Source organism: Impatiens glandulifera, chromosome 4 (genome assembly GCF_907164915.1).
Source record: "Impatiens glandulifera chromosome 4, dImpGla2.1, whole genome shotgun sequence".
Classification (NCBI taxonomy): Eukaryota; Viridiplantae; Streptophyta; class Magnoliopsida; order Ericales; family Balsaminaceae; genus Impatiens; species Impatiens glandulifera.
Window position 1 is genome coordinate 16,166,796 of NC_061865.1, and position 136,061 is coordinate 16,302,856.

At 31.1% G+C, this 136,061-nt stretch overlaps 10 protein-coding genes and 2 pseudogenes across 12 annotated transcripts; 8 read left to right on the forward strand and 4 right to left on the reverse strand.

The window, feature by feature from the left end:
* Window positions 1–20,058: 20,058 nt before the first annotated feature.
* Window positions 20,059–20,708, forward strand: LOC124936851 (auxin-responsive protein SAUR71-like). Its single transcript, XM_047477375.1, has one exon. It carries the CDS (start codon window positions 20,132–20,134, stop codon window positions 20,504–20,506), a length of 375 nt encoding a protein of 124 aa, XP_047333331.1. The 5' UTR covers window positions 20,059–20,131; the 3' UTR covers window positions 20,507–20,708.
* Window positions 20,709–23,911: 3,203 nt separating this feature from the next.
* Window positions 23,912–27,510, forward strand: LOC124933788 (ubiquitin-NEDD8-like protein RUB2). The gene is made up of 3 exons (XM_047474232.1): window positions 23,912–24,078; window positions 26,578–26,837; window positions 27,211–27,510. Exons 1-3 carry the CDS (start codon window positions 23,986–23,988, stop codon window positions 27,323–27,325), a joined length of 468 nt encoding a protein of 155 aa, XP_047330188.1. The 5' UTR covers window positions 23,912–23,985; the 3' UTR covers window positions 27,326–27,510.
* Window positions 27,511–35,762: 8,252 nt separating this feature from the next.
* LOC124934814 (transcription factor MYB58) lies at window positions 35,763–36,686 on the forward strand. Its single transcript, XM_047475316.1, has 3 exons — window positions 35,763–35,902; window positions 35,983–36,112; window positions 36,182–36,686. The coding sequence occupies exons 1-3, from the start codon at window positions 35,764–35,766 to the stop codon at window positions 36,684–36,686; spliced, it is 774 nt and encodes a 257-aa protein (XP_047331272.1). The 5' UTR covers window position 35,763.
* Window positions 36,687–37,982: 1,296 nt separating this feature from the next.
* Window positions 37,983–40,614, forward strand: LOC124934355. The gene is made up of 7 exons (XM_047474877.1): window positions 37,983–38,432; window positions 38,581–38,640; window positions 38,992–39,240; window positions 39,344–39,420; window positions 39,604–39,680; window positions 39,761–39,893; window positions 39,961–40,614. The coding sequence occupies exons 1-7, from the start codon at window positions 38,012–38,014 to the stop codon at window positions 40,123–40,125; spliced, it is 1,182 nt and encodes a 393-aa protein (XP_047330833.1). The 5' UTR covers window positions 37,983–38,011; the 3' UTR covers window positions 40,126–40,614.
* Window positions 40,615–41,908: 1,294 nt separating this feature from the next.
* LOC124934356 (metal tolerance protein 10-like) lies at window positions 41,909–43,698 on the forward strand. Its single transcript, XM_047474879.1, has 6 exons — window positions 41,909–42,128; window positions 42,339–42,448; window positions 42,588–42,833; window positions 42,904–42,984; window positions 43,056–43,286; window positions 43,354–43,698. Exons 1-6 carry the CDS (start codon window positions 41,912–41,914, stop codon window positions 43,696–43,698), a joined length of 1,230 nt encoding a protein of 409 aa, XP_047330835.1. The 5' UTR covers window positions 41,909–41,911.
* A 4,084-nt stretch (window positions 43,699–47,782) lies between these two features.
* On the forward strand, window positions 47,783–48,469 carry LOC124936752 (metal tolerance protein 10-like). The gene is made up of 3 exons (XM_047477272.1): window positions 47,783–48,046; window positions 48,117–48,197; window positions 48,378–48,469. Exons 1-3 carry the CDS (start codon window positions 47,834–47,836, stop codon window positions 48,399–48,401), a joined length of 318 nt encoding a protein of 105 aa, XP_047333228.1. The 5' UTR covers window positions 47,783–47,833; the 3' UTR covers window positions 48,402–48,469.
* A 381-nt stretch (window positions 48,470–48,850) lies between these two features.
* Window positions 48,851–51,010, reverse strand: LOC124936944 (F-box protein CPR1-like). 2 transcript variants are annotated; one of them, XR_007099183.1, is made up of 3 exons: window positions 50,233–51,010; window positions 49,807–50,084; window positions 48,851–49,281 (listed from the first exon to the last, which is right to left on the reverse strand). XR_007099183.1 is itself a non-coding variant. In XM_047477472.1 (2 exons), exon 1 carries the CDS (start codon window positions 50,925–50,927, stop codon window positions 49,836–49,838), a length of 1,092 nt encoding a protein of 363 aa, XP_047333428.1. In that variant the 5' UTR covers window positions 50,928–51,010; the 3' UTR covers window positions 48,851–49,281; window positions 49,807–49,835. The 2 variants fall into 2 exon arrangements, 1 of the variants encoding a protein (XP_047333428.1); XM_047477472.1 differs by having other exon boundaries at window positions 49,807–51,010.
* Window positions 51,011–79,085: 28,075 nt separating this feature from the next.
* LOC124936550 lies at window positions 79,086–80,491 on the forward strand (annotated as a pseudogene).
* A 667-nt stretch (window positions 80,492–81,158) lies between these two features.
* Window positions 81,159–83,071, reverse strand: LOC124937027 (F-box protein CPR1-like). The gene is made up of 2 exons (XM_047477542.1): window positions 81,868–83,071; window positions 81,159–81,362 (listed from the first exon to the last, which is right to left on the reverse strand). The coding sequence occupies exons 1-2, from the start codon at window positions 83,015–83,017 to the stop codon at window positions 81,346–81,348; spliced, it is 1,167 nt and encodes a 388-aa protein (XP_047333498.1). The 5' UTR covers window positions 83,018–83,071; the 3' UTR covers window positions 81,159–81,345.
* Window positions 83,072–96,364: 13,293 nt separating this feature from the next.
* Window positions 96,365–102,848, forward strand: LOC124934815 (annotated as a pseudogene).
* Window positions 102,849–103,184: 336 nt separating this feature from the next.
* LOC124936974 (F-box protein CPR1-like) lies at window positions 103,185–105,220 on the reverse strand. The gene is made up of 2 exons (XM_047477500.1): window positions 103,961–105,220; window positions 103,185–103,431 (listed from the first exon to the last, which is right to left on the reverse strand). Exon 1 carries the CDS (start codon window positions 105,090–105,092, stop codon window positions 104,010–104,012), a length of 1,083 nt encoding a protein of 360 aa, XP_047333456.1. The 5' UTR covers window positions 105,093–105,220; the 3' UTR covers window positions 103,185–103,431; window positions 103,961–104,009.
* A 24,785-nt stretch (window positions 105,221–130,005) lies between these two features.
* LOC124936847 (F-box protein CPR1-like) lies at window positions 130,006–131,804 on the reverse strand. Of its 2 annotated transcripts, none has more exons than XM_047477369.1 (2): window positions 130,757–131,804; window positions 130,006–130,263 (listed from the first exon to the last, which is right to left on the reverse strand). In XM_047477369.1, exons 1-2 carry the CDS (start codon window positions 131,691–131,693, stop codon window positions 130,247–130,249), a joined length of 954 nt encoding a protein of 317 aa, XP_047333325.1. In that variant the 5' UTR covers window positions 131,694–131,804; the 3' UTR covers window positions 130,006–130,246. The 2 variants fall into 2 exon arrangements, with proteins under 2 accessions (XP_047333325.1, XP_047333324.1); XM_047477368.1 differs by having other exon boundaries at window positions 130,548–131,804.
* Between the last annotated feature and the right edge of the window lie 4,257 nt (window positions 131,805–136,061).

Here is a 136,061-nt window from a genome sequence, read left to right on the forward strand (position 1 = left end):
TATAGTACATCATAAGTCCTATAAATACCTCAAATGTATTACATTGTAATTACCAAATATTCAATATAAAATTCTTATTCTCAAGTTCCTTCTCTCTCTAAGTTCTTCTTGCATTGTGTAAAAAGGCTTATTAGCTAGAATCTGAGTCGATCTAGCCTAGTGCCACATGGGTCAAATTTCATCTCGTGACAAGTGGTATCAGAGTAAGGTTGTGCTTCCACATTCAAGTTACAAGAGATGAATTTACGTACTACCGTCACTAAAGTTATGACCGACCAACATAAGGACAAGGGATCCAAGAGGGATAAGTCCGTTGAGAGAGGTTCCGCATGAAAGCGCGGGTGACCCAGCTTGAAGAAAGCATGAGCGAGCACCAAGAAGATCTCGAAGTGTTTAGCGTGGTGGCCGATAGAGTGACGGTGATGGATGCGAAAGGGGAAAGTTGGAGAATGAGGTATTGGGGATCATTAACAATTTGAATCGTAGTATTCGTGACGAAGTGTTGGGATCTATTCGAGGGGAGATTAATGATATCCGATAATAAGTACTTGAGACAATATGAGGAGAAACTCATGCGATGATCGATGCTCTCCGAAGGGAAATGATGGGGAGGCTCGATGCGATGGAAGGTCAGATTGGGTGGAATGGAGGGGAACTTCGAGGTGCGGTACCTCATCGAATGTATGTTCCTAAGACAACTTCGTTCAAAGGCTTGAGGAGTGCAAAGGAAGTTGAGGACTTCATTTGAAGCATGGAATGGTATTTTTGGGCATCAAGCATACTTCATGATCGCACCAAGTTGTAAACGACCTCTTTCTTCTTGATAGAGATGGCGTTATTATGGTGGAGAAGGCGTGAAACAGACATTGAACGAGGTACGTTGATGATGGAAACATGGGAAGACTTCAGGACCGAGTTCAAGCGTCAATTCTTCCTAGAGAACACCAATTTTAAGGCACGGAAGCGGCTAAGTCAACTTGCGTACAACAGGACCATCAAGGAGTATGTTAAGGAGTTCCAAAAATTGATACTCAAATTACCTAGTCTAACAGAATAGGAGGCTCTATTCACGTTTGTTAACAGCCTAAAAACTTGGTCACAGTTAGAGTTGCCAAGAGCCAAGGTGCAAAACGTCTCTAATGCAATTGCGGTTGCAGAGAGACTGATCGAACTCAAGGTGTTCATAGACAGGCCGAACTTCATCAAAGATTATGAGGAGAAAGGTGGGGGAGATCGCCCACATGATAAGGAGAAAAGGTGGGGGAGACCGCCCACCCAAGAAGGGGCATCCACACAACAACTCAAGGAGGCAAGCCGACGAATCGGGTAAGCCAAGAGTTTGTTATATTTGTGGTGCTCATAATCACATAAAGTTTATGTGTCCATTTAAGGGGGGAAGTTACAGAGGTTAAAGGAACTGAGTCCTCCGATGAGGAGGAAGGGACTAAGATAGGATCCTTAAGACTTCTCAATGTTGTGAAGGCTAGTGTTGCCGAACCAATCAAGGTAACATAAAGGGGCTCAATGTTTATGGATTCCTTAATCGGGAGAAGGCACATCAAAGCACTAGTGGATACTAGAGTTACCCTCAACATCATATATAAAGGAGTGACTAAGGCATTGGGTCTTTGCATCAACCCAACAAAAGGGACGGTCAAGTCTGTGAATACAATAGCCAAGTCGATGTCCGGGGAGGCTAAGGGAGTACACACCAGGATCGGAGATTGGTAGGGAACATTCTCGTTTACGTTAGTCCCTATGGATGACTACGATATATTATTGGGACTACAATGGTTCGATTAGGTACGTGTTTATATAATTCCTTATTCTGATTCCTTAATCATTTTGGATCATGGGAAGACTAGTGTGATACAAACAAAAAGAGAATCAGAGGGAATGAGCATGTTCTCGGCAATGCGGTTCAGCTGAGGCCACAAACGTGGTAAATAGACATTTGCCACTTTTGCCAAGATGGATGATGGGGACGGGTCCAAGGGAAAAGAAGAAGTATCCGATGAAATCCAGATAGTGTGTGTAGAAGCCTTCGAGGGGCTCAAGGCCAAAGACACCACACAACCATCAATTCCACAAAGTTTGACCACAAGTTACGTTGGTCAAAGTCAGTTCACCTTCACTCTTGTCAAATCCTTAGGAGAGGAAGCAGATCTTGTTCGGGCATCTTTGGATGAAGACACCAAGAAGATGAAGAAATGGGCAGATCTGAAGAGTCGTGCAGTCGGGTTCAAGGAGGGGGGCGAGGAATAGGAAAATTACTCATGCATCATTGTAAGTCTCTACAATTTTATTGAATTGTTGATTTATATGAAATAATGTTATGGAATATACTTTAATTGTGTATATATTAACACATTTAATAACATTTGTTCGTTCAAACTCAGTTATAAGTGTTTCATTGTAAGATATAATTTTCAAAAAAAAATTAATTAAAGGAGGACTAGCATGACATCCCACAGTCATTACCTCGTTTAAACTCAAAGTGCTTCCGGTTGGAATTAAACCTGTGACATTTTTGGTCTCTTAATCCAACTCTTACCACTAGGCTACCTTGGTGTGATATATAATTTTCAATTTCTTTTAGGTGATATGAGTATTATTTCCTATTATGTTAATTTTATCAAATTTATACTATTTTTTTCAATGCGATCGTTTAATTATATCTCGTTTAAGTTGCAAGGTGTGATTAATATGGTATCTAGGTTTACGCACAAATCAATATTTTTTTATCGTTTATGAGACGGAACACAACAAATCAACATAATGAGAAACTTAGGCGTGCACATTAGCCTATGTTTTGATATATATGTGGCTTCATTACTTTTTTTTCTTTTGTTGGTTTCGCTTGTGTATATTAGTTTCTTTTGTTACATTGATTTTTTTTTTTTGGAAAATACATTTTTTTTTGTTTTTATCATTGTTGCTTAAATATTAACTTCCATGACTCCTATTTAATTCAAATATTTATAAATGAGAGTTTAATGGATACTTCAGAATAGGATAGTAAATCACTTTGAATAAGTTTCTTATCTTCTTTGGTATACTTAATGGATTCTAATTTGACTTAAAGTTTCTTATCTTCTTTGGTATACTTAATGGATTCTAATTTGACTTAAATGACAATACTGGTTATTAAGAGATCAAAAGTCATGAATTTTCTTTTCACTTAAAACGTTTTAAGTTGAGGTGAAAGTGATAGTTGTATGAAATTATGCTAGTTTTCTTGCTTTCGAAAACAAATACAATTAAAATTGAAGTTAGAATTATCAAACTTAGTATTTGTATAAATAGTCAAACGATTCTTCTTCTGGAGAGACTGTTATTAGCTATTCATTAGATGGCTCTATTATTGTCAAAGATTCGGGCTTAATTAATCTTAGGAGAAACTTCAAAGAAAAAAAAAGTTGTTGTAATACTTTGACTCACATAAGACAGCTACTTCTCCTCCATAAAAGATAAACCCTAATTCTCTATCAAAACCTTTTGACCAGTTTTCACTATTTCCGTGAAAAAACGGTTAAGCTAAGCTTTTAATTGCAATTAATGGCAAATATGATTTCCACTCTTTGTATTCTATTTTGTTTCAATTTGAAAAGTGTTGGACTAATTTGGAATGTGTGATTTTTCAACCCTAAACTCTTATGGTCTTATTACCTTTTCTTCCCTTTTTTTTAAAGAAAAATCCAAATATGAAATCCCATATCTGACGTTAAAGACTTTACAAGTCAGTCCCTCTTGAATTTATTCGGAAAACACTATTATTAATAACTTTATAGTTTTTCCCCAAAAAAAAAATTATAGTTATAATTGTGGTTCATTTTTATTTTCAATAATTTATTGATGAGAAGTGTGAAGACTTGTACTCGTGACCATTAGATACAAGTTGTTGTATTTTCCTATTAAGTTATTAGTCTTCACAAACTAATATACATATTAATTTTAGTATTATATTCAAAAATTTAGTAAAACTCCTGAATCACTGATAAAATAAAAAAATTATCTCTTTTAAAATGATAAGTTGTTTGAGTTTTTAAGTATGAATCCTTTATAATAATAAAAGTTATATTAAAAAATTATAGAAAAACAAATTAATATGATATAAAAAGTACAAGTGTTAATAATTATAGGCAGTCTATCATCTCAAATGAAAGAAACTGATTATAATTTAAACAATAAATAAAGAATATTGTGATTCTTAACAAGACCAAATTATGTTGGGTAGATAAGTTTCTAATAATATATTAGTTTTACGATAAGATATTAATATATAATAATAATAATAAATTAAACAGATAATATTTTAGTATTAGGGTTAAAATTGAAGAATTGATTAATGGGAAGAGCTTAATATTTGATTATGGTTAGTCAACAAATGTTATGTGTTAGGTGAATCTGGGGACACATTTGTTGTTTAATTATGGTTATTATGAACATTTGGAGTTTGATTGGAATTTGATGAATTATGTCTCACATCATTCTAGTTTGTTGGTAAGCTTGATCTAGAACGACTAATTAAGTTGTCAAGTATCAAACAATGTGATATCCAAAATAGAAAATACTGAGTAAAAAAATTGTAGAATGTTTTATAGTTAAGGTGGTTACCAATGGAATATGTGGGGAGTGTCCGGGCCATGGACTTGTACTATAGTAAATAAGATAGAGAATCTAAGAGGGAGACAAGTAATATGAAGAGAGCCATCGGAAGCAAAACTTTCAAAACTTTTTTTCTTCAACAGCGAGAGAACGCTTCATATCATCTTCGATTTGGTGAGACGACTACATTCTCTTCTTTTCCTAGATACCTAGGTTTAAACATTTCCGCATATATATGTACCATCTTTAAAGATAATATTGTTCTTGAGCATTTAAGTAATCTATTAGATTGTAAACTTAAATTGAAAGAATATTGTATAATCGATTATAAGTGATATAGTTGATGATTTAAGCGATCTAGGTCCCGTGGTTTTACTCTCGTTGAAAGGAATTTTCATGCTAAAGTTCGCGTGTCTTTATATTTTGTTACTTGATTGATTAATTGAATATTGATAATTTTATAAACGTGATACTAAAATAGAAAGAATCAGTTTCACGTGACTATTTGTGGTTCTTTTTATCAATAATTGTTATCAATTATTTTTTGTGGAATCAATGATATAACCTTTGTATCAATTAACTCATTAAGACAATAGTTCTAATATACCAAAATGTCAAGAATTCTATTCTCACTTTGAATGACTGCAATAAAAGTGAAAATCTAGTAGTCATCCTAGTTTCTTATATTAAAAAAATTTGGTATTAATTAGTCTTCTTTACATTAGCATGAATCTCGTGCATTTTTACGGATAAGAATATATATAAAATATTATTTATTTATAAATATTTTAGATAAAATTAATATTATTCAAATCTAATTAATTTAAAATTAGTTTTAGTTGGTAAAATTTAAGTTTAATCTTAAACTTAATAACATATATTTTATCCCCTTAGCACCCACTTAACCCCTCAATTGACCATCATCTTGTGACTCACACTTTTTCATATGCATTTTTTATCCCCGTGGCAAATCACCCATCAATCTTAGTCGACCTCAATTGATGACACACATTTTATATCTTGTCAAACTCAACCACTAACCCTCCAATTGACCTTCATCTTGTAACTCACACTTTTTCATAAGTCTCTTTATCCACTCGGCAAATCACCACTGACCTTAATCTTGTGACTCACACTTTTTCATATGTCTCTATCACTCGACAAACCACTCACCAATCTTAGTAAACCTCTCTTTTACTCCAACTTCAATAAATCAACAACTAATACCAATTGATCATAGACCTCTTATCCAACGTCAAACCAACCACTAACCACCACCCGATATTCATCTCGTGACCTCACACTTTCAAATGCTCGTCAAACCAACTATTAATTCCAACCTCACACTCGACAAACCATCAACCACCCGACCTCAATCTCGTGACCTCACACTTTCAAATGCGTGTCATACTAACTACTAATTCTGACCTCACACTCGACAAATCACCCACCACCTGACCTCATACTTTCAAATGTTCGTCAAACCAACCATTAATTTCTACCTCACACTTTCAGATGCCTATCATTTGTTTAAAAGTTACATCACCATATATTATAGTCAAGAATGAATTTATGAAAATATAAATTTGCATGTTTTTGAATTTGAACCTTAGTCTTTTACATGAAATGTGAACACTTAAATCATTAAACCACTTATCATATTGAAATAATTTTATTATTTTGTATATATATATATATATATATATATATATATATATATATATATATATATATATATATATATATATATATATATATATATATTGTGTTTAATATTTATTACTAATTATTTAATTTTTATATTAATCAAAAAGTATTTATTATCATAAAGAAAATATTATATATATATATATATATAATGAGAAAAAAATGGATGATAAAAGATAGAATGTATTTATATAAAATTAATGATGAAAAATAATATAATATATATATATATATATATATAAAAGTAACTACATTTAATATATATATATATATATATAAGTAACTACATTTAATATTTAATATTTAATATATATATAATTAATTAATTAGAGAGAAAATAATTTGGAATGAAAAAATATTTATTATTATTTATATTTATAAAAATTATATATATATATATATATATATATATATATATATAATTATTGATAAGACAATATATATTTTATATTATTAGTGAGAGAAAATATAAGATAAAATATATTTATAATCTAAAAATTTACTTGTTTTATGGGATGTCGAGGAAGATGAAAAGTTAAAGTCTAGCAAATTTTGGAATGTCATAAGGGAAAGGGGTCAAGTTGTTGAATGGGCAGCCTTGTTTGGTCGTCTAAAGTAATCCCGAGGCATCGTTTCATACTTTGGTTGGATTTTCGTGGTAGACTTAGCACTCGGGATCGAATTCAAGCTTATATGAATATTCCGGATAATAGTTGTTTACTTTGTGATGGAAATGTGGAGTCAATTGATCACTTACTCGGGGACTGTCCGTTTGTCAAGCTTGTGTAGAATAAGTTTACTTCGGATATGGGGATTGCGCGTCTACCAGGAGCATGGGAGGAGATCAAGGCTGTTAGGATTTGTATCTCCCAAATCCGACCTGCTTGAAAACAATCTGTAAAAGACGCAATAAAGAAGAACACAAGAACACACAGATTTATAGTGGTTCACTCAAATTGAGCTACATCCACTTCAGTCACCACCAGATTTCACTATGAAAAAGAAGAAGGAATACAAAGTTTTTGCCTCACACTTTATCTCTCTAAAATTCTGTCTTCACCATGTAAACCCTTAATAATTACATATTTATAGGGTAAACATTCAGGTAATAAACCTAAATAATTTTGGTCAGGCCCAAGCCCAAAACCAATAAGAAAACCCAATAAACTCTAATTAACAATATAGAGTTTATTATAAGTGTAGGCTCCATAACTCAACAATCTCCCACTTGGAGACTAACTTCATCATCTCTCGATCGGTAGTGGCTTTCCATTCAGTGTCTTAACGAAGAAGACCAACTGAAGTTGCACACAACTTCAATTTCTCATTTGTCACAGCTTTCGTCAACATATTAGTTGGATTCTCACTCCCGGGAATCTTCTCAAGAGCTAATACTCCATCTTCTAAAGCTGACCGGATGAAATGATAATGAACTTGTATATGCTTCGTCCTGCCATGATAAACAGGATTCTTTGTCAAATGAATGGCACTTTGACTGTCGCATCGCAACACACTTCCCTCGTAGTCTTAATCCAATTCTCGAAAAAAGGGTTGTAACCACATCATTTCCTTAGCAGCTTCTGTCACAGCAACATACTCTGCCTCACAACTAGAAAGAGCAACAATCTTCTACAATTTTGAAACCCAACTGATTGCAGTACCTCCTAGAGTATAAATATACCATGTTGTGCTCTTCCTACTATCAACATCACCACCATTGTCAGCATTAACATATCCTTCCAAACTCATATTAGACTTTCAAAAACACAAAGCGAGACCCGTACTTTCTCTTAAGTATCGTAGTATCCACTTTACTGCTTCCCAATTTTGTCTACCCGGATTGCTCATGAATCTACTAACAACTTTCACTGCATGTGTTATGTCTGGTCTTGTACAAACCATTGCATACATAATACAACCAATGGCAGAGGCATACGGAACAGTTGCCATGTGATTTTTCTCCTCCTCTGTTGAAGGCGACTGATCTTTAGATAGTATAAAGTGACTAGCTAAGGGGATAGTAACTGGTTTTGCATCATACAAGTTGAACCTACTAAGAACTTTCTTCACATATTCTTCTTGTGAAAGCTTGAGAACTTCTTCATCCCTGAAAATTCTCATCCCAAGGATTTGTTTAGCAGCACCCAAATCCTTCATTGTAAACTTTTCAGACAACTCTTTCTTGAGCTTGTTAATCTCATACAAGCTTGCTCCAGCAATTAACATGTCATCAACGTAGAGAAGAAGAATAATGTACGATTTATCAAACCTCTTGGTATAGCAGCAATGATCAGCTTCACACCTCAAAAAGTTGTTACTTTTCATGAAGCTATCGAACTTCTTGTATCATTGCCTTGGAGCCTATTTCAAACCATACAGACTCTTCTGAAGCTTACACACAAACTCATCTTTTCCTTTGATTTCAAATCCTTCTGGTTGTCGCATATAAATCTCTTCATCTAAATCACCATGAAGAAAAGTAATTTTGACATCCATTTGTTGAAGATGAAGGTCTTCTTTCACAACCAAACTCAAAATAGTTCTGATGGTCATTAATTTAACTACTGGAGAGAAGATTTCATTGTAGTCAATACCTTCTTTCTGTTGAAATCCTTTCACAACCAACCTTGCCTTGTACCTCATGGTTTTATCATGTTCTTCTTTAATCCTGAAGATCCATTTGTTGTAAAGTGTTTTCTTTCATTTTGGCAGCTCAATGAGCTCCCAAGTCTGATTCAACGTCAAAGAGTCCATCTCATCTTTCATCACAGACTCCCACTTAACTGATTCATCAGATTTTATTGCTTCCTCAAAGCATTCAGGTTCACCTCTATCTGTCAACAAGATATAGTTCAGAGATGGAGACCACCTCTCAACTGGTTTCGATTCCTTGACGATCTTCTTAAATGTATAACCGGTGTTTGCTGATTTACCTCTGGGGCCACATTCTCAACAATTTTATCTTCAACAACACATTGTTCTTCTTCGACAGTCGGTATATATTCAGCTGAAAAATCGCTCAAATCGACTGTACTAGTCTCTTCCAACTTGGAATCACCATCTGATGTCTTCCCAACACAATCTTTGTAGAGAACATATTCATTGAAGATAACATTTCTGTTACGAATGATCTTCCAATTTTGATTATCCCAGAAACGATAACCAAACTCGATATCACCATAACCAATGAAAAAACATTTATTAGACTTTGGATCAAGCTTGCTCCTATCACATTCATTAATATGAACATATGATAAACAACCAAACACTTTCAAATAAGAAAGGTTTACCTTTTTATTGCTCCAGGCTTCTTCGGGAATTCTGAATTCAAGAGGAACAGAGGGTCCCCTGTTTATCAAATAGGCAGCAGTATTAATAGCTTCTGCCCAAAAGGTTTTAGGCATCCCTGCATGCAATCTCATGCTTCTAGCACGCTCGTTCAATGTTCGATTCATTCGTTCAGCTACTCCATTCTCTTGAAGCGTTTGGGGAACAGTCTTCACCATAGTGGTCCCATTCACAGCACAATACTCTTTGAAATTTGAATTGATATATTCACCTCCGTTGTCAGATCTCAAGCACTTAACTTTTTGATTTGTTTCATTTTCAACCAAAGCCTTCCATTTCTTGAAAATAACAAATACTTCAGACTTGTGCTTCATAAAATATACCCATACCTTTCTTGTCGAATCATTTATAAATGTCACGTAGTATTGTGATCCGCCAATAGAAGAAACAGGTGTAAGTCCCCACACATCAGTGTGTACCAACTCTAGCCTTTCTTTCTTGAGCTCCTTCCCAATTTTTAAGAAACTCACTCGTTTCTGTTTTCCAAGAATGCAGGTTTCACATAAATGATGTTCAACAGACTTCAGTTCTGGAATCTGTCCCTTCTTCAAAAGAATTTTCATCTCTTTTTCGCTCATATGGCCCAACCTGCAATGCCACAGCTCATTGTTCTTCGAGTCATCAACTACAGCAGCAACTGATTCTCTGCAAGTTGAAGTTGTGTATAACGTTCCAGTTTTGTGACCTCGAGCAACAACTATTGCTCCTTTAGTCACCTTCCACGCACCATTTCCACAACTGAAATTGTGACCTTCTTCATCAAGTTGTGTAATAGAGATCAAATTGCGCATTAAACTTGGAATGTGTCTCACCTTATTAATCTTCCAAACAGAACCATTTTCCATCTTCAATTTGATGTCCCCTATGCCAACAATATCTAGTGGATCACCATTTGCGAGATAAACTTTCCCACAGTTTCCAGCCACATAATTCTCTATTAATTCTTTGTGGGCAGTGGTGTGGAAAGACGCTTCTGAGTCCAAAACCCATGAATCTATCGGGCTATCAACAGACAGAAGTAACGCATCAGTGACAGATTCTGTAAAAACGTTGACTGCATCATTTTTATCATCACCATTTTTCTTCGGTGCTTTGCAGTTCCTCATTAAATGACCCTGTTTACCACAATTCCAGCACTCAAATGTCCGCCCTGACTTGGACTGACTCCTCCTGCTCCTTGACATAGATCTGCTCTTACCTCGGTTGAAATTTCTATCATTACCTCTTCCCCTATTTTCCACATTCAGAGCAGAACCTTTGAATGTTTCACAAGAATCAATTTTAGTAACCTCTTCAGCAAGAATACGATCTCTAACTTCAACAAATTTCAGTTTGGCATTTTCAACTAAATTACTAATTGATGCCCTCATAGGTTCCCAACTATTTGGTAGAGATGCTAACAAAATCAGGGCACTAACTTCATCCCCAAAATCAATCTCAACAGATAGCAATTGATTCACAATTGTATTGAATTCATTCAAATGAGTAGTGACAGAAGTATCATCAACCATTCTTAAGTAAAAGAGTCTTTTCATTAAGTGTATTTGTTATTAGCAGATGGTTTCTCATACATATCAGAAAGAGCTTTCATCAGACCCATGGTGGTCTTCTTCTTTGCTACATTGTGAGCAACCGTCTTGGCTAGCGTCAATCGGACAACTCCCAAAACCTGTCTATTAAGGAGTTTTCATTCAGCTTCATCAATCTTCTCTAGTTTCTCACTCAAAGGAACATGAAGCTTCTTTCCATAGAGATAATATTTAATCTGCATTCTCCAGAAGGCATAATCTGTCCCATCAAATCTTCCAATCCCATGTCATATACTGTTCTCACTTGTCATCATTTTCAATGCTCAGATCTAGCCTAGCTGCTCTAATACCAGTTGTTAGGATTTGTATCTCCCAAATCCGACCTGCTTGAAAACAATCTGTAAAAAACACAATAAAGAAGAACACAAGAACACACAGATTTATAGTGGTTCACTCAAATTGAGCTACATCCACTTCAGCCACCACCAGATTTCACTATGAAGAAAAAGAAGGAATACAGAGTTTTTGTCTCACACTTTATCTCTCTAAAATTCTGTCTTCACCATGTAAACCCTTAATAATTACATATTTATAGGGTAAACATTCAGGTAATAAACCTAAATAACTTTGGTCCGGCCCAAGCCCAAAACCAAAAAGAAAACCCAATAAACTCTAATTAACAATATAGAGTTTATTATAAGTGTGGGCTCCATAACTCAACAGGATACTGCCCAAATCAAAGCCAATGGTAGTAATTTTACAGCAAGCGTTTTCAAATGCGGGTTTACGTCTATTATCTACCACATTTGGGCTGAGAGGAACGAACGGATCTTCAGAAGAGTGCGTCAAAGTATTGACCAAGTTTGGACCGATAATGTTTTTGATTGTGGGGCGTTAATGATAACTTGGAGACGGATTCCTCAAGGCGAAAGAGAATGGGAATTGTGCTATGAGTGGAAGATCTCATATGAAGAAATCACGAGTTTTGAAAGGTTAAAGCGAGATAAAACTTTAAGTGTTTTGCGTTTTTTTATTGTAATTCATTGAACTTGTAAGTTTGGATATTTACTTTTCTTGTCTTTCATTTTTGAACTATTCTATCTTTTGTTAAAAAAAAAATAAAGAAAATTATGTTTGTTTTTTCCCATTTTGGGAATTTTTTATAAAATGACACTAATTCGTTTTTCTAAAACAAAATCTCTTCAAGTTTTACTATACTTTTTATATATTTTTATAAAATATGTTTTTGATTAATACTAATATATTTTAAATCTTTTTAACTACATCCTCAATTTTTCATAAATTCAATCATTTTAAACAAAAGTATTTAAATAACCTTAATAACTCGAATATATAAAATTTTGGTTAACCGCAATTATTTAGATTTAAATTAATTTAAAATATAAATACATAGGTTTTTTTTTTCTTTTGTTCAAATAAACAAATATATTAAATCAATTCTTCTACCAAATATTTCGGCAGAAACATTTGTTTGTCCATGGTTAGAAGTTAGAACGTTTGTACGGTACGGCTGGCCGAATCATGATTTGTCTCAAAGTGGTATCTAAGGCCGGCATTAATTAAAAATAGCCTTGTTTGTTGAAAGATATTTTATACTAAATAAGATTGTTTGTTGGCTGATATTTTAGCATTAATTAATAAGTAAAATAATACTAAAATTTTATGCGAAAGTGTTTTATCTTAATTAGTCCATGTCGGATGTGTCTTAAGGAGGTGGAGACGGTCCCTCGTCTCATCTTACATTGTATGGGTGTCGTTGGTATTTGGAATCTTATTTGGAGTATTATTGGTATTTAATTATTTATTGGGTTATGCCGGAAATCATTGGTGCGTGTTGAGAATTGTAGATTAAGACAGCTAGATTTGTGGGCATGAAACAATGAGTTATATCTCCATTATTTTCTGGTGAATAATTTGGTTAGAAAGAAATCGTAAAACCTTCAACAATATTAAACGACCGTTACGAATTTTTCACAATGCTATCATCCAAACATTATATGAGTTCGATATGGGAAGTCAACAGATTCAATCGGAAAACTCATTACCCTTTTAAAAGATCTCCGCACACATTAATTTGGTAATATTTGTATCATTTTTTTTACAAATATAATGTTTTTGTCATTATATATATATATGAATTAGATCTTAAATAACAATTCTTAAATAACAATTGTAATTTCAAGCTTGAATTTAGCCTGAGGACAGTTGGATTTGGTTATTTAGGTACAAAAGTGAAGTGTGGAGGAAGATACGAACGGCAGACAACAGGGTCGACAGGTTGAGTACGGTTCCTCCGATAATTTGTTTTCGACTTCTCTCTCGAAGGTTAGGTAGGTTTTAATCGGTGATAGGTTCTAATCGGTCTAAAATCGAAGGAAAGTTGTCATCTCTCTATAGCCTTGTTCGATTTAGGTTATTTAAATAATTCAAACCATTAAACATTATTTCACTACTCTTTTCATTCATTACCTTAACCAACTAAAATATTATCTATTTAAATTATTATTTTTTATTTTTATATATATAATCAATACGATTTTAAGTATTTTATCAAAAAAATCATCACAAATCATAATTTTTTTTCTTTCTCCAAGTTATTCAAATAACTTTCATTCGAATTCGAACCAACCATATAAGATAAGAAGATGACCCAATTAAAGAAATTAAAAATGATTGGTCATAGTCAAAGTTAATAAAAAATACAATTTGATCCTAAAAGATGAAGAGTTTATAATTAAAAGTACACTTTAAAGATTATCTTTTCCTCCCAAAACTAGATTTTTTAATTGATCTTGGAGTATTAAATAGTATTATAGAGGGTGAAACCAAAAAAAAAAAAAAAAAAAGGAAAGAAGTCGTGTATTAGCATCTCTCTATTCATTTCTTTTATATGTTTCAATTTTTTTTTAATTTATGAAACTAGCTTAACCAAAAAGATGATGTACATACATTAGAGAATCAATCGGATGACAATTCATATTTTAGTTATCGACATGTTTGTCGCTTGAACTATCTTAATAGTGATGTTACCGACATTTTGTCGTTTGAACTATCTTAATAGTGATGTTTTCATATCTTACTTCCATAACAATCAATTATCTAGTGATTGTATTAGACCATCAAAAAGAATTATTACATCAAGTTTTTTAAATAATAATAGTTATATTATAGTTGTATAATGACTAATGTGACCAATATTTTTAAATTACACTCTAGGTTTACATATTATATCTTGTTATTTTCATCTTTTCAAACCTACCTCAATTTTTTTCTTTATTTTATTTAACCCTGCCATAAATCTAATTAAATAAGTTGAAGTGAATATATTTAATCAAACTAATCATAAAATATTTACAGATTAAGCAAGAAAGTCACGGAACTCACAAGGAAAAAAGAAGGAAGTTCTTAAGGAAAAAAAGGAAAAGAGAGGGAATCGTGTCATGTGCGTAACTGACTCATTATTGGGTCCCACATCATGTATATCCACGTCAATCACTCTCACTTTACTTTCTTTCTTTTTTTTTTTCTTTCCAAAATTGAATAGTAGTAATTGTAGTGAGAGAAAGAGAGTGAAATATAAAAATAAATATAAAAATAAATAAATAAAGGTTGGTCGGACTCGGTGGTCTCCCACTCCGTATAGTCTTCTTGTACGGTATTACGGAAAACGTCCGGCGCTGACGACACTCCACTTCTTGGGTCCCACTTGTACGACCAAGCCGTACACCACATAAAAAAAGAAAAAACTATCTTCTTTTTTTTCATATCACTTCCCCTTTCTTATCTCTTCTTTACATTTTATCATTTCAAAAATAAATCTCGTTTTTAATATAGGGTTTGTTTGATTCGGAATATAAGAATGAATATGTCGCAGTAATAAAATGATAAACTAGTTTTAACAAATAATTTAATGCAAAAAATAAAATTAAGTAACTTTATTAAGGGCTTGTTTTATGAATATGTTATTGGGATAAAATCTATTTTAAATCTCAAAACTCAATCATCACATCATCAATCTAATCATATTTATCTATTAAGATACCAAGACTAAATATTAATCTAGAAAAATAAAAAATAATTTGGTCAAAAATAAATAAAACTCAAAAAAAAAATCTACTTTTAATCAAATAAGAATTTTCAAGGAAAAAAACAAACAAAATCAAAAAAACACTTCTTTAAACAAGCTCTGAGTGTATCAAATATACAACTCATATCAACTAAATAATATCATATGATTTTGAATGTTTAATAAGTTAAAGTTAATAAATTAAATCAAACTAACCCTAAATACTACAACTATAAGGCCTTGTTTGGGGATTTGGATTATTGTTATAATTTGAGATCTTTGAAAATAATTATTAGTGATGATTTTGAGAAAATATAAAATATTTTTAATGAAAAAACATAAAGTTATTTATAAATAATGATAAAATAATAAATAATAATTTAAAATAAAATAAAATTTATTTTATTATTTTATTTAATGAATTAAATGATGGGAAAAATAATAATAAAAAATATTTTTAAATTTGAATTATTTAAATAATCCAAACCATAAAGATCTTGTTAGGTATGACCAAATAACATTAAATAAAAATATATCTACTTTTTAAAACAAATTGACAACTATTTTCTAAAATACCATTCATTTAATAAATTATTTTTTAAAATCTCTTTCAAACAAATTATTTAAATAATCTCCTGAATTATTCAAATGACCGAAAATGAAATAAGCAACACTTATAAGTGGGTGGAACCTAATAAAAGCATGATGACCTTTGCAGCTGTATAAACATTAATGTTATTATTAATATTTATTTTAGATATATTTTAATGAAAAAAATAATGTTTGATATTATTAATATGAGCCTTTGAAATAGTGGAAAGACATAAAATTAATATAAAGGAGCACATGAGGAGGATGTGGTTAGGACTTGGTCATATAACCTACTATGTTTCTTTTTATTAATGTCTTTATGGTTTGTTGATTGCAATGTCACCATCCATAACATATATAATGTCTATTTTATTTCTATACTCAAACTTTAATGTTACACCAAATTATTTAACAAAAAACAGTAAAATGACCTCAATTGGTTGAGGTTTCCCATTTTGGGGCCAAATGATGTACTTAGTTACTTGACTTTTAGCATTTTATTGGGTTGATATTGAACATTTCAATTGATTGTGGGATCTAGCCATCTAGGTTATTGGTAAAAAAAGTAGTTTATGAAAAGAAAGAAAATATAGTTTTTTTGGATATTTTTGTTAAATTGTTTTTAATATTTAAAAGATAAAATAAAACATTTTGATATTTTAAGTTGTTTGTTAAGAATAAGTGCAGGTTTAATTATGGTTGTGTGAGATTTTATTTCATATTTTATAAGAAATATATATTAGTAACTTTAGTATCACTATTTTCTATTAGTAAATTAATTATTTAATTAACTAATCTATATATATATATAATGATGCTTAATTTTTAAAATGTTCGAATTGTCGGTTCGAGAGTTGTGGTTAATTTGGATATATGTGAGAGTAAATGGATACTTGGGTCGGATTGTGGGTTGACCCGCCCATAAAAATTTTACCGTAATATTTTTTTCATAATTTTTTATATTATTATTACTCGTGCAAATGCACGGAATACATGCTAGTATACATTAATGATTAATGTTCAATAACCTATTGGGTTATTTACACAGTCCATTATTATATCGTTTAATTAATTAATTATAAATTAAAATAATTTCTATTTATTTGTTTTAAAAAAAATTAAATATTTATACACTTTTAATATTTTCACCAATAACTCAATTTTTCATAATATGTACCAAACAAAATTATTTAAATAATCTAAATTTTTATCTAATAATATTTTTTAAAATAAAACCCTAAAAGAAACAAGTGAAAGTTCAGATAAGAATTTTAAAAAAAATTACGAAAAAAAATGATTGATAGTAATTTTGAAAAAAATGATATATTTTGGATAAAAATACTTAAAATGTATTAATATATAATGATAAAATAAAAAATTAATAATTTAAAATAAAATATATTTTAATAATTTAATTAATGAATTAATATAATAGAAAAAATTATATTTTTTAGATTTAAGTTATTTTAAGAACCCAAACAACCAACCAAACATAAGTGAGATAAGTAGGAATAAGATAGTAACTTTTTAATAAATAAGAATAGGTTGGGTATAAGAAAAAAACTGAAATTTTGATTATATTATATAAATAAATAATTAAACAATTAAACTATATATTCATCATTATTAAACATAAGGATAAACTGAACATTTAACCTATATTATTTATAAAACTATAATTATTCAAATAAACTCAAATCAAAGAAGCTTTAAATGTGAGTTCGGTGAAAGCGCGTGAGGAGCGTGAGATTGGGATAAACTGAAATAAATAAATATTAAATAAACAAAAGAAGAAGACGTTAAAGGTGGTCACGGAAGCTGTACTGCAACAAGCTACGGAATTATTAAAAAATAATATTATAAACAAAAATAATAAATAAAACAGTAATGAAAAGTCACTCTTTTTAGTGAAATTTGAGACAGACAAATATGGGGCCCCACCCGTTAATCACGCCTGACACGTTCTTTTGTCATCTGCTCGAACGCTTTAACCTGACTACTCTCTTCTTTCCGTTATTTCGGCCGTACACTTCTGATTTATTTGACTATTTTTTATTTTCAAATTTAATTTCATCTTTAATTTTTTTTTTATACCTATGTAAATAATATTAAATTATTCCTATAACAAGAATTTATTTCGTGCATTTGAATTTGAATGAGTAATTATATAAAATTGAAAAAAAATAATTACGATTAAAATATGATAGTATTTTTAATTCACTCTTGAAATATGTTTATATTATTTTTAATTTTATTTTTAACTGTTTAAATTTATGTGCGGATCAACCCACAATCCGACTCAAATATCCATTTACTCTTATATATTAGTTAGTTAAAAAATTAAACTTAAAACATCCCGCGATCATCAACTTTGGTGTAGAATTTAAAATGTATAGTCTTCTTAGTATAATTGGTTAAAGGGTTGTACTTATTTTGTTATGTTGCAAGAGTTCGAAAAATACTTATATCTTTTTTAATTTTATTTTTAACCGTTTTAAATTAATGGGCGGGTCAACCCACAATCCGACTCAAATATCTATTTACTCTCACATATATATCCAAATTAACAATAGCTCTCGACCTGACAATCCGAACACTTTAAAAATTAAGCATCATTATACAGAGAGATTATGAAAGATTAGCTATTTTAATTTATTTTCCTTTCTTTTATATATAATAAAAAAAATGTAATAAGTAGTTGTAAAAATATAATGAATGCTCAAAATACTTTTAAAATATAGACATGTGGTATATATTAGGCTTCATTTAATCGACACAAGTAACTTTCAAATAAAGGCACATTGAATTATGGGTTTTGTTTGCTTTCACCATTGTTAAATAAAATTATAGTCAAATTATTATAAGCTTAAACAAACAAACCTTATCCGATGTGTTTTAGGTGGCTGTGGTTGAAGATCACCTATAACTTATGGTTGCATCACCTACTCCCTAAAGTAAAATTCAATGAAATAAAACAAATTTAAGGGATACAAATCATTACATTTCTTAATAATTAAATTTGGGACTTATTTAAGTAATTTTATCCTATTGAGGACTGGTTAGGATTTGAGTTTTTCAAAATCCTTAAGAGAGTATGAATTTGATAATATTAGAATTTTTTGATAAAATATTTAAAAGGTATTATTATATAATAAAATAATTATATATATATTAATTAATGTATAAGAAAGTGAGTGAAATAATATTAGATGAGTTTAAATTATTTAATAATTAAAACTGAATAAGATCTCATTATAAAAGTATTAATATATTAAAAAATTAAAATATATATATATATATAATATATTATTTTAGATTATTTAAATAAGTAAGATCTTGTTCGATTTTAAATTATTAAATAACTAAAAAAATTAAACATCATTTCACTTCTCTTTCATTCAACAAATCTTTCAATTCATTAATTAAATACTAAAATACTCTTTATTTAAAATTATTATTGTGATTTTTTTATACATATACAATATCCTTTGAATATATATACTAAAAAAAACATCTCTATCTCTATCTCCTTAAAATCATTATCTATCATTTATTAAGTTATTTAAATAAAAATAATAATCAAATATCAATTCATTCTTTTCTCATCAATCAAATAAGTTGAAAAATTAACTAAAATTAAGAGAGAGAAAAATTGAAGGTTGAGTGATGATTTTGAGAAGATAATGATTATTTTTTATAAAAAGACTCAGATCTTGTTCTCTTTGGGTTTTAAAAAAAACAAGTGAAATTAATTTTTCAATCAGTCACTTTTTAACAATCATATCACTTATTTCATTAATCAAAATACTAAAATACCTTCTATTTTAGATTATTATTATTTTTTTATTTATATATATCAATACCTTTAAGTCTTTTTACCAAAAATAATCATTAATTATGTAAAATTATCAACGATCATTATTTTTTTCTCCATTTAAGTTTTTTTTTTTAAATTATAATCCGAACAAGGCCTTAAAAATAAAGATAAATAATATTTCTACTTTAACATATATAATATTTATTCTTTCCAAAAAAAAATAAAAAAAAATATAAAATAATATTGGTACACATCAAGTACGAATACGTACGTACCTTTTACTGCGCTCACACGTATCAGATTCCTACCCTTTCCTCCATATATTTATACAACCCCCTGCCCTTCTTCTCTCCTCACAAATGACACAATCCTTTCTCTCTCTATAACACACTTCAATCTCCGGCGACTAACCTTTCTTCTCCGGCGACTTCCCTTTCTTCTCCGATGAAGAAGTTGATTCGAAGACTCTCACGCGTTGCCGATTCCTCACAGTACTTTCTTCTCAGATCCAACAGAGCTAATGTAACCGCCTCTAGATCGCGATTAACCGGAACTCGTTCAACTGTTTCCGTACCAGAAGGACACTTTCCTGTATACGTCGGCGAAGAGATGGAGCGGTTCGTTGTTAGTGCAGATCTATTGAATAATCCGATCTTCGTTAATCTTCTTAACAAATCGGCTCAGGAATACGGTTACAAACAGAAAGGTGTGCTTCGGATTCCATGTAATGTTGTTGTATTTGAAAGGATTCTTCAAGGAGTTTGTTTTGGTGATGAGAATATGGATCTTGTTAATTCGCTTTCAGATGAGTTCGTTTAAACTTTTGTTAATTGAATTCCTTGTTAGCGAGATAAAGTAATCAGGAAGAGGAACTAGCTGTTAACTTTGGTTTTGTATATAATAAATCTATGATCTGTAATGAAATGAAGCAGGATTTTACTCAATTTGTAATGATTTTGTTGATGATTATGCTCATTTTGATATCAAATTTGTTATCTTTTCTTGATCTAGCACCTCCATTTCTCCCCCTGTTTATTACATGCATTTTTCTTGCTAATTCTGGAATTATGAAATGTAGTTTGTTTATATATTTAGAAATAATCCATTTTCTGGAAATTATTAGTTTTATTTTTAGTTCAGATACTATGGAGTGGGTCAATTATTTATTTTTTAAAATTTTAATTCGATTTTGTTAGGTCTATGATATTATATTAATAAATTATATCTAACCCCATCATTTCCTAGATATTTAATATGTTTTGGATATTAAATCTTATATTAAATATTAATCAAACAAATTAATTATAAAATATAAACATAATAATTTAAAAGAAATTTTCTTATTAAACAAGGAAAAAGAAGATTAACATAAAATAATTTTTTATTCTTTTATCCATGTCAAATTGATTTAGTTATTTAAATAGATGAAATATGTTATCCAAATACTAATATAAACTATATAAAGTACATTTTTTTCTTCTAAAGAAGACATGACCCATTTAGTATAAGTGAAATTTGTTTCATGCTCAATATCTTATAATGGGCGAAAAAATAATAAGAACATGTTTCTTCAACCTCCATGCACAATTGACATATTATTCTAACCGAACTTATACATCTCTAATGGAGTTTATTATTAATTTAAAAAAATCGGTGAATACACTTGTACACTAGTCGAAAAAAATAAACATCATTGATGGATGGAGTGTCGTTATATTAAAGTTGATCTAATGTAAATGAATTTTTCATTATGCTAATTAAGGTTTCATTACACTATATCACATGTGTTCATTTAAGTCTTGAATTGAGTTTTTTTTTTCAATATATAATTATTTAAGAAAATTGTATATATATTGCAAACTGAAATTAAATACAATCACTATAAAAAGAAAGAAAAAAAACATGGACCAGCAAACTAAAATGGCCCAAGCAATAGTTAATGCCCCCAATATATTGCACCTAGGAATCCATAACTATATAGGCACATGCTTCAACATCTCCATTCTTATGAATATGATACCACATTTAATAAGGATTATTATATAATTTTTTAATTTGATTAGGAGACTTACCCGCTTCAACTCAAAAGTTTCCTAATGTAATCGAACCCGCCACTTTTTGGTCTCTTAATCCGACTCTTACCACTATGATACTTCTTAAAATAATATTTACCCTATACACTTCAATTACTCTAGATGATATTTACCCATAAAAAAATCTAAATTTGGAGTGAAATTTTATAATGTTTTTTATTTGATTGGTATGTTATTAGATTCACATTTAATTTGATTTATAATTTTGAACAAATTAAGCTTTGATCTTATCCGGAAATGTTTCAATTCTCTAGGTGTACATTTATCACATTAAAGGCAAAAATAGTTAGCTAGCTCACACATGTAATAGGTTGGTGAGAATTCATTAATAAAACTTAATTCCTTGTGTTCTGTATCACCATTAATGCAGAAATTAAGACTGATAGAAACGTGACTGTACCCTTTCATGCAATGTGTATTTAAAGAAGACATTGATCATGTCTCCATCAAGTAATTTTCTTTAGATCTAGTTTCGACCATCAACCTTTTTCTTTTATTTTTCGGTAAAAAAATGGTTATGGCTAAATGATGAACAATAAAGAAAATGAATGTGAAAATATGATGACCGAAAAGAGGAAAATGAAGCGTGAAGCACAAGTCTTGTACACTAATGATGCGAACTCTATCTATCCTTATCGAATTTATTAAAAAGGTTTATGATGTATTCATAATAATGAATAGGATACATGGGAGAGCTCTTTAAGATTCTTAATGTAAGAACATGAAACTATCATCCCACTTCAAACCTAACTTTATTTTTCTAACAATACTTTTTATGTGTTCATATGGTAAAGGGTTATTATTGGTTGATGTTGTTTCTACTTATGTTTTGCTTTCTTTAAGAAATTTGGGAAATTCTTTTATTTGAATTTTTTTTTGTTGGGATGGTTGTCGTGTTTGAACTTGAGGGTTTGTATTTTGTCGGATCGGTGGGATCATTGTTATTAGGGTTAAGTTATAATATATAAAAAAAAATGATATTATATTTAAGTGATATCTAATAACATATAACCATCTTCAATATGTATGTTTGTAAACATATATAGCTTGATTTTGGACAAATTTATAGGACTCATTGGTTTTGGGGTGGGATTTTTTCAACCACAAAGATGTGCTTAAAGGTCTAGTACTCTTAGATGGAATCCACTAATTCGGTTAAATTCAAACTAAATGTAACTTTCAATGGAAAGTATTTATTGAATTTTGTAATAAGGGACGACAAAATGACATTTTTAAAAGTAAGCAAAAATATTAGACTCTATAATTCAGCAACATGCTCAAGAAATGTGAATTTGCGAAATAATAGTCCATGTGTTGATGATATGAGTTTGAATCATATGTAAAATTGGTAACCATTTTTATATTAGAGTAAGAATAATGAAGGATGAGATGCTAGGTTTGTTTATTTAGAAAAATAAAATAAAATAAAGGTCTAGAAAAAATATTAGCATATTAAATTATTCATAATAATGTCATGTGTGCTTTTGGGCCTATTTGAGCAACAAGTCCAAAAACCCATTATCCAATTTCTCTTTTTACATGGGTCATTTGGCACTTTTTCCTTTAATTTGTAGACAAGTTTTACTTGATTTTTGTAATATCTGAATCAATATAAAAAACTTGTAAAAATCAAATTTAATTATAATAATCAGATAAAAATAAAATAAAAAATTGTGTCCAAATAAGATAATATATAAATGGAATAGATATATTAATTTAATTCATTAAGATAGTTTATATTATGTAGGAGAATTAGGTAGACACTGTAATATTTACCTGTCCCGTCACATTTTATTTCGAGATTTTTTATTATAAAGAAATAAATTTATAATTTTTATAAAATATGAATAATAAATAAATATAGTAGTGATATTATATATTTAATTATGTTTAGTACTCCTCGAAAAAAAATCTCGGAATAAGATTTGGGACAAAGTCAAGTTGGGGACACAAATATCATTACCGACTTATTCTAAGACTACTCAACGGAAAATAACGTAGAGTTTTGAATGATAAATTAACATATAAACTCATTGAATAACTAAAGTAAAATAAAATTAGAAATATGAATGTTATTGTAAGAAAGAATATGGTAAATATAAGAGAAATGAAGAAAATATGGTGGGAAGCTACAAAGGGTTTTTGGTTGACTCTATCTCTTTCTGCGCGCAAAGCCGTGGACCTGTGGTGTGGGAAGCGATAACCATGCAGATCTTCGTGAAGACGCTAACCGGAAAGACGATCACTCTGGAAGTCGAGACCAGCGACACCATTGATAATGTCAAGGCCAAGATTCAGGTTCTTTTTTCTTTCTAATTGTCAATTTAGGGTTTTTTTCTTTCTCACTCTATGGGTTAATCATATGGAGAATTATCTGATTATATAAGACTAAACTGATCTGCTTTCTTTGTGAATGGTGTACTTATGGACATCAGATCGATTCACCCCCTGCGCTTGCTTGCTTGCTTGCTTGCTGTTGCTGAGATCTTTATCTATCTATCTATCTATTGTTTCAATACATGTTTTTACTGGAATTCTGTATTAGAATTTGGAAGTGATTTGCATATAGCTATTCAATTCCATTTTGTGAGATATTGACATTCAAATCTTCCACATTATTTCTGAAAAAGTGCTAGTTACTTGTAGGCAGCTAGGTGAAGATAGAATTGTATAGGATTATCCATGATAGGAAATAAAGTGATTTTAAGTAATTCATTCTCTTTTTACTATATGGGGATTGTAAAATTCTCTATTTGTGGAGTTCGATATATCTGTACCAACTACCAATCGCCCACGTTACTGAAACCCAATGATCTTTGACAAGAAAAAATTATCAATACTACAAGATACAACCATGGTGGAAACCGATGATGATAAAAGCTCTTCCTTTAATGAAATGTTAGTTGATTAATTATGATGAAGTAAGAGAGACTTTCAAGCAATAAGTTGCTCTAATAGCCTAACATGGAGAAAGGTTGAAACAATTAGGCATCATAATCTATTATAACGAAGGTAACAACTAACTAACCATTCAAGGAATTGCGAGAACCGGTTTAAGGGAAAGAAAATGTTCTAATGTTTTTACCTTGCAACGAACTTCCGTCAAAGAAGACATTTGGAAGACATGCAGTAAAGGAAGAAAATCTAAAAACTTTCCAAAAAGAGAGCAAGTAGAGACAAACATGAACTCAAATGACAGAAGATTCAAAAGTTTTTTTTATCAAGATTCGTTCTTGTTTTCAGAAGTGGTGGAGTGTTGGTTGATTACTTCAATTTCTATGAGGTGAAGCATAGGAAAAGGAGGAGAAGAGGTCGATAAATAGGCCAAATTGAAGAGAATAAGCATGAGCCACCAATTTACTTTCGCTTTTCAATTCTATGTTTAGTTTCTGATTTTTGTTGCTTTTGCTTTTACTGTTTTATAGACCTTAATTCAACACAATGAAGCTTTGAAAGGGGTGAGTAGTATAACATGTCTTAGGGTTAGGTATCATAGAGAGGAAATATTCTTGAAGATAGAATATGTAAAGTAGTTCCCGACATATCAGTTATGATATAAATATATTACACAGGTTAGTTGGGGTTACAATGATACGTTAGTCAGATCAGATGAGAGGAAGAAGCCAGAGTGACTGGTCAGGGAATCGCTCCTAATAATCGATGAAGAGGTGAGAGATAGAAATAACGAGCTAAGGCTCTTTACATTCAACATAAAAATTGCGTGTAGAATCCAACTGAGAATATAGCCCACTCAGAAGATTCCCACAAAACAGTTACAATCATCACATGCTTAAGTGGCCTAACAGACAATTTCTTTGGTTCGTCCACGTGGGTCTTCATTGTCCGTCCATCCTTCTTAGTTACCGTGGTATCATACAATTAGTATTCTTGACTAGTGAGGTGCATAGATAGGTAATGCTAGACTTGTATAGGATTACCCATGATAGTAAATAAAGTTATTTTAGATAATTGTCAAAACTGTCTCATCTCCCCTTTCTCGGTCTTATTCATTATCTCTACAATCAGGGATAGTAAAATAATTGTTCATAAATTATAAGGAAATGTTGTATGTATTGTATAATTCTCTTAATAGGTAATTCTTTTCCCTTTGAAGTGAGGTAGTTTAGGTTGTTATTTTCAACCTCATCACCTGAGATATTAAATAATTTCAGGACACTAATGCTAAATTGCTGATGATAGACAAACTAACAATTTGGGGCCTTCTGAAGCATAGTGATTGTATTTTTAAAAGTAACAAAAACATTTCTCTCCTTGATTGTAGAATAGCTATATATGTTTTAGTGATGGGTGCTTCAAAGGTGTCATACTGAAATTTGTCCACATCTTAATTTTTGTACCCATTTGAAAACACTTATAGTTTATGCTTTTGGATCCAAATGAGAAACAACCAATAAATTTTCGAATCTTTCTCTAACTAAGTTTAGTTTCCAAACATATTCTCATTTAGATACGTTTTTGGATCCAGAATTTTTGCATTATGGTGTTTCCAGATTTGGATATAAAAGCAAACAATAAATTGATTTCAAAACATAATCTTGTCCAGCTATGTTTCTAGGTGTTTTCAAATGGGAATGTGATATATAATAGACTGGCTACTTCTCCATTTTCCATGTTCCAGTCAGGTTCCTTTAGTATCCATTTGGATTTCTTCTTTTTGGAGTGAAATTGGGCTTCATAATAAAAGTATTTTTGTGTAACCAATCCTTAAACTACTACCTGCAGTTTATTTTGAAGAGTTCCATTAATGTTTTGCTAAAACATGACTACTTGTGGCAGGATAAGGAGGGCATCCCACCGGATCAACAGAGGTTGATTTTCGCTGGGAAGCAATTGGAGGATGGCCGAACTCTTGCTGATTACAATATCCAGAAGGAGTCAACACTACATCTGGTTTTGAGGCTTAGAGGTGGGACTATGATTAAGGTGAAGACCCTTACTGGAAAGGAAATCGAAATTGATATTGAACCAACTGATACAATTGATCGCATCAAGGAAAGAGTCGAGGAGAAAGAAGGGATTCCTCCTATACAGCAGAGGTTTGTATTTTACATGTTTTCGCACACAATGAATTATGTCAAAGCCATTTCAGGATCTTGACTTCATTGTTTGAAGAAGTGCTGTTATCAAATCAAATTACTCCAATCAATCATCAACTAAAATATTAAATTATCAAAATATTAAATAATGTTACATTTTTAGTCATTTTACCCAAATAACCCTACATCAAACAATGCCATGTTCTGGATCTGGATTAGATAGAGTAACATTTGGAACTAACCTTACTCAGATATGTAACTATTTTGATGGCACACAACTCCTTTCCTCAACTTATTATAATACAAACAATTATTGAAAGAATGAAAGATTGGTTATTGAATTATTACGCCATATTTGCTGCTCTCATGTTAGGCTCATCTACGCTGGGAAGCAACTTGCAGATGACAAAACAGCTAAAGATTATAATATCGAAGGTGGCTCTGTACTCCACCTTGTGCTTGCATTGCGAGGAGGTTGCGGTCTTTAAATCAGGTTTCTCAATTGATTGAAATTAAAAAAATGTATTAAACTTCAATATTTGTGATTGCATGATATGCATTGATTGTGTTGAGAAAATATGCTCAAAGATAAGATGATTGATTGTATGAAGTTAAGTTTTAACACTTTTAATATGTCATGTGGTGTACAATTGAACTTGATATTATTATATCATGCATTGTTGACTGACTAGACTAGACTAGACTAGGAACTTGTTTGTTGTGGTAGGAACTAGGAAGGCATTGGATTCTAACTAGAAATGGAATCCAAATGGAATCCAAACAGGACCCAAGTCGGGGTTCGTAAGGCATATGTTATCATCATCTTATCCTGTTTAGAAATGGAGAGTAGTAGTGGGGGTAAGTGAAATTCTGTGCTAACTCCAAGAGAGAGATGTCAAAAGATTAGGTGACAAAAATGGTAAAAGGGATTTCATGTTTGGTTTCCTAAACTATGACTTATTCAGAATAGATTTTGTTTAAAATAAGATAGAAAAAGACCTGTTAGACTGAAGTTGTTGTTGCATGGAGTTTGGCTTTATTAATAATTATGTGTCAATTTTCAACAAAACACTAGTGAGCTTGGCTGGTCACCTAAATCATTAGACATTTGTCACCCACAAATCATTTTTTTATTTACATACATGCATACACAATAATATAATTCTTTTGTCCTGTTATATTTATATTATATTTGTTTTATGTTGCTTGAGTCATTTTTTTCAAATCAATTCAACAGTTGTTACCAATCTATTTAAAGTAAGGATAGAGACATCTTTTTTTTTTACCATGTTTGTTAATCTAAGTTTGATCATCACAAATTCTGCATAGTAGTGTTTGCATCATGATATGGATTGGATTATTAGATCCAAGGGCTTGTTCAGATTGAGTTTGTTTTTAAATAACCTGGGTTATTTAAAAAATGATGATTTTTGAAGAGATTATATATATTTTTTTTTGGTAAAAAAGTTTAAATGGTATTAATCTATAATAATAAAATAAAAAATAATAATTTAATATAAATGATATTTTAGTGTTTTGGTTAATGAATTGAATTAGAGAAGTCGAGAAGTGAAATGAGTTTGATTAAGTTGAGTTATTTGAATAATTAAGGAGTGTAACGATGTTTGAGTTATTTAAATAATTCAAATGTATCAGCCTTAAGTCTTGAACCTAACCTACTTAAAACTGGTTTTTCTAATCAATACTAGCCTGATTTGACTTTAATCTTTATGTTTTGTTTTTCTTTTTTTACTAATATTGAGATTATGATTGTTAAGCTTACTTTGAAAATTTGGTGTCTATGAGAAAGAAATTGGTCAAATGACATTAATGAATGATGAATGACTAGGCAAGTTATATTGGTAGCATTGGAATATTCTACCCGCCCAACTATGAAAATTTGTCCTTTTTTTTTTCAAATGTTATGTATATATATTATTTTTTAATTATAATTTTTCTTTTGTTGGTGTTGTAATTTTATAACTAGCTAGAGAATACCCATATTGGAGTCTCGGGATGTTTGAATTAAAAGGCTTATTTCCTTTAGTGTTGATGTTAATTTGGGCGAAGAAGTATCAAATTGAAATCATAGATCATCGCAACGAGTTGTTGCTAGCATCCATCTTAGGGGTGACCATTTAAATTGGTTAAATCGACCTAATTTGAATAGAAAAATATTTGATTCGTCGGTTATAGGGCTGTATGTGAGTTTTGATCGAGTATAACGGGTTATAGGGCGGGATGTGGGTTTTAATTGAGTATAATTGAGGTTATAGGGCTGGCGGGATGTGGGTTTTGATTGAGTGTAATAAGGTCATTATCTATTCAAATAACTGAATTGCAATTTGTAATTTATTAATTAGTTTATGATTTTTGATTTTTTATTAAATGTATTAACTTGATTTTACGTTTTTGTTTAATAAATAAATTTGAAATTATTATTATGTTCAAGTTTTATACTTAATTTTGTTTAATTAGTTAGTATTTCAACTATGACACATCATTCATATGAAATTCTCTATAGATCATCATTGGAGTTCAATATAGTTAAATTTAGATTTTTTAAAAATAGACAAATGCCAAATATACAAAAGAGAACAGTTAACTCTATAGTAATGAATTGTTTATTTTTTTAAATCGAGTTTGTTCTAAAAGAATTATTTCATTTTAATTTAGTTTAAGACGTTTTGAATAAAAAATTAAAATTCAATTAAAATATTCTAATGGTATATAAACCATATTACACTCAAATTCATGAATTTGTGAGTATTAAAAAATAGTTGTGTAAAATAATATTATTCATTTATTCAAAGGTTCCCTTCACCGTTCTCTCAATAATAAAAAAAAATTATTTTTAAAAATATCCTAATATTTTTAAAATCATTTCACACACTAACTTATTTAAATAACGTGGTCAATATTTTAATAATAAACTCGCTTACTAAAAGGAAAATGTAGTTTTTATTATTTCAATCAATAATAATACATATGATATGGGCTATTGGAATAGTTATTTAGATTTAATAATGAATTTGAATAAGATAGGAAGATTAGATGAACAAAACCAAAACTGCGTGATGAATAATATATTTATTCCATTGGCTATATTATATAATTTCTCTTAATATTTTTATTTTTAATTATTTTTTTAATTAAAGAGAACTAACCCCATAGTAATAGACTCATAACCCGCTTTTATTCAAAGCAAACCAGTGATCTATGATTTCTTAAACCGATTATTTCCATTAAACTATTCTTATAAAAGTATTTTTGTTTTTAATTATGTATTCTAAACTCTCTTTGTACACCAATAAACATGATTCTATCCATACATCTAAAATAAATAAATAACACTTAAAATTTTCACCAATAAAAAAAATCACACATATATATATAATAAAATTAATTGTCCAATTCGAAAATGACCGGATGAGATCCAGGGTTGAATCTGAGTTTATAAGTGTTCATTCGAATTGGGGTTATATGAATAACCTGGAGAGAGAAAAATAATAATGATGGATGATAGTTTTGAAGAGGTTATGATTTTTTTTGGTAATTTTTTTAAAAGATATTAATATATATAAATAAAATAAAAAATAATAATTTAAAATAAAGAGTATTTTAGTATTTTGGTTAATGAATTGTTTAATATGATTGATGAAATGAAAGTGAAATGATGTTCGAGTGATTTGAGTTATTTAAATAATCTAAACCCGCTTAAAATTTATTTAAAATTATTTTTTTAATATATTATTAGAATATAAAATTTAAATAAGTAATATATTAAATAGGAAAAAAACTCACTTAAATCTATGTACTTGTATAACTAACTCACTTTTATATATATATATATATATATATATATTTATTAATAAAATGTCATTTAAACATACTTATTATCAAAAAATTGACTTATTTAGCATTTATTTTTTAGTAAATTATAGGTAATTTTTATTTTTTTAATCTATATATTTATTAATTAAATATTAATATATTTTTTATTTCCTTCTTTTTCATTAATTAAACCGTTAAATTTATTTCATTCTTAAATTTTTTATTACTTTTATATTAGTTTTTCTTTTTTATTTCATCTTTTTTTATATCAGTTTTTTTTTTTTAAAATTTAAATTCTCATTTTTTTTTAAAAAATAGTAATTTATTTATGAATTTTGTGTTTTCCTGTAATATTTGTTTGAAGAATTTCTTTCTTATTTAATTTATTATGAATAGAAATATAATTAATAATTTTTTATTTAATTTTCTATTCATGACTTATAGTAAACATTGTTTTCTCTAATATTTGATTATTACTTTTTTTTTGTTATTTGATGAATGAGTTTTTATTATTATCTAATTCTTGATTATTAATTAATTTATTTTTGTGTTAAAAGATTTTTATTGTTAGATAAGTCATTGTTATATCCAATCATTGAGATCAAACCATTTTAAAATAATTAATAATCAATGTTAATATAAGAAAATATATATAAAAAAGAATAAATATAAAGTTAAAATAATTAATGATGGATACGTTTTATTACTACATACGTTTAAGTGAACTAGTTGAACAAATACATACGTCTAAGTGAGTTTTTTCCTAATTAAATAACATTCGCATATGAAATTCAACTTTAACCATCTAATTCGTATATGAAATTCAACTCTAACCATCTAACTCCAACTTTTCTAGATAAATTATCAATTATATTTAGTGGGATAGATTATAATGAAAGAAACTAATATTAAATAACCAGATTATTAACCTAAAAGTGGTTGCAATTTGCACCGGTGAGGAGATGAAATTTTGGGAAAATTGAAGGCACTAGATTCTTAGAGATTAAAATTGCATGTTGTTAATCTAGAAAATTAAAAATATCATATTTATTTACTAAGTTAGTTCTAAATGTCAAATTTAAGTATATATTAAAAATATTTTATCTATATACAAAAATAAATATAAATTACTAAAAGATGTAATTTTTCTTCTCTTCCATTAATCTGTCATTTTCAAAATTCATTTTTCATTTTTTAAATCTCCTAATTAATCAAAATTTAATATTTATTTTTAAAATTGCAGAAACAATTATCAGAAACCATCCAAGTTCTAGGAATATATAAATTAGTAAAATGATTTTTTTTGGATAGAATACGATAATATATAGATGAGACATTATTACAATATTATATAAATTGGGATTATATTATATTATATTATAATGTTCATATAATATAATAGACTTAAACTATTAATTCGATATATCATTTTAATACAACTTCTATCTATATTCTTACATGATATAGAGTCAAACTTTTGTTTTTGAGTTACAAATTTAGTCTTTTGCTGCCTCCATCAATGGTTACTTTAGCCATTGATGGAGTGCTCTAATTATTATTATATTTTTTAATAATATATTTTTTTAAAATAATTTTATTGATGTTCTTATTTTTTCTGGCAATCATATTCTCTGAGTTTTATTTTCAGTTGTTGCTTTATTCCAGTAGTCAATGCCCATATTTTTATTGGTCTTAATCCAATAATATGTGATCCTTTACTGATTATTTAGTCATCACACTATCATCCTTTTGTTAGGATGAGTTTTTCAGGTGTTGTGTCATTCTATTCTTATATGATTCTACCTTCTTCGCTAGTTTTCTTTAATGCAACACACTATCATCCCGTCGTTGGATGAATTTTGAGACTCACGAGTAACTTTTGAGTTTATTCGGTTGTTGTTTCCCCAACATTCAATGCTCATGAGATTCTACCTCTTCGCTGATTTATCAGTCAATACACTGTCATCCTATAATTGAATGGAGCTCAAAAGTTTATGAATCTTAAAGAATACACCATCAACATTTCAACATCTCGTCTTCAACCTCAAGTTGTTCAAGTATTTTTTATATTGAATTTGAGGAGGGAGGTTTGAATATAAAATAATATATATGTAAGATATTATCACAATATTATATAAATTATGATAATATCATTAATATATTATATTATATCATTATTATACTATATTATATTAATTTCCTTATAAACTCAATTTAATGTCTATATAATAGACATAACCTTTGTAATTCAATATAACATTCCATACAACTTCTATCTATATTCTTACATATTACATACAACTTCTATCTATATTCTTACATATTAGAATAAAGAAGAAAGATTCTATTGAATGTTATATTGAATTATATAAGTTATGTCTATTATATCGACATTAAATTGAATTTTTAAGAAAACTAATATAATATACTAATGAAATTACCACCATCTATATAATATTGTGATAATATCTTACATATATATTATCATATATTCTAATAAATTAGGATAGTTTGTCGAAGACAAATGAATTTTAATGTTAGATAATATAGATTTCAATTTTCTTATATTTTAAGAACCGAATCAATTATGCTCGAATTCAAAATTGTTATTAGGGTGAGTTTAAAAAAAATGAATTGTTCAAATTTTCGTAGCAGCTTGCAAAGGAATTGAGATGGTTTGTGCATGATTATAAAGAAGAGTTAAGGGAAAAAATACCAAGTAAATTAGAAAAATGATCAACGAACTTAACCGCTCCCTTCCTTCAATATTTTTATTCAAGAGAAATTCATTGTCGACTATTCATAAGTATTTCTTTCAGATCTTATCTTTTTTGAAATAGAACAAAGAGATATAAATAAAAAGTAAAGAAAATTTTCCTATATTAGGAATAAAAAGGGTATATTTTATTCGATGATATAATTAAGTGGGTACACTGATTAACTATCAAATTTTCATTCATTCACATCATGTATATAAGAATCAACACTATTACAATGTTTGATTAAGAATATTTAATTTAATGGATAAGGACTTATTCAATATTAGATTGGCATGGGGTTCAATGAAAACATTAATTTTATTATTAGAAATTGACATCGCAATCACTTTTATCGTACAAATTCTAACATTTAAAACTAATAATATCAATCAAGTAAGAAATAAGGTGGATGTAAAAGAATTGCAATAAATAGTATGTAATTATCAAATAATTGAACTAGTCAAACAAAGGAATTGCTATAAACATGTAAGAAATGATATTAGGGTGATTATGTTGGTAAGTCGGTGTGAAAAGTCATATTTCATTTCAAATATTTGCACACAAAATCAAAAATGTTTTGCACTAAGTTAAATGGTAAATCGTATTAATTATAATGGAATTCAAAACTCTAATCAAAAGTTACAAAATATATAATTGTTAAAATTAATGTACCAATAAAGTGAGAAAGATGTCAATAGTTGAAAATTCAAAATGAACAAAAGGGACCTAGCCTTATTAAGGCCGGGTAAATTTTTTATTTATTTAAATAACTATCATTCTTTCACCATTCATTTCATCAAAGATGTTTTACACTAGGTTAAATACTTAAGAAAAACTTGTCAATTAGGATAGAATCATTGTCTTTCGCTCATACAAATCAAAGACAAATAGATAATAGTTATATTTTACCAACGAAAGTTAGAAAAATGTCACTAGTTGAAAAGATTCAAGAGGGTCGTAACTCGTAACCTTAAGGCGTTGGATAAAATTCATTTAATTAATTCATCATTGTTTCACCATTCATTTCATCTATCAAAGATGTTTTAAGTTAAATTCTTATAAAAATGGTTAAACATGTGAATCAGGATAAAAACCCTTACCAACAAAGTCAAGATGCAAATAGTTGAAAAGATAGAAGATGATCAAGAGAGACGGTAGCCTTACTAAGACCTAAGACCTGTTCAGTAAAATTTATTTAAATAACCCATCATTCTTTAACATTCATTTTATCAATTAAATCAATTAACTTAGCAACTAAAATACTCTCTATTTCATATTAAAAAAATTAACATTTTAAGTTTTTCAAATTAAATTTTACATTCTTGTAGTGAACTAGAATGACCCCAACATTTACGGACGAACCGAAGCTCAGCAAGTCATGAACCATCCAAAAAATAATAAGTAGAATTTTTTTTTTTTCAAATTTACTATGTATAAGAATTTAATCATTTATAAATAAAAAAATAATATATATCTACTGAGTGAAAATAATTTATGGAGGTGCGATACTTCTTAAATTAGACAAAAAAAATAATTAATAGGCAGCTTAATAGTGAAGGTTGTTGGTGTCTACACTTATGCTCCAATTTAAGGCGTTTTAAATAAAAATCGAACCCGTGATCTTTTATTTTTGTAGAATGCAATTAACCAGAAAGCAAAACTTGCTACCTGACAGACTTGAAATCAAAACCTCAGGGGATATCAACATCTTGTTGATCTTGTTGTCGCTAGGCTAGAAGACGTGATTACTTTTATTTCTATTATTTGAACTACCTTAGTGGTTAATAGGGGCGGAGCCACTCTTGGGCTAGAGTGGGCTCCAGCCCCACCTAAATTAAAAAAAAAAATTGGATTAGGGTGGCTCCAGCCCCACCTAAATTTAAAAAGAAATTGGGCAAATTAAGTGAATAAACCGGGCAAATGAGTCAGCCCCAAGTATTTTTTTAACTTGGCTCCGGCTCTGAATTCTAGTTAATGTTCATTAATGTTTACTTATATTAAACTTATCTCCCGGGTTATACTTAATTCGAGATTAGTCGAACCCAACTATCTCAAATATAAAAAAAAAAGTTATTGTTGGGCATGAAAAGTTCCTCCATACATAAAGAAAAAACAAAATCAAATAACTGCACAGGTGGATTGAAAACCATGGTCGCGTACGTGATCAGAATTGTTGACGAAATCAGACCATCACTCATCTCTCATCCTATATATATATATATATATACATATATGGACACGCTGACACGCAGCCTTCACAATATAGCCCATGGTTAAACAAAATACATAAAAAAAAATACAATAGAGAGAGAAAACAACACCAACAAGAAGAAATGGGAAGAGGGCGTGCACCATGCTGCGACAAAACCAAGGTCAAGACCGGAGCATGGAGCCCTGAAGAAGACTTTCGTCTCGTCTCTTTCATTCATAAACATGGCCATCCCAATTGGCGTGCCCTTCCTTCCCAAGCTGGTACTTATCTAATCTCTTTTCATACAAATCGAGTTCTAGACTTCGCGTTGTTATTAACACGATGCTCTCTCGTTAACTAGGGTTGTTGAGATGCGGTAAGAGTTGTAGGTTAAGATGGATTAATTACTTAAGACCAACCGTAAAGAGAGGAAACTTTACCCAAGAAGAAGAGGAAATCGTAATTAAGCTACATCAATCACTCGGAAACAAGTATGTTATGTCAATTTTTATTACCCATATGTTGTTTAATTCTCATTTCGAGTAAAATTAACTAACCAGGTGGTCGAAGATTGCGTCATGTTTACCGGGTAGAACAGATAACGAGATAAAGAACATATGGAACACTCACTTGAAGAAGAAACTATCGTGGAAAAAAGACTCCTTGTCTCCTTCTTCTTCTTTTTCATCTACATCTTCTTCGATTACAACTACTAACTATCTTCGTGAAGACATGATCAAGAATCAAAGTTTAACCCATTCTTGTTCGTTTTCATCTTCAAATAATGATGTGGGTCCGAAATTAGGAGGGGAAGAATTAGTAATTGATCATGAATTCAAGGAGTGGTTGAGAAACTTGGAAAATGAACTTGGACTAGATGATGATCATGATCATGATCTATCAATTGATCAAGATGATTGTGGCTTGGTCCAAGTCCAAGTCCAAAAGATGGACCAAATAATTAATGAAGAAGATTTAGATAATAATAATAATATTGATTATAACAAGATCAATATATCTTCTATCTCATCTTGGCAAGTGCTGTTTTCAAGCCTGCCCCACTAATCTTTTACCTTTAAATATTATTAATTATAATCAAAAGTTTCAAACATTATACTTTAATACTTTGTTTGTTAATTAGGTGTTTCCTAAGCCGGCACTACTTAATTATCATGTATCTAGCATGCATATAATGATATATGATGTAATTAATTAAGAGATGTAATATGTTACATATATATATCTATTAATGTTAAATTATGCTGACAAAAAAAGAAAGTATTTTTTTCTCTTTATTTTATTTGTATGACATATGTACTATTAATAGCAAAAAAAAATGTTCATGTTTTTGTTAATTACATCAAAGGTGGCATGCAGATCACTCAATAGTCAACCCTAGTCAATTTACATGTTATATGCAACACTATATATATAAACCAATTGCTAACTATTTAATTTATAGCATAATGGATTTTTATAGTTTAGGTTAAAACTATTCTACATGTATGATAGATATTGCAAAATATCTTTTATTTTTATTATAGGAGAAAGTTGCATCAATTGTAACAAATTTAAATAATTATATTAAGTCACAACATTAGTTAACTACTTCAATTAGGCATCATACAAAAAAAATGAAAAAGAGAGTAAGGTTTGATCAAGGTTCTTAAAAACATGTGAGATCAATTTGAAGTTCAATTATCTTTTGAAGCTTAAAAAATTTCACAGTAATTAATGAGTTCTCTATTTGCGATTCAAAAGAAAAAAATTATTTATACGAAAACATTTGTCACTATGACGGAGTGTCAATTAAAATGAGCTTCAATTACAAAATCAAATCTTAAGAACAAACAAATCATATTCTCATTAATTCACTATTCAGGATCGAATTTATTAATGGTGAAAATTACAAGAATTATAGTCACAAAACACGACAAAATTCTTTAAACATTAATAAGAGACCGTAAACATTAACTGCGAGAGATTTCAAGATTAATTTATGCATGGTGAACTAATCCAACCAACTCATCAACAACTAGAAACAAATTAGTCTGGAGTCTCAAATATCATTTTGTTTTTCACTTATTCATGTTTGGTCACTATAATAATCATTGTAAACTAAATTATGATAAAAAAAAAAAAATTGTCTCAAATTCTTTAAAATGAAACTTACTCAAACACAAATAACAACAAGTCCTTTTGATTATATTTTAATTTTTTCAAATTGTTTAAAATTTGATTTGAACCAAGTCCTTTGATTATATTTAGTTTTAGAAAATAAACTCTAATTAAAAAAAAAAAACAAAAAAATTTGAAAATAAAAGAAACAACATGTTTTGTCCATTATAATAATAGTTTCTAGAATCGTCGAATTTTGCGTCGCCATTACGATGGCAATAACTACGATTCCCCTGTGCTTCCGACCACCACCGCATTCTCCGGCGAATCTCATTCTTCCTCGTCCAACCATCTCCTTCATCCTTCATCAACGAATATCATTTACATCAACGAAATCCCCGTCTACCATAACCAGAGCTTTGAGAGAATGGCAGGAATTCGAGGAAGCGGTGAAGGAGAAAGACCTCGCTCGAGCTCTCCGCTTCTTAAAGGACGTTCCTATCGATCTCGAAGACTTTCCGATCGAGTTAACCCGGTCCAAGGCTGCCCAATTGGGCTTGGATGTTCGAGAAAGGGACTGGGAAGTTTTGGACACTTGCCTTAATGCCGATGATATGAGGCTTGTCGGAAGTGCTTACTCTTTCCTCAAAGATAAAGGCTTTTTACCCAATTTCGGCAAGTGTCGCAATATAGGTCAGCTTAGGGATGCAATAATCTCTCGATTTTGGTTTTAGTTCTTCAATCTGAGTGTTTTTTTGCTAATTCTTCAAACCCTAATTGTTAATTTCTTCATCATTTTTGTTGGGTTAATAATTTTCATCATCTTTATACATTCTTGCAGTACTAGATGGCCCGAGAGATGTTACACCAAGTGTTTTGAAGTCTTCAACAGGGTTAGAAGGTGACATTACCTATAATAGAATCTTTGAGAAACTGAAGATTGGATTGATTATGAATGAGATTGATGCTAATTAGGGTTAGGTTGTGTTTTGGTTTTAGATGAATTGGTATTGGCATTGGAATTGGGGGCAGATTTCAATTTTGTTGTCATATAGGAATTGAATTTTTACTTTGAATTCTTAATCACACATTTCATTAAGTTTGTGTTTGGTTATATTTGAAAATGAGTTTTAGATGTTTTAGAAACATTTAAAGGAAGAGAAGTAATCTCTTAAGAATTACAATTCTATGGTTTTCCAAACATAGACAGATGGTTGAGAGCTTTATTTGACTTTGCATTCTCTTTTCGCAGCATCGAAGCTCTCACCAAAGAAATGGGGTCTTTCGGGAAACTCTACTATTGCTTTGGTTGGTTTCCTAGGAGGGGTGTCTTTCCTGTTGAATAAAGGAATAGACATCAGGCCTAACTTAGCAGCTGTATTGGGCCTAGGCATACTGGATTCCATTGTCCTTGGTGGAACTTGCTTAGCTCAAATTTCAAGTTATTGGCCGCCACATCGTCGTCGAATTCTTGTACACGAAGCAGGACATCTTCTTACAGGTGCAACTGAAAGTTGAAGGAACATCAAAGCTGCAATCTTTCATGTTTTTTCTTTTTAAAATTTCGTTGATGGCTCATAGTGTAATTTCTCATATTTTCGCAGCTTACCTTATGGGCTGTCCAATCCGGGGAGTGATATTAGACCCAATTGTTGCTATGCAAATGGGCATTCAAGGACAGGTGATTGAATTTTGTTTTATTTCAGCTTCGTTTTCTGTTAGTAATGGTGGAAACTGTAGCTGATTCATTAGCCAAAATCTATAAACTAAGCAGTCGAGGTGCTAGAATTACTAGACTCTTAGTTCCAACAAGTTCCTTATTCTGAAAAAGAATAAAAATCTGACTGATAGCAAATTCTTGTAGGCTGGAACACAGTTTTGGGATGAAAATCTTGCGAATGAACTTGCTAAAGGCCGTTTAAGTGGTACTGCGTTTGATAGGTCAGTGTCACTCAATTTTAGACTATGTTTCTATTGCGAAACAACATCTGAAGCTGTGTTGGTTATTGCATCTGGATCAGGTACTGTATGGTGCTATTTGGTGGGATTGCAGCGGAAGCTCTTGTTTATGGTGAGGCTGAGGGAGGAGAAAACGATGAAAATCTGTTCAGGAGCATATCGGTTCTCTTAGAACCTCCATTATCAACTTCTGAGGTAATTGAAACAAATGTATATGAGAAGACTGTTGGTCTCAATTGTTATTGATCATTTGTGCTGACAGATGTCGAATAGAGCAAGGTGGTCAGTAATGCAATCGTATAATCTGCTAAAATGGCATAAAAGTGGGCATCGAGCTGCTGTGGAGGCTCTTGAAAGTGGTAGCAGTTTAAGTGTGGTTATAAGGAGAATAGAGGAAGCCTTATCGTCTTCAAGTTCATCAAATTGATGAAATAGATGAAGCCTTGGCTCATCAAAGCTAATGCTCCAGCTTAAGGTTATAGAAAACACTGAGAGCAACCTCGAGCATCGATGCACCTAGGCCTTCTCGTGATTTCTTGTGTTTGTGTGTGTTATCATTCATCTTCTAATCCAAGCTCTTCCCTCGTTAGATTTAGTAGTTATTTTCTCTAGTGATTAAGATGAGGAAATAGTTGTTGAAGAGTTAGAGAAGATCTTAAGCTAGCCAAACCTAGTATAAGATGAATACTAAGATTGTAAAATCAATACTCCGTAACGAGGAGAAGATTGCACACTTGCGTTAAACGAGACCCCGCCGCATCTGAGGATTCGGGTTCACTCAGAATCTGAGGTATTTCCAGATATGTGAAGAAATGAGCTCATTTTTTATTGTCAATCAAGGATGTTGGGATTGTGAGATGAGGTCTTTGAAACACTTGGTATCCTTTCACACTTTTAAAAGTTTATTAACTTATCAAATTTTATTTCGGTGTTACCATAATAGTTTATTACACCACCTAAATTGAATTGAGGCGTTATTAATGTATAAATCAAATATATGACATTAACGTCTTATATCAAGATTCTTTTTTGTTATATTGGAGTGGTTTTATGTTATTATGATTCCCTTATTATTTTTGTTTTCACATTTATCTTTTCAATGGAGATATAATTTTTCTTGACTATTGTCAACATATATTTTTTTATTCTGATTTAATGTTGGAGGGTTTACTATGATTTTTTTAGAGTTGATTTAAGTGGGAATTAAATATAAAATTTATAATCAATGGCATGCTTAATTCACTCCCATTAGTTAAGCAGCATGGAACATAATGACTATTTATTTTGTATTTACTCCTCTGCTCCCTCTCACATGAGGGGCAAAATAATAATAAAAAAATTATTACAATTTATTATTTTAATAAAATATCTCAAACTTAATAAATTTTGTAAAAACAATTATGAGTTTCAAATTGAAATAATTTTTTTTTAACATTTTCTCATAGTAAAATTTGAAATTTGTTTTTTTTTTTATTTTAGTTAATTATTTGATTAAAATATAATAACAAAAATCAGTCATTAAATTAAAAATAATTTAGATAACAAAATAGAACGAAAACAAGGTTAAGATTTGGTTATAGTCTGTCAATGACCATGTTTTTTAGAAATATTTGTTTCCAACCTGATCATTTTGTTTAATTTATTATTTTTTTAGTAAGCTATTTTTTATTTATTTCTTTCCTGTGACAGACTATATCAGTTTTGTCGCCTCTCTTTTGAACATGATAATTTTCGAAACATTTTGTTCTATCATTTATTTTGAATTTATTAATTTTTTATTACAATTTTTATTTTTTTTCTCACTCGCACAAGTGATAGACTATAACATATTCGTATTTTCGTTTCCAACTTAATTGTCTCTGTCATTGTTCATAATCAAAATATAAAATTAAAAGTCTCCTTGTCTTTTTTTTTCACATTATTTTTTTCTTCAAAGATGCTTCATTTATTATAATAAATGGAACACGCCTTGTTATGGTTAATTAAGTGATAGTTGAACTTGATTATCTTCTTTATTTTTTTATAATAATAACAAATAAATAAACTTGATTAATCTTTTTAATAATAAAGTAAATTAAGTGATGATTATTTATTATATATAAGCGAGGAAATGATGTCTTAATTTTCGTATTCGTATTGTCCAGGAGAAGCGGGAAGCAGTTTCCTTCACCGATTCAGTTATTCTCCGGTCAGATCATCACTTGTACTTGTCAATGGCGGATATCCAAAGAAGTCCAGGTGTGAATTACGAGTTCGAACACAGTAGGAGGGAGCTGTTATCGCCTGAAGCCATGGTCGATCAATGTATTTCCTTCACCGGTGAGCGTTATCCGTCGTGGAGGCTCAATATCACGGAATTTAAGTTGCCGGAACGTCGATCTTCCGATCATTCTTCTCCATTCGGTTTCAACCGCTTCTTTTTCTGTCAAAGTATGTCTCTTTTCCATTTCTCATTCTCTAGCTATGTCTTCCTTCTCTATGTAAACGACTGGTAAAAAACATGAGATCTGTTGATACAAAGGTATACTAGAGCTTAGGTCAGCTAGGAGTGTCAGCAGAAGAAGCACTATCACTAAACTTAAGTTTGAAGATTATTAGTCCTATGAAGTTTATTCCTGTTCGTCTTAACTCATTGTACAGGAAAACAAGGCAAGATTGCAGAATACTATAAAAAACAAGAAAGACTTCTCGAAGGATTCAATGAAATGGAAGCTATTCATGAGATAGGTTACCTGCCTGAAATGACTGAGGTTAGTGATTTGGTTGTTTGAATCTTCTATTCATCTCAATTGAATGGCTTCTGCTGCTTGGTTAGTTCTACTAGAGGTCTGCCTGTGTGTTATGAAAATGAATCTACTGCTGTAATTACAATCTTCAATTCGACCACAGGATGAGATAAAGAAGCTGGCTAGGAGTGAAAGAATGGCGGTAACTGTATCAAACATTGCTAACATGGTGCTGTTCTTAGCAAAAGTTTATGCTTCCTATGAAAGTAAATCATTAGCAGTTATTGCATCAACTTTGGATTCTCTGCTAGACCTCTTATCTGGATTTATTCTGTGGTTCACTGCCTATGCAATGAAAAAACCAAACCAGTATCGCTATCCGATTGGAAAAAAACGGATGCAGCCAGTGGTAAGCAACGAAAAAGATCATCATTAAAGAACTAATACCCATGATTAAGTAGTCTTCACTCAATCTGCAGGGTATTATTGTTTTTGCATCAGTCATGGCAACTCTTGGTTTACAAATATTGCTTGAATCTGGTCGGCAACTTATTAGTAAGGTAATTTCCCCAGATCTTTTTGAGATCATATTTAAAAAACAAAAGTGATAATTATCGATTTTCTATGGCAGGTTGGTCCCCGGATGAACCATATTGAAGAGATATGGATGATTGGAATCATGGTCTCAGTAACGGTAGTGAAGTTTGTGTTGATGGTTTATTGTCGAAGGTTTGAAAATGAGATTGTCAGAGCCTATGCTCAAGATCATTTCTTTGATGTGATCACTAACTCAGTCGGTCTAGCTGCAGCTGTCCTCGCAGTTCGGTTCTACTGGTGGATCGATCCAACCGGAGCTATAATTGTATGTTTTTTTTTATCTTTGTCTTTCTTTATATTGTAGAATTAATATATGGTTTGTTTATTTACAGATTGCATTATACACAATTAACTCATGGTCAAAGACAGTTATTGAAAATGTACATGGTCTAATTGGAAGAACGGCTCCACCTGAATTCCTGGCAAAACTGATATTCCTTATATGGAATCACGACGAGAAGATCAAACATATCGATACGGTTAGGGCGTATACGATTGGTAAACATTACTTTGTGGAAGTTGATATAGTGTTGCCAGAAGATATGATTTTGATTGAGGCACATAATATTGGTGAAAAACTGCAAGAGAAATTAGAACAACTCCAAGATGTGGAACGAGCCTTTGTTCATATTGACTTCGAGTTCAGTCACAAACCAGAACACCAATACAAGGTTTAATTAGTATATCATATTTTTAAGTTTTGTACTAAAATTAGATAAAATAAAGTTGAGGGTGACATTTGTAATATGAAACATAGTTTAGGATAATTTTATGGAATGGATTTGGGAAGAAATCCCCAAAATATGTAACCTAATTTTCAGATTCAATAATTCAAACCTAGCTTGAGCTTATTCCTCTCGGTGAATAATTAAAAAAGTTCAATTAAACTCATGTATGGTATCACAACACTAATAACATCGACTATCAATTTTGGCATTGACGCCAATACTACTATAGAAGTGGACCTAAGGTTTTGAGACTCAATTTAGTGTGTCTCTATGTTAAATACAAAAGAAGGAAATATTATATTATATTATATTATATTATATAGAGAGAATGATATATTTTAAAAGAATGATTTTTTCCTAATTATAATGCTAAAAGCATATATATATATATATATATCTCCGAAAGCAGAACGTAGGAAATTGTTGATCCAAACCTGGATAAAACTCTTTTGTCGTTATTCTGTTTATTTTTTGATTTTACGTTATTGTTCTACATCCATTACGATTGCTATATTTCCGATTTTTCATTCACCGGGTGATAGTTTTCACAACAAACTGGTATCATTGCGAGGTTGGTCTAAGGCGGTCGCGGTTCAATTTCTTTGACTTAAGATGAGGTCAAATTTTATGGTGGATATTGAGAAGTTCGATGAGACGAAGGATTTTGGGTTATGGTAGATGAAGATGATGACACACCTAGGCAACATGGGAGTCACTAAAACACTCGAGGGGGAATCGAAATTACCAGCCTCGATGGACGTAGAGAAAAAGATGGAGGTGTTGGAAATGACCTATAACACCTTGATTCATAGTCTCAGTGACAAGGTACTGCGAGAGGTTGCTAGTGCAACAACGACAAGAGAGGTGTGACTTCAGTTGGAATCTTTGTATATGACTAAGACAATGTCGTCTCAGATCTACATCAAGCATAAATTCTTCAAGTTTAGAATGACTAAAGGGAATGATTTGCAGACGCATCTCGACGATTATGTCAAGATTCTCTTTGATTTAGAAAACATCGGGGAAAAGTATAAAGATGAGGATAAAGCGCTGATGCTTTTGAATTCTTTACCGAAGTCATTAGAGACGTTCGTAGACATACTCAAGCATGAGAGGGAAGAGTTTACCCTCAATGATGTAATGAGTGTGTTGAGATCGAAGACCCAAAAAAGAAGAATTAAGAGAGAAATGTGAGTGGAGATTGACACTTGGTTCGAGGGAAAACCGAGAAAAGAGACAATACAAGCAACAAGAATAAGCATTTGAAGTCTCTTGAGAAAAAATCTACGAAGTGCTACAATTGTGACAAGGAGGAACACTTTAAGCGACATTTTCCAGATTGGAGTAACGGCGGGAAGAAGTGCGGAGAAGAGGCGGTTGTTCAAAAGGTCGAGAATGGGTACGAAAGTGCAGATGTTCTTGTTGTCTCCACTAATTAGTCCGACAAGTGTTGGATTATGAATTCCGGGTGTTTATTCCATATGACACCTAGCGAGAGTTGGTTTGAGCCTATGAGAAGACATCAGTGGACGAAGTTTTGTTAGGTAACAACAAGTCTTGTAGGGTGATGGGGATCGGAATAGTGCGTTTGAAAACGTATGATGGAATCGAGAGGTTATTGACGGAAGTACGACACGTCCCGGATCTTCGGAGGAATTTAATCTCTCTTGGCACACTAAACTAACTTGGTTTTGCATGGAAGGGCGAAAAGAACGTATTGAGAGTCACAAAGGGATCGCTAGTGGTAATGAGGGGTGTGCGAGAAAAGAGTCTTTACGTCCTTCAAGGCAACATCTTGGTTGGTGATATGGCGGCTGTGACAGAACCTCGATATGTATCGTCCACAAGTCTATGGCATAAAAGATTGGTGCATGTGAGTGAGATGGGTTTGAAGGAGTTGAGTAAAAAAGGCTATTTTGGCAAGGAGAAAATTGTTGATTTGGAGTTTTACGAGAACTGCATATACAATAAATCTACGAGGTGAAGTTTGGACGATTAGTTGAGGTGACTCAGAAGACGCTCAGTTATGTTCACTCAGACTTGTGGGGCCAGCAAGGACTACAACTCTAGGTGGAGGTCGGTATTTTATCACCTTCATTTATTATTATTCGCGCAAGGTTTGGGTATACATCTTGAAGCACAAGGATGATGCATTTGCTAAATTTAAGGAGTGAAAGAAGATGGTAGAGACTTAGACTGGGAAGAAGATTAAAGAGCTACGAACATATAATGGGTCGGAGTACATATGCGAGGATTTCAATTAGTTCATCAAGGAAAAAGGGATGGTTCGTCACAAAACCTTCCGACAAACACCGCAACATAATGGCTTGGCGGAGCGAATGAAAAGAACGCTACTTGAGCGTGTCCGGTGTTATGTTGTTTGAGGCTGGTCTACTAAAGCGGTTTTGGGGTGAGACGGTTAACACTACGACTTATCTTATCAATCATTGTCCATCGACGGCATTGGAATACAAGACACCAGAATAAGTTTGGAATGATGCTCCTCCAAAACTTGACAACCTGAAGGTATTTGAGTGGCTTACATGCACCAACATGATGGAAAATTTGATCCGAGAGCGAAGAAGTGTATTTTCGCTGGATACCCTGAGGGAGTAAAGAGTTGAAAACTCTTTTACAAGGACAGAGAAACGTCCAAGTGTATCATTAGCCGTGATGTGGTCTTTAGGGAAACCGAGTTCTATCATAGAGCAACATGGTCAATCGAAGCTGGCGAAGTCGCTAGAGAGAGAACTGAATTTGATGGGAAGTTCCTTAGATGTCGGTCTTTGTTTTAAACGGGCGGGTGTAGGTGATGATAAGTTGAGAGGATATATTGATGCAGATTTTGCAGGTGACTTGGACAAGAGAAGATCCCTAATGGGATATGTGTTTACCCTATTTGGATGCTCGGTAAGTTGGAAGACACAATTACAATCCGTAGTTTCTCTTTCATCAACGGAAGCCGAGTATATCGGTGAGACAAAGGGAGTCAAGGAGGCACTTTGGTTGAAGGGTCTCGTGGGTGAATTTGGGGTGAAGCAAGATAAAGTGGAGCTGTTTTGCGATAACCAAAGCGCCATACACTTGTCCAATAACTCGATGTTTCACGAGCGCACAAAACACATCGACATTCGAGATGTCATAGCGAGTGGAACTGTAGTTGTGGAGAAGATTCACACAGATGAAAAACCCACAGATATGGCCACGAATGTGGTGACGAAAATCAAGTTTCGAAAATGTTGAGACTTGATTCACGTCACAAAGTTTGGAACATAATCGGAAAAGTAGGAGGATCAATTCTAAGATGTTCTTAGTTATGCGGTTTCGTTTGACAATAGACACAGAGATAAGGTGAAGATTTGTGGAATTGGACCTAGAGTTTTGATGCCCAATTTAGTGTGTCTCAATATTAGGTACAAAAGAAGAAATAATCCATATATATTATATTATAGAGAATGATATATTAAATTTATCCATAACCTACCATCTGTTATTTGTATTCATCATTTTGTAAATTATGTTCAAATTTATCTAATTAGTTTTAGTCATGTCATCGTCCATGTAGGCACTTTTATTATTTTTTAATATATCGTCCATGTCATGTTAACTTCATGACTCTTCCATATAACATTTAAACTTTTATTGTTTTTTTTTTATATTTACTATCTCTCTTCTTCCTCTATTATTCCGGACAGGTTTGTAATCATTCTTCATTTTCTTTAATGCGATGAGGAATGAAGTGGCATAACTTCCATCGGAATAGATCAATGGATAAGAACTTGCTTAGTTGGACCTCATGTAACCTTTACATTGTCGTGATGATCCGACAGAGACAAGCTATTTAATAAGCCTGACAGATCTCCGAAATTGAATTTCCTCGGAGGTTGAGAATGTGCATTTCGACCGGACACAGATCTGACAGAGCTCAAACTGTCTAGGCAAAGTATGATTTTTAATAAGTCTATGTCTATAAATGAATGCATAAATTGTTCACATGTGTGTTATGAAAATGGATCTACAGCTGTAATTACAATCTTCAATTCGACCACAGGATGAGATAAAGAAGCTGGCTAGGAGTGAAAGAATGGCGGTTACTGTATCAAACATTGCTAACATGGTGCTGTTCTTAGCAAAAGTGTATGCCTCCTATGAAAGCAAATCATTAGCAGTCATTGCATCAACTTTGGATTCTCTGCTAAACCTCTTATCTGAATTTATTATGTGGTTCACTGCCTATGCAATGAAAAAACCAAACCAGTATCGTTACCTTATTGGAAAGAAGCGGATGCAGCTAGTGGTAAGCAACGAAAAAGATCCTCATAAAAGAACTAATGCTGATGATTAATTAGTCTTTATTCAATATGTAGGGTATTATAGTTTTTGCATCAGTCATGGCAAGTCTTGGTTTACAAATCTTGCTTGAATCTGACAGGCAACTTATTAGTAAGGTAATTTCCCCATATCTTTTCAATATGTAGGGTAGTGAAGTTTGTGTTGATGGTTTATTGTCGAAGGTTTGAAAATGAGATTGTCAGAGCCTACACTCAAGATCGTAGCTATAATTGTATCTTTCTTATCTTTGTCTTTCTTTATGTTGTATAATTAATATACGATTTGTTTATTTACAGATTGCACCATACACAATTAACTGATGGTCAAAGACGAAAATGTACATGGTCTAATTGGAAGAATAGCTCCACCTGAATTCCAAGAAAAACTTATTTTCCTTATATGAAATCACGACGAAAAGATCAAGCATATCGATACAAGTAAGACGTATACGATTGGTAAACATTACTTTGTGGAAGTTAATGTAATGTTACCAGAAGATATATGGTTTTGATTGAGGCACATAATATTGGTGAAAAACTGCAAGAGAAACTAGAGCAACTCCAAGATGTCGAACGAGCCTTTGTTCATATTAACTTCGAGTTTAGTCACAAACCATAACACCAATGCAAGGTTTGATTAGTATATCATGTTGTTTGAACGTGTGAATCAGATTATTTCAGGTTATGTAAAATTAAATTTTGTACTAAAATTATATGAAATAAAGTTTAGGGTGACATTTGAAATATGAAACATAGGATAATTTTGTCCAAAATTCCCAAAATATGTAACCTAATTTTCATTTAGTCTTTAAAATATCAGACAGTGGATCTTAAGCTTGTCATTCAGCTGGAAAGAAAGTTTCACAAATTAATTTTCAAACAAATAACTTTTGAAAAGGGCTCTTTAGATGGTCACATGAAACCTAGATTTTAGTGAAAATCACGCCCCCATTACATAAGGCATAAGACATTAGATTAATAAGATAAGTTGTAAATTTTGAAATGGTCTTAAAACTCAGCAAGTGAGCTTCACTGCAGACAGCCAAGTCATTCTAAATCAAAATAACAATAATTTTTAATATGCAGTAATAAACCATGTAACCCAAGCAGTCATTTTTACTTTACCCTCAATCTTTGACTGTTTCTTTCTTCATCTTTCCATCTTTCTTCCGCACTCCACCATCACCCAAGTTTTCTTTGTCTGTTAAAGAAAAATACATAAATCTGTATCAAATCATACTCCAGTTATCATCATATTATATAATCGCAAGCCAACCTATTTCAAATCACTTTTGTTTTTGTTTCTAAATACAACAAACAATAAATATAAATATGGGTTGTTTTCAAATAAAATCTCATTTGGAACACTTAATAAATATGACAACAAAGGTGTTTCCAAATTATGCATCATCAGATTAATTTCATAAGGAAAATTCAGAACTTTCTCATTATCAAACACACAGAAGAATTAGCTCCCATTTCATCTTGTTTCATGGCAATATTAATTAGCTCCGAGTTGGCTAATTTGAGAACAGTAAGAATAGAATCAAAGCAGTCAGAGCAATCCATTGAAAACCTTTTTCTGAAGAGATTTAACAAAGGATTTTTTTTGTTTATTGACACTAGCAAATATGAAATCTGGTTATGAAGAAGTGTGTGATTTTCACATAAGGATAAAAAAAACGTTGAATGTATATTATCAAATTTAAGATATATATTTACTCACATTTCTTTTCTTTATTCTTCTTGAATTCTTCAGCTGACGGAGACTAGACTTTCCGAATAAGTGTAGATTTGAATAAAATGTTCCAAATCTTGTAACATCGTAATATCTTCAATATCTTCAACTGACTCCTGTTCTAAGTTATACCAAACAAGCTCAGTACAATCTATCTCCAGCAGTACTTTCTTACCACATTTTGAATAAGCCAAAGGTTTCGCAGCAGAGTCCCAATTATCTGTTGGTATTAGCGGCAATGAAACCAATCTCGACCAATATTCATTCTTTTCACCATATTCATTTAGCAACCAAACATCCACAGGATTTGCATGTGAGTAGCAATGACAAGATAATGATAAGCATCCTTTAAAAGTACTCAAACTTATAATGTAAGGAAGACCACTGTAGTGAGGCTGTGAAATTACTCGGTACCTCTCTGTCGCGAGATCAAAGGCAACAATCCAAATTTCCTCTTCTTCTGCTCTTCCTAACGTCCAGTGCAGAGCTCCACAAGCTATGGCAACTTCACTATTAAAATTTGGACCTTGATGAAACTTCTCTAACATATGCCACGAATTTGATCTCAAACTATAAACCTTAATCTCGTAATCAAAGATTTCCCCACCAAACAATGTAGTTCTCACCACTCTGTAATCGTCATTGGTGATATCGTAATAAAATCCATAAGTTCGTTCATCATTCCGTGTCAATGTGCTGGACGAGTAAGGCAGTATTATAGATTTTTTTGTTGATGGATTCCATAAACAGACAAAGTCATCTAAGAAGGCATTTGACAAACAGATCAATCCGTCACAAGAGCCCCAATTTTGGATTGCATACTTCCGACACCTCAACGGATGTCTAACGATCTCCGCCGGTCGAAGAACGTGGTCGTGGTCGTGGTCGGGAGAATACAAATTCCACCGAGAGAAATACTGACCGTCTATCATGAATAGGTTAAGGTTGCTCTTGGTTTGTACTGATCTGTTGAGATGCAATTTGACGAAACGAGGGCTACTAATTAGAGAAAGCCAAGATTTAGAAACGCACCTTAAACGGAGCAGACACTTAACAGGCAACCGACTAAGAACGTTTTCTAGAATCTCATCCGGAACGAATGTCGCCATCTTCTATAGACACAGAAGACAGAAGAACAAATGTGAAAAATCCAACTCTATTAATCACAAATCGTCATCTTTCGACTGACTAAGAACCCTAAACCAAAGAGTCGCCAAGAAAGAGTTTGAAATACATACAAACAAGACTGGTTCATAGGAGCAATGAGCCCACTATTTACTTGGGCCTAGGCAAACCCACCACCCATATGAGTTATGACACACCTAACAACTTACTTCTTTCTTCTATTTAAAATCAATAATAATAATTTTTTTTTTAAATTCACCGAATAAATATTTAATGTTAAAAGCAATATTTTAAAAAGTTAAAAATTAAATAATTATCTACACAAATTAAATGAACTAATTATTTCAACTATTTTAATAAAATTATAAAAGAAAATATAAAATAAAAAAAAGACTAAGGATATGTTTGAACAAGTGAAATTAAAATTAGTATTGAAATTACAATTTAGTTTTTATATTTGGGATAATTATAGAATTGTAATTCAATCTCAATTCTTATATTTGAGAAAATTATAAAATTTCAATTTCAATCTTACTTTTTATAAAACAAAATATAATAAAAATAATTTTAATATATATTATTTATTTTATTAAAACATTACTTTAACCAAACTAATTAAAACATCTCAGATTAATTTTTTTTTTTAAGTTTTGATTTTCATTAAAATATATTAGTTTAACTTAATATATTAAAAATTAAAATATGTTTCAACATTTTAACTTTCTAAATTCAAAAATAAAATTAAGTTGAAAATGTTAACTTTTTAAATATGTTTTTACGTTTTTGACACGTTTAACACGTTTGTAACACGTTTAATATGTTTTTCACATGTTTAACACGCTTTTGAAATGTTTAACACATTCAACACATTTTTTACACGTTTAACACGTTTTCCACGTTTTTGACACGTTTAAACACGTTTTTGACATGTTTAACACGTTTTCACACTTAAAACACATTTTCACACGTTTAACATGTTTTTCACGTTTTTTGCACGTTTAACACGTTTTGACATTTTTAATACGTTTAACATGTTTTTAGACGTTTTGACAAATTTAACACGCTTTTCACGTTTTTGGCACGTTTAACATATTTTTGACATGCTTAACACGTTTAACATGTTTTTCACATGTTTAACACGTTTTTCATACGTTTAACATATTTTTGGCACATTTAATACGCTTTTGGAATTTTAACATGTTTTTCACACGTTTAATACATTTTTGGCATTTTAACATATTTTTCACACGTTTTACATATTTTGGCACGTTTAACACGTTTATAACATGTTTAACACGTTTTTGGCACATTTAACACGTTTTGACAAGTTTAACACATTTTTGGCACGTTTAACATATTTTTAGCACATTAAACATATTTGAGCACATTTAACACGTTTTACACTTTTTTGGCACGTTTAACAAGTTTTTGACACGTTTTCACGTTTAAACATGTTTAACACGTTTTGCCACATTTAATACGTTTTTGGCACGTTTAACACATTTGACAAGTTTTAACACGTTTAACATGTTTTGATATGTTTAACGGCACATTTAACACATCTTGACACTTTTAACACATTTTAACACGTTTTATACGTTTTTAACATGTTTAACACATTTTGGCCCGTTTAACATACTTGTGAAACATTTAAAAATTTCGGTCAGTTTAATTTATTTTTTGCTTCGTTTAATATTTCTTTGACATTATTATACGTTTTTTTTATCTGTTTTAAATAATTTTGATTTTTTGATATTATTTTATTACTAAATTAGTTGAAGAAATAATATGTAGATTAATATAAATTATTTAAATCATTCATACTAAATAAAGTCTTGAATATGGTAAACCCTGTTCATTTTAAAAAACAAATTAATTCATTAAACGAAACGAAAATATTAAATGTGTCACAAGTGTGTTAAACGTGCCAAAAACGTGTTAAACATGCCAAAACGTGTTAAACGTGTCAAAAACGTGAAAAACATGTTAAATATATCAAAATGTGTTAAACATGTAAAAAACGTATTAAATGTGCCAAAAACATGATAAACATGTTTAATGTGTAAAAAACGTATTAAACGTGTCAAAACGTGAAAACGTGTTAAAAATGTGTTAAACGTACCAAATATGTGAAAAATGTGTTAAACATGTCAAAAATGTGACAAAACGTAAAAAATATGTTAAGCGTATCAAAAACGTGTTAAACGTGTCAAAAACATGAAAACATGTTAAACGTATAAAAAAATGTTCTAAACGTGTCAAAAACATAAAAAAAATGTGTTAAACATGTAAAAAACATGTTAAACGTGTCAAAAACATGAAAATATGTTAAACGTGTGAAAACATGTTAAATATGACATAAACGTGTTTAATGTGTGAAAAACGTGTTAAACATGTCAAAAACATAAAAGAATGTGTCAAAACGTGTTAAACGTGCCAAAAACATGATAAACATGCCAAAAACATGATAAACGTGTTACATGTGTGAAAATGTGTTAAACGTGTCAAAAATATGTTAAACGTGCCAAATATATGAAAAGCTTGTTAAACGTGTAAAAAACGTGAAAAACGTGTTAAACGTGTCAAAAATGTATTAAACGTGCTAGAATCATGAAAACATGTTAAACGTGTGAAAATATGTTTAAAACGTGTTAAACGTGACATAAACATGTTTAATGTTTGAAAAATGTGTTAAACGTGTGAAAAACGTGTTAAACTTACTCAACTAAAAAATATTGGTTTAATATTTTAATATCCTAAATTCCAAAAACAAATATTATTGATTAAAAACTTTATATAAAAAAATTTTAGAATTACAATTCCGACCTAAAAAGATTGAAATTAAGAACTATAAAATTACACTATATTGAATTCCATTGAATTCTAATTTCAATTCTTAATATTAAAGTGTCTACCAAACATAAAATTGGAATTGAACCCTCCAATTCTAATTCCAATGCCAATTATTGAGTTACCAAACACACCTTTAGTAGTGTTCCATGAAAATAAAAATCAACTATGTCTCTTTTTTACTGTAGAAATTTGAGAGAAAAGAGAGAATATTTTATTGCTTTGTGTTTTTGTTGTTGTGCTTCTTACATAAGACGTCTAGTGCTTAAATAGTAAAATTACATTTGCAGAAAAGGAAATAATTAAACAGTAAAATCATGTAATTGATAATCAACGGCTAATTAGCAAATCAATTAGCCTAATTGATGGATTTACAAATCAATTAGTCTAATTGATTGGCTGACTTTCTCAACATTCCATTATTGGAATTATTTTCTTCCGGGATAATTCTACACTCCCCCTCAAGTTGGGTAGTAGATTTTGAGACTGCCCAACTTGTCGAATACTTCCTTGAATCGTCTTGGTGAGTATGCCAACCACCTGATTGCGGGATGTAACGTAGAGAGGTGTAATAGAGCCTTGGCAGAGATTGAAGAGAGTGTTGCCGATGAATTGTGCATGACATTTTTTCAATTTGACTGATTCAAAAATCATGATTCACTTAGTTAGAGGAGTGGCTCTTGGCTCTTGGCTCTTGGCTCTTGGCTCTTGGCTCTTGGCTCTTGGCTCTTGGCACTTGGCACTTGGCACTTGGCACTTGGCACTTGGCTCTTGGCTCTTGGTTCTTGGCTCTTGGCTCTTGGCTCTTGGCTCTTGGCTCTTGGCTCTTGGCTCTTGGCTCTTGGCTCTTGGCTCTTGGCTCTTGGCTCTTGGCACTTGGCACTTGGCTCTTGGCTCTTGGCTCTCTTGAAGTGAAAAAATGATAATTTTTGGACAGATAAAATGTTGAAAGAAATTTGTCGAGACATGAAGACGACATTTGCCAAAAAAGGAGAAAAAATAAATCTGTCGAGACACGAAGACGATGCTCGATACAGATTTGACTGAACTATGGAAAAAAAATGCACTGAGATTTGTGATAATAATTTTAGAGAAATATGAGATTATAGAATCATTTGAGTTCTCCTCCAATGGCTATTTCCACCATTGGAGGAGGCAGCGGAAAATTGTGAATCGGTTTCTTCAAGATGAAAAAACCCGCTTTGATACCATGTAGAAAAATGAAGAAAAGAGAGAATATTTTATTAATTTGTTTTTTGGTTGTTTTCTTACATAAGACGTCTAGTGCTTAAATAGTAAAATTACATTTGCAGAAAAGGAAATAATTAAACAGTAAAATCATGTAATTGATAATCAACGGCTAATTAGCAAATCAATTAGCCTAATTGATGGATTTACAAATCAATTAGTCTAATTGATTGGCTGACTTTCTCAACATTCCATTATTGGAATTATTTTCTTCCGGGATAATTCTACATTTACATTTAGATTTTTTAATACATTCGGGTGTACAGACAAAAATATTTGAACTTTAAAAGGTATAAATATTATTATAACATATTTAATTAAGTAAACCATTAGAATAGAGAAAATATAATATTTAATAATATATTGAATTCTATCATTTATGTTTAATATATTGATATTAAAATTAAAAAAAAAACTAATCTAATAATAATAATATTACAATATTAAGATAATTATAAATAAATATATATATATATATATATATATATATATATATATATATTGCCTAAATAAATTAATGAAAAATGTATAAATTTATGTGCATTGACTTTTGGATGAAATAAAAATCGATGAAGATCATTAAGGTTATCCGTGAGTGTTGTAATTAATCTATCATATGGAAAAATAACATTATATTGACTAAATAAATCATTGTAAATGGTAGAATTCTATGAGTATTGATTGTTGGGAAAATCAAATCTTCTACTACCGAATAGGGTGTTCTCCCGTTCCGGAGCAATTAGATTTCAACAACATTATTATAATAATAATTTAATGGTCGGGTTGAAAAGAATAGAGAGAGAACTGGAATCCGGATTTCATTCCGGATTCGACAGAAGCGCCATGTAAAACCGAATGAAGAAAGACGCTATTGAGTGAAGCTTCCTTCTCTTCACTCGCCATGTAAAACATAATGAAGAGAGACTCTATTGAGTGAAGCTTCCTTCTCTTCACTCGCCATGTAAAACAAAATGAAAAGATGCGCTATTAAGTGAAATTTCATTCTCTTCACTCTCCATGTAAAACAGTTGAAGAGAGGCGCTATTGAGTGAAGCTTCCTTCGCTTCACTTAGTTTATATGCCTTTAAGAAAGTTCATGGAAAACCTCCAACACATTAATGTAAAGACCTTTAAGCATTCGTGTAAAAGCATTTATTCCTTCATATATGTAAACTTTATTGGAGAATTAAAAATGCTGAAACAAGCTCGCTAACTGGTCTAACCGGTGAAGATGTCTTCTTTTCTAATTTTACAAACGCAATCTAGTGAAGTTTTCATCTTTTCTGTTTTTACAAGCGCAATCGAATTAAGCTTGCTATTTTTATTGTTTCTGTTTTAAGTCAAACCAAATAACCAACATGGCTAATAAAACTTTATATTTTAAATTCATCACAAAAATTAATGAACGTGGGACAATCTTAATAATATAAGTTTAATTTTTTAACTAACTAATATATATATATATATATAACGCTTAATTTCAATGTGTCTGGATTGTTGGGTCAAGAGATACAGTTAATTTGGATATATATGTGAGAATAAATAGATACTTTGGTCGGATTATGGGTTATCCCGTCTATAAACTTAAAACAGTTAAAAATAAAATTAAAAATGCTATATGTATGTTTCGAACTTACAACCTAATAAAATAAGTACAACCATTTAACCATCTAGACTAATAAATCTTTATATTTTAAATTCAACACCAAATTTGATGAACGTGAGACATTATTAACCATATAAGTTCAACTTTTTAACTAACTAATATATATATATATATATATATAATGCTTAATTTCAAAATTTCGAATTGTCGGGTCGAGAGTTATGCTTAATTTGAATATGTTAGGATCAAATACAACAGTAGAAGGGGGGGGGGATTTAAATATTATTGTTCTATTTTTCACTTAAATGTGATTTCAATCTTCTTAAGGATTACAAGTCTGTTTTTATTCTTGGACAAATCGTAGCATTCTCTTGAACGATTTTAAGTGCGAAAAATGCTTGCGGGATTTGAAGCAGCATACCAGATTTTATGGATGTTCGAAGATAAAAACTCATATGTCACCCCTTCTTCTATTTCCAGAAGGATTCCACTAGACGACTTTGATTTGTATAGACACTACACAAACCCACTCAGATCACAGGTCTTAACACATTTGTTTGTCTGAACTCCTAGCTCTCACACTATCTTGTTAAATAGACCACTATCTGTTTAACGTACACAAGTAAAATGATTACAAAAGATTATCGAATGATGCTTGTAAAGAACTCGAAGAACTTTATCAAATGTGAGAGAGCGCACGAGCTAGAGATTCAAGAACTAGAGAATTTGTCGTTGTTCTATGATGCCTTTTTATATTTGATGCATTGCAACAGTCGAATCCAAATTGTTGATACATGGCACTGATACATTTGTCGTACGTCTGACTTACGGGTTTTAGTGCCCAAAAAATGGAATATTCATTTATCGTTTTGCATGTCAGAGTAGAGAGTTGGTTGTACATTTTTTTCGCATTCAGCTGATGTGAAGCTTAACTGATAGTTAACTCTACTGATGATCAACTCTACTGATAGCGCACCCAGCTGTTGATCAGCTCTGCTGATGAGCTACTGTACTGATAGCGCACTCAACTGATGGCAACTCTGCTGCCAGCGAGTCTTTAGTGATTTGAGTCTGCTGTTGGCGAACTCTACTGATTGAGCAGCTCAGCTGATAGCAAGTTTGGCGATGGCAACTCTACTGCCAGCGAGTCTTCAACTTTACTGATGAAGAAACTCTACTGATGAATCACTCTACTGCCAGCGAGTCTTCAACTCTGCTGTTAGATCAACTCTACTACCAACAAGTCTTCATCTGATTTTACGTGCGCATTAATACATTGTTGAACATAGTTTTATTCATTCATCAAAACCATTTAACTCTACTGTTAGTGTTCATTTTAATTATCCTAAGTTCATTTTAATCAATTAAAACGTTTTTCATAATTTAACGATTTCCCCTTAAACTTAATTTAATAATTTCCCTATTTTTCTTAATTGAACAATTTCCCCCTTTTTGATTATGTTAAAACTAAGTGAAGATGCGCAAGGAAATATAGATATAGACTGTGATAAATATAAATAAAATAAAATATTCATGGTCTATTTCCTCCCTTTGTTTTCTCCCTTTGTAGCTTGCTTGAGCCCACTCCAACTGACTTCTTTTCCTTGTTACCTTCCTCTTCCCGGTTTCCCCCTCATTGCTTTCCCCCCTCTACTACTTCCCCCTTTTTAACATCAACATCCCCTGATCCCTTATGAAATTCCATTACTTCGACAATCTGCATTTCGATAGTATCGATCTTTGAGAAGAGCTCCTAGTTGTGAGTGTAACAGTCTCCATATTACCCTTCGTGACCTATTTCAGAAGTTTGTCATGGGCTAACGCTGTCAAGGCAACTAACACGTACTCCTTGAGAGATTTCATTCTCCAAAGAGAGTGGAAATGCTCTGTTGCAGGGGAGCAAGGGAGTCATGGATAAGGCCGTGAAGATCCACCATTCTTTGTGATGACTCCTCTACTGAATGAGGAGTCGATAATTGATGAGTGGAGACAGCTGGTAAGACTTGTAGGGGAAGAGCCTATTCATTATCCAGAATGACTACTTCCCTGTCAACGGCTAACACATGCTCATTTGGAAGTGGAGATAATTGTGGAGGAGGCACGTGTTCCAACGTTGGAGGTGAGAATTCGGTATGCTGAATCTCTGCAAACATGTCTATGATTATTTAACTTCCTGATGCAGAGACACTAAATGCAGCCGAGGAGGTTTGCTACTTAGTTGGAGAAGGTTTCTACTCGGCAGATGAGGAGGGCTGCTGCTCGACAACTAGGCTGGTCCGCACTAAATCGACTAGAGTTAACTTGGGTGGAGGAGTTGAGTCGGTCACTTCCATCAAGTGGGATGTCAGAGGACTTGCGCTGGATGCATTTAGTGGTGTCCAAGGTAGTTTAGCAGCCCTAGAAGACTCAGTACAATGTATGTTTATCATGACTCTCGAGCTAAATGAATCTAGGATTTGCTGCATCTTCTCATTAACTCTGGCATCTAGCCATGCAGTTTTGTCCATTGGCCTGTAATTCGCCACTATGGCGAAGAAGTGTTTGCAAGTTAAATCCTCTAACGTTGAATACAATTAACTCCCTCCTTTTGAAAGCCTCATGTATGTTGGTAGTGGATGTCCACTTCAGGATTAAGTTCTCTTATCATATCAGCCATTCAATCTTCTTGATTTTTAGGAAATCAGAGAACCTACCGTGAAGCCTCCTATCGCTTTAGTTGTCGAAGAGTTCCAGACTTTCCTTCGCTTTCTCCTTGATCTCCTCCATTATCATATCAATGCTGAGTTGTTTCGGAGAGGGAACCTTTGGTTTAAAGATTTCAATTTCTTTTCCTTTACTTGTAACTTTGGTAGGTCGTGCAACAATTGTGACTGGTTCTCTTATTTGGATACCTTTAGCAGATGGAGTTCCTACTATAGTAGCTGCTGGAGAGACAGATGTTAATGAAAAAATTACTAATGAAGTTGTTGTTGTTGGTTGTGCTGTAGCAGGGCCTTCAGCTGACATTGCAACTGGTCTTTAAGCAATATTATGAGTTAACACTACAGCTGATACTTCAGTAATGCCTTCAGCCGGTACCATTGCAGAACGTTTAGCTGACGCTTCGGTTGGTACCATTGTAGGAGTTACCTCATGAGTTGTACTAGGGACTATAGTGACAGAGTTTGCTGCTACATCTTCTGTTGTTGTTTCCTCCAGTTGTGCCTTCTTGGCCTTAGAGGCAATCTCGGCTGACTCTCCTATTGAATCAAAGGTCTCGGTCGCTTGAGCTTACAGCAGATTCCTCAACTACTAGCATCCTTCTCTTTCCTATCGTTGGTCATTGAGGGAGGGTTGTTGACTGTCCGCTTGACTATCGTGCGGATATTTCAAGGCTAGAGTCCTGCACCCCTCTTATTTTGAGAATGTAGGTACTGACCGTTCTGATGGTCAGAATCCTAGAGGATGGACGTTCACTCCCCTAGCTACATGCACCTTGAAATGCTCGAGCAGTCTGTTGATCTGCACAACAAATCCAATATGCTTCTTCTTTGAGAGCATTACCATGGTTACTAGGGTTGTGAACATGACTAATGACCAGTTGATGACCATGCCTTTGGTGATGCCCACCATAATCTCAAATTAGTCCTGAGTGTAAGCATCGAAGGACCCTACCTCCGCCCGAAAGGATTTTGCTACAATATCGTTGAACAATCGATATTCTGGCTTCATCAACTTCTTCTTTCCATGAGTAGGAATAAATTGAGAGAATTCAGAGAAAGTCGTTTGCATCTCCTTAATCGCGTCTTCCGGTATCTAGTCGAAGACGATGAGCCCTTCTGTTAGAAGCTCAAAGATTTCGGCGAACACCTCCTCTGAGACAGAGAGCTCGATGCTTTTCACCATGCTCTGGATGGAGTCCCCGACGACCTTCGCTGAAGAGAAAAACTGGTGTACCTCTTCTTCGTGTACGTTGTTGGTTCCTCCAAGGAACTTCTTCAAGGCGGTTGCCTCCAGGGTTCGGAACATCTCCACCATTTTAGGAAACGCTATTGTGTAGACAGACTCGAAGTCTACCTGCAGAATGTTCTGAGAGAAAAACGTCATTACAGATGCTTAGGTTTTCAGAGAGAAGATGAAGAAAGTTAGGGTTTAGGGTTGAGATCGAAAGAGAGAGAGTAAATTGTTTTGGAGAATGTGAATCGTTTAGAGTTGTTGGTCACATATTTATATAACATGACAGTGCACGTGTCTTCATGTTATTTTATCAAAAATTGGCGTACAAAATTTTTCAAAAAGAAATAAATAGAATTATTTATTTTTAAAAATATAGTATATAAATGTGACTGTTCATTATCCTAAGGGAGATAATACGACAGCGTGTTGATAAGATCGAAATATTGTTCCACTCAGCTAAAGAGTAGTCGTCTAATACTTACTAAGACAGCTGACGCACCGTGTTGTCCGCATGCCATGTATTTCAGATGAGTGTCACTACTCTACTGAAGGCGTTCTCCTGACGCACAGTAACAACTGATATACTATGCTTGGCAACATACATTGCTCATCAGGTGAGTACTCAGCTAATACCGTGCAGTATTCGGATGATATATAGTGCATACAACAGACTTTGCATATCAGCTGAGTTAATATACTTTGCTGAAATTACAAGTTGTTTATGACTAGTCTCGTCTGATGTACAAAGTTCTAAGAATCATTCTCAGGTTTGAGGGATGTGAGGACGCCCTTGCAAACCCTATCCCGATGGTGACAAAAACCTCATCTGATGAGGAGAAGGCAAACACAATTCGGTTGAAAAATAAAGTATTGTCTGTCACTTGCTTAATGCTTGCCGCAATGGAACCTAAATTGTAAAAGAGGTTTTTGAATTCTGATGTCTATACCATCATAAGTGAACTGAAAACATTGTTTTAAGATCAGGCAAGGATAGAACGATATGAGACTCACAAGGCTATACTTGAATAGAAAGCTTGTGAAGGGGAAACATGTGAGTCCTCATGTAATTAGTCTTAATGGACTATTCAAGAGGATGGAAAATTTGGGTACCCCATATGACCAAGAGTTGGCCACTGATATTGTTCTTAGATCCTTACATGATGGTTTTGTACCATTCAGAATGTAATACCATATGAATGGTCTAAAACATGATTTGAATGAGCTCCATAACTTGCTTAAAAATGCTGAAGGCAATATGATTGATGACAAGAGGAATAAAGTTATGAATGTCAACAATGGGAGGGGTTTTAAGAAGGTGGCCAAGAAAATGAATAATAACCAAGGGAAAGACAAACAAGTTATCATACCCAATGATGGTGGGATGCTAAGAGTAGCCTCTGATCATGATTGTTTTTCTGCAAAGCCAAGGGACACTAGAAAAGAAACTGTCCCAAGTACCTGGAAGAATAAAAGAATGGGACTATGAGTTCCGCTTCAGGTATTTATGTTATTAAAATTATGGCAACCAATGTTCTCATATTAAATGATGGTCCCACTTGGGTATTTGATACTGCATGTGGTATTCACATTATTTCAAATGTGTAGGGACTAAGAAATAGAAGACAGGTGAAGAAAGGGGAGATAGACCTGCGTGTTGGAAATTGAGCAAATGTTGTTGCGCTTGCCGTAGGAGTTTATAGTCTATCTTTACCTTCTGGTTTAGTATTTGAACTGAATAATTGTTATTATGTTCCTTGCATTACTAAGAACCTTATTTCGGTTGCTGTATTACATTCTGGTAGTTTTGAATTTAGCATTAAAAATGAGATTTTTTCTGTTTTTAAGAATGATATTTTCTATGCGACTACTCAAATGAGTAATGGGATCTTCATTTTGGATCTCAAATCAGAATTATATAACATAAATAACAAAAGACAAAAGTTAAATAATTTGAGTGAAGCCTACCTATGATATTGTCGATTGGGTCACATCGGTGTTAATCGCATGAAGAAGCTCCATAAAGATGGACTTTTTAAAAACATGAATTATGAATCCATTGTTGCATGTGAATCGTGTCTAATGGGAAAAATGACAAGGTCACCTTGCAAAGGAAAGTTTGAAAGGTCTACTGAACTACTGGGCATAATACATACTGATGTATGTGGACCGATGAGCATAAAAGCTAAAGGTGGCTATAGATACTTCATCACATTTATTGATGACATGAGTAGATATGGATATGTTTATCTCATGTTACATAAATCGGAGTTCTTTGAAAAATTCAAAGAATTTCAAAATGAAGTAGAGACTCAATGTGACAAGAAAATAAAAGCACTTTGATCTGATCGTGGTGGTGAGTATTTAAGTCACGAATTTGATCATCATTTGAAAAACTGTGGGATTATAACACAGTTGTCAACCCCAGGAACACCACAGCTTAATGGTGTGTTTGAAAGGAGAAACATGACTTTGTTAGACATGGTTCGATCAATGATGAGTTTTGTTAATCTTCTGGTATCCTTCTCGGGATATGCCCTCACTACCGATGTACTAACACTAAACATGACTCCATCAAAAACTGTAGACAAAACTCCATATGAGATATGGACTGGAAAAGTTCCAAAGCTATATTTGTTTTTGAAAATATGGGGATGCGAAGCTTATGTAAAATGTTTACAAATAGATAAACTTGCCCCAAAATAAAAAAAAAATGTTTTTTTATAGGATATCTAAAAGGGAGTTTTGGATATTACTTCTACAATCCAAATGAGCAAAAGGTTTTTGTTGTAAGGGATAGTGTCTTTTTGGAAAGAGAGTTTCTTTCCAACAAGTCAAGTGGGAGAAATATTCATCTTGAAACAATTCAAGATGATGAACAACAAAAAACTCAACAACAAGATGATTCTGATAATATCGATGATGATATGATTACTTTTGATGGCCTAGGTCCTCTGATCATCCAAGAACTAGACTAAGAGGATCTGCAAATTGTTGTGGATCACATTCCGGATTCAGTTGTTGAACAAGTTGAACCCAATCGTAGATCGGAAAGGCCAAAGGTTATGCCAAGACATTACAATGATTTTATCTTAAATGTAAGTCTTGATGTTCTTATGTTAGAACATAACGAGCCTTCTACCTATAATCAAGCATTGATGGTCCAAACTCCAATAAATGGCTTGAAGCCATGAGGTCCGAAATTGATTAGATGTTTGAAAATCAAGTATGGGACTTGATAGATTTGCCAAATGAAGTTAAAAACATAGAAAACAAATGGATTTTCAAATTGATAGGATCGACTTAATCAATAGAGACGGGGATCTAGCGATTGATGAAGGCTTATGAAAAACGGTTTGATAGAAATCTTGTTAAGGATTTAAATCACTTTCTATTCTACGCAAACCCTTGTAAACATTTGAAATAGAATCAAGTACGGAAATGTTTACTTAGGTTTAAAGCTTAAGATCAAGAATGAGAAGATGACAGAAAGGAACAACACAACAGTTTGTTTATGGATGTTCAGAGCAAACTCTCCTACGTCACCCCTCTTCCAACCACCAGAAGGATTCACTATAATATGCTTTGAATCAAATACAGTTTGCACGAATAGCTCACTGTTGAACAGAACAGACTCTGTTCAACTTACAATATGATGAAGAATATCACTCAGCTAATACAGTGTTTTGATTCTAACTCTCTCTTGATTAACACACAGTAAAGCAAGAAAGCAGCTGACAGTTTTCGATAGAATAATCTGAGTATCAAAATCGGATAATTGTCTGGCGGATCGTCCATTATCCTTGAGATTCATTAAATAAGGAACATGTACCAACGGTCGAATCTTCAATTAATGACACGTGTCGAGCTTCCATTGGAACGCCTCCATAGTACACAGTAGACTCTGAATACAAGGATCGTGGCCGTACACAACTGGTAGTGCGCCGAATATTCTTTAAAAATGTACCTGCAAAACAAGTAGTGTGAAGGATATTCGCTTATGTGGCATTGGTTGATTGATTGCAGCTGGTTGTCGTACTGATCTTCACTAGAAAATGGAGCAGGAGTAGCGTACAGCTAGAGCACGTGGGTAGGTGGGTGCTAGCTTCAAACAACTACTTAAGCATGGCATAAGACGTATTTCAATTAGACGATCTCGTCTAATGAAATCAGACGTCCCAGTCTAATAACAGGATCCAGTAGACCACCTGGTCTAATGGGATTAGACTTCACATCTAATTACAGTCACTTCAGACTAATCTGAAGGAGTTAGACTGCACGTCTAACTTTCACTAGTTAGACTGCATGTCTAACTTTCACATTCCATTTGACACCACGTGTAATTGCGGTTCCCTTCAGACTAGTATAAAGGAGTTAGAGTGCACGTCTAACTTTCTCTTTCCATTAGACTCCACGTCTAATTCAACTAGTTAGACTGCACGTCTAACTCAACCAGTTAGACTGCACGTCTAACTCAACCAGTTAGACTGCACGTCTAACTCCACTAGTTAGACTGTACGTCTAACTCTATGTGTTAGACTGCACGTTTAACTCAACTAGTTATACTGCACGTCTAACTCCGCTAGTTAGACTGCACGTCTAACTCCGTGTGTTAGACTACACGTCTAACTCCGTGTGTTAGACTGCACGTCTAACTCAACCAGTTAGACTGCATGTTTAACTCCGCTAGTTAAACTGCACGTCTAACTCCGTGTGTTAGATTGCACGTCTAATTCAACTAGTTAGACTGCATGTCTAACTCCGCTAGTTAGTCTGCACGTCTAACTCCGTGTGTTAGACTGCACGTCTAACTCAACTAGTTAGACTACACGTCTAACTTCGTGCATCTAATGCCAAATCGGTCTAATGAACCTCATTAGGACCAAGTCTAATATAATCTGATTTCGATACACCTGCATCAAAAACAATTAGACGCATAGATTGAGTTTTATATGCATTCATCATCAAAATTCCAATAGTCAAACTACTTTGACACTTAGTCAAAATAATTTGACCCAACACAAACTTAAAAATGACAAAAATGGAAATGTATCTATTTACAAGGCAAGATTAGTTGCCAAAGGTTTTAGACAAATTTATGGTATTGACTATGATGAGACATTTTCACCAATTATTATGATTAGATCAATTGGGATAATCCTAGATATTGTTGCATATTATGACTATGAGATATGGCAAATGGATGTCAAAACAGCATTTTTAAATGGTTTTTTAGAAGAGGATGTGTACATGACACAACCTGAAGGTTTTGAAGATCCAAAATATGCTAGGAAAGTATGCAAGCTTAAGAAGTCTATTTATGGACTTAAGCAAATAGTCAGGAGTTGGAACTTTTAATTTGATGATAAGATCAAAGAATTTGAATTTATTAGATGCGAAGAAGATCACTGTGTTTACAAGAAGTTCAGTGGGAGTAAAGTAACATTCTTAGTTCTTCTGTATGTGGATGACATACTACTTATTGGGAATGACATTCCGATACTAGAGTCCATTAAAGAATGGCTAAAGAAATGTTTCTCAATGAAAGACTTAGGAAATGCCGAATACATACTTGGAATCAAGATATATAGAGATAGATCTAAAAGGCTAATTGGATTAAGTCAAGAAACTTAAATTAATAAGATTCTTGAAAGAATCAAGATGCAAAATTCTAAGAAGGGATTTTTACCCATTCAACATGGTGTATATCTTAGCAAGACGCAATGTCCTAATACACCCGCTGAGCTTGAGAAAATGACCAAGATTCCATATGCGTCTACTTTAGGATCTATCATGTATGACATTATGGCTATGTTTGGTATGTGATATTAGACTGTAGATAAAGTATAACTTATCTACAGTAAATTACAATAACTGTTTGGTTTATTAATGGTTATATGTACAGTATTATTTTAAGTATTATTTATACCTTGAATATGGTATAACATAATACCTACTCATACCTGTTACAAAATATATAAATATTTATAAATATTTATAATCCTCTTTTACCCTTTAATTTTATAAAATTATTAAAATTTCAATTTATTTTATTATATTTTTAAAATATAATAATAATAATAAACTATAACTAATATTTATTTATATTTATATGTGTTTAATTTTCTAATTTAAATAATAATATTAATAAAGGTGCAATTAAATAAAATTTTTATTTCCTTAGAAAAAAGTATATTTTAAGTATAATTAATAAATAATGTTAATCAAAAATATAAATTTATTAAAATTTTAATTTTTTTATTATATTTTAAAATAAAATAATAATAAAGTATAATAAATATTATTATTATTATTAATTAATACAATTTATATCTATATAATTTATTTTTGAATCTAAATATAATTATAAATTCTAATTTCAAATATTATTCTATAAAATTGTTATTATTATTATTTTATAAAAACAATTAATATTTTTTTAAATATAAAAATATTTGTAATAATACATAAATTTTGAAATTAATTATTAATTATTAATTAATATATAAATATATTTTATTTATATAATTATATAAATTAAATTATATATAAATAATGTAAACCATAGAATTATTTATTTTAAAAATATATTTATACAATAATTAAATATATTTTTTTTTTATTAATTTCAAGTAAATATTAAAATAATAATTAAAAATAATTTATATAAGGATAAAATAGTCTTTTACACTTCTTACTCATTTCTTATACTACCAACCAAACACAATATAATAAAATCTATATAATTTATAAATCTTTTATATTCCCAACCAAACACTATAACTTATATAATTTATACTTCTTAATACCTCTTACAATTTATACCCCTTTATAACTTATACCTATATAACTAATACCACGTACCAAACGCTACCTATATGTACACGTCCAAATGTTGCATATGCTTTGAGCATGTGTAGCAGATACCAATCAAATCATGGAGAAGTACACTGGAGTGCAGTTAAGAATATCCTGAAGTACTTAAAAAGGACTAAGGATGATTTCTTAGTATATGGGGGAGATGAGAAATTAATTATGCAAGGCTATACTTATGCAAGCTTTCAAACTGACCGGGATGGATTATAGTCACAATCGAGTTATGTCTTTATCCTTAATGGAGGAGCTGTGAGCTGGAAGAGCTCTAAGCAGGATATAGTAGCAGATTCCACAACAGAAGCTGAGTACATTACTACTAGTGAAGCAGCAAAGGAGGCCGTTTAGATAAAGAAGTTCCTTGATGAACTTGGTGTTGTTCATAGCATTTCAAGGCCTATTGACATCTATTGTGACAATAATGGTGCCATAGCTCAGGCAAAGGAATCGAGTTCGAGCTCCAAATCCAGACACGTTATGAGGAAATATCACCTTATTTGCCACATCATCAATATGGGTGATATTAGGATGTGTAAGGTGCATACTGATAACAACATTGCAGATTCATTGACTAAACCTATGTCTAGACCCAAGCATGAAAGTCACACTAGGCTTAAGGGTCTCAAGCACATTGGAGAATGACTTTGATTTTACTTTTGTACTAATTGAGCTTTTATAAATGTTTGACACTAGTTCTATGTTTGACTTAATAATTTTAAGATATATGATATTTAATTCTTATTTATATATTGTTTAATCAATATTGAATAATATGTCCAAATAATTCATTATTAACAAATGAGATCACCTTAAGTGTTCTAGTGAATGAAACCTCATTAAACGAAATGAAGTTTTGCATTATTAAAAGTCTATAGTTCGAAATCATCAAATGGACATAGATGATTTTATGTGTAACTATATTATAAGTTGACTGATAGTGTCAGGTTTCATGGGCTATAGGGACATGGAGGTGTCTAGTCATTTACATATATGTGTATGGAGGATACATGTAAGACTGACCGGTTTAAGAATCTTCAAAATTTGTAGAATTTTAAGTAAACCATGTTTAGTATAATCCTCAGACATGAGTATGTTATGGTCTCTCTTGATAATTGGTATTTCTTTGACACTGTTAAACACTTCCGTAAAAGGGAGTTATAAAAACAGTTGTTGGGATTGCTAAAAATTAAGTGGGAGCGATAGTCATACAAGACTGGAGAAGTCCTCCTACTTCGTGTATAACATGATACATTGGAAAAGAATGGTGTCTCGGCCACTTGAAGGGTAAGAACTGAAAATGCATGGCCATGCTCGGATAGATTACTTGAATCATCCATTTTATTGACAGTTCGAACTCAAAATTTAAGAAACATATTTGATAAAGGATATGAATGTCACCATATCATCAAATAAGACATTAAGAGACAAAGATATCTTATATTGCACACTTGTTTAAGGAAAAGTGGGAGATTGAAGGAAATATGTACTTTAATTTAATGTGCAATGACTAAACCTGGATAGGACAATTAACGGTAATAATTTAATCTGATTATGTTAGGAGTCGCAGTGCTTTACTAGAAACCAACTACGATTAATGTGGTTAAACCCATAGCTATTATAATTGGGTCCTATGAGGTCACACACTTAAAGATGGCAAAATAGATTAATGAGAATAAAATTCAATTATTAATAATATATTAGATATTATTAATAATTAAAAATAATATTTTATTTATGAAATAAAATAATTAACCATGATAAATTGATTATGGAAACATGATAGAAATAATATTTTATTTATGAAATAAAATAATTAACAATGGTAAATTGATTATGGAAACATGATATATCAAATTAATTATGAATATAATGATTTGAAATAAATTTTATTTAGAAAATAAAATGTTTATTATGAATATTAATTGCAAAACGGAGGAATGTCAAAAGATGGTCTTTTGGTTTTCTTTTGCTCTGACTCTCTAATTTAACAGCTTAAAATAGGGATCTGGGAGAGAGAGAAGTTGCGATTGAAAAACTCATTTTTCCCATAAACAATTAGATTGCTTCTGTTGTTCTTTCGTCCTAGCAGTTGAAGTCAACTGAATCTTGACGAGCTCGTGTGGACCAACTAGAGGAGCAACACGTGGGGCTCTTATCCTTTACACTATAAAATATACCAAATTCACGCATCAAAGGTATCACCTTTTCGATAATTCTTTTAATCGCTAAATGCATGAACATCCTAAATAGAAGTTAAGATAGGATCTTATTTTTCCGCAACATACATCTAATGAATGTCAACAACCTTGTCTTCTTCAAGTTCATCAAATTGATGAAATAGATGAAGCCTCGGCTCGTCAAAGTTAATGCTCCAGCTTATGGTTATGGTTATAAAAAAATACTGAGATCAACCTTGAGCATCAATGCACCTAGGCCCACTCGTGATGTCTTGTGTTTGTATGTGTTATCATTCATCTTCTAATACAAGCTCCACCATCGTTAGATTTAGTAGTCATTTTCCCTAGTGATTAAGATGAGGAAATAGTTTTGGAAGAGTTAAAGAAGATCTTAAGCTCGCTAATTCTAGGATAAGATGAATACTAAGATTGTAAAATCAATACTCGGTAATGAGGAGAAAAATTGCACAATTGCGTCATGCAAAAGACGAGACCTCACCTTCTGAGGATTCAGTTTCACTTAGAATCTGAGGTATTTCCAGATATGTGAAGAAATTAGCTCATTTTTTATTGTCAATCAAGAATGTGGGGATTGTGATATGAGGTCTTTGAAACACTTGTATCCCTTTAAAATATTATTTCGTGTTACCATAATAGTATATTACACCAATTAAATTGAGGCTTAGAGTGTGAATCAAATATATGACATTAACATCTTATATCAATATTTTTTTTATACTGGATTGATTTATGTTATTACTTGTAAATTTGTAATGAAACAACATCAATCACAAAAATCCCTTATTATTTTTGTTTTCACATTTTTTTTTATCATTTTATCTTTTCAATGGAGATATAAATTTATTTAACTATTGTCAACATATATTTTTTTATTCTAATTTAATTTTGGAGGGTTTACTATGATTTTTTATAGACTTGATTTAAGTCGGAATTAAATATAAAATTTATAATCAATGTCATGCTTAATTCACTCCCATCTTAGTTTATGTTCTTGACTAATCACAATGTTTGTGTTAGTTAAGCAGAATGGAACATGATGACTATTTATTTTGTATTTACTATATTGGTAGTTATTAAAACTTATTGTTAAGCTTGAAACAATAACCGAGCCTTTCGAATTCTTTAAATCAAGAAACGGGTTCTTGATAGTTGGGACCGATGGTGGAATTCAATACTCAAGCGCAACAGGCATTGAATGAGAAGAGAATTCGAGGTTAAGGAGAGAAGAGCCGAAGGTGAGAAGAGAAATACTACTAGAATACACCTAGTAGTTCAAGATAGGGGTCCAAGACCGGGAGAATAACTTAGGGTAACAAGTTTCACAAACTTCAATTCCTAGCCCAAAAAAGTGGGGTGGGCATCAGCATTTAAAGCGGCTGAATTACCCAAAAGTATTCGGTTACAAACTTATTAAAACAACTTTCAAATAACAGAATTTGGTTTAAGAGAAATAAGAGAGAAATGAAACAAAACAGAATTATTCAACAAAAAATATAAACCGGCCCAAGTGTTCCATAGGACCGAGAAGGGTGCACTTTCTTGTTCGTGGATCGTAACATCATCTCCCCCATCAGAAGTTCGTCGCCCTCGCCGAAAAGACCGTGGACTGGTCAGCCTCTAATGCGCATCTTCAACTTCAAAAATATTGCTTCGGTCGGGCTTCAGAATATTCAGCAAGGATCGTAGCCTAGGACCGGATTTCTTCAAAAACTTTCGGCAGAATCGTGTCAATAGTGGATCTGGTCGGGTCCTTGTGGTCTTTTTCGCTGCCGGGTCACTCGCCACTCCGCCCATGTGAGGAATTTCTGTTCACCCATGGTCGAGTTTTTCAGTGTTTAAAGTTGACCTTTGTTGCTGCAATGTCTCCAGCGCCTGATGCAAAAATAATTTCTTCTAGTTTTGATTATACTCTATAGTGTTATCAAAAATCCAGACCAAGTCTTTTTCCTGAACCGGCATCACGGGGGCAACAATTATTCTCCTAACTTGTGGTCGGTCTTCGGGTTGCTGGAATAGAGCGTTGAACACATCAAATAGTTGGTGGAGATCTTCAGGAATATCTTCCAAGTTCATTGCTGCGAGGAAAATAGTTTGGCCGTCATGCTGACTATTTATTTTCACCTTGGCAGCAACACTACGTTCTTCCAAACCTTTTTCCAGTTGGTTACCATGCATCAAAGTGGCCTGCGACCGAGGAATACCCTTTAGGACCGTGGTTCTGCCTTGCTTCTCATAAGATAGGGTTAGCTTTTCGAAGTTCCAAATTGAGGGACCTAAAGTAATCAGCCATTCAATGCCCAGCACAATATCATATTCGTCCATTGAAATTACCTTCATTTCTGTTTGATATTCATTGTCTTCCATCGACCACTTCAAGTCTTTGAAAATACTAGAGCATAACACATTAGACTCATCGACCACTCTAACCGATTGCACCCGGGTTGCTATGCTTTTGTGGTCTATTTTCTCTAAAATCATGTCATTAATAAAATTGTGGGTGCTGCCTGTATCGATCAGGATCACTACCGACAGGTTCCCAACTTTGCCAAGAATCTGGAGCGTTTGAAAAGCTTTAGAACCGGTCAAGGCTTGTAAGGATATGGTTGGTTCATCCCTTGGGCCGAGCAACGAAGGTAGATCATCAAAAACAGGTTCTTGATCGGGTTCTTGGTATTCTTGATTGGCCGAGACTATGAATAACTTTGATTTACACCTATGGTTTGGTTGCCATTTTTCATTGCAAGAGTAGCATAGGACCTTCTTCTGCTTTTCATCCATTGAGGCTAGGTCTAATTGCTTAACATGGCCCTGGTTTGCATTTGAAGAGGACCCATATGATGAATTCTTGAAGTCGGTATTGGTGCTCAGCCCGGCTGTGTTGATATTGGATGGCGTGAGCAGCAACAGTGCTTCAGCGCTGTACAAGTTACCACTGCTCATTAAGGACCGATATGTTGCTTCTTGGACTTTAGCCATGACCATGACTTCGTTTACAGAATCCGAAATCGCAACCTGATGTAGTTTGCAATCTCCTCCTTTAGACTGGACAAGTAGCAATCTATAATGTATTCCCTTGGCATGTTGTAGAGTTTTTGAGAGATCGACATGTATCGCAGATTATATTCTTGAACCGACCCAACCTGTTTCAAATTCATCAGTTGTCTCATTGGTGTGTCGTGTATAGACAACCCGAATTGAGTCATAAGGTCTCTCTTGAACACGTCCCAAGATAATGCTTCCATATAATTGCGGTTCTGAAGATATGACCCGTACCACATTCTTGCTTCGCCAGAAAAGTGAATGGGGACGATTTCTAATTTAGTGGCATCCCTAGTTTTGTCCACCCTGAAAAATTGCTCGACGGATATTAGCCAGCCCTCGACATCCGACCCATCAAACCGAGGAAAATCGACCTTGTTTAGCCGAGTGGGAGGAACATAGTGTTGGTCGCGGTTCTGGCCAGGGTGCCGGGGCCTAAATGGGGAAGGACCGTGGCAAGAATTATCATCATAGGGTCTGTGGCGGGGTTCTTGCACATTTCCATATGCCCCGCTCTCAAAGGCTGTCATTCGTTCTTCAGCCGCATCAAATCTTCGGTCTATGGCAGTTTGCATCGCGGCTGTTTGTTGGGACAAATTTTCAATAAGGGCCTTGAGCGCATCCATTTCTGATTGCTGGCGAGTTTCTACCATGTTGAGAATCGACCAGCTCTGATACCAATATGTTAAGCTTGAAACAATAACCGAGCCTTTCGAATTCTTTAAATCAAGAGACGGGTTCTTGATAGTTGGGACCGATGGTGGAATTCAATATTCAAGCGCATCGGACATAGAATGAGAAGAGAATTCGAGGTTAAAGAGAGAGAAAAGCCGAAGGTGAGAAGGGAAATACTACTATAATACACCTAGTAGTCCAAGATAGGGGTCCAAGACCGGGAGAATAACTTAGGGTAACAAGTTTCACAAACTTCAATTCCTAGCCCAAAAAAGTGGGGTGGGTATCAGCATTTAAAGCGGCTGAATTACCCAAGAGTATTCGGTTACAAATTTGTTAAAACAACTTTCAAATAACAGAATTCGGTTTAAGAGAAATAAGAGAGAAATGAAACAAAACAGAATTATTCAACAAAAAATATAAACCAGCCCAAGTGTTCCATAGGACCGAGAAGGGTGCACTTTCTTGTTCGTGGATCGTAACAGAACATGATGACTATTTATTTTGTGTTTACTATATTGGTAGTTATTACAATTTATAGTTTAATATAATATAAATTTTGTAACAATTTATTCAATTAAATAACGTTTAAAATTTTTAAAATCATAGTAAACCTTGAAATTTGGTTATATTTTAGTTAATGATTTTAATTAAAATATAATTTATGAAAAAAATAATGATTATTTGAAAATTGCGATATTATAAAAAAAAATCAGTCATTAAAATTATTTAATCAAAATATAAAATTAAAAATTAAGGAATTTTTTTTTTTTTAAAAAAAATGCTTAACTTGATTATCTTCTTTATTTTTATAATAATAAAGATAAATATACTTGATTAATCCTTTTAATAATAAAGTAAATTAAGTTATTATAATTTATTATATATAAGCGAGCGGGAAGTAGTTTCCTTCGCCGATTCAGTTATTCTCCGATCATCACTTCATCGTCGTTCCATTTTCTTTCAGATCATCACTTGTACTTGTCAATGGTGGGAGTTGTTTTCGCCTGAAGCCATGGTCGATCAATGTATTTCCTTCACCGGTGAGCGTTATTCATCGTGGAGGCTCAATGTCACGGAATTTAAGTTGCTAGAACGTCGATCTTCCGATCATTCTTCTCCATTCGATTTCAACCGCTTCTTTCTCTGTCAGAGTAGGTACCTTCCTTGATACATGAGATCGATTTTATTAACTGATACAACAAAAGTATTTATTGTTAGAATTATCCTAATTAGATCCTAATTTAATGTGTGAAAAATTAAAATCTGAATGCGGCGGAAGCATACCTTAATTAATTGCGTGAATCTTAATTTTCCTTGTAATAGAAAAAGTCTTTAATCTCTCTATCTTTAGACTTTCTTTATGTGGAATGATTCTTCCATTTGATGAGTAAGTCAATAGTTTTCTCTCTTTGTTGATGGGGACGCAAAGAAGAATTGACATTACATCAAACGGGGACCATTACCGTTACATATAACCAACAATAAGTTAGTTATTATGGTTTGACAATTTTGAATTTAGCCCCTTCATAAAATTAGAAATGTCACTTAGGTATCCTCACTTTATATTCATGAAAAATACACCCATAAGCCATAAACTTAATTTCACATTAGATCACATTATTTTGGCTTATATTAAATATGACATATGCACAATTATTTATTATACAAGTGACCTTAAAAATTCCAACAATTTCTCACTGGGTCACGTATGTAAAAAATAAATGTATCAACCATAATGCGCCTGAAGTTTTATGTCATCTCAATCATATGTTGTATAAACAATTTTATCAATTAAACATATCAATATAGGACCAAAGAGTTCGTCGTTGTATTTAAGCATAACTAGACCCAACAATGATCACATAAATCAATACAATTAATTGACAAATCATATCATGAATGTGAGGAATAAAAATTTCATGCAAGGTGATCTTTTCATGTCAATTTTCAACTGGTCCTACTTAACTTTAGTGAGATCATACTTTAAACATAATTATACAAAGTGTAATGAACTTAATAATACTTAATTTCTGATCAGAATAAAAAACCTCATAAATATCTATAAAATAACTAAACTGAAAGACAACCAAACTACAAACTCCCACTGAAGTTAGAGATTATCGATCTCTATAACACTCATACGAGCAATATTCTTATAAAAGACACTGAACGATAAACCCTTTATCAAGAGGTTCATAACCATAGAGTTTGTACATAAATATTTTATAGAAATTTATCCACTTTGTATCATTTCTTTCATAACATAAACTTGATGTCAAAATCACTTAATTTGATGCCTAGTAACATGTCATAAATTTCGCTGCAATAGTGGATGACGCCATAAGTGTTTGTTTGACACTTCTTCAAGAAACGACAAAACCAGCTAGCGAAAAATATTATCCGAAGTAGATTTCATACTATTTATGCATCTCGTAATATTGGAGTCAGAATACTCAATGATCTCAAGACTTTTCGACTTTCTATATATGAGCATTTAATTCTTAGTTCTTTTCAAATATCTCGTAAGTATTGGTTACTTAATGTCAAGCAAAATTTGTGACAAACAAAATGTCACTCATATATAAAACCATACATAGACGTTTACTCCCATTGAACTTGTGATACACAAATAATCAATTAAATTCACCTCAAAACCAAAAGAGATAATTGTTATTTTGTGAAACTTATGGTATCACTAACGAGACGCTTCTTTAAGTCTTTAATTTGCAAACCATATTAATTTGGTTTCTCAACACAAAGTTTTCTCATTGCATTAAATTGTTTTTCAATGTCTCTATTGAAAAACCCCCCTTAACATCTATTATGGTGAAGCTCCATATCAAAATATGCAACAAGTACTATAAATTGTCCTTAAAGAGTAATTCAATTAAACTAGATTGTCATAAAGACACTTGATTTTGAGGTTGTTGAGTTTGTACTTAATGAATTTGATTAATATTGTCTTGTTGAACATTGTCATCAATATCAATAAAATCCTTATCAATGTCAAAAACACTTGAGATATAAATTAAATCTTCCACAATAGGAATTATTGATCTAAATCATTTTTAAAGACACAATCATTTCTCCCCTCAAACTCAATATCCTCAAAAAAATATTGCAGTCTCGTCTAAAAAAACAACTATCTTTATCTTGACATAATAAAAAATTATAGCCCTTAATCACTTAGAATATTTAATGAAATAGTTGCTCACATTTATAAACTTAAGTAACAATTAAATTCAAATAATGATTTATCCCATCTCAAAATACTTAATGCAACATTAATATCAAGTCTGCAACATAAGTCTAATGATTGTATTGATTGATACAAATAATCACCAAAGTGACAATGTTTGTTGAAATTAATTCAAAACAATTTTGAATGATAGTATTGTGTATTTGAATGATAGTATTGTGTAATTCATGTGATTATATTATTTGGTCCAAAGGCTGATAATTAATTGATAGAATTGCATTAATACTTGTGATGATAAATATGTAATAATTATAAAGTCTTATTTATGTGAATAATTAATCCATCCAAAGATAGATTGATTATTTGACATGTCTTATTATTAATGTTTGATGATTACACTAAAATACTATTAGCAATTAATATCAAGTCTTTGGTGTAATGATCAAACATTAATAATAAGACAGGTCAAATAACCCATCTATCTTTGGATGGATTAATTATTCACATAAATAAGACTTTATAATTATTACATATTTATCATCACAAGTATTAATGCGACAAATTCAATTATTAATTAATTTAAATCATTAACCTTAATCTTTTATTATATATTGATATATATATATATATATGAGGAGTGATAGAGTGAGGGAATTTAGTGAGGGAATTTGGTGAGGGAATGACGTGGCATCACCCTTCATTGGTGGAAAATGTAAAAGTGAGAGGAAAGAGAAAAAAGAGAGAAATTATTTGATTTTTTCAGCGAATAAGATTATGCCACATCATTCCCTCACCAAATTCTCTCACCAAATTCCATCACCTAATCATTTCTCTCTCTCTATATATATATATATATATATATATATATATATATATATATATATATATATATATATATATATATATATATATATATATATATATATATATATATATATATATATATATATATATATATATATATATATATATAACCTTAAACATTATTCCTTAATTCTCTTCTTATTTATAATATATATTATATATTATTTAATCCGTTAACAACAAATATCAACCGTCAATTTAAAACTGAACGATAAAATCTAAACTTTAAAACAGAAAATTCCTCTTTTAACTAGAAAATCTAAACAAGAATCTAATTATCCATAAATCGATTAAACATTATTAAATAATATCATAAATTATATATTCTTTAATCTTTAATCAGTTATTCCATATTATTGTAAACATCAATATATCCATATATTCCGAAATCAATATCCATATATTCCAAAATCATATATCTATTCCGAAATCACAAGAGAGAAAATTAGAATATTGAGATCTTATCTTAATAATTGTAAAATTCAAATATCCATTAATTTATCAATTATCTACAAATTCATAAATGAATGCATATAGAGAATCCAAATATCCTTCAATTTAGGGATCTTATCTTAATAATATAATAACTAGTCAAAAATAGATAATTATAATTTATAATATATTTTAAATCTATCATCAATCTTAATTAATCTTAATTGATGTATAATCGTTCATCTGACTTACCGAGAATCTAAATATCATAAATCTAAATATTTATAAGAATCTAAATATTCATAAATATAAAATAAATCTTTACATCTTTATACCAACTTTATTTGAAATTATCTATTTGAAATTATCAAAAATTAATATATATATATATATATATATATATATATATTCCTAATAACATGCTTTTATTATGAATTGCATATATGAATCATATAAATTGCATGCATGTATAAATTGCATGCATATATATCTATACCACCGATATAATTTTCTCACATAATTAAATTAGGATGACTCTGATACCCATTGTTAGAATTATCCTAATTAGATCATAATTTAATGTGTGAGAAATTAAAATCTGAATGAATGCGGTGCATGAATCTTAATTTTCCTTGTAATAGAAAAAGTCTTTAATCTCTCTATCTTTAGACTTTCTTTATGTGGAATGATTATTTGATGAGTAAGTCAATAGTTTTCTCTTTCTGTTGATAGGGACGCAAAGGAGAATTGACATTACATCAAATGGGAACTATTACAGTTACATATAACCAACAATAAGTTAGTTATTATGGTTTGGCAATTTCTAATTTAGCCCCTTCATAAAATTAGAAATGTCACTTAGGTATCCTCACTTTATATTAATGACAAATCCACTCATAAGCCATAAACTTAATTTCATATTAGATCACATTATTTTGGCTTATATTAAATATGACATATGCACAATTATTTATTATACAAGTGACCCTAAAAATTCCAATATTTACTAGAGTTTACGTCAGCTAGGAGTGGCATCTTCCAAATTCCAATTAGATCCTCCTTCAAAGACGTTCTTCAGCCGTAGCACTATCACTAAACTTAAGTTTAAAGATTAATAGTTCTATGAAGCTTACCTTAAGAATCATTTCTCATTCAAAAAGTTTATGTCCTGTTCGTCTTAATTCATTGTACAGGAAAACAAGGCAAGTTTGCATAATACTATAAAAAGCAAGAAAGACTTATCGAAGGATTCAATGAAATTGAAGCTATTCATGAGATAGGTTACCTGCCTGAAATGACTGAGGTTAGTGATTTGCTTGTTTGAAGCTTCTATTCATCTCAATTGAATGGTTCCTGCTTGGTTACAAATAAGATGATGATTGTATCTCTGAATTTCTTTCTACTATGTCTATAAATGAATGCGGAAATTGCTGACATGTGTTTATGAAAATGGATCTAGGATGAGATAAAGCAGCTTGCTAGGAGTGAAAGAATGGAGGTTGCTGTATCAAACATTGCTAACATGGTGCTATTCTTAGCAAAAGTGTATGCTTCCTATGAAAGCAAATCATTAGCAGTCATTGCATCAACTTTGGATTCTCTGCTAGACCTCTTATCTGGTTTATTCTGTGATGCAATGCCTATGCAATGAAAAAACCAAACCAGTATCGCTATCCGATTGGAAAGAAGTGCATGCAGCCAGTGGTAAGCAACAAAAAGATCCTCATGAAAGAACTAATACCCATGATTAAGTAGTCTTCATTCAATCTGCAGGGTATTATTGTTTTTGCATCAGTCATGGCAACTCTTGGTTTACAAATCTCGCCTGAATCTGGCAGACAACTTATTCGTAAGTAATTTCCCGGATCTTTTTGAGGTCATATTTTAAAAACAAAACTGATAATTATCGATTATCCATGGCAGGTTGGTCCCCAGATGAACCATATTGAAGAGATATGAATGATTGGAATCATGGTCTCAGTAACTGTAGTGAAGTTTGTGTTGATGGTTTATTGTGGAAGGTTTAAAAATGAGATTGTCAGAGCTACGCTCAAGATCATTTCATTGATGTGATCACTAACTCGTCGGTCTAGCTGCAGTTGTCCTCACAGTTCGGTTCTACTGGTGGATGGATCCAACCGGAGCTATAATTGTATGTTTTTTTTATCTTTGTCTTTCTTTATATTATAGAATTAATATATGGTTTGTTTATTTACAGATTGCATTATACACAATTAACTCATGGTCAAAGACAGTTATTAAAAATGTACATGGTCTAATTGGAAGAACGGCTCCACTTGAATTCCTGGCAAAACTGATATTACTTATATGGAATCACGACGAGAAGATCAAGCATATCGATACGGTTAGGACATATACTATTGGTAAAAATTACTTTGTGGAAGTTGGATATAGTGTTGTCAGAAGATATGGTTTTGATTGAGGCACATAATATTGATGAAAAACTGCAAGAGAAACTAGAGCAACTCTAAGATGTGGAACGAGCCTTTGTTCATATTGACTTCGAGTTCAGTCACAAACTAGAACACCAATACAAGGTTTGATTAGTATATCATGTTTTTTTAATGTGTGAGGTATGTAACGAGATTATTTCAGGTTATGTAAAATTAAGTTTTATACTAAAATTAGATGAAATAAAGTTGAGAATGACATTTGTAATATGAAACATAGTTTAGGATAATTTTGTCAAATATTCCCAAAATAACCTAATTTTCATTTTAGTCTTTAAAATTTTCTGATAGTGCATCTTAAACTTGTCATAGTGCATCTTAAACTTGTCATTCAACATTGTTCTAAACACCTATTCCAACACTGCTTATACATGAGGCGGTTAACTTATTTAATTATTTAAATTTTGAAATGCTTATACATGAGGCGGTTAACTTATTTAATTATTTAAATTTTGAAATTACTATTTACATTCACCTCTTCGAACATTTACTTTTTCTTCCGCTCGTCTACATACTTATTTTTGTTAAATATTAGTATTTTAGAGAATATTAATTTAATTTTTTTTGTAAAATGATAATTATAGAATATCTTTAATATATTTATTTATATTTATATTCAACTGCTTAAGCACCGCCTAGGCAGTCACTTACCGTTCCGCCATTTGTCATTTAGAACACCGACGAAAAGAAAGAGTTTCACAAATTATTTTTCAAACAAATAACTTAACTTGAAAAGGCCTCTTTAGATGGTCACATGAAACCTAGATTTTAGTGAATACGAAAATCACGCCCCCATTAGTTAAGGCATGAGATTAATAACAATATATAAATTATAAATTTTGAAATGGTCTTAGAACTCAACAAGTGAGCTTCACTGCTAGACAGCCAAGTCATTCTAATTCAAAATTGCAATAATTTTTAATATGCAGAAATAAACCATGTAACCCAAGCATCATTTTTACTTTTTACATTACCCACAATCTTTGACTGCTTGTTTTCTTCATCTTTCCATCACCTATGTTTTCTGTCTGTTAAAGAAAAATACATAAATCTTTATCAGATCATACTCCACTGCAATTATCATCATATTATATACAAGCCAAAGTATTTGAAACCACTTTTGTTTTTGTTTCTGAATACAACAAACAATAAATCTAATCATGTTTTGTTTTCAAATATAATCTTATTTGGATCACTTAATAAAATATGACAACTTCATAAGGAAAATTCAGAAACTTTCTCATTATCAAACACACAGAAGAATTCTTTGATCTCTGAGTTCCCATTTCATCTTGTTTCATGGCAATATTAATTAGCTTCGAGTTGGCTAATTTGAGAACAGTAAGACTAGGATCAAAGCAGTAAGAGCAATCCATTGAAAACCTTTTTCTGAAGAGATTTAACAAAGGATATTTTCTTCTTATTGACACTAGCAAATATGAAATCTGTTTTAAAGAAGTGTGTGATTTTCACATAAGGATAAAAAAAAACATTGAATGTATATTATAAAATTTAAGATATATTTTTACTCACATTTCATTTTCTTTTTTCTTCTTGAATTCTTCTTAGCATTGGTTACAGCTTCAGCTGACAAGGAGACTAGACTTTCCGAGTAAAAATGGATTTGAATATAAGGTTCCAAATCTTGTAACATAATATCTTCAACTGACTTCTGTTCTAAGTTATACCAAACAAGCTTTTTACAATCTATCTCCAGCAATACTTTCTTACCACTTTTTGAATAAGCCACAGGTTTCGCAGAGAAATTTGAACATTCCCACGTAAGATCTGTTGGTTCTGTTAGCGGCAATGAAACCAATTTTGACCAATATTCATTCTTTTCACCATATTCATTTAGCAACCACACATCCACAACAGCAACAACATTTGAGTAATAATGACAAGATAATGATAAGCATCCTTCAAAATTATACAAACTTATAAGGTAAGGAGGACCACTGTACTCAGGCTGTGAAATTACTCGGTACTTCTCTGTCACGAGATCAAAGGCAACAATCCAAATTTTTTCTTCGTCTGCCTCTCCTAACGTCCAGTGCAGAGCTCCACAAGCTATGGCAACTTTACTATTAAAATTTGGACCTTGATGAAACTTCTCTAACCTATGCCACGAATTTGATCTCAAACTATAAACCTTAATCTCGTAATCAAAGATTTTTCCAACAAACAAAGTAGTTCTCACCACTCTGTAATCGTCATTGGTGATATCGTAATAAAATCCATAAGATCGATCATCATTCCTTGTCAATGTGGTGGACGTGTAAGGCAGTTTTATAGATTTGTTTGTTGATGGATTCCATAAACAGACAAAGTCATCAAAAAAAAAGGTATTTGACAAACAGATCAATCCGTCACAAGAGCCCCAATTTTGGATTGTATACTTCCGATAGCTCAACGGATGTCTAACGATCTCCTCCGGTCGAAGAACGTGGTCGTGGTCGTCGAGGGAATAAAAATTCCACCGAGAGAGAACCCGATCGTTTGTAATGTATAGGCTAAGGTTGCTCTTGTTTTGGACTGATCTTTTCAGATGCAATTTGACGAAATAGGGGCTACTAATTAGAGAAAACCAAGCTTTAGAAACAAACCTTAATCGGAGCAGACACTTAACAGGCAATCGAGAAAGAATATTTTCTAGAATCTCATCCGGAAAGAATGTCGTCATCTTCTATAGACACAGAAGACAGAAGAACAAATGTGAAAAATCCAACTCTATTAATCACAAATACTAAGAACCCTAAACCAAAGAGAGAGTTTGAAATACATATAAACAAGACTGGTTCATAGGAGCAATAAGCTCGCTATTTACTTGGGCCTAGGCAAAGACCGAATAAATATTTAATATTAAAGCAATATTTTAAAAAGTTTAAAAATTAAATAATTATCTACACAAATTAAATAAATAATTATTTCAACTACTTTTAATGAAAAATTATAAACGAAAATGTAAAATGAAGAAAAAGACTAAGGGTATGTTTGGATAGGTGGAATTGGAATTAACATTGAAATCTTAATTCTAATTATATGAGAATTGATATTAAATTATAATTCAATTCCTATGTTTAGGAAAATTATAAAATTATAATTCAATTTCAATCCTATATGTTTGTAAAATAGAATATAATAAAAATAATTTTAATATATATTATTTATTTTATTAAAATATTAGTTTGATAAAATTAATTAAAATATCTCAGGTTAATTTTTTATTTTTTTAAATTTTGATTTTCATTTAAAATATATTAGGTTTAACTTAAGAGTAATGATAGGGTAGCAAAAGTTTTGCAGTGAATGTGTAGCGAACTAACGTGGACTAAGCCAACGACTAAGTATTATTTTAAATATTTATTTATCTCTCTCTTATTCATTTATAATTTCTCTCTCCCTTTATTAATAATTTATTTTTTATCTTTTCAATCTTATATGTTTATATATTTTATTATTTACCTTTTTATTTATAAAAAATTAGAATAAAAATATGAACAATAATAAATCAAATAAATAAATAACAAAATAAATATATATTTTCAAATATATATTATATTTGATAAATATATAAGAGAATAATAAAATAAATATAAAAATTCTTAATTTTTTTAATTAATGATTTCTCTTCTCTATTAATATATATATATATATGCGTTAATAATTTATTTATTTATTTATTTATTTTTAAAATAAGTTATAATATAAAAAATAAGAATTTATTGTTTTTAAAATAAGTTATAATAAAAAAAAATAAGAATTTGTTGTTTTTAAAATAAGTTATAATAATAAAAATAAGAATTTGTTAATCTAACTGAAATCTTATGTACTAATATTTAAAATAAATATAACTCAAATTATCCACTTACTATTGAACCTAAATAATAAATTAAATTTAAAATATATATTATAAAAATAAAAAAAGAGAGAGTGAAAATTAATTAATTAAAAAATATAAAAAATTTATATTTAATTTTTTATTCTCTTAAATATATATTTATCAAATATAATATATATTTAAAAATATATATTTTTGCTATTTTTTATTTGATTTATTATTGTACCTATTAATATTTAAAATAAATTATTAATCAAGATTAAAGATATAAAATATAAATTATTAAGTAAGAGAAGAGAGAGAAATTATTAATAAACATAAGAGATAAATAAACATTTAAAGTTAAAATTATTCATCCGCCTAGTCATCATTCCACATCAGTTGGTTACACATTCGCTGCAAAACTTTCGTTCCTCTATCGTTACTCTTAACTTAATATATTAGAAATAAAAATATTAATTTAATAGATTCAAAAATAAAATACAGTTCAATGTAAACTTTTAAAATAAGTTTTCACGTTATTGTCATGTTTAACACGTTTTTGACATTTTTAACACGTTCAACACGTTTTTTACACGTTTAACACATTTTTGGCACGTTTAAACACGTTTTTGATATGTTTAACACATTTTCACACTCAAAACACATTTTCACACGTTTAACATGTTTTTCATGTTTTTGGTACGTTTAACACATTTTTGACCTTTTTAATACGTTTAACATGTTTTCACATGTTTTGATAAGTTTAACATGTTTTTCACGTTTTTGGCACGTTTAACATATTTTTGACATGTTTAACACGTTTAACAATTTTTCACATGTTTAACACGTTTAACATGTTTTTCACGTTTTTGCATTTTAACATACTTTTCACACGTTTTACACATTTTTGCATGTTTATAACGTGTTTAACACATTTTTGATACATTTAACACGTTTTGACAAATACAACACATTTTTGGCACGTTTAACATATTTTTAGCACATTAAACACATTTTGGCACATTTAACACGTTTTTGACGTTTTTGGCACGTTTTTCACGTTTTTGGCACGTTTAACATATTTTTCACGTTTTGGCACGTTTAACACGTTTTTGACATTAAAACACGTTTCAACACGTTTTGCCACATTAAATACGTTTTTGGCACGTTTAACATATTTGACAAGTTTTAACATGTTTTGACATGTTTAACGGCACATTTAACACATCTTGACACGTTTTGACATGTTTTATATATTTTTGACATGTTTAACACGTTTTAGTCCGTTTAACATACTTGCGAAATATTTAAAATTTTCAGTCCGTTTAATTTATTTTTTACTAAGTCTAATATTTCTGTGACATTATTATACATTTTTTTATTTGTTTAACATAATTTTGATTTTTTGATATTATTTTAATCACTGTATTAGTTGAAGAAATAATTTGTGAGATTAATATGAATTATTTAAATAATATTTAAATCGTTCATACTAAATAAAGTCTTGAATATGGTAAACCCTGTTAATTTTCAAAAATAAATTAATTTATTAAATAGAACGAAAATATTAAATATGTCACAAGTGTGTTAAACGTGCCAAAAACATGTTAAACATGCCAAAAACATGTTAAACGTGCCAAAAATATGAAAAACATGTTAAATGTGTCAAAATGTGTTAAACATGTAAAAAACGTATTAAATTTGCCAAAACATGATAAACGTGTTTAATGTGTGAAAAATATGTTAAACGTGTCAAAAATGTGTTAAACGTACCAAATATGTGAAAACGTGTTAAACATGTCAAAAATGTGATAAAACGTGAAAAACATGTAAAACATGTCAAAAAAATGAAAAACGTGCCAAAACGTGTCAAAAACGTGTTAAACGTGTCAAAAATGTGAAAACATGTTAAACGTGTGAAAATGTGTTTAAAACGTGTTAAACGTGACATAAACGTGATAAACGTGTTTAATATCTGAAAAATGTGTTAAACGTGTGAAAAACATGTGAAAAACATGTTAAATATGTCAAAAACGTGAAAAACGTGAAAAACGTGTTAAACGTGTTAAACGTGTCAAAAACGTGTGAAATTTACTCAACTAAAAAATATCGGTTCAATATTTTAATATCTTAAATTCCAAAAACAAATATTATCGATTAAAAACTTTATATAAAAAGAATTTGGAAGTACAATCCAAACCTAAAAAGATTAAAATTGTGAACTATAAAATTACACTATATTAAATTCCATTAAAATTCTAATTTCAATTTTTAATATTAAAGTGTCTACCAAATATAAGAATTGAAATTAGACCTTTCAATACCAATTATAGGGTTACCAAACACAAATAGAATTCCATGAAAAAAAAATCAACTAGGTCTCGCTTTTACATTTAGATTTTTTTAACACATTTGGATGTAGGACAAAAATATTTAAACTTTAAAAGCTATAAATATTATTATAACATATTTAATTAAGTAAACAGTTAGAACAGAGAAAATATAGTATTTAATAATATATTGAATTCTATTATTTATGTTTAATATATTGATATTAAACTTTTAAAAAATTAATCTAATAATAATAATATTACAATATTGAGATAATTATAATATATATATATATATATATATATATATATATATATATATATATATATCCTAAATAAATAAAAAAAAAATGTATAAATTTATGTGTATGGACTGTGTGGATAAAATAAAAATCGATGAAGAACTGTAAGATTATTCATGAGTGTTGTAATTAATCTATTATATGGAAAAATAACATTATATTTATATTGACTAAATAAATCAGTGAAAATGGTAGAGTTATGTGAGTATTGATTGTTGGGCAAATTAGATTTTCTACTATAGAATATGGTGTTTTCATGCCGGAGCAATCAAATTCCAGCAACATTATATAATAATAATTCAATGGTCGGGTTGAAAAGAATAGAGAGAACTGGAACCTGAATTTCATTTCGGATTCAACAAAAGCGCCATGTAAACTAGAATGAAGAGAGACACTATTGAGTGAAACTTCCCTCTCTTCACTCGCCATGTAAAATAGTGTTGGGTCAGCTCATTTGGCAGCTGTGCCTGACAAATTAATAAAGCCTATTAGGGCATATTTAATTAAAGAAAAAAAAACACAGCAGTAGTTGGTTTTTTCTCTCCCTCTTCCTCCATTGAAGCAACAATCCTCCATTGAATTGAAGCAGCGGATTTTTCTAATTTCCTTTATCTCTCCTTCTCCATTTGGTTAGTCATCTTTAGTGATAATGATAATGTATCTGAATGACAAGTTAGGATGAGGTTAATTGATAACTTTTATTAGATTACCTTTAGGCTTGTATTGAACACCATTGTATACCGATTTGATATAGTGAATGATTTAAGTGACCGATGTGTCCCGTGGTTTTTACCTAATTTGGGTTTTCAACGTAAAATCTTGGTGTCTTGCTCTTTGTTTGTTAGATTGTTAGTAAAGTTATTTTGCTCAATTGTTTTGGCTGACCATTTGATTACACAAAAGGGAAAAAGAATTGTTAGGCCTTTGTTGTAGCTTGTCTTTTTCTGGATTGCTAAACAGTTGCTATTATTCGATTTCTCCAACAAGTGGTATCAGAGCTGAGTTCGTTTGGTGGTGATTCTTGTATAATTCAAATGGAAGAATCGTTGAGTAGTAATGGCATGATGATCAAACTCACAACTACCAATTACACAATCAAGAAGTCACGGATGGAGGACTTATTGTGTAATTATAAAGACACTGTTTTGGGTGATAAAGGTAAACCAGAGGCTATGACAGATGAAGATTGGAAGAAGCTGAATAGAAAGAAAGTTGGTAAAATCAAGCAATGGGTTGACAACAACGTGTATCAACATGTGGCTACTGAGGTTAATGCTCATAAAGTGTGGACTATTTTGAGTGAGCTGTATGAGAAGAACAACACTCAAAACAGAGTATTTCTATTTAGGAAGATTTGCTTGTTGAAATATCAAGATGGGTCTTCTATGTCCGAGCATCTAAATGCTTTTCAGGGTAAATGAGTTGGTTGCGATATGAATGAAATTTGATGATGAACTTCATGTTATGTGTTTGATTAATTCTCTACCTGATAGTTGGGAGACACTTGTGGTTTCAATTACCAATTTTGTTTCACAAGGTAAGCTCACTTTGAAAATGATGAAAGAGAGCGTGTTGAATGAAGAGGATAGAAGAAAAGAACAGGGCTTCTCGACTCCAAGTCAGGTGTTCGTGATCGAGAGAAGGGGTAGAAGTAAAAGTAAAACTCCAAAGAATCACAGTGGCAATTTAGACAGGTCGCGAGGAACATCCAGCTCGAGAAAAGAGATTACATGTTATCATTGTGGCAAGCCAGGAAACAAGAAGTATCAATGTAGATCTTTGAAGCGGGAATAAAAGGAGAATAAGCAAGATGGAAGTAGTAAGGTTGCAGATGTGGGTGGTAACGACATCGATATTGTTTACGACAATGATAATATCAACCTTGTTTCTCAATATACACAATGGGTGGTAGACTCGGGTGCTTCTTATCATGTCACCAATTGTTGTGATATATTTTCTTCTTACACTAGTGAACAGTTTGGTTCAGTGACGTTGGGAAACCATGTTACGTGTAAGATTGTTGGAAAAGGATATGTCTGTTTGGATATTAACACTTAGTGCAAGCTACTTTTGAAGAATGTTTGACATGTTCCCGATATTCAGATGAATTTGATCTCTACTAGTATTCTTCATGATGAGGGATATCATAGTTACTTTGGTGAAGGAAAATGGAAACTCACTAAGGGGTCTTTGGTGATAGCTAAATGAAAGAAGGTCGGTTCTCTTTATGTGACAGAGACTAAGTCTTACGGGGGAGAAGCAAATGCAGTTAATGATTATTCAGCACAACTTTGGCATAAGCGACTTAGTCACTTAAGTTAGAATGGCATGCGAGTTCTCTCCGAGAAAATCGATCTTCAGGGCTTAAAGTTCACAGATTTGAAGACATGCACAAATTGCTTAGTTGGTAAGCAACATAGAGTTTCTTTCAAAAGTTTATTTCCATCTAGAAAGCCCAATATCCTAGATATGATTCACACAGACATATATTTTATGGATTCCTTGACTTTATGTGGTGCTCATTATTACATCACTTTTATCAATGATTGTTCAAGGAATGTATGGGCCTATTGCTTGAATACTAAGGATCAAGCATTGGATTATTTCAAGTTGTTTCACGCTGAAATGGAGAGAGAAACTGGGAAGAAGTTTAAATGTGTTCGTTCGGACAATTGTGGCGAATACAAAGGACCATTTATGGAATACTGCAAAAGTCATGGGATCAAGCTTTTGAAGACTGTGTCAAAAACACCTCAACAGAATGGAGTCGTAGAGAGGATGAACAGGTCTATCAATGAGAGAATTTTGTGTATGTTGTCTCATGCTATGTTGCCAAAATCCTTTTGGGGAGAGGCAATGAAGACATCGATTGATCTGATAAATCTTTCACCCTCAAATCCTTTAGATGGCGACGTTCCATAAAGAGTTTGGAGAGGTAAAGACGTCTCTTATGATCACTTGAGAGTTTTTGATTGTAAAGTGTTTGTTCATGTTCCTCGAGATGAGAGAGATAAGCTTGATAGCAAGACGAGATAGTGTATCTTTATTGGGTATGGCCATGGAGAATTTGGGTACCGATGTTGGGATCCGATTAACAAGAAACTCATTAAAAGCAGAGATGTGGTATTATTTGAAGATCAGACCATTGAAGACTTTAAGAAAAAAGAAAAATCGAAGTTTATAGAGAAAGAATTGCTCGATAATGGTAGGATTCGTACACCACAATCACAGCCCAATGATATGGAAAATGCCCAAGTTGAGGTTGATGAGACTCCTCTAGTTGATGCTGAGCCAACATAGGAAGATGAACAAAATGATGATAGTTCTCTAAAGTCATCCGATGATCAGCATATTAGAAGATCTAGTAGGCAACGAAAACCTTCTAGTAGGTACTGAATCTGAATCGCGAAATGGAAATGCTGGACTCAAGGGATGTTATTTTTTTAAAGCGGTAGGATCTCTTCCGATGTAGTTAACTCGAGTGGGACAGATCCTCCCAATGAGTATGTGATGTTGACTGACGGGGGAGAACCAGAAACCTATCAAGAAGTATTGTCTCATGAAAATAAGAACAATTGGTCGGTGGCAATGCAAGAAGAGATAAATTTCTTGCAAGAGAACGAGACTTATGACTTGGTGAAACTTCCGAAAGGAAAGAAGATTTTGAAGAACAAGTGGGTATTCAAGTTGAAGCACAAATAGAATAGCTCATAACATCGATACAAAGCAAGATTGGTTGTGAAGGGATTTGGACAGAAAAAGGGGATTAATTTTGAAGAGATCTTCTCACTAGTTGTGAAGAGGTAATCCATCAGAGTTGTGTTAGCATTGGCTGCTAGTCAAGATTTGGAAATTGAAAAACTGGATGTGAAGACTGCATTTCTCCATGGTGACTTGGAGGAAGAGATCTATATGGAACTACCCGAGGGTTTCAAAGTTAAAGGTAAAGAAGATCTTGTCTGCATGTTGAGGAAAAGTTTATACGGGCTCAAGCAAGCGCCTAGACAATGGTACATGAAATTTGACTCCTTCATGGAAGCAAATGGGTACAGTAAGACTACTTCTGATCATTGTGTTTTCATCAAGAGATATGGTGTTGATGATTATGTTATTCTTCTGCTCTATGCTGATGAAATGCTAATTGTTGGACAAGATATTGCGAAAATTTAGAAGCTCAAAAGTGATTTGAACAAGTCTTTTGCGATGAAGGATTTGAGTTTAGTGAAGAAGATCCTAGGCATGGAAATCACAAGAGACAGAAAGAACATAACACATTGGCTATCAAAAGAGAAGTACATTGAGAAGGTACTTGAGAGGTTTGCAATGAAAAATGCAAAATCGATTTCAGTTCCACTTGCAGGTCATTTCAAGTTGAGTTCTAAACAATGTCCTACAAGTGAAAAAGAGAAAGATGAAATAAAGAATGTACCTTATGCCTCCGTAGTTGGTAGTCTTATGTATGTCATGGTATGTACAAGACCGGACATAGCACACGTAGTTGGTGTTGTTAGTCGGTATCTCTCCAACCTTGGAGAAAAACATTGGTTGGCTGTTATGTGGATTCTCAAATATCTTTGAGGCTCTTCGAAAACACGTTTATGCTTCGGAAGTGATAGTTCTATTTTGGAAGGCTTTACAAATTCTGATATGGCAGGTGATGTTGATTCAAGAAAATCTGTATCAGGTTTTTTGGTTACCTTTGTATGCGGTGCTATTTCGTGGCAGTCAAGGTTACAAAAGTGTGTTACTTTGTCTACTACAGAAGCTGAGTATATTGTAGATACTGAGGCATGTAAAGAGGTGTTATGGATGAAGAAGTTCCTACAAGAGTTGGGCCAAAAGCAAGAGAAGTTCACATTGTTTTGCGATAGTCAAAGTGTCATTCATCTCTCAAAGAATTTAGCTTTTCATTCGAGATCCAAACACATCGACGTGAGATATCATTGGATACATGACGTGCTTGAGGCAAAAGAGCTGAACTTGGAGAAGATTCATACAAGTATGAATGGTGTCAATATGTTTACGAAGTCCTTGCCTAAGGACAAGTTTGAAGATTGTCGGGAGAGAGCGGGTTTATTGGAGCCCGCGAAGTTGCGCTGACGGGGGAGATTTGTTAGGTCAACTCATTTGGAAGATGGGCCTGACAAATTAATAAAGCCCATTAGGGCATATTTAATCAAAGAAAAAAAACACAGCAGTAATTGGTTTTTTCTCTCCCTCTTCCTCCATTGAAGCAGCAGTCCTCCATTGAATTGAAGCAGCATGTTTTTATAATTTCCTTGATCTCTTTCTCCATTTGGTTAACCATCTTTAGTGATGATAATAATGTATGTGAATGACAAGTTAGGATGAGGTTAATTGATAACTTTTATTAGATTACCTCTAGGCTTGTATTGAACAACATTGTATACACATTTGATATAGTGGATGATTTAAGTGGCCGATGTGTCCCGTGGTTTTACCTAATTTGAGTTTTCCACGTAAAATTTTGGTGTTTTGTTCTCAGTTTGTTAGATTGTTAGTAAAGTTATTTTGCTCAATTGTTTTGGCTGCCAATATGATTACACAAAAGGGAAAAAGAATTGTTAGGCCTTTGTTGTAGCTTGTCTTTTTCTGAATTGCTAAACAGGAGCTATTATTCGATTTCTCCAACAAATAGAATGAAGAGAGGCACTATTGAGTGAAGCTTCCTTCTTTTCACTCGCCATGTATAACAGAATGAAAAGATGCGCTATTGAGTGAAGCTTCATTCTCTTCACTCGCCATGTAAAACAGAATGAAGGGAGGCGTTATTAAGTGAAGCTTCCTTCTCTTCACTCGCCATGTAAAACAATTGAAGAGAGGTGCTATTGAGTGAAGCTTCTTTCGCGTCACTCATTTTATATGTCTTTAAGAATGTTCATGGAAAACCTCCAACACATTAATGTAAAGATCTTTAAGCGTTCGTGTAAAAGAATTTATTACTTCATGTATGTAAACCCTATTGGAGAATTAAAAATGATGAAACAAACGCGCTAACCGGTCTAACCGGTGAAGATGTCTTCTTTTCTGATTTTACAAGCGCAGCCTAGTGAAGTTTTCATCTTTTCTGTTCTTATAAGCGCAATCGAATGAAGCTTGCTTTTTTTTTTCTTCTGTTTTTACAAGCGCAACATAGTGAAGCTTTCTTCTTTTTTGTTTTTACAAGCGCAACCTAGTGAAGTTGTCTTCTTTTTTGATTTTACAAGCGCAACCTAGTGAAACTATATTTTTTTCTTATTTTGCAAGCGCAGCCTAGTGAATTTGTCTTCTTTTCTTATTTTACAAGCGCAACTTAGTGAAGCTTTCATATTTTCTTTTTTTTACAAGCGCAACCTAGTGAAGCTTTCATCTTTTCTTTTTTTACAAGCGCAACCCAGTGAAGCTTTCTTCTTTACTGTTTTAATTTATCTGAAGCTAAAATCACTCAATGAAGGATTAAAACAAAATTTTCTCGTTGCAATCCCACTATTCACTTTCTCAAGAGACTATTCACATTCTCTCTTTGCGATCATCTTTAAACTTTGAAACGCTATTGGTATTCTTCTAAGCTACAAAGATTTTTGGCAAAAATGTCACAAAACTAAGGCAACAACATGCTAGTGGATACTTCCAACGCCGAGAGCTCGTCTTGGCGATGTGTAACAGCATAAACGAAATCGTCCCTGTATCTAACGACAATGTCGACGATAAATAAGAGAGATAATTTATTTTGATTCATATTGTGTTTCTAGTATTTTCATTACTATTACACCATAAACCTTAAACTATAAACAAAAGAGTCTCAATGATAAATGATAGAATTTGAAATACATATAAAGAAGACTGGTTTAGAGGAGCAATGAGCCCACTATTTATTTGGGCCTAGACAGATCCTAAAAATAATAGACCTAACAGCCCACTTTTTTTTCTCTTCTTCCAACTTTCAATTAATATTACATTTAAGATTCTATAATTTTATTAAATAATTTGTTTTATTATTTATATTACTTAATTTATTAATTAAAATGTTTTATTATTATTTTTTTATTATATATTAATAAATTTTAACAATTTTTTTATTTAAAAATAATAATAATATTTTTTTTTAAAATTTCACTGAATAAATTTTTAATGTTAAATCAAAATTTTAAAAAACTAAAAATTAAATAATTACCTACACAAATTAAATGAACTAATTATTTCAACTACTTTTAATAAAATAAAAGAAAATGTAAAATGAAGAAAAAGTCTGATAGAGTTCCATGAAAAAAAATCAACAATGTCTCTCTCTCTTATATTTAGATTTTTTTTAAAATCGGACACAAATATTTGAACTTTAAAGATAATAAATATTATTATAAATAAAGTAAACTGTTAGAATAGAGAAAATATATTTTAATAATATATTGAATTTCATTATTTATGTTTAATATATAGATATTAAAAAAAATTTAAAAATTTTAATAAGAAGAATATTATAATATTCAGATAATTATATATATATATATATATATATATTGCCTAAATAAATCAAAAAAAAATGTATAAATTTATGTGTATTAACTGTGTGGATGAAACAAAAATTGACGTCTTTGAGATTATTCGTAAGTGTTGTAATTAGTCTATCATATGGAAAATAAATTAAAGGACAAATAATTATATATTAACTAAATAACCAACAACAACAAAAATTATATAATTGAGTTAAGACCAACCAATAAAATGAGCTTAGGAGAGACAAGAACTTAAAAAAACTTTAAATTATCGTAACATCAACAATAACATTTAGGAAAAATAAAAAAAAAAATATATTTTGAAAATATAATAATAAATTTATTAGATTCCTTCATTAGTGACTAAAATAACTATTAATGAAGTCAACTAAAAGATTAAAATTTGTATGAGAAAATATTGTATTAAATAACCCTATTTAAAAAGACCTAAATTGGAGTAGAATTGGTGTTGAACTAACCAATATTATTAAATTTGTTAATATTTGTATAATTAAAAATCATTTTAAAATATTATTTCATCTAAATCAACACACCAATAAGATATTATAAAAATATAATTTTAAAATAAATTAAAAAATATCTATCCAAACTCAACTTTGGCTCAACAGTTCGTAAAAACAACATGGTCATATATAGTATTACATAATTTATCTATAATATAGGAAATTAATATAATAAATAAAAATATAATAATGATATTATTTAAATATTTCTTACAAATACTTATATAATAACATATTTTATATTATTTAAGTTATATTTTTAGTACAACATCAAATATAATAAATTAAGTAAGAATATTTTTTTTATAAATAATGACTTGGGTAAGTAATTCATCTAATTTGTACACATAAATTGAGAATTAAACTGAAATGATGCAATCGCATTACTTCTATGGAGCTAATTAAGTATAGAAAAAAAAACGTACATAAATCTAAATGCTAGTGGCTAGTAGTCGTGGAGTCAAAGAAAATCCAATTGCAATGTATAAAAAAATTGAAATAAGGACATATTATCAATTTACTAAATTTTTTAACTAAAAAGAAATGGTACATCCATAAAATAAAAAATGAAAATGAATTTGTATAATCACAAAAACATGACATTAAATAAATAGTAATTTAAAAAAAAAAAACCTATTAGAGGTAAACATAAAAAATAAAAAATAAAAAACATTTTGTAGAGGGACATAAAAAAAACTTGTTAAATTTTTTTATTGTAAATGTTCTTTTAATTTGATATATATTAACTAATATTATAATAAAATATATCAATAAATGAGAGATATTCCATATGAAAAAATAGAAATAAAAATTTTGCCTATATAAGATTAAGGTAGTATGATCTCTTATCAAAAGTTTTATATTTTCAAAATGTTGTGTTGTAAGAACTTATTTTTTCTTTGTTTTTTCAAGTCTTACATCATCTTTAAGGCATTTCAAGTTTTATGTTTTTTTTTAAAACGCTCTTACTATTAACTTAGGGTTTTATTCACACGTTTGTTTTTTATTTTAATGTAAATGAAAATGCCTTTAGTATTAACTTATAGTTTTATTTGCATGTTTTTCTTTTCTTTTCAATTTTCATGTCAATAAAAATTCCCTTAGTATTGACTTAGGGTTGGAATTGTTTAATGATTTTTATGCAAATAAAAATGCCCCTAGTGTTAGACTTATGGTTTGATTTGTTTGATGATTTATTTATGCAAATAAAAATGTCCCTAGTGTTGACTTGATTCGTTTAGAAATTGAGAGTTAGGAGTTCAATTGAGACACCTTTAACAATTTTCCAATTGCATCACTTGTCGAATCAAAACATTTATGAGGCTCGATTGTTTGAACGTACTTCGACAATCTCAAAAGATCCAGACTTTGTTTTTTTTGTTTGGCTATGGTCATCAATTATGCTCTCACCCTTGTATACAAACGGCTGCTTTGAATTATCTAAGTTTTTGTGAGGAATTTTTATGATCTTTTTGATGTCATATTTAAAAAATAAGACTGATAATTATCGATTTTCCATAGTAGATTGGTCTCGAATGAACCGTAATGAAGAGATTAGATGATTGAAATCATGGTCTCAGTAATTATAATGAAGTTTGTGCTGATGGTTTATTGTTGAATGTTTAAAAATGAGATTGAGCCTACGCTCAAGATTATTTCTTTAATGTGATTACTAACTCAACCGGTCTAGCTACAAGTGTCCTCATAGTTCAATTCTACTAGTGGATCGATTCAACAAGAGCTATAATTGTATGTTTACTTATCTTTGTATTTCTTTTCTGTTGTATTAGTAATATATGGTTTGTTTAATTACAGATTAAACTATACACAATTAACTCAACTCATGGTCAAAGACAATTTTTAAAAATGTTCATGGTCTAATTGGAATAACAACTCCACCTAAATTTCTGTCAAAACTGATATTCCTTATATGGAATCACGACGAGAAGATCAACCATATCGATATAGTTAGGGCATATACAATGGATACACATTACTTTTTGGAAGTTTATTTAGCGTTATCGGAAGATGGTTTTGATTGAGGCACATACTATTAGTGAAAAAATGCCAGAGAAACTAAAGCAACTCCAATATGTTGAACGAGCATTTGTTTATGTTGACTCCGAGTTATGTGACAAACCAAAACACCAATGCAAGGTTTGTAATCATGTTTTTTTGTTTAAATGTGTGATGTATGTAATCCAACTATTTTGGGTTATGTAAAATTAAGTTTTGTACTAAAACTAGATGAAAATAAGTTGAGGGTGAAATTTGTAATATGAAGCATAGTTTCAGATAATTTTATGGAAGGGATTTGGGGAGAATTTCCCAAAATATGTAACCTAATTTTTAGATAAAAAATTAATGTTTTTTCTTTCAAACCTAGCCTGAGTTTATTTTTCCGGTCAAGAGAGGAGTTATGCAGCGGCGGGGTTGGGCTGTAGCCAGGGTATGTTTCTAAACATATATATATGTGTATGTACATAATCTAAGTAAATAAGTATTTTCTAGATGGTGTTGTAGGCAAACTTTATATTGGAGGTTATATTTGCTTATAGATATTAATATTATATAATCGTCTTCTTGAGTGTCTACTTACTTGATAATATATTTTTTACAATAATTTTGTGTTTTTTTCTTTCTTATTTTCATATTTTGTTTTGTTTTTATATTCTCATTAATCTAGACTGAAAAACTAAATTATACTTTAATATTTTTTTTATTTATATAATAGTCTTCACTTATATAAAACATAATTAATTTAATTTCACATATTTTCTTAATCTAATTTTTTTTAACTATATAATTTTAAATGTATAAATTTGTAGTTTAAATTGAATAATTTTATCACTTTTTAAATTTCCTATATTTATTTTATTGTAGTAAATATATATTTATGGAACGGTTCGATTAATATGTAGACTTATTACCCGTAATAGTGTAATATATATAATTTTTACGATCTATGAGGAAAAAATTTCTTAAAATCTTTACAGCCCAGGAAAAAAAATTCCTAGATTCGTCCTTACTCCCGGTAAATAATTGAAAAAGTCCGATTAAACTCGTGTATGGTATCACAACGCTATTAACATCGACTATCCACAAACAATTGAAAAGTATATAAGTTAGACAAAGGAAGTTCGATGGGTTAATTATTCACAGATAAAGTGTAACACATGATATGTCACCAGAATCTCATGTCCCACTAATTTGCCCATTTGTTTGTTTGTACTATTTGGACACTCTTGTGGAATCAATTATGGCGTGTTTGGAAAGATGAGTTAACGTTCATGTAAGCCTAGTTAGAAATAATGGGTAAATCTTCTAAAGTCAACCTAATAGGTCAATTTTTTTTTCTAATTTATTATTTATGAATAAAAAAATAATTTATATCTACAAAGTGAAAATAACAATGAGATATTTGTTAAATTAAATAATATATATATATATATATATATATATATATATATATATATATATATATATATATATATATATATATATTTATATGTTTAGGGCAGCCAAATAACTCAAATAGTCGATGTGTCAAAATTCGACATTTGAATTTGAACAAAACTGAGTATTTATAAATTGAGGGGAATATATATTTTTTTTTAGAATATTAGGTTATGAAAAGAGAACCCTTCTTCAAAGTTTGGAGTTAAGGGTAAAATTGTATTAATAAGGCTTAGACTTTGCAGGTAAATGTGTGCACAAAATGGCCTTTAGTTTTAGGGAAAAGTTATATTAGTGAAGCTTATGACCTTCTTTTTAGGGTAAGGTAACTAAAGGCATACTTTAGAAAGTTACATATAAGAATAAAAGATTTAATAATGAAATAACAAATATATATATATATATATATATATATAATAATGTTTAATTTAAATTTGCTTAGTTTGTCGGGTCGAGAGTTGTGGTTAATTTGAATATATACGTGAGAGTAATTGAAGCTGTAAATCACTATAATGGATGGATACTTAGTCGGATAATGAATTGACCCGCCCATAAACTTGAAACGGTTAAAAATAAAATAAAAAATGATCAATGTATGTTTTGAACTTCCAACATAACAAAACAAGTACAATTTTTTAACTAACTAAACTAATAAGACTTTATATTTTAAATTCAACACAAAATTTGATGAACGTGAGACATTTTTAACAATATAAGTTCAACTTTTTAACTAACTAATATATATAATAATAATAATAATAATAATGCTTAATTGAATTTGCTTGGTTTGTAGGGTCGAGAGTTGTGGTTAATTTGGATATATATGTGAGAGTAAATGAATACTTGAGTCGGATCGTGGGTTGACCCGCCCATAAACTTGAAATGGTCAAAAATAAAACTAAAAATGCTATATGTATGTTTTGAACTTGCAACCTAACCAAACAAGTACAACATTTTAACCAAGTGTGATTGGGATGTGTTTTGCCGAGGGATAATAGGATGAAAACAATTGAGAGTGGTTAGATATGAATCGAATATTTGATTGATCAAAGTGTGAGGTCATGAGGTTAAATGTCGATTGAGATTAGTGGTTTGTTTTCCTAGGGATAGGAGACATATGAAAGTGTAGTTAGGATGTAGTTTGTCGAGAAATAAGAGGATGATAATAAATGATCGCAACGTCGCAAGGTTTTCGGTCGATTGAGATTAGTGGTTGGTTTATTGAAGGATAAGAGGTGTGTGAAACTGTGATTGAGATTGATGGTTGTTTTTTTTGAGAAATAAGAGGCGTCTGAAAATATGATTGAGATTGATGGTTGGTTTGTCAAAGGACAAGAGGCGTGTGAAATATGATTGGAATTGGTCGTTTGTTACCGACGAATAAGAGGCGTGTAAAAGTGTGATTGAGATTGGTGGTTGATTTGTCGAGGAATAAGAGATTTGTGAAAGTGTGATTGAGATGTAGTTTTCCAAGGGATAAGAGACCGGTGATAAAGGATTGTGAGGTGACGATATTAGAGATTGATTGAGATTGGTGGTTGGTTTGTCGAAGGATAAGACGTGTGTGAAAGTGTGATTAAGATTGGTGGTTGAGTTGACAAGGAATAAGAGGCGTATAAAAGTGTGATTTGGATTCGTAGTTGGTTTGCTGATGAATAAAAGGCCAGTAACATTAGGATTAGTAGTTGGTTTTCCAAGGGATAAAAATGTCGGTAACAAAGAATAGTAAAGTTAGAAGATTAAAGGTCGGTTGAGATTAGTTGTTGGTTTATCGAGGGATCAAAGGAATGTCAGTGTGAAAGTGTGAGGTTATGAGATGAGAGGTCAATTGTGATTGGTAATTGGTTTACCGATGAATACAAGACCGATAACATTGTAATTTGTGGTTAGTTTTTCGAGGGATAATAAGTCGATTTAGATCGGTGATTAGTTTCCTAAGAGATAAGAGAGGCGTGTGAAATTGTGATTGAGATCGGTGGTTGATGGTTGGTTTGCCGAGAGATAAGAGGAATGTGAAAGTGTTTTTAATAAGTAGAAAATATTTTAGCTTTTTAATAATGAGTGAAATGTTATTTGGAATTTTATAAAAACTTCAAAATTTTGATATTTATTAGTTTACAAAATATATGTGCATACATACAATTATATATAAAACTCGTCAATCACAAGTACTCTAATGGTTAAGTGATCACCTTTAACTCGGCCCGGTCATTACCTAGTGAAGGGACTAAGTCAATGGACTAATGCTTCAACCGGTGGGTCAACCGATTCAACTAGTGGGTTTCATATAATAATAAAACAATACAAAATAACAAAAATTCATCAAATTGTTTATAAAGTAATAGTCAAAGTAGATAACAAAATCCAAAATATTGTTTCGCAATTACAATATGTTTATTGTCTCTATTATGGACAGCACAATTAAAATAAACACAAACTCTTAAGTCATGGATTAACACAATTAAAATAAATGTCATATACTAATTATTCGCAAAACGCTCACACCATTCACCAAAACCAGTCCCACTAAAATCATCACCAACATCGTATTAGTGAGAAAGAAAAGAACGGGGATAGGGAACTAAAAGAGTGAAAAGTGAGAAAGAAAAAAATGATTTTTCTTTAAAAATAGAATAAACCCACTAGGTTAACCTGGGTTGTCAGATTTCCGATCCAACTGACGGGTTGGTCGAGTTTAACTGAGTTGATTGCATTTCTGATTTTTTCATCAACCTAACCCGATTTGACGACTCGTTCACTGGGTTTACCAGTCCGACCGACGGGCCGGGTTTCAAAACTATGATATTTGTCAACAATATCTGTTATATCCTATATTTTTCTGACTTATGTTGTATCTTTCATAGTTGATTAATCAAAAAAAGTTCTTAAGTTGATGGGTGAATTAATAGTTAAGTTGTTTGAGCATATATTTGTGAGAATATTTTATTTTTGAGATATGATGTCCCCACCTATTATTTTTAGTTATTACTCTATAGATTTAATGAGGTAATATTTGTTTATTTATTTCTTATAAGCGTATAGATATAGTGATATGTGTGTGCATAGCTTGGTTCTTCACATTGGACATGCATCATGTTTGGTTAATCTCAATTTGTTATATTTCTTATAATTCATATATCTAATATTTAAGCATTTTACCCCTTAGTCAATAAAAGTGAACTATATATACCATATAAAAATATGAAAATGTATCATATAAAAAATAATAATGGATGGAAAAGATGTTAATTATGTTTTACTTCTATCATTACAAAAAATTAAGAATGAACAAGCTATGAAAACAAGTATAATGAAAGAAAATGAATTAAAGACAACTTATAGATACAATTATACTATCAATGTCCCCATAGTGTTGATACTAATAACACTCATACTTTATAAGATGATATGCCTCATTTGTTTGTTTATATCAATGAAAATGAAAAGTTTTGGGTATACATTGAAAATAATAATAAAAATTGTTTATACAACATTCTCACATATTCTTAGTCAAAATATTATTTATTTAATTCTTAAAATAATTTTAAATTTTTTGTCCAGAAAGTTTTATGAATTCATACAACTTTATTTTGTATTGTAGTTATTTACCCTGAACTTTCAAATTATGATCTTTAGAGACTTCATATCAGTTAGACTTATAAAATCATAACTGGAGCAATTGTTCTTGAACCGAAACTCAAGAACAACTTCCAATGACTAAACATAATTCCGATTAAATTTTAACTTTCTTACGAATGCTTAAATAGAAAATTATGAATGATCAATCAATAAATGTATTATTAAAGAGAAATGGCAACGACCGATCAATTTACAATTATGAAAACTAATACTCGAGAGGGAAAAATAATCGGTAAAAATTAAAGGTGTTTTAAAATCAATGTTTTTGAACTTACAAAATGTGAAGATGTTCTCTACAATTACGTCATAAAGGTCTCAAAGGATTCATACATTATTTTTTTTATTTGGCTCTAGTCATCCATTATGTTCTCACCCTAGTATACAAACAACTATTTTGAATTATCAAAGTTTTTGCAATTGATTATTTTAAATTACCAAAGTTATTCTAAGAAATTTCCCAGGATCTTTTTGTGGTCATATTTAAAAAACAAAATTGATAATTATTGATTTTCAATGGCAGGTTGGTCCAAGATGAACCATAAGAAGAGATATTTGGTGACTGAAATCATGGTTTTAATAACTATAGTGAAGTTTGTATTGATGGTTTATTGTTGAATATTTGAAATGAGATTGTCAAGATCATTTCTTTATTGTGATCACTCTTCTGCAATTTGGTCTAGCTGCAGATGTCTTGGCAGTTCGATTTTTTGTCTTTCTTTATGTGTATAATTAATATACGATTTGTTTAATTACAGATTGCAATATACACAATTAACTCGAAAATGTACATGTTCAAGATCAAGCACATCGATACAGTTAGTGCGTATATGATTGGTAAACATTACTTTGCTGAAGTTGATATAATGTTGCCAGCAGAGACACATAATATTGGTGAAAAACTACAAAAGAAACTAGAACAATTCCAAAACGTCCTTTGTTCATATTAATTTCGAGTTCAGTCACAAACCAGAACACCAAGGCAAGGTTTGATTAGTATATCATATTTTTAAATATGTGATGTATGTAATCGGATTATTCGGGTTATGTAAAATTAAGTTTTGTACTCAAATTAGATGAAATAAAGTTGAGAGTGACATTTGTAATATGAAACATAGTTTAGGATAATTTTATGGAAAGTATTTTGGGAGAAATCCCCAAAATATGTAACTTAATTTTTATTTAGACTTTAAAATTTTCAGATAGTGCATTTTAAACTTGTCATTCAGCTGGAATGAAAGTGTTTCACAAATTATTTTTCAAAATAACTTAACTTGAAAGGCCTTTTTGGATGATCACATGAAACCTAGATTCTAGTGAATACGAAACTATCGCCCCATTACATAAGGCATGAGATTAATAAGATGAGTCATAATTTTTGAAATGGTCTTAGAACTCTAATAATTTTTAATATGCAGTAATAAACCATGTAACCCAAGCAGTCATTTTTACTTTACCCTCAATCTTTGACTGTTTGTTTCTTCATCTATCCATCTTTCTTCCGCACTCCACCATCACCTAAGTTTTCTTTGCCTGTTAAAGAAAAATACATAAATCTTTATCAGATCATACTCCAGTTATCATTATATTATATAACTGCAAGCCAACCTATTTGAAATCACTTTCCTTTTTGTTTCTGAATACAACAAACAATAAATATAATTATGTTTTGTTTTCAAATATAATCTCATTTGGATCACTTAATAAATATGACAACAAAGGTGTTTGTGTTTCCAAATTATGCATCATCAGATTAATTTCATAAGGAAAATTCAGAACTTTCTCATTATCAAACACACAGAAGAATTAGCTCCCATTTCATCTTGTTTCATGGCAATATTAATTAGCTCCGAGTTGGCTAATTTGAGAACAGTAAGAATAGAATCAAAGCAATCAGAGCAATCCATTGAAAACCTTTTTATGAAGAGATTTAACAAAGGATTTTTTTTGTTTATTGACACTAGCAAATATGAAATCTGGTTATAAAGAAGTGTGTGATTTTCACATAAGGATAAAAAAAACGTTGAATGTATATTATCAAATTAAGATATATATTACTCACATTTCTTTTCTTTATTCTTCTTGAATTCTTCTTAGCATTGGTTACAGCTTCAGCTGACGGAGACTAGACTTTCCGAGTAAGTGTAGATTTGAATAAAATGTTCCAAATCTTGTAACATCATACTATCTTCAATATCTTCAACTGACTCCTGTTCTAAGTTATACCAAACAAGCTTTCTACAATCTATTTCCAGCAGTACTTTCTTACCACATTTTGAATAAGCCACAGGTTTCGCAGAGAAATTTGAACTTTCCCACAGAGGATCTGTTGGTGTTAGCGGCAATGAAACCAATTTTGACCAATATTCATTCTTTTCACCATATTCATTTAGCAACCACACATCCACGACAACAACATTTGAGTAATAATGACAAGATAATGATAAACATCCTTCAAAATTATACAAACTTATAAGATAAGGAGGACCACTGTACTCAGGCTGTGAAATTACTCTGTACTTCTCTGTCACGAGATCAAAGGCAACAATCCAAATTTCCTCTTTTAGGTTTCCTGACATCCAGTGCAGAGCTCCACAAGCTATGGCTTCTTTACTATTAAAATTTGGACCGTGATTAAACTTCTCTGATGACATATGCCACGAATTTGATCTCAAACTATAAACATTTATCTCGTAATCGACGATTTCTCCAACAAAGAAAGTAATTCTCACCACTCTGTAATCGTCATTGGTGATATCGTAATAAAATCCATAAGATCGAGCATCATTCCTTGTCAATGTGGTGGACGAGTAAGGCAGATTTATAGATTTTTTTGTTGATGGATTCCATAAACAGACAATGTCATCTAAGGCATTTGACAAACAGATCAATCCGTCACAGGAGCCCCAATTGTGGATTGTATGATGACACCACAACGGATGGCTAAAGAACTCCGCCGGTGGTCCAAAAAAGTGGTTGAGGGAATACAAATTCCACCGAGAGAGAACCAAAGCGTCTATCATGTATAGGCTAAGGTTGCTCTTGGTTTGAACGTTCATATGCAATTTGACGAAACGAGGGCTACTAATTAGAGAAAGCCAAGATTTAGAAACGCACCTTAAACGGAGCAGAGACTTAACAGGCAACCGACAAAGAATATTTTCTAGAATTTCATCCGGAAAAAATTTCGCCATCTTCTACAAACAGAAGAACAAATGTGAAAAATCCAACTTTGTTAATCACAGATCTTCATCTTTGATCGACCAAGAACCCTAAACCAAAGAGTCGCCAAGAGAGAGTTTGAAATACATACAAACAAGACTGGTTCATAAGAGCAATGAGCCCACTGTTTACTTGGGCCTAGGCAGACCCACCACCCCCACATACATAACTATTTACTATATTTAATTTATTAATTAAAATATTATTTATTTTATTATTATACATTAATATTTTTTAACAAAATATATTCTTCTATTCAAAATCAATAATAATATTTTTTTTTAAATTCAAAGAATAAATTCATAATATTAAATAAAAAAAATTAAAAATTAAATAATTAAATAATTACCCACAAATTAAATGAACTAATTATTTCAACTACTTTTTTTAATGGAGTAAAAGAATGTAAAATGAATAAAAAGTTGTTCCATAAAAAAAATCAACTATCTTTTTCCCTATTACATTTAAATTTGTTAAAACATTTGAGTACAAAGAAAAATAATAATATTATTATAACATATTTAATTAAGTAAATTGTTAGAAAAGAGTAAATATATTATTTAATAATATATTTAGTTCCATTATATATATTATTAAAATAAAAATTATTACTCGCAACATCCTAATAGAAGTATGTTTGACTACTGGTGAGAAAATCTCGTTATATTCTACTTCCTCTTTCTGATTGAACCTCCTTATAACAACTTGAGCCTTAAACTTGACTCCCTCAATAGATGCTATCCCTTCCTTTTTCTTGAAAACTCATTTGCAAATAATAACCTTTCTCTCGATAGGAAATGAGACTAACTCCCAAGTATGATTCTAACTCCCAAGTATGATTCTTGTGTAGTGATTCCATCTCATCTCCCATTGCTGTGAACCACTATGCAACTTCAAACCCGGATACAACTTTGTAAGTGGATTGTTCAGACGTATTCACCTCCTCCTCAACAACCTGTAGTGCATAACCAACCATATCTTTATAATCGTATCTCTGAGGTGGTCTAAATTCAATCTTTCTCAACCGACCTTCAGCTACACTTTCATGAATAACTTCAGACGATTAAGAATCTAAATTTTCAGGCTTTGGCAGATGACCCTTAACGTGGGGTTCTTTCTTCTTCTGTAATATAGTTTTTAACTTCACCTGTTTATTAGCACTACTACTTTTTGCTACAGAATTCTCAACAGAGTTATGTATAGAATTCTCATCAAATATGATGTTTCTACTCAGAATAACTCTTTTTTTCAGATGGAGACCATACTTTATACACTTTGACACCATCTCCATAGCCCACAAATACTCATTTCTTCGCTCTTGACTCTAGTTTACCTTCACTGATAATAAACTATGCAATCAAAAAAATTAAAACCTGAGTAATCAGCAAATTTTCCAAACCATACCTCGTAAAGTGTTTTGTAGTTAATCCTAGTGTGAGGCCCACGATTTATCAAATAGCATGATATAGTCACCGTCGCTGCCCAAAATTTTTATCATGTTTTGCATTATAGAGCATGCACCTTGCTCTCTGCAGTAATGTCTAATTCATTCTTTCAGCTATACCATTCTAATGTGGCGTATGCCTTACTATGTGATGCCGAGCAATCCCCGCATCCTTGCAAAACTAATCGAAATCCGACGAACAAAACTCTAGACCATTGTTAGTTCGCAACCTTTTGATCTTCTTCCCAGTTTGATTTTCCACCGTCGTTTTCAATTCTTTGAAGTATTTGAAGGCTTCTTATTTTTCATGACAAACAACCAAGTCATCCTTGAAAATCATCAATAATTGTCAAGAAGTATCTTTGACCTCCAATAGATTCAATGATAGTCGGAAACTATCAATTCGAATGGATATAATCAAGTGTGTCTTTTGTCCCATGAATAGCCTTTGGAAATTTGTTGTGATGTAGTTTCCCAAAAACACAATGCTCACAGAAGTCAAGACTCGTGATCTTGTGGCCACCAAGAAGATCCTCCTTTGCTAGAATATGCAACCCCTTTCACTCATATGACCAAACCTCATATGCCAAAGTTTAGTCATATTATCCTTGTGAATCTCTAAGGATGCAACAGAAACAAGACCTCAAATAGTAGAACCTTGCAAGAAATATGGAATTAAAACAAAAGGCCTTAGAGGTGCTTGCTAAAGGGGCTTCCTCCTTATAGCACATTCTTTCTTGACATCTTTTAGAATAACATCAAACCCTTGCAGACATTTAGAACTCCACTTTCACCATTGAAACAAAATCCTTTACTATCTAACATACTTAGAGATATTAAATTCTTAGTAATAAGTGGAACATGTCTAATCTCATTTAGTGTACAAAATATAACATATTGTGTTATGATCTTGATTGAGCCAATCCCATCTACCTTACAAACAAAACTATAGGCCATAGAAATACTACCATCATCTATTTGTTTGTAAGATTCGAACCACTCTCTTCGAGGACAAATATGATACGAAGCTCCAAAATCAAGAATCCATGCATTAGTTTGATGGGTTTGTCCATCTACACTAAAGCAATATCATCATCACATAATCTTTTGCAACAGCTGCAGAACAGAAACCAAATTTTTGTGGATTAATTTTTCAAAGGACATTCCTTCTTTCAATAACCTTTCTCTTTGCAACAATTATATATATCAGTCCTTTTAGGACCCTTTGAAGTAAATGACTTGGCGCATTTCTTCTCTTTCCCTCGTTTGTTACCTCCCTTGGTAAACAACCCTAAAGCTTAACTGTTTGTAATTGTACTAGTTGCCATATGACACATATCCCTTAAATGAAGGGAAAACTTGACATCTTCCAGACTTACTTTATCTTTCCTAACAATGAAAGACTGGATAAAGTTTTCATATGATGGAGGCAAAGATACTAACATGATTAATGTAACATCCTCATCATCAATTTTAATATTGATATTTCTTAATTCTAACATAATAGAATTTAATGATCTGGGTGTTATCTGATTTACATACCTTCCAGCATTTGTAGGGTGAAGAGACGTTGCTTTAGAAGCAACTTATTAGTTAGTGACTTCGCCATATAGAGACTCTCCAACTTTAACCATAACCAAGTGATCTTCTCCTCCTCTGAGACCTCGATGATAACATCTTCTACAAGGCACAACATTATTGTTGAATGTGCATTCTCCTTTAGAATGACCATCTCAATGATTATATCTGCTCCTGACGACACTTTCAGCGCCCTCCATATGCCCTGTTGTTTCAGCAAAGCATGCATCTTGATCTGCCATAAGCTAATACTGTTTCTCCCCATGAACTTGTCGATTTTAATGAACACTACTTCCATATCAGTTGAAGAACAACAAACGACCGACTTAACATGTGTCTATACTAGTTTGTCATAACGGAATGTGTGATAATGACGTAAACAATAAGATAGAGATTTAACGTGGTTCACCAAGATAAAACTTGTCTACGTCCACCAAGAAGAGAGAGAGACTATTATTGAGAAGATTGTTACAAAGATGATGATATGACAAACTAGGGTTATAACACGAGTTTATATAACACTCGGTCCCCCAAACCTTAATACATAAATCCTAACAAATAGAGAATTGGACTGGCACATTAAGAGTCCAACTATTCAAGTCTATTCAAAAAGTAGTTTCAAGCAAATTTCAACAATCCTCCTTGCTTTAGTTGCTATAGATGCCAATTTTTTCCCTTAGTAACTCAAACTTGCTTCTCGGTAAGGCCTTGGTGAATATGTTTGCTAACTGAAGTTCAGTGTTGTAGTACTTCAGCTTAACATACCCCTCTTTTTGCACTTCCCTAAGAAAAAACAACTTGATGTTGCAATTATCTCATGTTTTTTACAACACCACGAGAACACTCCTAAACCAAAACTAAAATAATATCCCGAAGTACTTCTCATATCATCAACAGATCCAGCCCAATCACTATCTGAATACCCCTATAAAGAACACTTCAAACCTGTACTAAACTTAATGCCAACATATAGTGTTCCTCTTAGCTGCTCAAAGATGAGTTTTAATTGCACATTTAATAAATCTTGACAAAAGACTTACAACATGTAGTATATTAGGTCTGGTTGTCGTCAAGTACATGAAACAACCAACCAACCTTCTATAGAGAGCCTCATCAAGTTTATTAGTTTCATCATTCTTGCTTAGCTTCTCCTTATAACACATAGGAATAACATACTTTTTCAATCCTCCATTTTAAACTTCTTTTAGATTTCCTTGACATACTTTTCTGGTAATGAAGATCTAATTAATTTTATGCATAATTTACATCCCAAAGAAATAAACCATCTCTCATAAATATGTCATCTCAAAAGAACTTTACATATCCATTTTAAACTCTTCAACAAGCTTATTATTGCTTCATGTTACTAACATGTCATCAATATATAAAAAGATGACAAAAAATTGATTTCATCATCTTTGATATAAAGAGTTGCTTCATTTAGATTTTTTTCAGAAGTCCAACTCCATCAAATACTTATCAATTATATTGTTGACCCTTGGAGCATGTTTCAGTCAATACAAGACTTTCTTGAGCAAGTAGACTTCATATGCATGCCCTTTTACAACAAATCCTTCAAAATTTTCAACATAAATCTCTTCTTCAAGGACTCCATTCAAAAATGCAGATTTAACATCTAACTGATATAATTTTCAGCCCTTTTGAGCAGCCAAAGCAAGTAGATATCTAATGGTATTTAATATAACTACAAGAGCAAATGTTTCTGAAAAATCATCAAAAAAAGATATGAACATACCTTTAACAACAAGTCTAGCTTTGTGCTTGTTAATAAAGCCATTTGTATTCAGTTTGGTTCTGAACACTCACTTCACTCCTATCACCTCTTTGTCCATTGGCCTCTTTACAAACCTCCAAGTATGATTCTTCTTGATCATTTTTATCTTCTCTTTCATTGAAGCTCTCCATTTTATATCCTTTCAACTTCCCAATAATTTGTAGGCTCTATGAGTGCAACATTGCAACTCTGGTTGATATCATAGAACAATATTGTACACCTCACTAGTTCATCATCCACAAACTCGTCTTCATTTAGTTGTGGATATGGAGTTGGTTCTACTTCTTCCCAATTCTACTTTTCATTCTCCATAAATTACACATCTCGACTTATTAGAATCTTTCTGGTTTGAGATTGAAAAAACCAACAAGCTTTTGAAATTGTGATGTACCCCACAAATATTCTAGCTTCAGCCTTTTTGTCTAGCTTATCTCTTTAGATCTATGGTACATACGAAAAACATAAACACCCAAATACTTTAAGGTTTTTCATAGAAGGCTTGTAACCATACCATGCCTCAAAGGGTGTTCATCCTTCCACAACCTTAGTTGGTAGCCTGTTGAGTAGAAAGACTGAAGTGTTTATAGCCTCTACCCAATACTCCCTTTTCAAGTCTTTCTCATGAAGCATACACCTTGCCATCTCCATGATGGTGCGATTTTTCCTTACACTCACTCAATTGTACTTAGGAGTGTATGGGGCTGTCAGTTAATGTTGAATCTAAGTTTCTTCACATAACTGATTGAATTGTTTTGAGGTATACTCATTGCCATTATCAGACCTCAAGGCCTAAATCTTTTAGTCACTTTGAGCTTTTATCCACTATTTGAATCTCAAAGACAAACTAGCAACTTCAGACTTGAACTTGAGAAAATAGATCCAACACATTTTTGTATAGTCATCAATGAAAACTATGTAATATTTACTCTTATTTAGTGAAGGAGTTCTGTGAGGCCCATCAAGATTTGTGTGTGTTAAGTTAGAGTATTTGATTATTTTTTTGTGTATTAACAAGACTAAAGCATGTTAAATTATTTATGTGTAGGGTCAAGTGAAGAAAACTGGAAAAGGAAGTTGTCCGGTAGTTGATTAAATTCGGTATTTGGTCAACTTCAGTATTTTGAAGAAGTGCATCCGGTAGTTTGTCCAGATCAGTTTCTAGATAAGCGCTTCCGATTTTATCTCCAATTCGGTATTTTGTCCAAATCGGTATTTGAAGAAGCACTTCCGGTTTTATCTTGACTTCAGTATTTTAAAGAAGCGCGTCCAATAGTTTGTCCAGATCGGTTTCTGGATAAGCACTTCCGATTTTATCTCCAACTCGGTATTTTGTCTAGATCGGTTTCTAGATAAGCACTTCCGGTTTTATCTCCAATTCGATATTTTATCCAGGTCGGTATTTGGAGAAGCGCTTCCGGTTTATCTCCAATTCGGTATTTTGTCCAAATCGGTATTTGGAGAAGCGCTTCCGGTTTTATCTTGACTTTGGTATTTTGCAGGAGCGCGTCCGGTATTACGCTTGGCTCAGCTCTTGCTAAGCGCCTACAGTATTTAACTAGTTCGGTTTTATCCAAGGCGCTTTTAGTATTTGATCAAATTCAGTTTTATATAAGCGTTTCTGGTATTTTACTAGTTCGGTATTATATCAGCGTTTCCGGTATTTTACCAGTTCAATATTATATCAGCGCTTCCGGTACTTGATCAAATTCGGTATTTGATCAAGCATCCGGTATTGGCAGTCTGACACATCAGTGAAGCTAAACCTATAGAAGACTTCCACGTGCCAAGCTAATTCAAATTGCATTCGTTGTACGTTGATCGTACAACATAGTCCATTAATGAATATTTGGCGCAATCCACAATCAAAAACGAATATTCTTTGATGTAGTAGTCTGGCACTCATCCAACCGAATTAGGACAGGTGTCCTCTGAAGCAAAAATTTCTGTTGCATATTTCCTATTGAAGAAGATGTTGGAGGACAATTTGTATTCACCTATTTTTTACCTAATTTCAACTGATTCTTACTGTTTTATTAAGCATATATTTTTGAACTCTCTTTCAAACGCTCAAACTCTCAAGTTCTATTAAGTTTACAAGTTTGCTAGATCATTACTTTGTATTACATTCACTGATATTTCTGTGTGAGATTCAGTATTGTAAGTTAAATAGAGGTTGTTCTGTTTAACAAAGTGTGTTGTACTAGGAGTTCGGAAACAGGCAGTGTCTAAGTCTTGGTTGTCCGACTGGGGTTGTGTAGCGTTGTATTCAAACCAAATATTCTAGTGAATATCCTTCTTAAGATTGAGAAGAAGGGGTGACGTAGGAGATTTTACTCCAAACATCCATAAACAAACTTCTTTGTGTCCTGTGTTATCTACTTTCTGAATCTTCCAACCCTTTATCTACCACTTCAAGTCTAAACAAATAGTTCCGCACTTGACTACGTTCAAGAGTTTGTGAAGACTTGTGAAGAATTGAAATAGATATTAACTTCTAACAGAGTTAATATCGTATCGAAGTGTATAAGCGTTCAACATAGTCAGACCCCCGTCTTTATTGTTGCACCCGATCCTAACAGTGTGGATAAATTATAGGCTCTTAATTATTTTCTATGTTGCTTGCTTGAAAGGAAGTCTTGATTTTTCCTAATTTACGAGCCTTGCATTCTAGAAAGTTAGCTTCTAATTGAGACAGGCCCTTTACAAAAAAAATTATTCTGCAAATTCAGCACTGTATTATATTGAAAATGGCCCAACCTTTTATGACAAATCTCAGCTTGAGACATTGTAGCTGAATAGGATGCTTGCTCCTCCATTAGTGGATCTACCTCAATGTTTTTCTCATTCATGCTGACTTTGAACACATTCACTCCATTTGCATCTTTGATTAGGCACTCCCTACCCTCAAAGATCACCTTTAAATCTCTTTTGAGCAGTTAACCAATACTTAAAAATTGATGTCGGACACAAATATCACATATTTAATCAACTTAGTACATGAGGAACTTTTTACTGCCACATTTCATTTTCCTTTAATTGCAAGGTACTCTCCATTGCCAATTTTGACTTTGGAGCTGAATGATGTATTTAGTTCCTTGAAGAGGCCTCGATCAAATATCATGTGGTTGGTGCAACCACTGTCCACAATCCAGTTCTTACTTGAGCTATTTATTGCAAAACAAGTTGGCTTAAATAGTTTCTCCTCCTAATCTGTAACTTGAGCCACATTTCTTTGTTGAAGGTTCATTTGAGTCACATCCTTCTATGGCATATTACTTTTACAATTTTTTTTTGTGATGCCCCATCATGACACTTCTTACACTACACAGTTAGTTTTTTCCAACATCTAAAAGGTGCATGACCTTTCTTCTCACAATACTTACAAGGAGGAAAATTTGGTTTAGAACCTCTACTTGTGCTTAGAGAATTTGAATCTACACTTTCCTTCTTGCTTTTCTAGTTTTTCTTCCCCTTTTCACTTTGGCTTGATTGCACTTTTGTTGGAAGTTAACCTTCTATAAATCTCATATTCCTCATTAATCTTCTATGTTATTGTGCCTACAAGGCACTCAAGATTTATGTAAGACTAACTTTTAACATGTCCTTAGTGTTCTCTAATGAGAAAATGGTAGCCTCAAATCTTTCAGGAACAGTTACCATCACCTTTCCTTGATCTTCACCATTTCGAATTCCCTAATTAAATTAAGTACTTGCATTCCCTTAATATTAATTTCATTTCCTTCATACTATTCTTTGAGAATAATTCAAACCTTAAATGTTGACTTTATGGTCATTATCTTGATGAAAATCTTAGTTAATACAGTAGTAAACAGAGTAGCCATTGCCTTCGACTTCCTTGTTTTCTTTTCCATGTGATTTTTTTATCTGTATTAGTGTTGTGTTAGCTTGTAATTCCAAAACTACATACTCATCCTAAACAACTTCCTAGAGATTATTTGTCTCTAGATGACCATCATTCGAGCAACTCAAACATGGTAATTGTTACCATGGAACACATGTGGTGTTAATGATGTAAATGGTATATCCGAATCCATGGAAAAGATAGATGTTGTGGTGGGTTTCTCTCACTCACAGGTCCTTCAAGAAGATAAATCTAATACCAATTTGTTGGTTATTTAAACTAAGAATTCATTTTTAACTAGATATCTAAAGTAGAAGAATAGATGGATGAGAAAATATTATAATTTTTCATTAAGCTTAAATCCTTTAAATACAACCAAATAACTAGATAGTGGAGCTAAAAAATAGCGAAATATATGGACATTATCTACTAGAAACTCTCCTAGAAACCACCTACAACACCACAAACTAAAACTGAAATGTTAAAAATAAGGAGAAATAACATCAATTTCAAGCAAACTTCAATAATTTCTATAAAATATTTATGTACAAATTATGTGGTTATGAACCCCTTGACAATGGGTTTATTGCTTAATGTCTTTCATGAGAATATTGCTCGTATAAGTGTCGTAGAGATCGACGATCTCTAACTTCAGTGGGAGTTTGTAGTTTGGTTGTCTTTCAGTTTAGTTATTTTATAGATAAAGTTTTTATTATGGTCAGAAATTAAGTATTATTCAGTTCATTACACTTTGTATAATTATGTTTAAAGTATGATCTCTCTAAGCCAAGTAGGACAAGTTGAAAATTGACATGAAAAGATCACCGTGTATAAAATTTCCATTCTTCACATTCATGATATGATTTGTCTATTAATTTTATTGATTTATGTGTTCAATGTTGGGTCTAGTTATGCTTAAATACAACGACGAGCTCTTTGATCCTATAATGATATGATTAGTTGATAAAATTATTTATACAACATATGATTGAGATGCCATAAAACTTCAGACGCATTATGGTTGATACATTTATTTTTGTACATACGTGACCTAGTGAGAGATTGTTGAAATTTATAAGGCCACTAATATAATAAATAATTGTGCAAATGTCATATTTAATATAAGCCAAAATAATGTGATCTAATATAAAATTAAGTTTATAGCTTATAAGTGTATTTGTCATTAATATAAAGTGAGGATACCTAAGTGGCATTTGTAATTTTATGAAGGGGCTAAATTAGTAATGATCAAACTATAATAACTAAGATAATGTTGGTTATTTTGTAATGGTAATAATCTCCATTTGAAGTACGATCATTTCTCTTTTGCGTCCCCATCAACAAAGAGAAAACTAATTTGATGTATTGGAAGATCCATTCCATTTCTAAAGAAAGAGAAGATTAAAGAATCTTTCAATTCTAAAGAAAAAGAAGATGAATACATGTACGCTTCCGTTAATCACAGTTTTCATTTCTCATAGATAAATTATAATTTAATTTAGATAAATCTAAAATGATGTGAGTTTATCTAGGGGTGGGGAAAATTACCGATATTAAAGGTATATCGAAAATATCGTACCGTAATATATCGAAAATATCGACTTTTAAGGTATACCGAAAAAAGGTAAGGTATGATACCGATACCGTAATTATTGGTACGGTAAAAATATGAGATTTTTAAAATTTTGGTATATCGAGATATACCGAAATATCGAAATAGTATTTATAAGTTAATATATATATATATAAATATATATATATATATATATATATATATAATACTTATAAGGATATAATTAAATAGATTTGAAATTAATTTAATTATAGAAATATAATTTTTGAATAATATCAAAATATAATTATACTAAAATATTATTCAATATATGCAATCTCTACCTTACCGATGAGATTGATTTTTTTTTAAAATTAATATATTTTTTAGATATCAAATGTATAATACTGATACCGTACCGAAAATAAGGTATACCGAAATTAAGGTAAGGTAAATGTATGAATTTTTTGTATGCCGAAATTAAGGTATATCGAAACAAGGTATACCGAAATCAAGTTAAGGTAAATGTATGCATTTTTGCATACCGAAATTTTAGGTAAGGTATAAGATATGAATACAATATTAAGATATACCGTACCGACCCACCCCTAAATTTATCAAATCCAAAACTTGTCATAAGGGTTTGTTTGTGTAAGTACTAAATATATAATCACCAATTTATAAAATTAAAATAATTATTTTGATTTATTTTTGAATAAAAAAATCAAAATAATTAACCCATTACCAAAATCTAATTAAAACAGTTAATTAAACTAATTATTGTGATAATTATAGCCTAATAAATTAAGGAAAGTGGTCAAAATAATAAGAAAAAAATTATTTGGGATAAATATTGTACTCATTTATCTTAAAATATTTATAGAAAAAATAAGGGATTAAAATAAATAATTTAGAATAAAATGAGATACTCATTTCATCTCCCAAAATTACTTATTAAACCCTAAAATATGAAGAAAAAAAATTATTAAATATTGAAAATATTTATTTTAATATTCTGTGTATTTAAAATGATAAAAATTAAAGCCAAATGGGTGAAAGAAAAATGAATTTCAAATAAACCCTTAAAGATTTAATAAAAAAAATTGTAATTGGGTGTAGTCGATACCGCGAGAAAAAAGCTACAACCGAAGGTAGGGCCATCTAATGAGATCCGAATGCTCATCCGACGATCAGGCGCGACCGCTGCAAAAGAAGGAACGCACGCCTGCGCCACACTTGATTGGTTTATACACCTCGACCGAGAAATTTATCCCCAAGCTAACCAAGATCGATGAGTTTATACACCAAAACCGGTAATCTCAGCCAAGGATCGGGAGTCCTTAGCGCCTAAATTGAGGGTCTCCAAACATCGACTGATAAAATCGAACCCAAGGCTTAGGACTCCGGTCCTAAGGCCTGTTTGGTTATACTTTTTAAAACCTTTTTTTAAATTTGTGACCCCAAAACATTTTCTAAAAATCTCAAAAATTATAAAATAATTTCAAAATATTTTTGGTATATTTCCACAAAAAAATATTTTTACTATGTTTGGTGTTTATTTCTAAACCCTAACATTTTTAAAAATAATTAATTTTCTTTAGATATTTTCTTCCTTAATCAACGTAAAATAGAAACAAGTACCATCATTTAAATATTATTGTTTCAATATCTTAACTAACGCTAAAATCTAGAAGCATAATTAGGACTAGAAGAATAATCAGTAAAAATAAAACGTTATACAAACCGATTTTCAAAATCCAACTTTATAAGTAGTGACCATTTTTAAAACGGGTACGGAGGATGAAGCGCAAAAGCCTTTTCCTGAGTATCATCAAACTACGAACTGAAAAAAACTCTAGCCAATACATTTGTATACGTATGCCATTTTTATTGATTTTCAAAAATCAATTGGCGATTTTGTTTCAAACTAAATAATCTTTTAAATTAATTATATTTTAAAAAAATAAATCAAATTGTAATTTGATTATCATAAATTCCCTGATAATTTAAAATTGAAACCAAAATAAATTATTTTTAATTAATTTCAAAATTCGTCAGAAATCAGTGAAATCTTTTAAAAATAATTTTTTAAAAGAAAATTCCTGACATGCGATGTTAAAATTCTCGAACCTCGAGCTTTTCATGGAAAACGAGACCTGAATACATAAGATTTTTCCGGGGTTACTATTTGAAATTGATTTTTCTTTCAACCTTTGGCTTTATTTTAAAATCTTTAAAATACACCAAATATTTAAAATAACTATGAATTTTTTTTCCAATTTATTTATTTATTTGCATATTTTTAGGTTAAATAAATAACTTTTGAGGACCCATTTTATCTTATCCTAAATTATTTATTTTAATACCATTTATTTTTCTAAAATTAATTTGAGATAAAATGAGTACAACATGTATCCCAAATAATTTTATTTATTTTCTTTCATCATTTCCTTTAATTAATTAGGTTTTAACTATCACAATAATTAATCTAATTAATTATTTAATTAGGCTATGGCCTTGAAGGTAATTATTTTGATTTATTTATTCGAAAATATTAGGATCAATGTCAACTATAGAGAGGGGTCTGAATATAGTTGGAAACTTTTCACTTTCAATTCAATATTAATCTTGTGAGGGATTAAGATCTGTTTTTATTCTTCACAAATCTTCACAAGCTCTTGAACAAGTTCAAGTGCGGAACAACTTGCTAGATTTGAAGCTTCAGATGAATGAATTCAAAGAGCGGAAAGGAAATAACATTGAAATTTCACATAGAAAGAACAGTATAGGAATTACAGAATGATCACAGGAAAAATACACACAACGCTTAGTGATTCTTAATTTGTGAAGAGTGTTCAAACAAAGAGCAAGTAAGCAAGAGTTCAAGAATCAAGAGTCAAAGAGTTGAGTAATGAAAAGATGTGTCCGTTGTACTCTTGTTGCCTTTTATACTTGAAGTGCACCAACGGTCGAATCTTCTACTTTAACACGTGTCAGCAATCCGTTGGACGTACGCTATGAGTGCGAGCAAGTACAACAGAGTATATGCGTTTGATCGTGGGCGTACCAGATTATACTATGGAATGTTCGCAAGAACGTGGCATATGGGACAGTATAGAACGTGAACTGGAATAATGAATACGTGGCACTTGGGCAATATAAGCATGTTCAACTATCTAGGCAGACGGATAATAATGAATACTATTGAGTAGATGATCAGATGCTTCTTTAGACGACTATTGAGGCAAGGCATTTGATTACGCGCTTTTTTAGACTAGACATCTGATAAAGTCGGACAATGTCTTATTATGCTCTTCTTTAGACTATAACGTCTAAGAAGATCAAACGACGTCTAACTACGCTCTTCTTTAGACTAGCATGTCTAAGAAGATCAGACGATGTCTAACTGCTCTCTTCTTTAGACTACCACGTCTAAGAATGTGAGACGACGTCTAACTGTGCTCTTCTTTAGACTACCGCATCTAAGAATATTAGACGATGTCTAACTGCGCTCTTCTTTAGACTACCACGTCTAAGAAGATCAGACGACGTCTAACTGCGCTCTTCTATAGACAATCACGTCTAAGAAGATTAGACGACGTGTAATTGTGCTCTTATTCAGACTACCACATCTAAGAAGATTAGACGATGTCTAAATGCACTCATCTTTAGACTAGCACGTCTAAGAAGATCAGACTACATCTAATTGCGCTCTTCTTTAAACTACCACGTCTAAGAAGATCAGACGACGTCTATATGCGCTTTCTTTAAACTGCGTCCGAAGAGACATACTTCTTTAAATTTGTACCTACATAAAGACAAATTACACATCTTAGTTCAATTTAAATCACAACTCAGTTTTATTCAAACCATATCATCAAAACTATGTCGTACTTATTCTCTTAAGTTAATTAATTATTTCTCTCTTAATTCTCTTTTCTTTATTTAACTTAATCTAACAATTTCCCCATTTTTGATGATGTTAAAACTAAGTTAGAATCAAGTTAAAAGAAGACACTTAAGTTGAAATACGAACTTAAGAAGTTAACCATTATATTTGTGAAAATAAACTACAAGAGATATTCAAGGTTTAACGTCTCCTCCATGGTTGTTCTTTTTTATCGTAGAAGTATCTGTGCCAGCCTCGACCTTCTCCTCCATCACGACCACCACCGCGTCCATCTCCACGACCACCATCGCGATATTCTTGACAACTGCCACAACCACCTTGGTTTGTCTTCTTCTAGGAATGAGTGCTACGAACAACACTTGTTCCCCCTTGATTTATGTCTTCTTCCCCCTTTTTAACAGCATCAACAACTGTTCTAGCGGCTTCGCCAACCGCATCTTCTTCAGCCTGGAAGCGCTGAGAGACCGCGTCAGCAACTTCGATTCGTTCAGCTTCCACAACTTGAAGAGAATTGGCGATTTCGAGCACCTAATGAGTAAGGGACTCAAAGGCAGACCTTGTCTCATTGTGACATTCAATGTTCCGAGATTCGGCTTTGTCACGAGTCTTATCGATATGAGCGAATATAAATTTCTGCATTCTTCTCGCCTAAGTATGGAGAATCGATACATCGTGAGTGGTCTTCAGCAAATCTTTATTAGTGCTCTTTTGGGAAGCAACTAAGACAATATTAGCCTTGGAGTTTGCAACATTGGCCTTGGAGTTTGCTGTAGATACCCTTTCAAGATTCTCCATCCTCGAAGCCATAAATTGAACACACTACTGAATCGGAGCCAGAGTGTCTAGAATTAACTTATGGAAGCTCATATCCCCCGGAGATGCTTCCTTTAATGAGGTAGGGGCCGAAGAGACAATGTGGGATCCGGAAGGAAGAGAGCAAATATGATTAGCCTGAAAGCTTATCTGGATGGAACGCTCTAGTTCCTTGTCTTGAGGGGAGACTTGAGCCACATTGATCAAGGCCTGAGAATCAACTCATGTATCTTGGATCATGTTTTGCATATTCTTGATTAGGTCCGAGATCTCATTGGTCTTTAGGGATGCACTAGAATGAGGCATGGGAGAAGAGGATTGTCTTTCGTCGGATGTCTTCTCTTTAGACGCCTCCCCGTGTGAAGGGATCTTCAAAACATCCAGAAAGTTTTCTTAAGGTTGAAGGGGTGTTCTTCAGCACTTGATAATCTTTAAATCATCCTTAATTCATACTTACAGTTTGAAATATAAATTTTTATATTTTAGTTTTTATAAGCTTGTATGTTGTCTGTTCTTGATTTTTTTATTGGAAATTGATTTAATGATCATTTATAAGCTTTCTGTGAATGCTAAGATCGATCGATCTTAAACAATAAACCCAAATTCGAATTTGGAAATATTAAAAAATAGGTTTTCTATTCTTGAGCTAATCCTCAAGAACAATAGCTTAAAACGTTTCCCAATATGTTTCTAATGAAGTTGAACAACTATTAGGATCATCTTTGATCCATTCTGATCATTATGTTCAAAATCAAAATTTTCAAAATAAATGAAAATTTTAAATTCTTGAATTGGTCAAACTTCATGTTTTTGTATCAATCAAGTATATGAAATATAAGAGAGTTATTGTCAAGCTCCTTACACTTCATTAAACACTGAAAACCAATAATTCAATTTTGGCCTTTAAACTGCTTTGAACAAATTGATCGTCGCTAATGTCGAATGATAATTTAGGATGATATTTTCAATATTCTAGGAGCTTTATGAATCTACTCAAGCCCTTGGATCAAGGGATTCAACCCTCCATCAAAATTGCAAACCTATAATTTTGATGTTATTGAGGACCGATAGGTCCGACCAGGATCGAGACGTTCGATCGAGGCTTTTTAGCTAAGACCGAGAGGCCCAACCAATGTTCTTCATCTAGGACCAAGAAGTACGAACAAATATTTTTTACATCTGACCGAGAAAATAGAAAATTATTTCAAAATATTTTTGAGATATTTCAATAAAAACATATTTTGACAAATGCTCGTTTGGGATTTATTTTAAAACCCTAATATCTTTTAAATGTTCTTCAGGTATATTCCTATCTAGTCATCATTAAAAATAGATATCAACATTTAAATATTGTTGTTACAATATTTTAAATACGCAATAACATATGCATGTATAGGACCGAAAGAATAATTAGTTAAATAAAACATTATACAATCGATTTTCAAAAACCAAGTTTATAAGTAGAGACCGTTTTTAAAACGGGTACGAAGGATATAGCGCGAAAGCTCTTTCTCGAGTATCACCAAGCGTCGAACAAAAATGAAACTCTGGTGAAAAATACGTTTGTACACGTACACCTGTTTTATTAATTTAAAAAAAAATTGACGACTATATTTCAAATTAATAATCTTTTAAATTAATTATATAAACTTGAACCCCAAATTATTTATTTTAAATTAATTTCAAAAGGTGTCAAGAATTATTTAAAAAATTTTAAAATAATATTTTATTTTAAAAAGATTTCTGCAAACTAATGTTGAAATTTCTCATACCTCGAGCCTCTCCGGTAACAAAGGATTTTCCAGGGGTTACAACTTTGTTACGTTGTTGTTTCTCAAAAATCTATGGGATTGATGAAGTTTTGGAAGTAAATAGGATTCAAAGCATTTGTGTTAATTTACTTGTTGAATTTCGGACTTTGATGAGAAGTAAGAGTGTGTTTCAAAATCGTTACAATGATTGTGGTTCTACTTCTCATACCATGAAAATGAATAGTGGTGAAACTTCAAGTGATTGGAATATTTCGACTGAATATAATGAATTTGTTGTCCAATTAAATATGTCCGCGAATTCTTCTAAATTAGAGTTGGATTTTTATTTAGAGGAAGTGGTCAGGATAGATACCGATAATTTTGATATCTTATATTGGTGGAATACTTTTGGAACAAAATATCCTACTTTACAAATGATTGTCCGAGACATATTTTCCCTACTTATATCTATCTTTGCATCAGAATCTGCATTTAGTACGAGTGGTAGGATCATAAGTCCTCAATTTTTCTTGGGATGTTGAAAGCATTAATGTGCACTAGAAATTGGATTTGAGACGATAATTTGGGTAAATACAAATATTTATATGTTATACTTAATAAATATATATATATATATATTTGTTATTAATGTATATATTTTTTATATAAATTTAATTTTTAGCTACATCTGCATATCTATTATATGTAGTCAGAATTTACATTTTAAGTAATTAATTGTTTGTAAAAAAATTTAAGGTATGTTATTAGTTAAAGACTTTAAACTTTTTATTTTTTGTATTGTTAATGTTGTTTTTTTTATTGATTTTATAGGTTGTAATTTACATGTGTGTTGAAGAAGTGTATTCAATAAAGATGTTTTTTTGTGTGAGAAAATTGATTTGATAATTTTTGAAATTTGTGTTTAATTAAGAATTATGTACTATCAGTCTTAAATTTATTTGTATTTTGTAGTACAAATGAATTTATATTATGTAGTATGGATGATTAATTATTTATTGTTTAAGGATAAATTATTTATTAATATTTTTATATGAATTATATTTTGTAGTAACATAGTAGTTAAGCTTTTATATTTAATTTATATAATTTTAATTTAAATGTGTTCATTAAATATAATATTTTTTTTAATATTTAGTATTGGGTAATGGGGTACCCGTCGGAGATTGGGTACTCGACAAATCGGGGATGATGATATAAATAGAGATACCCATTGGGTTCGGGGCCAGGTAGTAAATTGAAATTAGGTTTAGGGATGGATATTTCACTACCTGACCGGTAGAGTACCCGTTGATATCCCTAGTTGATATACAATAATTATATATTATGTGCTTTTCCCCTAAAAAAAATATATATTATGTGCTCATAATTTGACTTATCACTTAATTTAATATATTAGGAACACAAATATATTTGATAACACATATTTATAATCAATTATTTTTATAAATTTGAGTGAAATTATATTAAAAATTAAAATAACAAACTTATTTTAAAAGTAAAATTAAAAAAAAATTATCTACAAAAATAAAAATATAATAATAACTTTATCCTACTAGATTTAATAGAATTATTGATATATATAAACTTTACTGTATATTTTTCTCCTCATGAATTGAAAGTAAAATGAAATAATATTTTGTCTTCTTTGATTATAATTTATCAATTTTTGAATGTTATCAGATTAATTTTAAACATAATCTAAAAAAATTAAAATATAATCATATCTAAACTAATTATAAAATAATATATATATATATATTAACAAAATATAAATTAATATTTTAATAAAATATATTAATATTTATTTTTATTTTATTTTATTTAATATATCAATTATATAATTCAATATATTGAATTTGTTAACTAATATAATTAAAGGGTATTATAGTTTTGATGTATTTGATCCGATATTGTTCTTAAATATTATCAAATCAATTCATTACTTAAAATTTAAATTTTAGATATTTTTATTTGATAATTCAAATTTTATTTTTAAATATTTAAGTTATTAATTACTTAAAATTCAATTTTTATATTCAAATATGAATTTTATTTTTTATCAAACCTATAAGTTTAACTATCATCCTACCATCCCAAAATAAACACATACAGAGATGCATGCGAGAGCAAGAGAACACATGCTACCATCCCAAAATAAACACATAAAAGATGCATGTGACTCTTTCAGTTTCAATCGAAACCGCAGATCTATTATTCTCTACAATTGACAATAACAAAAACCACACATATTTGATTTATAATCATAAGCATATGGTTTGAACTCATTAATTCATGTTTATTGAAGATGTAAATTACTGATTTGGTAGGAATTATGATGAGTTATGTTAGAAACCGACGTAGGCTATTTAAGACAGATTGAGGCGACTAAAAATGTAAAATTTACCATATGAATTTCTATTCCATATTATTTTATAATGGATTATCTAGATGGAAAAAATACCGAAGAACATCTTACCACCAAAGTAGGTCATTAAGAATTAGTATAATGATGATGTTGGATGTTAGATCCGAAAAACATATTGATTCGTTTGTGACTTTAGAAGAACTTTCGAGCTAATTAATTATATTTTTTATACATATTTTATTGTTATGTTTATATCGTTGTTTTTAAACGATTTTTTATTTAAATTGTATAGATCATTTGGTGTTCAATTGAATATGCCAACCATTATAATTCTCTAATATGATAATAAGGCATAATTTATTTGAGCCAAAAACAAAGACCACCCAAGTTCTAAAATATGGAGATTATGTCTCCCAATATAAGATAAGATAAATGATATGTTAATGGTTTGAACAGAAAAAGAAGGCAAAGAGGGCAACGAAAGAGAGTGAATGTAGTTTAAGAATGATTCTGTTTAAGAATGATTGAGAATGATAATTTCATTTTATTAATAATGTTTTTTCTTCTTATTGTCTATTAATAATATTATTATAAAAATGGCAGTCGACAGCTATATTGTTAATTGAGTGCAAGAACTTATTTTCATTAATTTGAATTTTACACTCATTACATTTGAAAAATAAATAGTATTACCTATAAAAATAAATAATTCACATTTTAAGGTATAAATAGACAATACTTATCTTTTTTCGTCCTCGTCATCGTTTTCATTGCCTTCATCATTTTTTTGTCGAAAATATCTATAGTCTAAACATGAAGGACTTCAATGGTTGGAACAACCTAGTGGTCGTCTTACTCATCTCATCAATGTTGTTTTTGTCATTCATAAAAAAAAGGATATCGAATCTGATAAGGAGACATTCATTTAACTTTTTTTCATTAGTTCATAAATTATATCCTCATTTCTCGGTCAACTAAAAATATCATTTCTTAAATAATAGACCTCACTTCTGTATCTCATATTACTAATCTCGTAACCTAACTTCTGCATCCAACTATCTCAACAATACCAACATCTTTTTAATTTCACTTTTGACAAATTAACCATCTCATCATGTCACTAACCTCTTTGACCTCTTATCCCTCGAAAAATAAACCACCAAATCTCAATGTTCCTCTTATCCCGGTAAATCAACCACCAATCTTAATCGACCAATAATCGTGACCTCGTGATCCTTTGTTGCGAACCTCTCATACACTTTTACACGTCTCTAATTTATCGACAAACGAACTACCAATATCAATCACAGACTTTTACAAGTCTCTTATATATCCTTGGAAAATCAATATATTATCATCCTTTTATCCCTCTTAACAAACCAAATAGTGTGGAAGATTATCACTTTTAATCATTATACCAATGATTGATGTGTTTTATTTATAATTTTGTATATGTATGTTATTGTATATTGTGTAACTAATAAAACTAACATGGATCCCGTACATTTTCACAGGTAAAAATATAAATAAAATATTTTAAATAAAAATAATATTATTCAAATTTTGAATTGGTTTTAATTTGTAAAATTAAATTCAATCCAAATTTAATGTTTATTTATATTTTTAAATTCATGAATTATATAAAGTTTAAAAAATATCTAAAAAAATATAGTGAATGCAGACCAATCATATAAATTGACGACATGCATTAAGTAATAAAAAAAAATAGTTTGAAAAAAAAAAATATCAAACATTTAATTTTGGATTAAATTATCAATCAAATTAAAATTTTATTTGGGTCTAATATTCTTTATTATTATATATTTATTTGAAAAATAAAAATATTAAAAAATTATATAACTAATTCATTTAAGTTTTAAAATTTTAAATTTATAATAATTTTGATTATTTAATAACCAAATTTAGTAAAAATAATATTTATCAAAAAAAAAATATATTGAATGTAATAAATTGTTTAAAAATAAATAAATTAAGATAATAGATAATTTGACAGGTATATAAATATTTAAAATTAATACCTACCAAGGTAGCTCTAAAAATTGGCTTAGGAGATCAAAGAGGTCATGAGTTTGATTCCATTCTAAAATATTATTTTAAGTGTATAATGTCTTATTTTATTTTTTATAATAATAAATAAATCAATTTAAAGTAAAAAAAATCATTTTTTATTACCATAAAAAATAATATATTTAGTTAAATGTATTTTTAAATTTGAATGAACATTATAAATTAAAATAACAAATATTTATTATATATTATGAATTTATATATATATATATATATATATATATATAATTAATATTTTTAATATTAAAAAGAAAAAAAATACATTATTAAAATATCTTTCATCCATATATATTATCTAAATTATCTTTGAACGATGCATTGCTAACCCTAACCATTTTCAATTCCCGTCATATTTAAGCATTCGACTATGCTTTTGGCTTTTACTCACCCTCCATAGAAGATTTTTGCGGTCTTCAAAGGTACATTCTTAAACATTCGATTACATTTCGACATGATCTTAGACCCTGAATCACCCCCGTTGAGGAACCCTTAAGTTTTCTCACCAATGTTTGTCTTAATCCGGCATTCTCAACATTCTATTACACTTTTCAGCATGAACTTAAGCTATAAATCACCCTCCATGAACGAACTTTTAGGTTTCACATCAATGTTTGTGTTACTCAAGACGACATTCTCGCTTTCGTTTCATCCACCAATGTTCGCGCACCCATATGTAATAATTACTTTTAAAGGGATTCAAACTCAAGTCTTAAGTATGAAATACTAATACTTAACCGATAGACCACTTATGATTGTTGAAATAATTTTATAATTTGTGTACTTATATATTTTATAAGTTACATTTTTGAATAACTATATATAATATAAAATTTTCATACTCATACAAAAATAAATATAGTAAAAATAATTATATTTCTTATCCTAATATTAAATAAAAATATTTTCGTTAATAATATATATATATATATATTATATATATATATATATATATATAATAAAATTAATTAAATTTCTTAACCTAATATTATTAAGTATAAGACACATTAAGTACATATTTTAAAATTATTGTAATTTTTTTTGTTGAATTTATTTTATTTTTTATGTTTTCTGTGTGCATCCCAACATTCGATACATATAACATTTTTAATTTTATTTTTTTAATCGTTTCAAGTTTATGGGCAGGTGAATTCACGATCCGACTCAAATATCAATTAACTCTCACATATATATCCAAAAATTAATTACAACTCTCGACCTGACAAATTCAAATTAAGCATTATAATATATATATATATATATATATATATATATATATATATATATATATATATATATATATATATATATATTGTTATGAATATCGCGTGTTTCATCAAATTTGGTATAGAATTTAAAATATAAAGTTTTATTAGCTTAGTTGGTTAAAATGTTGCATTTTGTTTTATTAGGTTGCAAGTTCGAAATATATATATAACATATTTAATTTTATTTTTAACCGTTTTAAGTTTATGGACCCGATCCAAGTATTCATTTACTCTCATATATATATATATAGATATTTAAATTAACCATAGCCGACAAATTCAAATTAATCATTATTATTATTATTATTATTATATATATATATATATATATAAAATTAAGTTGTAAATACATTGTTATATATAAATATAATGTTATATATTTATATAAATTATAAAAATGATGAATACAAATAAAATTATTGATATATATATATATATATATATATATATATATATATATATATATATATATATATATATATATATATATATATATATATATATATATATTTATTTAAAAAAATCTATAGAAGATATATGTTAATATAATTAGATTAATTTTTTTATTTTTAAAATTGATTAATTATTAATGTTTCATTTATTAGTTAAAAGAGAAAAATGAAATAAAAAAATAAAAAAATATATATAATTTTAAAAAGTAATATATATATATATATATATATATATATATATATATATTAAAAAATCTATTAAAGAACTTTTTTATTATTATTATTATTATTATTATTATTATTATTATTATTATATATATTAGAAAAATCTATTAATGAATACTCATTATTTTAATATAATTAAATTAAATTTTTATTCTTAAAAAATAATGTATAATTTATATATTTCATTGATCAGTTATAAAAAGAAATGAAAGAAGGAATATAAAGAGTTTTATCCGTTTTCAAATTGTCGTGGTTTGACTCATATGGCCGTATTCATTTACTTACTCTCACGCTAAGATCTAAATTATCCACGTGTCTCGACTTGACAATTTAGATTTAAGCATTATTATATATTTATATATAGATTAGTTGATGTTAACCCAACAAGGTAATTCAGTGATAAAGTCGGTTTAAAGACCAAACGGTTACGAGTTTTATTTTAACTGAAAGCGTTTTGAGTTGAAACGATGTGTCATACTAATTTTATTTTATTAAAAAAAATACAAATGGAATGATTAATGATAAATTTTCAATGCGAATAGTAATAAGTTTTTTTTACTCTACTCTTCTTATTCCTTTAGGAAATTCACATCAAATTTGCCACTTCCAAGGCTTGCTTGAAGGGATAGAAGGAGTGTGATAACATTGTCTGCTTCTTCTGAACTTCAATCCTTATTTTCAATAATTCAGGTAACCAAAGTTAGTATCTAAATGTCCGAATATTTTTCTCCCTGTTCTTGTTTTTTATATTGCTTGTTAATCTGAAATAAGAACAATGAACTTAATATTAGAGAAAAAGAGACAGAGAAGTATTTCTTTAGATATTGAACGAGTTCAATCAATTATTATTATTGGAAGTTTGGGGAGAAACAACTAAATTGGCTGGTTGAACCAATGAACTTTTATACACGTGATGTCAATTCACAAGACTCTGGGTGCTGATCAGATGATTTTATATTTTGTTTTTAGTTATGTTTTTTATATTTTGTTTTTAGTTAAGTTTTTCAATTTTTGTTCTGTTTCTTTTATTTATCTTCATCATTTTTTTTTTTTTTGTATTTTAAAAATACCTTTTTCATATACCATTTAGAAAAAGATAAAAGAGTAGCAAAGTTCTACATACTACTTAGAATCATTTTAATATATATATATATATATATATATATATATATATATATATATATATATATATATATATATATTGTATGTGTGAATTCTCATCCCCAAACCCAACTGTTATTTCAATTTTATGCAGGTATCAAGTTTAAGTACCCATTCCATCCCTATGCAGATTATTTTGTTATTCAAATCTTTTAGATACTAACATTTTATAATTTGACCTTCCACTATGCACTTAGGTTTCATTTCCTCCATTCTATCACACAAATTAAGATATTCCTGAGAATTGTATCTTGCCCCTTTTATCTGCATATGATGCTTGAAAGAACCAAGAATCAAGATTCCGGACAAAGAAACAGCATGCACAATTCAAAAGATTTTTGTTTAGTCTGTAAAATTTTCAGATAGTGCATCATAAACCTATCATTCAGCTGGAATGAAAGAGTTTCACAAATTAATTTTCAAACAAATAACTTATTTTGGAAAGGCCTCTTTAGTGAATACTAGAAAATAATTTTCAAACAAATCTAGGTTTCATGGAATGGTCACATGAAACCTAGATTCTAGTGAATACGAAACAAACACCCCATAATTTTGGGGGCGACTCCTAATAATACTTACTTAAATAGAAAAAAAAATTGAGATTTAACATAAGGCAGTAGATTAATAAGATGAGTTATAAATTTTGAAATGGTCTTAGAACTCTACAAGTGAGATTCACTGCAAGCCAAGTCATTCTAATTCCAAATTACAATAGTTTCTAGTATGCAGTAATAAACAATGTAACTAAAGCAGCTATTTTTTTATATGTGAAAGAATTCTACTTTTTACTTTACCCTCAATCTTTGATTGTTTGTTTCTTCATCTTTCCACCACTCCACCATCATCAACACTTTTCTTCGTCTGTCAAAGAAAAATACATAAATTTTGATCAGATTATACTTCAGTTATCAATCATATTATATAATCGCAAACAAAAAAAACAATGACTTGTATAACACCTATTTGAAATCACTTATTTTTGTTTCTGAATACAACAAACAATAAATCTATTAAGTTTTGTTTTCAAATATAATCTCAATATGAAATCTGGTTATGAAGAAGCATGTGATATTCACATAAGGATAAAAAAAACATTGAAGGTATATTATCAAATTTAAGATATATATTTATCTATATCTACTCACATTTATTTTCTTTCTTTTTCTTGAATTCTTCTTAGCATTGGTTACAGCTGCTTCAGCTGCTGTAACATCGACGGAGACTAGACTTTCCAAGCAAGAGTAGAAATCAAAAAAAGGTCCCAAATCATGTAACATAATATCTTCAACTGACTCATCTTCTAAGTTGTACCAAACAAGCGAAATATAATCCATCTGCAGCAGTACTTTCTTACCACTTTTTGAATAAGCAACCGGTTTCACAGACTGGAAATTTGGGCTGTCCGTTTGAGGTTCTGTTGGCGGCAATGAAATTAATTTCGACCAATATTCATTCTTCCCACCATATTCATTTAATAACCAAACATCCACGACATTTGAGTAGTAATGACAAGATAATGATAAGTATTCTTCAAAATTATTCAAACATATAATATAATGAGGACCACTGTACTCAGGCGGTGGAATTACTCGGTATTTCTCTGTACCAAGATTAAAGGCAACAATCCAACTTTTCTCTTCCTCTTCTATGTTTCCTGAAATCCAGTGCAGAGCTCCACAAGCTATGACATTTTTACTTTCAAAATTTGGACAGTGATGAAACTTCTCTGACATATGCCACGAATTTGATCTCAAACTATAAACATTAATCTCGTAATTGATGATGTCCCCTTGAGCATCTCTACCCAACACAGTTCTCACCACTCTGTAATCGTCATTGGTGTTATCGTAACCAAATCCATAAGATCTATCATAGCAACTGCTAGAAGGATTGGCATAAGGCAGTTTTATAGACTTTTTTGTTGATAAATTCCATAAATAGACAGTGTCATCAATGGAATTTGACAAGCAGATCAATCCGTGACAGGAGCCGATTGTATACCACCGATATCTAAACGGATGGCCATCGATCGGATGGTTAATGACCTCCGGCGGTTGAAGATCGTGGTCGAGGGAATACAAATTCCACCGAAAGAATTCGTGGCCGGTTATCAGGAATAGACTAAGATTGCTCTTGGTTTGTACTGATCTGTTCAGATGCAATTTGACGAAACGAGGGCTACTAATTAGAGAAAGCCAAGATTTAGAAACGCACCTTAAACGGAGCAGAGACTTAACAGGCAACCGACAAATAACGTTTTCTAGAATCTCATCCGGAAAGAATGTCGCCATCTTCTACAGACAGAAGAACAAATGTGAAAAATTCAAACTTTGTTAATCACAGATTTTGATCTTTGGATTGACCAAGAACCCTAAATCAAATAATTAGAGTTATATTGTATTCAGTATCATTTGAAATACAAAGAAAGAAGACTGGTTCATGCCCGCTACTTACATGGGCCTAGACAGACCACCACTTCTTTTTATCTTCTCAAACTTCTAATTAAGAGTATATAATTTTATTAGACAAACAATTTAACTACTTTTAGCGAAGTTTAATAGAGTTCTATGAAAAGAAAAATAATTGTCTTTGTCTCTTACATTTATGATTTTTTTAAACAAAAAAGGGTATAACCATAATAAATAAATAAAATTGAACTTGAAAACATGATAAATATTATTATAACATTTTATTAAGTAGGCAGATATAATAGAAAGAATATTGTATTGAATAATATATAGCATTAAATCATTTATTTAATATATAGACATTACAATTTTAAAAAATTTAATATAATAATAATATTCGTTTTCAAATTATTTTTTTTTTAAAACGACTTAGCGTCATTTCATTAAAAATTCCCAAAAACGAAAAAAAAAAACGAGTTTAAGAGATCATTCTAGACAGACCTAGAATGATTTTGAAGCGTAACATTCTGAATAAAAGTTAAAAATCTAAAAACGTAAATGAATTATCTGTTTACAATGCTTTCAATTCTAGTGAGTTTAAAAAATGGTAAACTCCAGTTCCTGCAGATATTTCAGTTCTGCTCCGTGCTTGGAATTCCTCTCCACGTTCTCGCGAGGGCGCTGCAATCCGATACAATATCTTTTCATAACTCGTCAATGCTCCTGCGGGTTCTGCCATATACCCTTGCATTCCGTTCTTGCCAAATGTTATACACCACTACTCCAAAGCCGCACTTGAACACGCTTGTTGCAAATCTATTTCCCTTGGCTTTGAGTAGTGTTGTTTCTTTGATTTCATTCCATTCGCTCGGGAAACTAATCAGCTCTAGGCTTTTATAGAATCTGTCCCAAAGCTCCGAAGCAATACAGCAGCTCCCGAATAGATGATCTATGGTTGAAGGTAGGACAATCTTTACATGTTAGCTTAAAGTTGGTAGTGAGAGGAGAACTAACCACTTTAGCTTTGTCCATGTTAAACCTACAAAGCACCTTCTCAATGTATCGCTCTTGTGACATGTGCAACTTCTTGGCAGCTCTATCTCGAGTGATTTGTACCCCAAGAATTTGTTTCACTGGCCCCAAGTCTTTCATTGCAAAAGACTTGCTCAACTACTGTTTCAACTTAGCAATTCTTCCTGCATTCTTGCCAACGATAAACATGTCATCAACATAAAGTAATAAAATGATGAAATCATCATCACCAAACCTCTGAAAGAAAATGCAATTATCTGAAGTAGTCTTTCGGTAACCTTGCTCCCCTATAACAAACTCAAACTTCTTATACCACTGTCTCGGTGCCTGCTTCAGCCCATATAGACTTTTCTGAAGTCTACACACATAGTCTTCTTTACCTTCTACCTGAAACCCTTCAGGCTGCTCCATGTAGATTTCCTTATCCAATTCACCGTGAAGGAAAGCAGTCTTGACATCCATCTACTCAACCTCAAGATCAAGACTGACTGTTAAACCGAGAACCACCTGAATAGAACCCATCTTCACAACCGGAGAGAAAATCTCATCAAAATTAATACCATTTTTCTAGTTGAATCCTTTGACCACCAATCTAGCTTTGTATCTGGGTTGTGAGGTGAACTCATTGGTCTTCACCTTATAAACCCACTTGTTCTTCAATTCTCTCTTGCCTTTAGGCAACTTCACCAACTCATAAGTATTGTTCTTATACAAGGAATCCATCTCATCTTGCATAGCTTCAGCCCATTCTTTCTTGTACTCATCTTCTATAGCTTTTGCATAACACTCAGGCTCCCCCTCATCAGTGAGAAGAACATACTCATTTGCAGAATAACATACAGAAGGATGACGATCTCTCATAGACCGTCTGAGTGGAACAGATGGTGGCATGTCTATAACTGGTAACTCTGGATGAACAACTTCATCTACATCTTGCTCTTGATCATCAACATCATCAGCACCATGGTCATTAATAGGAACATCATCTCCAACCTGTGTGTCAACATGTTGTAGAGGAACTAGACCCAAATCAAGAAGATCATCACTATGTCGAGGAATTGTCTCTGTCTTCTCAACATCCTTCAAAATCTAATCTTCAATAAACACAACATCCCGACTTCAAACAAGCTTCTTCTGAACTGGATCATAAAGCCTATACCCAAACTCATCATCTCCATAGCCGAGGAACGCACAAAGCTTAGACTTCACATCAAGCTTTGACCTTTCATCTTTGGGAATATGCACAAATGTCTTGCATCCAAAGACTCGTAAGTGACTGTAAGAAACATCTTTGCCGCTCCAAACCCTGTTAGGAACATCAAAGTGCAAAGGAACACAAGGGGTTAGATTAATAACATGTATCGTCGTGTTCAACACTTCACCCCAAAAGGAACGCGACAACCCTGAATGTGAAAGAAAATATCTGACTCTCTCAACCAATGTTTTGTTCATCTGCTCTTCTAAGCTATTCAACTGTGGTATCTTTGGAGGAGTCTTTTGATGCCGAATACCATGCTCTCTACAGTAAGCATCAAATGGCCCAATGTATTCACCTTCATTGTCTATCCGAATACACTTGAGTTTTTTTCTAGTCTCTCTCTCAACTGAGGCATGAAAATGCTTAAACACATCTAAAACTTGATCTTTAGACTTTAAAGTATAAAACCATACCTTCCGGGAGTGGTCATCAATGAATGTGACAAAATATGAGCAACCACCAAGTGTTTTTGTCTTCATAGGACCACAAACATCGGAATGAACAAGATCAAGTATGTTCTCTCTTCTGTAGGGAGGATGGCTCTTGAAGGAAACTCTGTTTTGTTTACCTGCAAGACAATGAGAACACCTCTTCAACTGGACATCATTTACACATGATAACACTTCCTTCTTTGACAATAAAGCCATGCCTTTTTCACTCATATGGCCAAGTCTCTTATGCCATATCTCAGTCATATCAGCATTCTCCACAGCATTAATAATGCTCTTGGAGATCTTCGGTTGTACCACATACAACTTTGAGCACCTTTTACCCCTTGCCATGATTAAAGAACCACGAGTGAGTTTCCACAAACCATTACCAAAATAGTTGTTGTACCCATCATCATCAAGTAAACCTGTAGAAATCAAATTTAATCTCATATCCGGGATATGTTTTACATTTTGTAAAACCAACTCCATCTCAGTATCAAATTTCAAACAGACTTCTCCAATACCAACAACCTTTGATAGCCCACTATTACCCATCTTGACATCCCCAAAATCACCTAGAGTGTAAGATGAATAAAAATCTCTTCGTGATGTAACATGACACGAAGCTCCACTGTCAATAACCCAACTCGCCTCATCATGTGCAAAGTTCACCAAATTATCATCACAACAAACAAAGAAATCATTAGTGATGGTATTCACTTCAACCTTGTCACCGCCATCATCATCTTTCCTTTGATTGTTGTTTTGGTTGTTGTAGTTTTTCTTCTTGTTCTCTTTCTTTGCATGTCTGCAGAACTTTAATGTGTGCCCCTTTTTACCACAATAGTAACACTTAACATATCATACTTCCCTTTATTGGAGTTGCTAGTACCACGCTGATTTCCTTTGTTACCTAGACCTCTACTCTAACTTCTCCCCCACTTTTCAAAAACCAAGACATCTGATTGTGAAGAGAAACCCTTTGACTTTCTTCTCATCTCTTCATTCATAACACTGCCCTTAGCCAATTTCATGGTGATAATACCATCCGGTGTAGAGTTTGACAAGGATGCCCTAAAAGTCTCCCAAGAATCCGGTAATGTACAAAGTAGCCATAGTTTTATTCTCAAGAACATGTAAGTAATAATCTTTCACATATATGAGATCTTCCATTTTTGCCTTCCAAACATGATAATTATAACCATTCAAATTAATCATCATACTTGTATTAGTTTCCATCGTTCAAACAGTTCAATTTATAAATAAGCAACCAAGGCTCTGATACCACTTTGATGGAAATGCACCACAATGATAAACAACAAAATGCGGAATTTATCCTTCGTTTGACAACACTTTCCCAAACTGTTTAAACTTGTAAGGAAGATAACAAATAGGTATGCAAAATGCAATCAACACAGCCCTAAAATAGTGAGTAACACACCAAACAAGCACACACAAACAACACAAAATTTTAGCGTGGAAAACCCCTCAATGGGTAAAAACCACGGGACACCTAGTGCCGCTTAAAAT

What these genes read in the sequence shown, in the direction of transcription:
- LOC124934814 (XM_047475316.1), top strand. Translation starts at nt 35,764, where the DNA reads ATGGGAAGAGGGCGTGCACCATGCTGCGACAAAACCAAGGTCAAGACC. An exon ending in TGCCCTTCCTTCCCAAGCTG is followed by an intron (nt 35,903 to 35,982) that starts GTACTTATCTAA and finishes CTCGTTAACTAG; the next exon opens with GGTTGTTGAGATGCGGTAAG. An exon ending in CATCAATCACTCGGAAACAA is followed by an intron (nt 36,113 to 36,181) that starts GTATGTTATGTC and finishes TTAACTAACCAG; the next exon opens with GTGGTCGAAGATTGCGTCAT.
- LOC124937027 (XM_047477542.1), bottom strand. Translation starts at nt 83,017, where the DNA reads ATGACGACATTCTTTCCGGATGAGATTCTAGAAAATATTCTTTCTCGA.
- LOC124936847 (XM_047477368.1), bottom strand. Translation starts at nt 131,693, where the DNA reads ATGGCGACATTCTTTCCGGATGAGATTCTAGAAAACGTTATTTGTCGG. An exon ending in GAAAAAGAAAGAAAATAAAT is followed by an intron (nt 130,264 to 130,547) that starts GTGAGTAGATAT and finishes TTTCTTTGACAG; the next exon opens with ACGAAGAAAAGTGTTGATGA.
- LOC124933788 (XM_047474232.1), top strand. Translation starts at nt 23,986, where the DNA reads ATGCAGATCTTCGTGAAGACGCTAACCGGAAAGACGATCACTCTGGAA. An exon ending in ATGTCAAGGCCAAGATTCAG is followed by an intron (nt 24,079 to 26,577) that starts GTTCTTTTTTCT and finishes TACTTGTGGCAG; the next exon opens with GATAAGGAGGGCATCCCACC. An exon ending in ATTCCTCCTATACAGCAGAG is followed by an intron (nt 26,838 to 27,210) that starts GTTTGTATTTTA and finishes CTCTCATGTTAG; the next exon opens with GCTCATCTACGCTGGGAAGC.
- LOC124934356 (XM_047474879.1), top strand. Translation starts at nt 41,912, where the DNA reads ATGGCGGATATCCAAAGAAGTCCAGGTGTGAATTACGAGTTCGAACAC. An exon ending in ACCTGCCTGAAATGACTGAG is followed by an intron (nt 42,449 to 42,587) that starts GTTAGTGATTTG and finishes ATTCGACCACAG; the next exon opens with GATGAGATAAAGAAGCTGGC. An exon ending in GTCGGCAACTTATTAGTAAG is followed by an intron (nt 42,985 to 43,055) that starts GTAATTTCCCCA and finishes TTTCTATGGCAG; the next exon opens with GTTGGTCCCCGGATGAACCA.
- LOC124936974 (XM_047477500.1), bottom strand. Translation starts at nt 105,092, where the DNA reads ATGGCGAAATTTTTTCCGGATGAAATTCTAGAAAATATTCTTTGTCGG.
- LOC124936944 (XM_047477472.1), bottom strand. Translation starts at nt 50,927, where the DNA reads ATGGCGACATTCGTTCCGGATGAGATTCTAGAAAACGTTCTTAGTCGG.
- LOC124934355 (XM_047474877.1), top strand. Translation starts at nt 38,012, where the DNA reads ATGGCAATAACTACGATTCCCCTGTGCTTCCGACCACCACCGCATTCT. An exon ending in CGGCAAGTGTCGCAATATAG is followed by an intron (nt 38,433 to 38,580) that starts GTCAGCTTAGGG and finishes ACATTCTTGCAG; the next exon opens with TACTAGATGGCCCGAGAGAT. An exon ending in GTCTTCAACAGGGTTAGAAG is followed by an intron (nt 38,641 to 38,991) that starts GTGACATTACCT and finishes CTCTTTTCGCAG; the next exon opens with CATCGAAGCTCTCACCAAAG.
- LOC124936752 (XM_047477272.1), top strand. Translation starts at nt 47,834, where the DNA reads ATGGCGGTTACTGTATCAAACATTGCTAACATGGTGCTGTTCTTAGCA. An exon ending in AGAAGCGGATGCAGCTAGTG is followed by an intron (nt 48,047 to 48,116) that starts GTAAGCAACGAA and finishes TTCAATATGTAG; the next exon opens with GGTATTATAGTTTTTGCATC. An exon ending in ACAGGCAACTTATTAGTAAG is followed by an intron (nt 48,198 to 48,377) that starts GTAATTTCCCCA and finishes GTTTATTTACAG; the next exon opens with ATTGCACCATACACAATTAA.
- LOC124936851 (XM_047477375.1), top strand. Translation starts at nt 20,132, where the DNA reads ATGAAGAAGTTGATTCGAAGACTCTCACGCGTTGCCGATTCCTCACAG.